General features: G+C 33.5%; 1 protein-coding gene and 1 long non-coding RNA gene across 2 annotated transcripts; both read left to right on the top strand.

The window, feature by feature from the left end:
• Positions 1 to 31,340: 31,340 nt before the first annotated feature.
• On the top strand, positions 31,341 to 66,301 carry LOC114332693 (uncharacterized). Its single transcript, XM_028282520.2, has 3 exons — positions 31,341 to 31,595; positions 49,691 to 49,998; positions 65,954 to 66,301. Exons 1-3 carry the CDS (start codon positions 31,506 to 31,508, stop codon positions 66,150 to 66,152), a joined length of 597 nt encoding a protein of 198 aa, XP_028138321.1. The 5' UTR covers positions 31,341 to 31,505; the 3' UTR covers positions 66,153 to 66,301.
• On the top strand, positions 33,405 to 36,199 carry LOC126883976 (uncharacterized). The gene is made up of 3 exons (XR_007697792.1): positions 33,405 to 33,569; positions 33,669 to 33,884; positions 34,949 to 36,199. It is a non-coding gene; the product is annotated as an uncharacterized LOC126883976 (long non-coding RNA).
• Positions 66,302 to 144,179: the final 77,878 nt, after the last annotated feature.

The following is a 144,179-nucleotide window of genomic DNA, read 5'->3' as shown; positions in this document are numbered from 1 at the left end:
ACGAAGCGAAGGGTCAAAAATCGAGGCCCAGTACACTTGATTACTTTCTAGTTTCTAGACTGACCGAAAAAATGTGGAAATGATAATGTTTCTACAGTTGTTATATCTGTGATAATGTTATATCGGAATACCGATACAAAATACCTACCTACTGAGAAATACGATTTTCGATATGATTACCGGTACTCAAATACAAAAGTAACAAAAGTGATCATAGTAATCAAAGTAACGAATACTGTAAATGATTATTTGTTACATCGGAATACCTATACAAAATACCTACCTACTGAGAAATACGATTTTCGATTTGATTACCGGTACTCAAATACAAAAGTAATCATAGCAATCAAAGTAACGAATACTGTGATTGATTACTTTATACAAAATAATGATTTGTAATGAATACTCGAAAGTAACTATAATCAACATCACTACTCCTCCGTCATTAGACCAGATATAATGACGCGACGGTGATAGATAGTTGAGAAATGAGGTGTTGTACGAAAGCTTATGTATTGGGAAAGGAGGGAATAGGAGAGGGAAACGACAATGGATATCTTGTAATCGAATTTTGCGAACAAAATGAACTTTTAATAGGTGGAAATATTTTTAAACACAAGCGGATACATAAGGATCGAAATGACCAGGAGAGAGACACATAAACCAAATAGGTCACGTAACAAATAAATATAAATGGAAAAAGCTGGTTGCAAGATGTCAGGAGCTTAAGAGGTGCTGATGTGGAGTCAGACCACATGGTAGTCAAAGCGAGACTAAAAATGAAATTAGCCTGAGATAAAACCAAAAAAGTAATAGAAGGAACAAATACAACGTCGATGCCCTAAAACAAGAATGTATAAGGAATAAATTCAGTGAGAAACTGGGAATTAACGGAACAGTATCACAACAAACTAGAGATTCAGTCGAAGAAACATGGAATCATTTTAAAGAAGTAATGATAAATACACCAAAAGGAACAATCGGACTATAAAGAAGACAAAATAAAAAATGGATAACTAAAGTTACACTACTAGTGAGAGAAGAAAGAAAAAAATCAAAGAAGAAATTCTACAAAAGGAACGACCGGAGGAAGAGAGGGCACTTGAAAGTAAATAGAAGACAAAAAACGCAAGTAAAAAACAAGCCAGAATAGATAAAAGAAGCTATATAAATGAGATGCTTATTATATCGGAGAAAGCAGCCAAAAAAAAACGACCTACGAACACAATATATATTCATATGGAACCTAACAAGAAAAGCACAAAGAAATATATGAGAAGTAAAGGATAAACAAGGAAACAGATTAAAAAATAAGAAATAAATAATGCAAAGATCGAAGGATACTTTGAAACAATTTATGCTAAACATGAAATAAACCAAATCACAGAATATGAAATAGAATCACCAGAGCTGGAAGTGAGTATTGAAAAATATTACAAGTGAAGAAATACAAAACACACCAAAACTTCTGAAAAGTAGCAAAGCCGCACAAATCGACCATATACCCATTGACCTAATAAAAGCAGATACCGAGCAATCAATAGAAATGATCCAAAAACTTTTAAACAAGGTATGGACTGACGAAGAATAACCAAAGGAGTGGAAGCAGGGATTGATAATAAAAACACCCAAAAAAGGAGACCAGAGTAGATGCAACAATTATGAGGAGCAAATGAGCAAAAAAGCAGTAAATCCAGTTTTAGACATTTTTGAAATAAATAGTACTTACAAAGTACTTTGTTTGGTTCAATCTACATTGTGAACTATTCATTTCAGGCAATATGCTTTAAATACAATATGTATACAGTGATGAGCGCGCTAATAACTGGCAAAATAACACAAAAGATGGAAAACATACTAAGTTGTGAGATAAAAAGGAATGAAACTAGTGGAGGTGGAACTTATCGTTATAAACGTATTAATTAACAAAAATGAATAACCATTTTCAATGGGTATTAATTAACATTACATTACATAGTTTCCCTCCTTTAGACGTTTGTGACAGGAGTATTTTATAAAATTCTACTATCACAGTTACACTTGTCATACTCCTCTGATACGTTTAAAAGTGGGAAACCACTTTTAGATGTAGGTATATCTAGTACGAAAGAAAAGAAAGTTGTGTACATATTCGTTTCATTAACTCTGATACGTCATGTTTTTAGCCGTTTTTGGATTTTATCAAGGTTTATCTGAAGGTCCTTTGAGGCCGAGGCCAGATTGGTGTGAAATGCTAAGACCATCGTGTCATCAGCGAATGTTGCTACAGTTCTTGTTCTTGGCAGGTCAGCTGTATAAAGGAGGAACAACATAGGTCTCAAGGCGCTACCTTAAGGAACGCCAGAATGTATTATATTTATGTAATGCAGAAAGTTCAGTCCTTTTTTAATGAAGAAATGTCTATCTGATATATAGGATTTTAGTAATAGATAGTGGAGATAGGGTAAGAGTTCTTTCAGTTTAAATTATAGGCCACTCTGCAGTCTATCAAATGCCTGTGATTTATCCAAGAAAGCTGCTAAGCAATATCTTTTACCGTTTAGATCCTTGTAGATTTGGTTAACTGTGTACCTGCCCAATTGTTCCGTGCTTTTTTAGAAATCCAAATTGATGATCTGGAGTCAGTTTTTTCAACTTTATTATTACTTCGAGTCTACAGGTCTATAGCTTTTCGAAAACTTTATGTAACATTGGGAGCAGGCTTATTGGCCTATATGAAGAGACGACCTCCGGATTTTTTCCGGGCTTGGAGATTATGATGATTTGTGCAACCTTCCAAGTGCAGAGAAAGTAACTCGTCCTAACATTGCGTCGAATATGAAGGTTATAAGTAGACTTAGGCAAATATGCAAATTGCATATTTTGCATATAATGCATAAAAAATGCAAAAATGTCAAATTTTGCATATGTTTATAAAAGTGAGCATAAAGTGCATATAATTTGAAAATTTGGTGTTAATTATATATTTTTATATTCAAACTTACAGATAGCATGAAAATGCCAATATTTAATTTTGTTTTATAATCACTTGGTATTCAAATTCTTGGTTATAGATAGTAACTAATAAAAAGACAGCGGCTTATAGTTTTGTCACGTTTTGTCCTGGAATTAAGGGTTTGTGTTTATGACTCTAGGTAAAAATTTTTATTTTGACGGTCAGTTACACTTGGTTTCACTATTGTTGTAAAATTGGAGGCATAAACAACGTGTATTTCTTATTGTGAATAATTAGTATTTCTTATTGTGAATAATTATTGTGCTTTGAAAATGCCGAATATAAGCAATGTTTCAACTTGGATAAAGCCTTACAAAGAGCTATTTATGGATATGGATAAAGTTTATTGCTCATGTTGTGGCAAAACCGTAAGTACATACGTATTATTTTTTTTATTTTATTTTAAAAATTTACACGGTGGTACAAACAAAGATTTTAAAATTGGAGATTATGTTTAAGAAAAGTACCGACACAAGGCTAGTTCACAATAAATCGATGTATTTTTTCTTTTTTCAAGCATTTTTTAAACTCCTTGCGATAAAAAATAGGATATCTATTTAAAATTCAAATCATTAAATAGTCTACTGAAAGGTCGCTTGAAAGGTCGCTAACATTTTTTTTCTAACAATAGCATAGTTTGCTTTAATTTTGCTAAAGACAAAAACATATCATATATTGGACTTAATTAGTTAAGTGCTTTTAATTTATTTTCACACTATTTTTTCTTTAAATGTAAACAGAAAAGACCAAGAGCCTCTTGTGAATATTTGGGGGTTCTTCCTTCTTGCACAGTCATTTCTTGACATTTTCAAGATTACTACACCGATTTTTATTTGATTTAATTTAGATATTTTAATTGTTATGCAAAAACGGTTCATTTTTAGTTTATTTCTACCATCTTAGATTTTAAAAATGGGTACAACTATAGAATATTTATATTTTTTTAGATTTCATGTGAAAAAAAATTTCAAATAGATCAGCATATCAGAACCGCGAAACATTTAGCTAAAAAAGTAAAAACCACATCCGGTGAAAAATATCAACCTTCAGTGTCCAAGTGCTTTCAGTCAAGTTCCAAAAAACAAACCGAACAAGAAACTTTTAACGAAGACTTGTGTCGTGCATTAGTATCTTCTAATATACCGCTTTCAAAATTATCTAATGAAGACTTTAGTTCTTTTTTAAAAAAATATTGCAAACAAAACATTCCCAGTGAACGAACTCTAAAGAGAAATAATGTAAATTTGTTATACTCCTCAGTTATCCACAACATAAAAGCAGAAATAGGTAATAATTACTTTTACATATGTGTTGACGAGACCACTGACTCGTCAGGAAGGTACATTGTGCACTTATTGATTGGTGTACTTAGCGAGGAAACTTTTCCAAAATCGTATTTAATTTCCTGTAAGCAAGTGGAAAAAACCAACGCTCTAACAATATCACGGTTTCTACAAGAAGCATTAGCAAACTTTTTTCTTCCTGCTGCTGTGCCTAATGATAAATTATTGCTTATTTTATCTGATGCCGCACCATATATGGTGAAAACAGGACAAAATTTAAAAATATTTTATCCAAACTTAATACACGTCACTTGTTTAGCGCATGGAATAAATAGAGTTGCGGAGGAAATAAGAAAAAAATTTCCACTAGTTAACAGTTTAATAGCGAGCGTCAAAAAGGTATTCCTGAAATCACCTGTAAGAATACAATGTTACAGATATATGCTTCCTGCTGTTCCACTGCCACCGCAACCCATCTTAACACGTTGGGGAACATGGTTGGAAGCAGCTAATTTCTATGCTGATCATTTTGTTGATTTAAAAAAAATAATTAACCTTTTAACGGATGATAGTTGCCAATCTTTATTGGAAGCTAAGCAAGCCTTCCAAAATAACATCCTCCAACAGCAACTGTCATTCATAAAATCAAATTATAGTTTTATCCAGAAAACTATAACTCAATTAGAATCCTCCAAATTATCATTGTTAGAGAGTACAGTTTTAATAAAAGAATTTGAGTCATTGTGTGAAAACGTTAAAGGTACTATTGGAAAGGAAATTTTTCAAAAATTTAAAGTAACCATGGAAAAAAATAGTGGTTACCAGGTTCTTTCTGAAGTGGTTCAAGTACTAGCTGGGACATTTTCCGAACCACTTAATTTAGAACCATCTATTATAGTAAATTTGAAACATGCCCCAGTTACTTCAGTTGATGTCGAAAGAAGTTTTTCTATTTACAAATATATGTATTCAGATAGAAGCCATAAGTTTTTATTAGAAAATTTTGAACATCATTTGATAATCTATTGTTACCACAATTCAAAATAATATTTATATGTTAAAATAATTGTATATATTATGTATTTATAATATTGTAAGTATTTTTGTAAATAAAAAAATATTGTAAATATTTTTTACTACAGTAGAACGTCGATAATCCGGACGTCAAAAATCCGGACCGTCAATAATCCGGATTTGTATCTAGCAAAAATATTTGATTATTTTAAAATAAATTAAGAACTTCGTTGCGAAAAACGAACCTCTACCGCAGTTCAAAAATATTTTACACATTTTTTTAAAAGCCTAAATAGTGTCTGATGTTTTTACTGTACACTTGGTCCTATTATAAATTAATTACAATACAGTGTTTAAACATAAAAAAAATGTTTTGATTAATTTCACCTCTAGACACTTTACTGTACAAGAGAAAACATAAAATTTTAAAACGTTTGTTGTACTTTAATGTGTAGACTGGCCTTTTTTGAGGTAATTTCGATAATCCGGATAATTTGATAATCCGGATGGGGTCCGGTCCCAATTAATCCGGATTATTGACGTTCTACTGTACATGCTTATTTCCTAGATAAATATGCATATTTTGCATAAAATACTGCATATTTTTGCATAAAATACTGCATATTTATGCGCATATTTCATACTTTTTTATTTGCATATTTGCCTAAGTCTAGTTATAAGCTTTTAACATTTTTCAGGTAACTCTTTTACTATTTTTTTAGAAATTGGATCGAGTCCAGTTGCCTTTTTTATGTCGACTGGCGAAATAATAACTACGTGAAGGTAGTACTATCTTATTATTTATTCGTTTGTAAATACAGTGAGGTTGGTATAAAGAGTATACATATGTACTAAATATACAAATAAATCTAATGTTTACACGTTTTAATGTTTCTTAATATTCGTTTACTGTATTATTACTGTAAAAAACAATACAATGTAATATTAATTTATCACGTCTGAAGGGATCAAGCAATCCAATGATTCCAATGCCATTAAAAGAAAATTATGACGCTAACACTATTACCGTCAACTAGGCAGTACACATGGTTTCAAAAGTTATGCATCACCCATCGTATTCACGATTTTTTATACTTTTATAAATCCGTATCCTTATCACATATTTAATTGGACTTTTTCATATAAACTACACATTTTTTAGTTTTTATTTTATTTAAATATCCACTTAATTGATCTGGTTTTGCCAAGATGTGAACATTTGAAAAATTTATTCTGTTAAAATTTGTGAAAACCTGATTTATAATGAATTGTAATTTTATTTCTGAATAAAATCGTGCCAGAATAATTATTGCTTTAGTTGAAGAAGGCAATTCACAGTGGTTCGTTGTAAAAAGGGTGTTTCTCAGAGTGCTGTCTCACGGATATGGGATAGGTTTCTGGAGACAAATTCGATATAGAGTGAAGCTCACTCTGGTAGACTCCAGTTATCAATGAGCAACAGAATTTTTTATTTATTTAGCGTATGGCTTAAGTATATCACATAATATATTTAGATTTATGAATTATACAATGCATCACAAACAGATGTCCAATTTTTTTATATATTCGATTGACCCTTCGGTTGCCATTACAAAGTCTATAGGGTCGCCTGTGTATGCTCTGCGTGGGCAGTCCTGAACAATGTGACTGATCGTCTGTCTTGCAGCGCCGCAGTCACAAGAAGGCGAGGGGAGTTTACCCCATCTGTGGAGGGAGTCGGCGCATCTTCCACAGTTTGTTCGAATTCGATTAAGGGCTGCCCAAATCTTACTGGGACGTTCAAATTCGCCAGGTTTCCCTATGATGTCCGGTAGACTATGGTAATGCGGATCTGTCCTACTTTCCCAATCTTCTCTCCATCGGGTATTTAAGTCAAAGTTGGATTGCTGCAGCGCTTGAGCAGATTGTAGAGGGGGTAACCTGGATCGGAGACGGTTTCCAAGAATATCGGGGATGTCGTTGTGGACTAGAAGCTGGCGACTGTCCATTATTTTGTTATATTCTTTAACCAATGCATGTTCGCGGCGTAGGTTGGGTGGTGCTATATTACTAAGGGTAGGTAGCCACATTGTAGGGGTGGGCTTAATTGTGCCTGTTATCATACGCATAGTACGGTTTAGTTGGGTGTCGACCAGGTGGGCATGCCTGCTATTTAGCCACACTGGAGCACAGTATTCTGCCACCGGATATATCAGACCAAGAGCAGAGGATCTTAATGTTGATGCTGTGGACCCCCATGTAGTGCCGCAGAGTTTCTGTATTATTTTGTTGCGTGTTTTCAATTTTGCTGCTGTTTTCGTCAGGTGTTCTCTGAATGTGAGCGTTCTGTCTAGAGTAACCCCAAGGTATTTCGGGTATTTATTGTGTTTTAACAGCTTGTTATTAAAATACACTCGCAATTCTCTGTTTGCCAACTTGTTGTTTAGATGAAAAGCTGATACTTCAGTTTTTGTAGTACTTGGCTGTAGTCTCCATTTCTTAAGGTATTCGCTGAGGATGGATAAGTCATTCGTGAGAGTGATTTCTGTAGTTTCTAAAGATTGGTGGCTTGTTGCAAGGGTCCAGTCGTCAGCATATCCAAACTTCCGAGATTCGGTTTCAGGCATGTCAGCAATATAGAGGCTGAAAAGTAAAGGGGCAAGGACAGAACCCTGTGGAAGACCATTGTTAAGTTTCATCTGTCTACTCGTCTCCTTTCCCATTATAACCTGGAAGGCTCTGTTGGTCAGCATGTTGTCAATGAGGTTAATTATCTTTCTGCAGGGGATAATGCGGGCCAGTTTATATATTAATCCCTGTCTCCAAACAGTATCATATGCTGCTGTTAGATCTATAAATACTGTTGCTGTCTTTTGTTTCTTTTGAAAACTAGCTTCTATAAAAGTTGTTAATGACAGCACTTGGTCCGTACAGCTTCGATGAGGGCTGAAGCCAGCTTGTTCAATGGGGACATTTTCTAGTATCCTGTGACTAATTCTGTTGAGGAGAAGCTTTTCTAATAGTTGATATATAATGCTGAGTAGAGCTATGGAGCGGTAGTTTTCTGGCTTATCGTTTGATTTGCCCGGTTTCGGAATTGCAATTATCTTTGTTCGCTTAAGTGAGAAAGGAATGTTACCTGACTGAAGTATATCATTAAAGAACATTGCAAGCCACTGTTTCGTGTATGCACCACTGTGTATCAAGAACTCTGGATGGATACCATCAAAGCCAGGTGCTTTACCTGATTTCATTTCTTTCAGCGCATGTGTGATTTCAGAAATAAGTATTCTTGCTGAATATTCGGAGTTCGTTCTGTTCATTTGTTTTAATGCCCTTAAGTCTCTTTTCACGTTGGTAGTATGTGTTCGATCTCGTGGAGCTCTGGATAGAGATACTATATGGGAGGCAACCTTGTTAGGAGACATTTTAGACTCTCTGGATTCCAGCTGGTTAGCTCCTCCAATTTTCCGCAACAAGGACCATGCCTGCCGGCTTGATTTTTTGAAGTCAATGTTTTCGACAGTCTTTATCCATTTTTGGCGTCTAGCTGTATCGATGTTGTGTAAAAGCTCATCGACTATTTCTCGGTCACCACTTTCGAGAAACTTCGTGTATAAGTCTTCACATGTTTCAGTCCATCCAGGCACATATTCTTTGCGATACCCCCTAGGGATGGTTTTCTTGGCAGTGCTTATTACTGCGCCCACAAACCTCTCATAATGTTTGCTGGTTGGAGGGACCCAGCTCAAGGTCCGGTCTAGTTGTTCAGAGAACTTCTTCCAGTTTGCTTTTCTAAGATTCCACCTGGGTCGAGGATATGATCTAATTATTGGAATTGATATTCCGATGGTGATAAGCACCGGACGATGTTGAGTATGTGGGAAGTCTGCAAGGACACTTCTCGCAGTTGTTAGTGGTCTGTCATTGGTATCTTTTGAGACAAAACATAGGTCTGGGTTATATTCTTTTCTCCATGCAGCTGATTTAAATGTTCCTCTGTCTTTGGCATCAAAAACTAGATATGTGTTTTGCTCTTCGGACCATTCTACTAGTGCCTCACCATTTTCATCATTCGTGGTGTACTTCCACATTTCGTGGTGGCTGTTGAAGTCGCCGATGTATATAGTAGGATGTGGATGAGTCTTTAGTACTTCTGGGTTCCATGTAGTGGCTGGAGGTTTGTATATGTTAACTACGGTAATATCTCCAATCTTGGTGACTACTTCATGTATATTATTTTCATTGGAAGCAGAAAGTAGGAAACCATTTTCTATATTGCAGCGAATGTAGGTTGCGACGCCGTAATGTTTATCATAGGTGGCTCCCAGTAAATCGTAGCCAGGTATCTTTCCCCTTAAATCAAGCTGGACTTTGTCTTCAGTATGGGTCTCTTGTATGGCAACCAGGTCAATGTCGTTATCGTGTAGGATTTTTTGCAACACTTGGTATTTTGCCTGGCTTATGCCCTCGATGTTAAGGTGACAGACTCGGATACACGGTCCGAGATCTCTAGTCAGTTGGTTCTGAGAAGAACCTTTATTTGTTCCCATCGTATGTTTACGTATAGATAAGATTTCTGTTTGTGATCTGTGATGTTGGCAGGATATTGTTTTTGTTTTTCATTCGTCTGCCGCCAAATTTTTGCTAGTTCATTTAGCGTTACCCAGGGTGCACCACATGGAGGCGAACTAGCATTACACCATGGAGCAACAGAATAAATACATACATAAGAATTTACATTTGGAGAAATTCTTCTATATCTGTACCAGCCCTCCAAGAGACTTCAGGCATACTACAGGATCGTTGGCTACAATAAGAAGAAGAATTCTTGAGTAAGGTTTGAAGAATCGTAGGCCAATAAGAGTTCTTCTTCTTCATGTACCATGTCCTTTAAGAACGGTGGTTACCATTATAGCTGTTTTAATTTTATTCACTGTCATTAAAAGCATGTTTTATTAACCCCATACCAATGTCGCAACCTCTTTAACCATGAGGTTCTTCTTTGGACTGCGTTTGCCTGCTATTTTCTAAGAGGCCAATAAGAGTCGGCCAATAAGAGTTTAGCAGCTACAACCTAGATATGTTTTGCAGTGGGCTCAAGAACACTGACAGCTCCCTCAACAATTTTAGAATTTTGTGCTTTTTGCAGACGAGACCAGGGCCCGGATTACGAACACTCGATACGAATCGTACCCGCCATGTTTTCCCATAAGGCGCTACGGTAAAACATGGCGGATACGATGCGTATCGAGTGTACGTAATCCGGGCCCTGACTTTGTTTAAATGGCGAATGGTCTGGCGAATTCGTATTTGGCGAGAGTCGGCAAGAGCTGCACAGTTAGTGCATACTCGTCCCGTACTTCCTTTCGCTGGTAGTAGTGTTATGCTTTGGGAAAGTATTATGGTAGGTGGACGTACGGAATTGGTGGTTATTGACAGTGTCTAACACGACAAAAGTAATCCTCATAGAACCCATTATGAACTTACAATTAATTACCTGTAGAGGAGAATTATTGATCGCCTTACTAGAATTAGAGCTCTAGGGTTTCATTGATGCCCGTGGTGAAAATACACGATATTAAAATTATTATTCTTCTTTAATTAACAATGTCCAACATGTTAGCATAAGAGCTATACCTGAATTAATTACTCCGCTGCTTAAAAATATAGACGTCCATATGACTAGTTCATTTCCACTACCTTCACTTCCCCCCTGGACTAAACATTTTCCTTCAATATACATCTCCCTCACATCTTTAACAAACATGAATCTCCCAAAAGTCTTATCAAGAAAGCATTTTTAGAAATTATACAAAAAAATCATATGATTTTTACCGATGCTTTTTTTAGAACTACCACTTTAGCTGTGCTGTCAGCACTAAACATGAATTTGTAAGATCTTTTCGGTTACCCTCAACATGTAGCGTTTACACAGGTGAACGATATAGTATTCTGATGGCATTCAAAAACATATCCCATCAAAACAGACATATTGCCATTTGTACAGATTCCCTTTGATCTATCCGCTATCCATTCAATCAATACAATTTTCACTGACCACCCCTTGGTTGAAAACATTCATAACATCTACCAAAATCTCTCTGCTCAAGTCTCTCGTATGGCTACCTTCTCATACTGGAATTGCTGGTAATGAAACAGCAGGTCATTTTGCCAAAGAAGTCACCAACGACAATATTGGAATAACCACAATTTAACCATCTAGCGATCTCAAACTCGTTTTTAAAAATCAGTAAATGATGCCTGGCAAAATTTATGGCAACAGATTAAAACAACTCTACATGAACTCCAACCATTTATTTGTCATTTCTTCCTGGACTTTCTAACTAGAAGAGAAGCATGGATTATTAGAAGACTCCAAACTAACCACACCAAACTTACTCTTAGTTTCTTGATGTCCTCAGAAACTCGTCCAACTTGCCTCCATTGCGATGTTTATCTAACTGTGAAACACATCCTCACCGACTGTAATTTATTCACCAACCTGTGTACATCACTGGATATCAAACCTACAGTTAAAGAAATGCTTAACAACCCTACTGAGATCATAAAGACTATATCGTTTTTAAAAACCGGGCAGCTCTATAACAAAATTTAATATAATAAGTATACAGTGTGGGTCAAAGGAAACAGTCCACCTCGATATTTGACAGTATTTATTGGATTTTAAGAATATTACGAAACAAGTCGATTCTTGATCTAAAGGAGGAATATTTTTACGGTACATACATCTGCGAGTTGTCAACCCCCTCCCTTCCACTTCCCCCACCCCTTATTTTTAAAAAGAGAATACAGGTCGTGTGCTAGCTCATTTGAAATGTTACTTAATTCTCTATTCAGTAATATAAACATTAACATAAATATTAGGGTGTCCAAGAACTTTTATACAGGGTGTCCAAGAAAAAATATTTTAATTAAATTAATTGACACAAAAAGAAAAACGTATGTAATTTATTTTTATTTAATTCAACATACATTCTACTGCTGTTACAAAACAGAAAAAAATGTTTTTTGATAAATAGACACTGCTTTTCGCTTAATTTCAATGTTTAAGCTTCCACCTATCCGCCTCTTGGTAGGTTGAATGTTGAATTTAGGCAACAATAGTGATGTAACATTTCCGGGAAGATTCGAACGCCAGAAAGTTTCCGGAAACTTTCCGGGAATATTGGAAACTTTCGGAAACTTCTTATAATAAATTATTATAATAAATTATACAAATCAGTAGTTAGTTACTTATTGTTGTGGTATTCCGACTACAGAAAAATCTGTTAAAAATTAAATGTCCAAAAATACTTTTAAAATTTATTTAACTTAATTAAAAAAATACTCTGATTTTGTTATTGGTCATTATAATTAAAACTAAAAAAGTTATTTTATTTAAAAAATATTAAAATAAAAAGATAACATACAATAAACAAATATACTACAAATGTAATAATAACAAAAGAAACTACAAAATTCTTAGGAATTATAAAATATATAAATAAGTAAGAGTCTAACTCTAAGAGTTTTTCATTATGAGCTATTATACATTAAATTCACTGCTCTATCTATAGTCAGTCTATTTCTCCTTTTATTATGCATGAAAGAGTATGTGCTATAACTACGATCTGTTTCAGCATAGGAAGCTGGTAAGCCCAGTATTGTAATTACCAAATCTTTTAAAGAAGTTTTGGTGCACATTCTTGTCACCAGCTTATACAATCTACTGATCGTACTGAAAGCCAAATAAAATCCATTGACCAAAGGTCTGCTTTTACACAGAACTTTGTTAGTTCTGTAAAAATGTTTTCTTTTTTGTCAATAAACTTGGGATGATTATTTAATATCTTATCTATACACTGCATAGCTAATATTATATGCTCTTCACCAGTGAGGCTTTGTCCTGTTAAAGAAGGATCAAGTACGTTTGTAGCATAGTGCAGAGGTTTCACTGCCATTTTCTCTATTTCCTAATTTAGATAAGCATTATTTTTCCTCAGACTTACTGATTGGAAGAAATGGAATATTTTCGGTAAAAATATTTTCTGTATCCTTAAATGCCTCGACAACCTGAGATATTTCAAACATATTGCCTTCCAATAAAGTACCTAATCCATTTCACAATTGGTGTTAGCACAACTGCTACTTTTTGCAACTTTATCCAAAATATTTTATCATCCAGATTGATATGTTTAACATTCCGTGAACATTTTAAATTTTCCCCCATTATGACCATAAGCATCGGTAAAGCACTATTAGACGCAATAAGGTTATTTATACAATTATTAAGGATTGAAACCCATCTAGTTTTTACAGGAAGTTTTAACGATATAACTTTGTTGTAATTTTAAATTTTTTCTTTTTATTTATTATTTCACTTTTGAAATATTGCCATGCATTATACCTGTACTACAATCACAATAAAGATGCACTAGAAATAAACAAGCCAAGACACATTGAATGTTCGAGGAGCACTCCCAAATCATGATTTGCAAAGTTTATACATTGTAAATCATGATTCAGAAGTGCCTTTCGTAACATTCAATGTGTCTTAGTTTGTTTATTTCTAGTGCACCTTTATTGTGATTTTAGCTTAGCTTTAGTCGTTTTTAGTATAAAAATAATGAAGATAATGTTCAAAACAATGTTCCTTTTGTACTTGGCAGTGGTATAGGTTCGCCGGCTGTGTGAATTAAATAGAGCTACTTACATGTAAATTCAAATTACGTCGCTGACTCTTATGCCCAAAAGGGTCTTGGAAATATTCTCAAAAGTTCTTGGAAATATTTTTCAAAAGTTTTCGGAAATATTATGGAAAGTTCTCGGAAACATTCTTGAAAGTTCTCGGAAATATTCTCAAGAATTATCCATTGAAAGTTTCCGGGAATATTCGCGGTCAGGAGAATATTTCCATTTTTTGCAGGCGAATATTCTCGGAAAGTTTCCAATGTTCGCGAATATTCGCTTGGAAATATTCTCGACTCACATCACTAGGCAACAACAATGTTTATTTATCAAATAACTATTTTTTTTGTTTTCTGTCAGCAGTAGAATGTATTCTAAGTTAAATAAATTACATATTTTCTTCTTTTTATGTCAATTAATTTAATTCAAAATAATTTTTCTTTGACACTTTTTAATTTTTTGTTTATTAAAAAACAATAGTATCTCTTTTATAACAAAAAATAAATGTCAATATTATGATATTTTTTTTATAAATGATCGATATCTATAACAGTAACTTCTGAAAATAGTTAATGTTGACGTTCCAAATTTTTAACCTGTTGTACAATTAAAACTTCCCTGTTCCAGTGTTTCCAAACACAAGTACATCAAAGTTTGTCCGATTAGACACTGTTAACTTATTAACAAATTTTCAGCTTGCTATTATACAACTTTTTTTGGTACGCAAGATCCAGGCCTACATGTAAAGTAAATTAATATTACTTGTGAATTTTTTTAAGTTTAATATTAATTTAAAACAATAAAGTAATTTACCATTTTTCAACTGCTTCTACAGAAGAATCTACTGGTTCAAAAACATTGATCAACAATCATGATCATTGGTGTTCAACAGAAGGTACTTTTAAAATTATTTCGAATTCTTAGAGCGCTCTAAAATAGCAGAGTAAACCTCGATAAAAAAGCCGCAATCACACTGTTTCAGGTGATCCGTAAATGAGCAGTGAATGGCCTAATGTCAGTCGCTCGCAAACGGAGCCCTCGGAGAACTGGCGAAAGTTCTTTGTAATTCAAGCCTTAGCGTGGGCAAGGGCTCACTGCCTCACCGGACAGTATAATTCTCTCCTAATCGCGGGAACTATATGGATAAGTATTTAATCACTTAGGAAAAAATAAAACAAAACGAAGTGAGAATGGAGCGTGTCACCGGTGGTGGTGCAGCTTTAACAAGGTATGAATGAGATGATAAGGTGTTCATTCTAGTAAAGGGAACAAAGGAAAAATTCTAAGCGAAGAGGGAAAGAGGAAGAAAGAGACTATGATCTTCGGAAGAATGGGATCTGTTCGAAGATCTCCGGTCAGTGGTAGGGACCTGACCAAGACGGATCTCCCAGGGGAGACAACCTTGCAAAGGAGCTCCTCACTAATGGTAAGAACAATGGATAAACTTACCAGAGTTTCAAATAATTTAGTGAAACTAATGCCCGACCATACAAACACGAAGGTCGAGATCAAGAATGAGGTAAAAAACTTAAAGATAGTCACCAAAGACATGAAGAGCAATCTCAGACAAGTCGCCCTCGGCAGCATTGAGAAACGAAATAGAATAGTAGAGCACACCGGTGAGGAAGGAACGACTAAGGAAACGGCAGGAGTGTCCACACAGGTCGGCTTCGAAGAGTTCTTTTCCGAAAAACTTAGTGAAGAAGAGATAGAAATGATCGCAACGGTTCTGAACTCAGGAGAAAGAGGCTTTAAAAAATAAAGGACATCATAAAGATGGGAAGAAGCTCACTATAGGGTCGCCAAACCGGGAAGATAGGATAAACCTACATGCGACTTAGTAGTGGTCATGGAATCAGTGAGGGGGAAAGGTTTCACGACCTGACAAGGAAAAACAGGAACTGGGAGTATGTGCAGGAGGTACATACAGACCAGGAAAGGTGGAGTACTTCCATCTTAGTACTATAAGCACGATGACAAGGACGGGTCAGAAGGAAGAGAACCGGGAAAACCGTCAGAATATTTTCATGGTCCCTGTAGAGAAAAGGGTGACGGAAATCGACGGGGACAAGAGACTACTGGCAATTATTTCTAAATTGAGGAAAGACATGGAGATACTGGGGACCAGAGAGGCGTCCCTAAGAGTAGTGGGGGCTACAAAGGTAGGAAATTCAGGAAGCTCCTGGAAGTTACATTTATGGGTATGGACTTTCACCTCGCGCAGGTGGAGTATGAATGCGGGGAAAGTAGGATGTAGACGCAGAAGGTGATCATGAAGGAAGGTAGAAAATCCCATGCCGAATTGCTCAAGCAAATCAAGGGTAGCCTAGACACAAAGAAGGAGGCGATTAGCATCACAAGCGCTAAGAATACTACGGACGGGACTTCACCCTCAAAGTGGCAGGGAAAGAACAGGCCAAGCGCCTGAAGAAGAATATCGTGGCCCGCACGGAGGAAGGAAAAATAGAGAAGGGAACACAAACGTCATGGTCGGACTGACACACATCACAGCCAAGAAGCCTCTGGAAAGAAAACATATACCAATTGACTGGAACTCGTGCAAGATTCTAGAGAGACTGCATGCCCAGCGCTGCTTTAGATGCCTGCAGTTCGGGCATAGTAAAACCGACTGCAAGGGAGAAAACATGACGGACTCCTACTACAGATGTGGCAAAGGGGGCACCAGGCACGATAGTGTAGTAGTAAGGCGACTTTTTGCCTCACTTGTAAAGAATCCGGTCACAGAGCCGACAGCTTACAGTGCCCGCAGTATAATAAACTCATCCTCGAAAAGCGGGGGCTTAAGAGACACCTGGCCACAAGGGATGAGGAAAGGGTGGATGAAAGCACCTAGGACCAGAACTCAGACAGCCTATAGGTATGTTAGAGAGATAAGAACCATCTAATTCGAAGTTCCTTTAAATAAATATGGGAAGGGCGAGGGCCGCTCACGACGTTGCAGAGGTACTCACACGAAGGGAATGTTATCACATTTAGTCTCTCAACAAAGAATCATTACAGATAAGAGATCTAACGTGACCATATACGTGATGAACCGAGGAGTTGGCATCACCAGACACTTTGTTAAGAATCGGTATGTTGAAGTACAAGTTTGATACCTGATGGTGTGCAATTGCTATGTTTCACCAAATGTCCCGCTTTGAGTATATGAAGAGTATATTGACTCGATTATCAAGAGGCTGGGACGGAGAGTGTACCGGTCTCCGGTTACCGATGGTAAAACCCATCGTCTATTTGTTGACTTCAAAGCCGCGTACGACAATGCTAAGAGAACAGTACTATACCAATTAATACATGAGTTTGTTACACCAGAATAACTCGAATGACCAACTCCGACCAACTAGAATGACAATGTCTGACTTAAAAGAGTGCATAAGTATAGAGAAATATAATTCTAGAACTTTTGAAATAAAGGATGGACAAGGGGATGCGCCGGTAACCTGAATGTGAACGATCGTCCATGGAACCAAAGAGTTCAAGATGGGAGAGGGAAATAACTATGATAATGGATCCATGCACCTACGTTCGTAGGTAATAGTAAATACTTTCCGGACATCTCGCTGGTTTCAACGTTACTTCTAATCAGGGTCGTAAGCTGAACTGTTTTAAAAGAAGAATCACTCAGCTTTCATAAATATGTGAGTTTTGAACTAGCGAGCAAAAGGAAGAAACGGAAAGATGAAGATATCGATCTAAAGAGATTTTTAAATGAGTAAGTCTTTGTGGGTGCTTTTAGCTTGATTGGTCTGAGATGCGAGGATGTGAGTGAGTTGATCGAGGATCTGAGTGGGGCACCGGAGTTGGCTTGTGTTAGGTCAAATGGGTGGTATGAAAGAAAATAACCGTACTGGTAGAATGAGGGGCTTGAATATCAGAGAACGAATTGTATGAGAGTAAGAATGGAGTGGAAGAGGTTACTAAAATTTCAAGCAGGAAAAAGATAATCAATGAATTAAAGCGAATGCAGAACCAGTACAGAAATGAGATTACATGATTGAAGAGAGAAAAGTGGAGTAACCTGCTTCAGGATCTCAAAAGAGGTATCTGGGGACAGTGTTTCAAGATGGTGTGTATCTAACAGAAGGGGAAAAGACACACTATCCCCTGCCCGAGGAGAAGAGACTGTTTAATACGGGTGCGCTTTCCTCAAGTGGAGAACAGACGTTTAAGTGTTACTTGTTTCATAGAGGCGGTACCCTTTACTGATTTGGAACTCGGCGAGGCCGTTGGATGGATAAAGATCCGAAAGGTACATGGCATAGACGGAGTCATACCGGAGAAGCTAAGGCTCGCCGCACAACTGAACCATAAGAGGTCAGAAAAACCTTTGTGCCATTTTCGAGCTATGTGTGTTGGCCTTTGATTACCTGATACGAGTTGAATTTTGTTGTACCTACTGGCTTCATTATGATGTATGATTCTAGGGTCCAAAAATCCTGTATGTATGATTTAGTTATGGCGCGCAGAAAACTGCACTCATTAGGCCAATTGTGGGATGTAACACTATTGTAATATAATATAAACAGATGACATTGATACCTACGAAAGGCTCCTGAATCGTAAAATAGCCGCGCGACTCATCTAAGCTATTTATTATAACAGAAACCGTGGATACGAAAGGCGCCCGAATCTTAAAAATGGTCTTCGAGGGCGCCGCGCGTCCTCAGAGCAGATATTGATACCAACAAAAGGTCTTCGAGGGCGCCGCGCGTTGCATCTCAGCTTTTTATTATAATAGAAACAGCGGAAATTGATACCCACGAAAGGCGCTCAAATCGTAGAAATAGTCTTCGAGGGCGCCGTGCGTTGCATACAAGCAATTTATTATAATAGACACAGTGGATGTTGATACCTACGAAAGGCGCCCGAATCGTAAAAATTGTCTTCGAGGGCGCGCGCGTCCTCGGAGCAGATATTGATACACACAAAGGCGTTTGAATCGTAAAAATGGTCTTCGAGGGCGCTGCGCGTTCTCGGAGCGGATATTGATATCCATGAAAGGCGCCCGAATAGCCTACGTTATTTGATTATCTGATATCTGGTATTTTGTTGTACCCACTGGCTTCATTATGTAGGTTTCTGGTGCCAAACGGCGAAATCACAAGCAAGTAGAAACATTTTTTAGGGGAATGGTAGCTGCATCATATTTGTGTAACAGTTCAAAAAAATTTTTTTCAGCGTTTAATTTTTTTAATGGATAGATAGTAACCAAGGCAAAAGGCGCACCGGCCCGATGGCCGGTGGGCCGGCGGGCCAGTCCGGGCCTGTGTTCCACAACTAAAACTTCCCCTGTTCCAGTGTTCCCGTACATAAAAAAGTTTGTCCGACTAGACACCGTTAAGGTATTAATAAATTTTCAGTTTGCTATTAATCAACTATTTTTGGTACGCGGGATCCAGGGCGATCCAGGCGTATAAACATAGTTTCAAAATTTATGCATCAGCTAAAATTATGCTCATTTTCATAGTTGATTTTTTTTGATGAACCGATTCTGCTAATCTTTTTTTATTATTTTAGATTTTTTTTTTGGTATTTACAGACTTTGGCAAATGTTTACTCAAACTTCATTTTTGTACTTATACCGGGTGGAAGAGAAGAAATGTTTTTCTGATGTTAAATTTGAGACACCCTGTAGGGAGAACAAGGCACAAGTATGAGTATATATCGAAATAGTATTCTAGTGTTATGTTTTGTGAATATTTTGTTTTTTGAATATCTATGATATCTTTAGAAAGAACAAAAATATACCGTTTTATTCTACCTATAACATGTGTTTTAACTGAAACAAAAGTTTGAGACACTTTATATAGATGAAATGGTACAAAGTTATATATCGAAATAATGTTGTACGTACATATTTTGTGAACATTTTGATTTTTTAGTTTCTTTGATATCTTTAATAACAGACACTGGACTAGATGGTTTTACTTTATAATATGTGTTTTAACTGACGACAGGCGATACGTGATGATTCCATGTCTTTGATACACTAAGATGAAATTATTTCATATAATCATAGTGCGAAAAGAACAAATTGTTCAAGGAAAGAAAATCTGCGCAATTTACCTCTCGCTATTTAAAGATCTTCCATGTAGAGACTAAATCCGTACTTACTCTCAAGTAAATTCCACCCCTAAACATCATAGATCCTTTATTAAGCAATCTCGTCTTTATTATGTTGCGCTGTTCATACCGCTCACTTGGTGGACAAAACTTAAGGTGTCGACCAGAATTGTTTACGTTATGTGCCTTTCCGTTTTAAACAATTGTTAGCTGTTCTTTAATGTCAATTTAGTTTTGTGAACTATTGTGTGATTAAGAGAAGAATGGAAGTGAACTCAGACATAATAGACTACATCGAACGGAAGAGATTAACCTGATATGGACATGTCAGAAGAGCAGACCAAAATCGGTGGATAAACCAAATAACAGAGTGGAGCCCGATAGGAAAAAGGAAAAGAGGCAGACCCCGAAGATCCGTCAGAGATGAAGTAGACGAAGCAATGGAGAGAAGAAATCTACAGGAAGGGGACTGGCAAGACAGAAAGAGCTGGAGAGAACGGTTGAGTGAAGGAATACAGTGAAAACTTTGGAAATCCTTAGTATATATATTTAGTTTTGTTTCAGTTAAAAGACGTCATGTTAAAGAATAAAAGCGTATACATAATTTCTTTATAAAGATATCAGGGACATTGCAGCAACAGGTGACACACGCAGCAGCTTAAACTTATTAAGTGCGTTCGCGGGTGCCTGTCGGCGACTAGTCGGCAACAAATTAGCAGCAAAACGCATGCGCACTTTAAAATGATATAAATAATATCGTTAATAGATAAATATTAAAGGTATATTTACCTATTACAATTTAATAATTAGTTATTAATATTAATTAAAAGTAAATATACATTGTATATTTATCTATTAACGGTATTATTAATATTAAGTGAGGTTAGAAATTGTCGGCGACAATTTGTCAACTGTACCCGCGAACGCACCTATTAAATGCGTTCCCGGGTGCCTGTCGGCGACAAATTAGCAGCAAAACGCATGCGCACTTTAAAATGATATAAATAATATCGTTTTTTTGGCCTTCGGGCTTATGTGCCAGCCAGTTGCAAATGTGTAACCTATTATAACTAAACTACCTACACTATTAAGGCGGGTTGACATTACTATAGTTTATTTTTTAACCAGGAGGAGTAAACTAAAAAGTCAAATTCACACCCAAGAAAGTCACTAGAATAATAACCAAATACATCTTCTTTTTTGGTTGATCTAGTCGGCCCTCAATCATAGAGGGTAATATTAACATAGAGGGAGCCTACCTTCCGCGCTTACTGACGACAAGATCTCATGGACTGGTTTGCTGCATCTCTTTCTAACATATTGTATCGAAAATCTATGATGACATTCAGTGTGAATATAGGCACGGAAGAGGAGGACAACTGTAGCAGCTTTACTATGCGTAAGAGTGAAACAGCACTAATCCAAATAAAAAAGATGGTGTCGTCACTTCGCTCTGAATGACACTCTCTCTATGCTAATATATAACTCTATGCCCTCAATGGTAATCCATAAATATTATATTAAATTAATGCGTCGAAAGAGTACCAAAAACAACTGATTTTTATATAAAAGTAGACTAACAATCTAAAAATTAAAGGAATAACAGAGAAAACACAAAAATCGCACGATATAACTTAATTAACCTATGAAATGTCACTAGTGTCAAAATTTGATAAATGTCATTAGTGTCAAAATTTTATAAGAGTGGAGTAAACTTGGCTGCGGTTGGACCAATTACAAACAAGCAATACAGCGCGGTAAATTTGAATCACTCCTCTTGGTTAAAAAACAAACCATAGTGAATAACGAACGTGGCTCACGCTTACGTATTTTGCCCGTGCTATTGTTAGATATTTTATTATCTATTTTCAAACTAGAGCAGTACATTTGTATGTATGCAATGCATAGATACAAATGTACTGCTCGAGTTTGAAAATAGATTATAAATATCTAACAATAGCACGGGCAAAATACGTAAGCGTGAGCCACGTTCGTTATTTACTAGTAATGTCAACCCGCCTTTATTCTGGAAATTAAAAGAAGAACTACGATGGGGAGAGGAACTAGGATTACTTTTCGCACCTAGGAGTCATTCAAGGTGACTCACAGACAAAAAGGGTAGACCGCGGAAAAAATAATATCGTTAATAGATAAATATGCAAGGTATATTTACATACCTAGTATAATTTAATAATTAGTTATTGATATTAATTAAAAGTATTATACCTTGTACATCTATCTATTAACGATATTATTTATATTAAGTGAGGTTAGAAATTGTCGGCGAAAATTTGTCTACTGTACCCGCGAACGCAACTATTAGTTCCTGTTCCGTCTCCTTATAGTTTAGTTAATTCTGTTTTTGGATTTTATTTTACCATGTAGATTCATATCGGTAATTCTTAAAGTTTGGGTAAATTAGTTTCCAGAAATCTCTTAAAAGATTAAAATATATTAACTAAAAAGGGGGTAGTTCCCTGGATTGGCTGTATACCTTATAGTTAAACAAACTGGAACATGAAGTAAAAACCACTTCTATGTAAAAGGTATATTTACTAAAAATTTTTAGAATCCCAATGGATTCAATAAAATGAGTTCATCAGAACGTTTTCAAACCTATCGGTCCATCATCAGTGATCTAAAATCAAATAAGTAATCCCACTATTAAAATTAAAAAGATGGTTGAAATTGTGAAAGTTAAAAAATGTGGTTATGATTACTTACTTGAATACTTGCAAAATAGCCCCAGAACCAAACAATGGTTGTGATTATAAATAAATCTACATTATGTTGAAATAAATTTAAAATGGCTAAACGCCGATGTTAAAGGATTAAACCTCTGGGAACATGGTGAAACTCTACCCGAGGACCCAATCAACCATCTTCGGTCAACGATGACTACTAAGTGTCAAAGCTATGTAAGGAAATGCTTGATGTGACATTGACAGTTAAGGAAGAAGGTAGTCGATTTTCTAGGAATTTTAAAAAACAAAGTCATGATCCAGAAGAAGATATGTTAAAGCTTTTAATATCTGAAATTGTATGTTAATTAAATCTATTGTTGTTTAAAATTAAAAGATAATGTGTTTTACAAAATAAAATTATTTTAACTGTAGGTAACTACAAATTGACTGTATCAAATAAAATTAACCTGATCAAAAAATTACAATATGATAAAGTGAGCTGATTAGTAGTAATAACAGAAATAAAATTAAATAAGTGGTGTTGTAGAAGAAGTTTTAAATTTTGAAAAGGGATATTATTATATCAAGAAATTTATATGTCCACAGCATGTGTATTGATGGTTGTATAGGTAGTAGGGAAAGTATTGTTTGGATGTAGGTGAAAATTAAAAAATTTTATATAGATTGGAGTTAGGATAAAGTCAATCTGATAGTAGAAAATGTGATTCAGGAATGCAATTATTATGGAAAAATTTTAATGAAATTGAGAAAATTCTTGTGACAAACTGGTGAATATGTAATTGATAATAAATAATTTTAGGAAAAACAGGTTGCCCAGTTGATACAAACTAAAATTTAATTAGTATAGAAAACAATAGGTGTAATGAATGAAATAGAATTAATAAAACAAAATTAAGAGAATGAATATTGTTATAATTTGATTAAAGAATGACTGAGTTTAACTGTGATTAAAGAAATAAAGTGATGAAATGTTAGATGTGAAGATAAAAAATATATTTGGAAAAGGTCAAAGACAAAAAGCTAAGGAGTGTGATGTAGGGTCAAGCATAGGTGAAATGAGTGAAAGAGAAAGATTGGAGAGTTGGGTATGAGGGTTGAACTGAATGAAGAAAAGAAATGAAAGAAGTGTGAAAAGAGGGTATGGTAAATTAATTAGGTTTTGATTAAGAGGAGTTTATGTGGTTAGTAATGATTAGTATGTGTAAGGAGTTTGGAGCCAGTAAGGGAACGAAGAAGATAGTTGACAGTGGGTAAATAGGATGAAGAAGATAGCAGATAGGATAGGACAAGGGAAGGTATAACAAAGTAATAGGAATTATGAAAATAATTGACGGTGAATGGGGACAAAATTGCGGTTAAGGGATGTTTGTCGGTTAACACAATTGGGACTTTTCTTTAGGTCTTTGACAATTTCCAAATCCTCGTATAAGTCTAAACGGAGTGTATTTTTTTGTTGAATGTTGTGTATCAACTGGACCCCATCAGGAATCTTAAGTTCGTGTTTATTGACTTTTAAATGGTGTGAAAAAGCTGAAGTGGTATCTCTCTTACTGTGTTCTGCCGATCGGGTGGAAAGAGATCTATAAGTTCTACCAATGTAGGTAGCATCGCAGTCTGAACAAGAGAGTCTGTATACCCCACTACGACTCATGTAATGGATAGGGTCTTTGGTGTTAGTTAAGCTTTTATTGAGGGTGTTATTGACTTTAAATGAGATTTTGATGTTATCACAAGAATTAGAAATGATTTGTTTGACTCTTTCAGATAATTTGGAGTTATTAAACGGTAAGGAGGCATAAATTGGAGTAGTTGTGGAAGATGATGAGAAAGCGGATTGTTGAAGTAACTTAAGTTCTCTTTTCTGTTGAAGTTTAAGGATGATGTCTGGGTCATAACCATTGTTAACTGCAATTTGTTTGATGATGTTCAGTTCTTTGTTAAATTCAGTTGTAGATAGAGGAATAGAGTTTAATCTATATATAAAGCTACGAAATGCAGAAAGTTTATGTGAAAGAGGATGGTTAGAAGTGGAATGGATAACGTGATCAGTCTGTGTAGGTTTACGGTAGATACCAAAGTTGAAGTGGTCATCTAGTCTGGTAATAGATATGTCCAAGAAGTTAATGGAGTTAAAAGATTCTAGTTCCATGGTAAAAGTGATTTTAGGATGGATTAGATTGATTTTATGAAGTAAGTTGTGAGCTGAGTCGGAGTTACCAGATATGAGGACTAAAATGTCATCTACATAACGAAACCAATGTAATATCTCTGGATTTTTTGTGATATGATTGGATTCTAAATGATCCATAAAGACATCAGCTAAGAAAGGGGATAAGCAACTTCCCATTGCTAAACCATCTGGTTGTTGATAAAAGTTGTTGTTGAAGACAAAGTAATCTTGAGATAGGCAGATTTTGAGAATGTTTATAATAGATGAAGTGGTAGTGGAGGTCACCGAATTATTTAAAAGAAGCGAGTTGACCAGACTAATCGATTCATTTTTTGGGACTGAAGTGAATAAATTGCTAACATCAAAAGACAACATGACGATATTCGGATTAAGATTGACAAGTTGAAGTTTTTCAACTAATTGGCGAGAATTCAAAACAGTAAACTGTGGGGTGAAGTTAATAAAATTTTTAATAATGTTAAGAATGAATTTGGATAAAATAGAGACTGGAGTATTGATGAAACTGACAACGGGACGAATGGGAATGTCAACCTTGTGTATCTTTGGTAAACCGTATAACCTGGGAGTGAGTGGATTAGACGGAATTTTGGTGTAAGGTGCTTCATATTCAGAGAAGAAATCAGTAAACTGTTTAAGATTGTTTTTCATTTTTGAAACAAAAGATTTTGAAGGATCAACAGGGAGAAGATTAAAATTATTGTTATTTAGGAAAGATGTGACTTTGTCGATGTATAGTTGTTGGTCTAAAATAACAAGGCAGTTACCCTTATCTGCTTTACTAAAAATGAGGTGTTGGTTTTTGATTTTATTTTTAATAGATTTGAGTGTGGATAGAAGGGATTTAGACTTGTTAAATGAAAAATTGGGAAAAGATGAAGATGACGTGGAAGTAGAAGAGGAATTGATGTTGGAAATAGAAGAATTGTTATTAGAGAGAAGTTTAGTTTTGAATTTGTTGATAGTTTTTACTATCAACAAATTCAAAACTAAACTTCTCTCTAATAACAATTCTTCTATTTCCAACATCAATTCCTCTTCTACTTCCACGTCATCTTCATCTTTTCCCAATTTTTCATTTAACAAGTCTAAATCCCTTCTATCCACACTCAAATCTATTAAAAATAAAATCAAAAACCAACACCTCATTTTTAGTAAAGCAGATAAGGGTAACTGCCTTGTTATTTTAGACCAACAACTATACATCGACAAAGTCACATCTTTCCTAAATAACAATAATTTTAATCTTCTCCCTGTTGATCCTTCAAAATCTTTTGTTTCAAAAATGAAAAACAATCTTAAACAGTTTACTGATTTCTTCTCTGAATATGAAGCACCTTACACCAAAATTCCGTCTAATCCACTCACTCCCAGGTTATACGGTTTACCAAAGATACACAAGGTTGACATTCCCATTCGTCCCGTTGTCAGTTTCATCAATACTCCAGTCTCTATTTTATCCAAATTCATTCTTAACATTATTAAAAATTTTATTAACTTCACCCCACAGTTTACTGTTTTGAATTCTCGCCAATTAGTTGAAAAACTTCAACTTGTCAATCTTAATCCGAATATCGTCATGTTGTCTTTTGATGTTAGCAATTTATTCACTTCAGTCCCAAAAAATGAATCGATTAGTCTGGTCAACTCGCTTCTTTTAAATAATTCGGTGACCTCCACTACCACTTCATCTATTATAAACATTCTCAAAATCTGCCTATCTCAAGATTACTTTGTCTTCAACAACAACTTTTATCAACAACCAGATGGTTTAGCAATGGGAAGTTGCTTATCCCCTTTCTTAGCTGATGTCTTTATGGATCATTTAGAATCCAATCATATCACAAAAAATCCAGAGATATTACATTGGTTTCGTTATGTAGATGACATTTTAGTCCTCATATCTGGTAACTCCGACTCAGCTCACAACTTACTTCATAAAATCAATCTAATCCATCCTAAAATCACTTTTACCATGGAACTAGAATCTTCTAACTCCATTAACTTCTTGGACATATCTATTACCAGACTAGATGACCACTTCAACTTTGGTATCTACCGTAAACCTACACAGACTGATCACGTTATCCATTCCACTTCTAACCATCCTCTTTCACATAAACTTTCTGCATTTCGTAGCTTTATATATAGATTAAACTCTATTCCTCTATCTACAACTGAATTTAACAAAGAACTGAACATCATCAAACAAATTGCAGTTAACAATGGTTATGACCCAGACATCATCCTTAAACTTCAACAGAAAAGAGAACTTAAGTTACTTCAACAATCCGCTTTCTCATCATCTTCCACAACTACTCCAATTTATGCCTCCTTACCGTTTAATAACTCCAAATTATCTGAAAGAGTCAAACAAATCATTTCTAATTCTTGTGATAACATCAAAATCTCATTTAAAGTCAATAACACCCTCAATAAAAGCTTAACTAACACCAAAGACCCTATCCATTACATGAGTCGTAGTGGGGTATACAGACTCTCTTGTTCAGACTGCGATGCTACCTACATTGGTAGAACTTATAGATCTCTTTCCACCCGATCGGCAGAACACAGTAAGAGAGATACCACTTCAGCTTTTTCACACCATTTAAAAGTCAATAAACACGAACTTAAGATTCCTGATGGGGTCCAGTTGATACACAACATTCAACAAAAAAATACACTCCGTTTAGACTTATACGAGGATTTGGAAATTGTCAAAGACCTAAAGAAAAGTCCCAATTGTGTTAACCGACAAACATCCCTTAACCGCAATTTTGTCCCCATTCACCGTCAATTATTTTCATAATTCCTATTACTTTGTTATACCTTCCCTTGTCCTATCCTATCTGCTATCTTCTTCATCCTATTTACCCACTGTCAACTATCTTCTTCGTTCCCTTACTGGCTCCAAACTCCTTACACATACTAATCATTACTAACCACATAAACTCCTCTTAATCAAAACCTAATTAATTTACCATACCCTCTTTTCACACTTCTTTCATTTCTTTTCTTCATTCAGTTCAACCCTCATACCCAACTCTCCAATCTTTCTCTTTCACTCATTTCACCTATGCTTGACCCTACATCACACTCCTTAGCTTTTTGTCTTTGACCTTTTCCAAATATATTTTTTATCTTCACATCTAACATTTCATCACTTTATTTCTTTAATCACAGTTAAACTCAGTCATTCTTTAATCAAATTATAACAATATTCATTCTCTTAATTTTGTTTTATTAATTCTATTTCATTCATTACACCTATTGTTTTCTATACTAATTAAATTTTAGTTTGTATCAACTGGGCAACCTGTTTTTCCTAAAATTATTTATTATCAATTACATATTCACCAGTTTGTCACAAGAATTTTCTCAATTTCATTAAAATTTTTCCATAATAATTGCATTCCTGAATCACATTTTCTACTATCAGATTGACTTTATCCTAACTCCAATCTATATAAAATTTTTTAATTTTCACCTACATCCAAACAATACTTTCCCTACTACCTATACAACCATCAATACACATGCTGTGGACATATAAATTTCTTGATATAATAATATCCCTTTTCAAAATTTAAAACTTCTTCTACAACACCACTTATTTAATTTTATTTCTGTTATTACTACTAATCAGCTCACTTTATCATATTGTAATTTTTTGATCAGGTTAATTTTATTTGATACAGTCAATTTGTAGTTACCTACAGTTAAAATAATTTTATTTTGTAAAACACATTATCTTTTAATTTTAAACAACAATAGATTTAATTAACATACAATTTCAGATATTAAAAGCTTTAACATATCTTCTTCTGGATCATGACTTTGTTTTTTAAAATTCCTAGAAAATCGACTACCTTCTTCCTTAACTGTCAATGTCACATCAAGCATTTCCTTACATAGCTTTGACACTTAGTAGTCATCGTTGACCGAAGATGGTTGATTGGGTCCTCGGGTAGAGTTTCACCATGTTCCCAGAGGTTTAATCCTTTAACATCGGCGTTTAGCCATTTTAAATTTATTTCAACATAATGTAGATTTATTTATAATCACAACCATTGTTTGGTTCTGGGGCTATTTTGCAAGTATTCAAGTAAGTAATCATAACCACATTTTTTAACTTTCACAATTTCAACCATCTTTTTAATTTTAATAGTGGGATTACTTATTTGATTTTAGATCACTGATGATGGACCGATAGGTTTGAAAACGTTCTGATGAACTCATTTTATTGAATCCATTGGGATTCTAAAAATTTTTAGTAAATATACCTTTTACATAGAAGTGGTTTTTACTTCATGTTCCAGTTTGTTTAAAATATATTAATTTTTACATATATTTCTGGGGAACATTTTTTGTCATTTGTATCATAATCCTTCTCTTTAGAAAGTAGGTATTTGGAAATTAACAGTTAATCGACTCAAGCGGTTATTGTCAGCTTCTGAGAAGGACAATATCCATAACATACGTATTAAAAAATAATCTTACGAATATCACACAACAGTAAGAATAAATAAGAAAATATTGCTTCATTTTTACTCACATTTGTTGTCATTGGACAATAGCCAATCGAGACCTGCGGGCTCTGGTGTCTATTGCCAGACAACAAATTTTCGAAAAACTGTCGCATTATTTTCAATTTATTCTCACTTTCTTGTGATATTATACCCGAAAATTTTCGTTGTATTTTATTTTAATTTGCTAAAGTAATATTTAATAGCAACTATATCTCACGGTAAACTAATCGTGGGTCAAGACAGTTCCTATGTTTGTATTTTATTATGCTGTATGTCCAATTTTCAATTTGTATTAATTTAGCATTATATTGGTTTTGTTTTTTACTTTACTTTATTAACTTGTATTTTTTTATATTGACGATTTATCTAATTTCAGAAAATTGTATAATTTTCAGTGACAATAAAGCATATTTCTATTCTATTCTATTTAAAAAACAAAAAAACAAGACTACACATACATAAAACACAAACATAAAACTACAATATCATTTCGATGTATACCCATACTTATACCTCGTCCCCCCTACTACTTCTTCTTCTTCATGTGCCACTCCTATCGGAGATTGGAAATAATCAAGGCTATCCTGACAGCTGACCTAAAGAGTTCTTTAGTGGTGCAGAAAAACAATTCTCTCAAATTCCGCAACCATATGACATTCTTCTACGGCCTGGATTCCGTTTCCCGTCTATTTTTCCTTGTATTATATTTTGAAGTAGGTAATGTGTATTGATGTCCTCTCATCAGGTGACCCAAATATTCGAGTTTTCGTCGATTTATCGTTAACAAAATTTCTGGCTCTTTCCTATCCTTCGCATTACTTCAAGGTTTGTGACTCTTTCAACCCAAGTTAGCTTCAGCATTCGACGGTAACACCACATCTCGAGAATTTCAATATTTTTTATGTTGTTCTGTTTAAAAGTCCAGGTCTCTACACCATATAATAGCGTGTTAAATACGTAACGTCTTAGCATTCTTAATCGTAGAAGGATGCTTATTATGTTGTTGCAGAAGAATTTTCTAATCTTTATGAAGGTGGCCCTTGCAATTTTGATACGTCTTTTTATTTCATTGTTTTGGTCTACAGTTTCGTTTATTAAAGTTGTAACTTATAGATACTTTTTCAATTTGAATGCCGTTTATACTAATATGTGCTGGTTGTGTCATGTTGTTACTGAAGAACATATACTTGGTTTTTGGATATTGATGTTTATGCCATATTTGTTGCAAGCAATATTTATGTTTGTAAGTAATCGTTGTAATTCTTCTGCTGTTCTTGTAACCAGTACAGTATCGTCCGCGTATCGAATATTATTTACAACCTCTCCAGTGATTATCTACTATTCCTTCGTTTGCTTGCAAGAGGGCCATTTGGCAGATGCTTTCATTATATACATTAAATAGCAGTGGTGACAAAATGCATCCCTGTCGTACTCCTCTACGTATTTCTATCGTTGTGATGTCTCATGTGATGATCCTCCCTACAGGTTGTCTTAAACTTAACATAAGAAAAACATTTTTTTCTTCCACCCGGCATAGTTCAAAAAAGAAGTTTGAGTAAATCTTTCAACAACTGTGTAAATACCAATGTAAAATCTAAAATGATAATAAAAATTAATGGAATGCGTTAATCTGTTCACGAAAAAATCAACTATAAAAATGTCCATACTTTTTAGGTGATTCATAACTTTTGAAACTATGTGTAATTATTCATGAACTAATAAACTTATTCAGCCATTGCAAAGCGTCTATTTATTCAATTTTCAATTTTATTCTAAGGAAGGTATCTATGAAGTCAAATGATCATTAGAAATATCTAATTACTAATTACGTAAACATCGTTAGGAAATTCCGAAATTTGTTCAGTATTTCCATAGTTGTCTGAAGCCAGTTGTATATTAGTAGCAAGGTTACCCGGCTGCTCACGATTCTTGTAGTAAATCGCGGACATAATCATAATCACGCATTTTAAAACAGTTTTCGGAATGGCAATAAGGGTCGTAATCATCAAAAAAATTAAATAAGAAGTTCTGAGTGTAATGACCGTTGAGGTAAAATTTAGTTCAAGATCTACGATTATGAAACGGTTTTTAGTGATTGCCGTGGTGTTTATTTTATTTTCCATAACGGTGAGTTTTGCATCTTTGTGTGTTTATTAACCTTGAAACCTGTATGTGAATTGTGAAAATACAAATACTAATATTTAAGTTTATAATACATTGTCTGGCTTTATAAATAATATAATACAGTGGCACACTATAATATTATATAGATATAAGTAGAGGTACCTAGTAGGTGTAGGTTTAGGCTTTAGTAGTTCTAGGATTGTTTTTAAAGGTTGACAGAGGACGGGTTGTACTTATTGTATGCCATGAGGAACTCCATTTTTGAAAACAACAATGTTTCACCTTTCTGGTTTAGATTATGTATTAGATTATTGCATTAGCTTACAATATTATTATTAAATCATTAATTTTTAAAGTTATTGTTTTACCTTTACCGGCATAAACGACCGATGAATTGAAAAGCGGTAGGATGATTATTGTTATTAATATTATTATCGACTTATACCACCGTAGTCTTGTGTACCGATATGAGTTACCTTTCTTATAGATAAAACTATCGAGGGATATGAAAATTATCATCAATCTAGTATGAGAATTTTTTTAGCGAAGGGCAAATGTTTAGAGTTTCCGTGTTCTGGATATCTTTACCTGATTTTTTCAAATCCGTTTTACTAATTTACTTATTTTGCATTTAGGCATATTGTCTTTTTATCTTATACGTTACGTTTTCTAGAATTATAGTTCATCATTATCATCAATGAGTGTCAATGGCGTTACAACTTTTCGTGAGTTTTTGCTGCGTTTATTACTGCCTTCTATGTTTGTCGGTCCTGTTTCCCATTGTCATCCCATTTTCTCCAGATCTTGTCTGACTGCATCTTTCCACCTGTTTCTAGGACGTTCCACAGACCTTCTCCCATCTGGCCTTTCCCAAAAAAACATTGTTTGTAAGGCGTTTTGTCGTTACTGCGTATCACTTGCCCTACCCATCTCAGTCGATTGGCTTTATATAATATTATCTGACTAGATTTTTCTTTCCGAAGGGAGGATACTGTGGACCATATACAGTGATGAGCGCGCTAATAACCGGCAAAATAATGCAAAAGATGGAAAACAATTGTGAAGTAAAATGAGATGAAACGAGTAGAGGTAAAAATTGTCGATATAAACGTATAAATTAACATTACATTACATAGTCTCCCACCTTTAGACGTATCGGAGGAGTATGACAACTGTCACGCTGACAGGAGAATTTTATAAAATAATCCTGTCATAGACGTTTAAAGGTGGGAAACTATGTAATGTAATGTTAATTTATACGTTTATATCGATAATTTCCACATCTACTAGTTTCATCTCTTTTTATTTCACAATGTACCTACCTATTATGTTTCCCATCTTTTGTGTTTATATCACTTGAAGGATTTTACGTTCCCACACCAGCAACTGATTTATTTTTTTTGTTAGCGTCTATGTTTTGCTTCCATATGCCACTGCTGATCGTATTATGGTCTTATATATTCGGATTTTTGCACCCCATGAGAGAAGTTTTTACTTCATTGGATGTTGAATTGCAAAGAAAGATCTCCCAGGCAACCAAGTGACGTCAATAACGTCGAGGGAACGTCAGTGTTTGGTTGAATATATACACGTGTTTGAACATTACGTCGTGTAAACATCTTTTGTAGATGATTTTAAATACGTAAGATTATATGACGTTAAAATACTTTTAAAAACACGTTTTCATTTCCGATTCAGACAGCCTAAGTCTGACGTCACGAAATTAGGAGGAGCTTACTGCTTACTTGTCAAAAGTCAAAAGTTACTAAACAAAGGTTATGTTTGAGTTTGTATTTTTGTAAATATCATCGTTTCATTTCATTGTCGTCTATTTTGGATTCATTTGGATTTTGTTTGCTGTTTTTTTGTGTATTTTTTAAAACTTTTGTTTGTCATTTGTGAACTTTATAAACTTACCACAATGCAAAGTGATTATTTAATGAAATTATTATTGGAACCTCCAGATGTTGGAGAAAGGTAAGCGAAAGAATTTTTATTTACTGTTCAGTTTTCCCTGATATTTATCAATAATGATGAATTTTGCAAGCAATAACATTATTTCTTTTATTGTTGTAGATATTGATTGAAGCTGAAAATAATTGGACATTTAAATATTCCACCAATTACTATTATAATGCTATTATAGATATCTGGTAGAGTCTCACAGTTACTACTTTAAACAGCAGATGAAAGCATACAAAAGCCTTCAGGCACATAAGAGCCTTTAAAAATGGGTTTGTTTTGAAAGTTGCAGTAAAAATTGTTAATGATTTCTATATTATTGCTGGAAAGGTATGCCTTTATTTTATTTATTCACCATTAAGAAATATATGGATAACAGTATTAGTGTCATTTGGATAAATTGGTTTTACTGAAGCTATTTCCTTGTGGCATTTTTATAATAAACTATTTTTAATGGGAAATAAGCCACAATTTTACCAAAAAAATGATTTTATTAACGTTTCGTATTATTATTTTATTAAATTGGTTTTAAATATTAGATTTATTTACGTTTATATATCTGGATGAAACCAGACATACAGTCGAAAAAATTAAAGAATACCCATGAAACGATCACATCAATCACATATTTTGGATTTGCTGTTTTTTCCATAAATAACAAACGAGAGAGATATATTATTAATAATCTGAATAATATGTGACTGATGTGATCGTTCATGGGTATTCTTTCATTTTCCCGACTGTATTGTCGTCCTAATTTGTCTCCTAACTCCATATTTCTCTGAAAATGAGTTATTACTGCCATTTATTTTAGAAAATCCCTACTCGTTTAAAAAAGGATGCACATGCATATTTTTACCAGAAGAGTAACTAGTGACATCTTCGTATACACCGTATCTCCCGTGCGGCAAATTTAGTACGAAAAATATGTAAACTTCCCAGTTTCCCATACCACACGACTGACCTCACTGTTTATAAAGTGATATTTTCAAGAAAAAGTTGGTGGTAAATTATATTAAATACTCATTAAACAATATACAAATGTTAGTGATATGTGTATCTATAAAATATTCCATTTTAGCATCCTATCTTTTAAAATGGGAGATACGTAGTATTCACATTAGTCGTATTTAGAGAAATAGTTTTTTATGATTTTTGTAGTTTTTTGAAAATTTGGATAAATGGAGTTACGCAGTTTACAGATTAGGTCGACGACATGTAATTGTTATGATAGAAAAGAGAATAATAAACAGTCATGATTCTTTATTCTAAAATTATATTATATGTATGTCTGATTTTAAAATATTCTCAATCATTGTAAAGAAAGCAAATACTCTAATAAAAATAAATTTTTATAGTTGAAGCATTCCCACAAAGATAAAATATTTTTTTAGGTGAAGCATTCCCAAAAAGCTAACGCTAAACCACTAGATGCTTGGGTAATAGCCAGTTCCAATGGCATAGCAAATTCACATATGTGTATGGCCAGTAATAGTGAAGTTTGCAGCCATATTGCAGCAATATTATTTGCAGCTGAGTATGCCCACAGCAAGACAGAAGAAGAAGAACCCAATGCATGTACAGATGTTACAGCTATGTACATGGTTTGGAGATAGCAACATATGCATTCTCTGATGAAAAACTAATGAATTTTGAAAATGTTCGGTCATAGTGCTTGTTGCAGTCTCTAAACGAACTGAAATATAAGACGGCTTTGGCTTCATGTTGCAACGATATGAAAATGGTTATTCATTTTTAATTATAATGTACTTCATCATCATGAGTATTTATGTATTAGTCTTTTAAGTGTGTATTATCAGATATCACATGTATACAGTGGCGTAGCGTGAGTGTCGGCCGCCCGGGGCGGAAGACAATTATGCCGCCCTCTTATTTAGGTATTTCAATTTATTGTATAACATTACATACATTAATCATAGAGAACTTTTCGGCGAGAACAGTCATCATTATTTTGCATTGTACAGGTTAGATTTTAAATAATAGTATATTACATACCTAGCGGGAAAGTACTCTATTTCAGCCGAGCGGCAAGGTAGTCTACCGAGGTGCGATGCACCGAGGTAAACTACAGACGCGAGGCTAGAATGAGTTCCCGCGAGGTTTGTATACTATTTTACTCACAATCGGTTAGTAGTTTATGGATTTCTAATACTCACAATCTACCAATAATAATTTCGTTTCAAATATCTGTATCCATTTTCATTATGTGATAAGATGAATTATTTTAAGTAACCTGTGAGATCGTTGCTAGGTAACAAAACAAGTTTGTTGAATCTGACATTTAGGCGATACACGACGCCATTAACTGTACATATAATCAAATTGTGTTAATTTTACAAAAATGTCTGATAGTGAATTTGAAATGTACAGAATGTATAGAAAAGTGACAGATGCTAGCCGGGAAAGTACTTTTCCGTCTAGCTGGGAAAGTAAAGTAAGTAATAAGTCGCTTCCTGATTATTTCAAAGGTTAGAAATCCATAAATTACTAACCGATTGTGAGTAAAAAAGTTTATCTAAGTTTTACAATGACGTTTATTAATACAAAAATTGTTTTATTTTAACCAATTAGATACATTGATATAACTTAGGTACCTATCACTTAAGATTAGGTACACCTTGACGATCGACAAAATTTAAAATCAATTTTTAATTAGAATTAAAAAAAAAAGAATATAGAATATATGTAGAACGATACTATAATGTTATATTTTTATTTTTATTGAAAAGTAATATGAGTATTTGTTAGAATTAAAAACAAAACTTCCGTCTTCAATTAAAAATTTATACGTCTACTTTTTTAAGAGCAAAGTTTTTTATTGCACCATAAATATCTATTGCATCACACACCTCTTGCTCAACAGACAAAATAGCCAAATTAGTTAGTCTTAGACCTTAGAGTACCTATTATTATTATTGTCGATCTTAAATATCTTTCATTTTCAATTTTGAAAAACTCTTCTCACAGCTGGCATTGCTTATAGCAAATGTGAAAAATATTCGGAACATTATTAAAATATTGGGCAGAGTATCTTTCAGCTTGGATTTAACAATAAATTTAAATAATTCAAGTGAGTCTGCATTAATCAATTTCGTTGCCTGTAGCAGCAACGAAAGTCCGCAGTCGAAGTTTTTCCAGCTTGAAACCCTACTCGTCAATTTCGTCAGATGCGTAGTTTAGATTACATTCAGTGTTGTCTGGATCTAATAATATAGCAGGCGTTAGATAAACAAACTTATCCGTTAAATTCTGTTGCTGTTGAAAATGCTCACGAATTTTTACAATAACTCTATCTAACGAAGAAAACAGCTTTCGTCTCAACTCATTTTTCCGTCATCGAAAATATGCTTTCTTGATATGCGCCTCCGAGGTTTTATGGAAATTCCAAGTTCTTCACACATATTTTTGCATAACCTACAGCGCCATTTGTCCATTCCTCTCTTTTCTCTGTCAATATCATCTGCAAAGCATTTACTTTCTGAGCGCACAATCTTATGTCAAGTCCCCTTGTTTGTATTTTTGTACATCATTCACTTCATGTAGCACCGGTTGCCACAGGCCCAAAAAACAAAGAAAGGAAAATGACTGCATCGAAACTAGTAAAGCACCTGCATCTGTCCTAGTGTTTAAGCTTCTGCCTCTGTCAGTTTTTCCAAAGTGACGAGAATGTCTTTGTAATGATGCCATGTCACATTTACGGCATCGCCTCTTGCACTCCACCGCGTGTCCTTCTTTTGCCTGTAGCTGCTATCAGAACTTCCCAACGATGTGTCGATGAGAAAAAAAAAAGACTAGGCAACGTTCTAAAGTGCCGAAAAAAGTTGTGCTGATGGTTAGTCATAAACGGGGAATTCCCACAAGTCAGTATAGACTATAGACGTTGTTGCCAGTTGCTACAAAATATCATTCAAAGAAAAGGAATTCCCCGAATTCGTCACAAAATAAGTATGTAATGAAAAATTCCGTGCTCATTTCAATCGGACAGAATTTGTAGTTGCGATAAAAATATAAAATGGTTCAAATATTTACAAAATATTTTTATTATTTATTGTTAAATTTTGCTGCCCCCTAAAAAGTGCCGCCCGGGGCGGGCCGCCCCCACTACGCTACGTCACTGCATGTATATTGTTTTTATCATTTTAATTTGATCATTGCAGTTCCTTAATGAAAAAATATATTTTTCAGGTGTCTGTAGATCTTTTTGTATGCAAAAATATGCAATAATTATTTGGAATCAATTTGAAGATTATAAGAGTATGGAAATATATGTGAGAACACAGACTATTATAGTTGTGTCCTATTTTTTATCATACAACCGTTTTCCTTAAAATTTATAAATATAAAGCAGATAGTTTTCATTGAAATTCAATACGAAATATTGGGTCTTATTTGTATGTATTCATTTCTGACTAAAGGTACGATTCCGACAACGACTGCAGACGGCAACTGCAGATATCAGTTGCAGTTGTCAGCATTACGGACGTTACTACTTTGCACTATTTATTTGTATGAGACTGATTCCGAGATCTGACTGTGAAGCGTTTTTACATGTCTGCTCTAATGGGATCAAGGATAAGATTAACTATATAGATACTTTGGGTCGAAATGGGGGTAGTAGAAGGAACAGACACATAAAACTTCATGCATACGACAGCTCATTTTTTGTGCGGTGGCGGGTCGTGGAATCGTTAGGGGGGGTAAGAGGGTTTAAAGAAGACTAACTACATAACCAAATAAGCAAAGGATACTTACACAGACTTGAGGACTTTCCTACTATTTAAAGAAATTTGGAAGCCGTTTGAAAAATCCTCAAATTCACATATCGAGTACTTACTGGACATATTTCGTACTTATGGGAACTAATTTGGGGGACATTCATCTTAAATTCCTCGTTGGGTCAAACTGCGCTATCACTTACTTTCCTATGGCTTCTATGCCATTTCTTTTCTTTATTCTAAAACTTATTTCCTTTGTATTAGAGATCTGGTTAATATTTTTTTTTAAAAGAGGTTACAGAAATAAAAATAGGTACATTTTACAATGTTTATTCAAACCTTTAGACCTTATTATTTTTACTTTGAGAATAAACATATTCTCGAGTAAGAAATGAATAATAAAAACAAATATATGATTTTAAAATTCTTAACCTTATTTTTAGCAGTGTATCTCTAAACAAAAATTTGACTTATGGCTGTCAAAAGTCACTGCCATTTTATTTACTTTACATAAAAAAATTCCATTTGTTACCGTGTTGAAAACAAATTAATTAAATATTTAAAACCTTTACCAAATTTATATCCCCTTGGAATTTAATTAAAATAAACATTATTTCATACCTTCATTTTTAAAACAAAATCCAACGTCACATGCCACACTTCAAACACTTGTCCAAATTTTCCATTCTAGACGGGGCTGGGAGGGAAGACATTCAATTTTAACCAAAGAGGAAACATAAGTTGATACCAAATCGGAAATATCATCGGGGTACTTCAATACAGGAATGTTACCATAACATCATAAAAAACTGGAAAAGACAGGAACCACGCACTTTTCTACCGGCAAACCAAAATGCGTCACAATAATACTGTTTCACATGAATATATCCAACTTATTGCTGTGAAACTTTGCAACAATATTCCTTAATTTTTACTGGACAAAATGCAACTTTTCTTCGTTTACATAACGAAAAAAGCCATTTTAAACCGGTAAAGTGCGTTTCTTTGTGAGTCTGTTGAGTTCTACCAAAAATAATATGTTCAACCCTCAAACATACTTTTAGAATTGACGCTTACATCGTCACGTCTCTTTCGCGTCAAACCGAAGCATTTCTTCTCGATCGTTCGACCAAAACTATTGACCAATCGTCAACTACAACTCAAGGATCTTTCAAAATTCAGACCAATAATATCAAACGATGCTTCGCGCTCTAAACAAAGGGAAATGTACTCCTGACTTTTTCTAGAATAAGGAATGTTTATACAAGTAAACAGGAAATTTCCTAAGTTTTACAATGTTGCGAAATAAACGGTATTACTCAGAAGCAGAGGCGGCTTAGAATTTTTATGGTATATAAACTCACAAAATAAAATAGAAAAATAAATATTTTTCTTGGGATAGGATATAAAATTAATGGATTCTATTTACAAAACATTGTAGCAGAAATTTGTAATGCTACAACTGCAACTGCTGTCCGGCAGAACGTCAGTTGCTAATAATTATGCGAATTAGTAGTGTAAAATAATAATGTCTGTCATGGTGACAACTGTAACTGCTGTCTGCAGTCGTTGTCGGAATCGTACCTTTAAAGTGTGTGGTATAATTATAATAATTATACTAATTATATATTATCTAACTTAGGCTATGGGTACATAATTCGCAAATATTTTACGGCTATCCCTACTTTTTCTGTCTTTACATGGCAAATTACGTGTAGTAAAATTCACACTGGTATGGATATGTATATATTACTAGAATGTCATTCTACTTGACAATGTCATAACTAGCTTAAAGAGATGGCTTTTGAATGTTCTTGGATAACTGTTATTTTTTGTATAATTGCAAATTATTAATTCAGTTAATAAATGTGACAATTTGTTCACTAATTATGTATTCAGTGATTGTAATAATATGTACCTACAACAAAAACTAATACTCAATCGAGAAAAGAGCAAAAGTGTTAAAGTGACTTTTTAATAATATATTGTTACTATGGGACGCTTACAATTTTGAACATCTTTAAAAACAAAATACTTCGATCACAGAATATATCTTAATGTATTCTCTGATTCTATCTTCCATAAATAATACACAATAAATAAATTTTTATAAAGTTCACCCCTTAAATCAATTATTTATCAAATACACTATATATCAATATTATTTAATCAACAACTAAAAATATTCCCGATTCATGTCAAATAATTATTTAAAATTGTCACTGATTGTCAGTGTCTGACTGACAATATTCTATTCGACCAAGTGCGTTGTATGACAAAGATAGATTTGGAAAATATTACCACGGACAATGTGTTCATTTTTTTCGAATCCTGAAAAAACCAATAAATATTTTTGAAAAATATAAACGCAGAATGAAAGAATAAATTATTGCCGAGGGCCGAAAGTCTTTTAAAATAAATAAAAAGTTTATTTTGAATGAGATATTTGAAATTAAAAATAACACTAAATTTTCTCTTAGTTTTTCATCCCTGTAGCTTATTAAAATAAACAATATAGAAGTTCTCAGGGACTTTCGGCCCTCGCTAATAACGTAATCTTTATTCTGCGTTTAAATTTTTTTAAAAATACTTATTAGCTTTCTCAGGATTCGAAAAAAATGAATCCACATTTGAATAGCATTGCAGCCGAAAAAACGTACCGATCCTCTTAAATGGTTTAAACTTAAGTATGTTATTAAATTCTGACTTAATTGTTTAATTTGTTAATAAATGATTTATTAGTTTTTACATATGTTGGTTTAGTTTTGACACAGTAAATGCCCATACAAATAATTGAATGGGTCTACCGAATAACGTTGTAAGCGCCACATGGTTTGTTTTTGAGAAGTCAAAGAAACAGTTTTAATATTGTGATAATGGTGAGTTTATACATTTTAAGGGTTAGTAATACAGTTTTTAAATACAAAATACATACTGTATTACTCACCTTTAAAATGTATACAATCACCATTATCACAATATTAAAAGTTTTCCTTTGACTTCTCAAAAACAAACCATGTGGCGCTTACAACGTTATTCGGCGAACCCATTCAATTATTGTGTATTTCTAAAACCATAAAATGAAAAATAAATCTAAAAAACGACGCAAAATCGACGTAAAGACTATGTTTTTGGTGGATATTTGAATGGATATTTAAAAAAATCTGACGATTTGGGCGGGGCGTAAGGAAATGGGTGAGTCACAAAGTTTCACAAGAAAAAAGCGAATATTTCGCGAAATGAACAATATATCTAAAAACTAAAAAATACATGCTTATTATTTGTCAAAAATTTATCGAGTGATATCAAACACGACTCCCCACGGAGAGGGGTGGGGAGTAAATTTAAAATTTTAACTACGAATCCCGCGATATTTCGCGAAATGAACATAAGATCGAAAAACTGAAATATACGCTTATTCAATATGTTTGAAAAATTTATCGAATGGCACCAAACACGAATTACCACGGTCGAGGGTGACTTTAAAATTTTAAATAGGAGCCCCCATTGTTTATTGAAGATTTGAATTCCTTACATAAAAATATGTAACTTTTATTTAAAACATTTTTTCGAATTATGGATAAATGGCGCTATAATCGGAAAAAACGATTGTTGGAAATGGAAAATTAAATAAAAAATGAAAAGTCCCCACTAAAATAGAAAATTTTACTTAAGTTTTTTTGGTTTTAGAACCTAATCTTCACAACCCAATAGGTCACCAAAGCGGTCGAGTAACTGCACATTTAGCATACTTTCCTCCCCTACTATAAACTTTTCAGAGTTTTGGAACATTTTCGATCGACACCCGAACCATCCGAACTTTATTAAAGTGCCTAAACCGTTGTTTTAGTTGTCCAAAACATCTTTCAATAATTATTGCGCACTATTAACTACGGTGCTATGCCATAACTAGACAACGGTATTTAGCACTAAAACACCGGAATAAATAGATTTTTAAATACAGCACCTCGAGACTTGTAACTTTTTGCATTGTCTTCAGGATGATGTCAGGAAAAAAGTCTAAAAAAAATCTAAAAAACATATCAAAATAGGTATATTAAGGGCCAGATTTTGTTACACGGGGATTTTGGGGTTGCTGAACACGACTACGCCATCAGGACCAATCCTCGGAGCACCTCGTGCCCAGGGTCACACTGCTAAGGAGCGTCATTTGGTGGTTCGAGGGTTATCGACACTAAATTAATACAAACAGATTACTTGGAGGTTTTTGGAGTCGCTGAGCACGAATACGCCATGTGAACCGACCCCTGGAGCACCTGCTGTTCAGTGTCACTGCTAAAGCACGTATATTCTTGAGTTCCGAGGGGTTTTGGATTAAATTGATGCAAACAGATTTCTCGGGGGCTTTTGGGGTTATTTTTAAAGTTATAAAGTTACTACACATTGCAGTAGTTAATAATACTACATATTACTTAGTTTTCATGAAATAAAGGCAAACATAATTTATTTATATTTTTTTGGCGTAACTATGATGCGTTCATCAAACTTGGAAAACGAACCTCATGTAAACATATACCCAGAGGATGTCAACAACATTACATATCTGGTCTGAATAACGAAGCAAAAGACATTATGACAAAGTACACCGAAGAATACAGTAAAGACCCATTCAGCGAAGTTACGGCAGAGATAGGGGAGAGACTGCAGCAAATACTAAGCGCCTCCAGACAAGAACGGTGGAGCGAATGGAGAAAGAAGAGCAAATGGAGAACCCAAAAAAATGGCCTACCTCAAGGAAGCGTTCTGGCGCCGTCCCTATTTATCATCTACACCAACGACCAACCAATGCACCCTCAGACTGAGAGTTTTGTTTACGCTGACGACCTTGGTATCGCCGTAAAGGGGAGAACACTCACACAAGTGGAGTCGACAATGGAAGAGGCTTTAAACATGATGTCAACTTACTACAAACAAAACTTATTAAAACCACACCCTACAAAAACCCAAGTATGTGCATTCCATCTCAACAACCATCTGGCGCGTGTAAAACTGAATGTTTCTTGGGAAGGACAACGCTTGGAACATACTGATAGGCCCAAATATCTTGTAGTGATACTAGACCGGTCACTAACGTATAAATTCCACTGTCGGAGCACAAGACAAAAGGTCTCTACAAAAAACAACCTTCTCCGGAAACTTGTAGGGAGCAAGTGGGGTGCAAACCCTCAGGTCTTAAGGTCAACAGCTGAGGCCTTATGTTTCTCAACAGGGGAATATGCTTGTCCCGTTTGGGGTAGATCTAGACACGCCCAACAAGTCACCACGGCGTTAAATGAAACATGTAGAATAATGACCGGTTGCATGAAGCCTACCCCTCTACCCCTACTGTACCGGGCAGCTGGATTCGCATCACCAGACGAGCGTAGATGCGCCTCACAATATGTGTAGAAGTGCAGGCAAACTTTCGATTAAAGGCACCAATTATACGGGTTTGACGAACTGCCAGGAACTAGCCGACTTAAATCAAGTAAAAGGTTTATGAGAAATGTCAGCGTCGAACCACCCGAACTGTTCCCCCTACATCCAGAACGACCTAATGGAGTGAACCTGGACTGGAGAAGCTGGCGGACACTCAACCGCATACGCACAGGTGTTGCCCCTGTAAAACAGAAATACAGAACGTGGAGCACCTGAGAGTATGCAGACTTTACCCATCATAGTGCACCCTCGATGATATATGGCTCGCAAATACAAAGGGTGTAGACGTGGCCCGATATTGGGCAGAAAAACTGTAGTCGGATCCAGACACGAAAAAGTAAAGTAAGGGTGTAACCGAAATTCAAAAATCAAATATAAGTACAGTAGAGCGTCGATAATCCGAACTAATTGGTGCAGGGGGAAGTTCGGATTATCAAATTGTTCGGATTATCGAACATATGTTCAAAATACATACAAAGCTCATAAACATAGTACATATTTATGTAGGTACATATGTACATACGTTTTAGTTACAAGGAATAAAACACCTGCATAATAAACAAATATATTGTATGTATTTCTGCATAAACAAAACAAAAATTCGCGGTCGTATTTTGCCCATATTGTCATATTAAATCCAAAAATTCGGTCCGCGATTATATTTTTTAATTTTATAATTGTTTTGCGTTCGGATTAGCGATCGTTTGGATTACCAGGGTTCGGATTATCGACGGTCTACTGTATTATTAATAGTTATATACCTACACTACTAATATTAACACATAATTTAAGTACATATTGTTGTAGAATTGTTTTTTGGAAAAATTCAGAAAATAAATTTATATCAGAGACCACGAGATCATAGATTTTCTTCACCCTGTATAGGACCAAAAATTGTATAGTATCTAATTTAGTTAATAAACAGTGCTTTTTCGGGGAAGGTGAAATCGTTAATGTGGTTTTCGTTAATGAGTATTTTTTGAAAGGATTTACAGACAATGGTTCGAAAATATTGGAAAGTGCATGTTATTTCGTTTTGTGAACATCAATAGGATTTTTGTAAATATTTCGTAGAAGGTTTAAACGGTAAACAAATTTTATTGAGTTTAGAATGTAAGGCCTTTTGTTTAGTTTTGTGAAAAAACGATAGTAATTTGATGTCTCTTAGAATTTTAACAAAATGGAAAGTTGGATACAAATTAAGTTGGTTTTATTAGGAAAGGAAAGTATGGATGTTTTGGGTAGAGAGGTTGTTTTTGATTGGTAGAGAAAGATCGATGGAAGGGATGAGAATGTGGAGTCGGAATTTGAGAGAGAAAAGATAGACACTGTGTGATGAATATCGGGAGAGAGCAGTCCAGTTTTTGAAAAGTGAGAAGTCAGTGTAAAGGGTGAAATCGGCCTTTGCAAGCAGAATCAAGTTGAAACGAAATTGTTGACCAGTTGAGAAGTAAAATTTTCCTGTGTCCGAGGAAGATTCCTTTGTTCTGTCTAGAACGAGTAGCTGATTGTTATCTATTTGCACAATATATCGAGCAAGGAGAAAACTGAGAAGAGAATTCGAGCGAGTCCTGGTTTTGTTTGTTTTGAAGCAGTTGTACGAGAGGGACCTCTTCGCAACATCCAAAGAGTACGTGTGGTAGAATCAAGGACGACGCAACCTGGGAAAAGAAGGAGTGAAGAAACAAAAAGGTTAGTCAAATCATTTGTCGAAACAGAGAGAGCTTGTTTATATCCACACCATATATGCTTATTTTTTTTGTATTGAACAGTTCTATAGCTCATTTAGTCATTCCAACTTTAAGTAATCAATTCAAAAGGAGAAAAGTAAATTTTATTAAATTTAGTATGAATAAATAATGATTTATTTAAATATTTTTTTTTGTTAAAACAAGGAGACATCGGAATTGAAGCTTCATTTATTAAGTAAGAAATTGTTGCAACAAATTTAGATTTTATTATTTTTTTGATCTTATTTATACGGCATATTGGATAAATAAATAATATATTACATTTATATGATATTGAAGGTGTTTAATTTCCCTGTTTTATCCTGGAAGGAGTAAGCAACTAGAGATACTAGAAGCCACAAATCAAAGGTATTGCATCGAATACAAAATTAGCCCTGAGAATAAAGTTTATTAGAAAATTTAATTTGAATCTGGTTTTGTTTTACATAGGCAGTAATTAAATTAATTGAGTAATTAGTAAAATTAAGAATTTGCTAATCAATCTAATAAAAGAGATACAGTAGAGCATAACAATATATAAATAACCCATCGGTCAATAAGTCTCGGGTCTAGTTTTTAACTAACAGTTAAAAAGTTTTTTTTTTAATGGGACTAAGAGTTCTTTTGCAAAAATTATTCTTAGCTCATCAATATAATCTCCTTTAGCGCGGCGATACAATCATTCCAACGCTTTTCTAATTTGTTGATGCCGTCCTTGGAAAACGATTTATCTTTGTCTCAAAATGGCTTCAGCTTCGGCGATGACTTCCTCTCATCGGAGCGATATCTCTTAGAGCATCTTTTAAGATCGAAAAAAAAGGGCGGTAATCGCTGGCAGCGAGATCTGGACTATATGGTGGGTGTAGATAGTGTAGAAGCAATTCAAAGCCCAGGTGGTGAATTTTTACCATCGTTGTCGTCGACTTGTGACACGGTGTACTGTCTTGGTGAAACAGCACTTTTTTCTTCAACAAATGAAGTCTTTTGTTTGCGATATTGCTCTTCAAATGTTTCAATAAACTAATATGGTAGTCGCTACTGATTGTTTCTCCACATTTTAAATACTCAATGAAACTAATAATTCCTTGTGAGTCCCAAAATACAGGGGTTATAACCTTGTTTGTTGCATCTTTGGTCGCTTGGGACGGCTTTCTCCGGGTGCTATTCACTCAGATGACTACCTATTTGATTCCGGAGTGAAGTGCTGGAACCATGTTTCATCCATTGTAATATACTGATGCAAAAACTCCGATTTATTCCGATTAAACATATCCAAACAGCGCCGAGATTCATCAATTCGTCGTGGTTTTTGCTCTGGTGTAAGAAAACGGAAAACGCGATGCCCATTTGCAAAACAGCTTTCTCATACCTAAATGTTTATGTAAAACAGTCAAAATGTTGCCGTTTATAACTTTAGTGTATCAGTTTGTTATCTCTTGCAACTTCAGTTTGTGATTTTTCACAATAAATTTTCAGTATTTTTTCGATGGTTACGAGAATAACTACATCATTTGACCTTCCGGAGCGCTCAGCATCATTGGTGTCGGTACGACCACCTTTGAATTAAGGGGAACGGCGCAAAATGTCACCTGTCAAAATTTTCAATGTGTTTTAAATGTATTCATTTTTTTCGAATGCTGAGAAAACTAATAAGTATTTTTGAAAAATTACGATGAAAAATTACGTTATTACCGAAGGCGTAAAGTCCCTTAGAATAAATAAAAAGTGTCTTTTGAATGGAATATTTGCAATTAAAAATCACACTAAATTTTCTCTTTTATTTTCACCCCTGTAACATATTAAAATAAACATTATATAACCTTTCAGGGACTTTCTGCCCTCAGTAATAATGTAATCTTTCATTCTGCGTTTAAATTTTTTAAAATATTAGTTTTCTCAGAATTCGAAAAAAAATGAGTACATTTAAAACACATTGAACATTTTGACAGGCGAAATTTTGCGCCTTTGCCCTTGATAAATAAAAATGACATATTTCTCCCTCGCCTGATTTGCGGCAACATACTTCTGCGCTCGTGAGAAATATGTCTTTTTTCTCATTACTATTTCATATGTATGAAGCCCAGTAAATGAACGGGAAATACGGCGATACCGTGAAATTTTCAGAGGCAACTCCAAATTGCATGAAAATTTGGATTTAGTTTCTACTTACCCCCCACTTCAAAGTTGAAATTGTGCCAATGGTTGCTTTTACTTGGGGGGTGACAGTCACCCCTTCTCGGGGGTGAAAAAATATACGTTCAAGATACGACCGGAAATGGATAAATTGACCGATTTTAAGCAACTTTTGTTCTATAGAGTTTTTTACGTAAGTCAATACTTTTCGAGTTATTTGCGATTGAAAATGTTAATTTTTCGACAAAAAACTACGTTTTCAGACGGTTTTTCGCAAATAACTCAAAAAGTAAATATTTGATCGAAAAAATATCCTCAGCAAAAGTGTAGCTTATAAAAAACCAAAAAAAAAATGGTGTATCAGTAAAGTCTATTAATTCAGTAAGAACAAAGTTGTAGCTCATGTAAATTACGTTCTTATTAGTCTAATTCCAAATAGAATATTTCAAGGTGAAATCACCGACAAATTAAGCACTTTTCGGGAAAAACCAATTCAAACTTGTTAAAAGTTTTTATAAAAGGTTTTACTTTAATTGGTTATAAAAGTTTCTAGCATTAAAAATAAGCGAGTTACGCTCAAAATAAAGTTGGTCCTCTTTAAAAAAAAAAAAATCATGAAAATCTCCCCATGTTTAGCTCCCCAAATGAAATTAATCGCTACCGCATTACAAACAATTTACTTACTTATCTATTTTTTATATGATCTGTCAGTCTTATCGGTTTAAAGTGCGTATTTTTGAAAGGGTTATAGTTGAAAAAGTTTGAACGGGTCAATAATCAAAAGTGTATGCAAATTTTGAACAGCCATATCTTAACCAATTTTTGTCTTACGGAAAAACAAAATGAAACTAGCATATTTATACATAATAGCAAAACCTTCATTTTTTTACTCTTTAAGATTTTTCTTATCACTAATACTTTTTAAGTTATTTTGAAAAATTGAAATTTTAAAAAAAAATTTTATAAATTTTTTTTTACTATAAAACCAATTTTTTTTAAATAAGCACTTCAAGCCAATCATACTTACAGATATATAAACAATACACATACAGTTAAAATAAATGGTAAGGGGGTAACGATTAATTTTATTTAGGGTGCTAAATAGAGAGAGGTTTTCACGATTTTTTTTACCAAAAAAAGGGTCAAACTTTTTTTTTCAGTTTAACTCGTTTATTTTTGATGCTAGAAACTTTTGTAAAAAACAAATTCAAAGATTTTTTTAGATACTTTAAAAATGTTAATAAGCTTTTCCCTAAAAGTGCTTAATTTTTCGGTGATTTCGCGTTGAATTATTTGATTTGGAATTAGACGAATAAGAACGTATTTTTCATGAGCTACACCTTTGCTTATTCTTAATTTATAGACTTTACTGATACACCATTTTCTTCGGTTTTTTATAAGCTACATTTTTTCTAATAACATTTTTTTCGATAAAAATTGAGTTATTTTGAGTTATTTTCGAAAAATTGTCTTAAAACGTAGTTTTTTTGTCGAATAATCAACAATTTCAATCGCAAATAACTCAAAAAGTATTGACTTACTTAAAAAACTTTATAGAACAAAAGTTGCTTATAATCTGTCAATTAATCCATTTCCGTGATTATTTTAAATACGCGTTTTTCACCCCCCGAGAAGGGGTGACCGTCACCCCCCAAGTAAAAGCAACCAACGGCACAAATTCAACTTTGAAGTGGAGGGTAAGTAGAATCTAAATCCAAATTTTCATGCAATTCGGAGTTGCCTCTGAAAATTACACTCCAAAACGGTCATTTATTGGGCTATATTGAATAAACTTAAAAACAAAAACAAAACATTAAAATGCTCAACATATCTGTCGGACAAACATTAGACTTAACAATAAACTTAAAAACAATCTGCAACTTTTCACAATCATAACTTGTCATGATGAAACGTTCCACAATTAAAATAACGTTACACGATTAAAATCACTTTCCACAATTAAAACTTTCCCTGTTCCAGTGTTTCTATACATCAAAGTTTGTCCGACTAGACACCGTTAAGCTTTTAACAAATTTTTTTGGTACGCGGGATCCAGGCCTGAAATAAAATAGTTTTTAGTAATTAACTGTTATTTTAGGAAAGTAGTGTTAAACACGAAAATGGCTGCTTAGATAATATTTGTTACAAAGATAATACCTATCCTCATAAGGAAATAGAAATCATGTGGAAAAGCAGCTCTAATAAATTAACCAAAACCTTCGGGGACATTCAACATGTCTCAGATAATGAAAACGACGAGCTGGTATCAAAAGCCACTTGCGAACTTTGTCCGACAAGTATACGGTCCAAGGTGCAGATTTTAAGTATCATTGGCGATAATAATATGAGACTCTATATTGCTCGTACTTCAAAGTACCATCCAGAAATTAGAGTAGAAGTTTGTGGGTAAGTTTAAAGTTCTTGATCTATTTTGACAAATAGTGGGTGTCCTTTACATTGAAAGGACCCCGCAACACTCCTTACGGAAAAGTGATCCCGGTCAAGTTTAACGATATTTTGGTCAGTGATAGTCCTCAGTAAGTAAATTAAAAAAGTCCAGGTCACCTAGGTCTGTTATTCTCGAGCTACAGCCTTCTGAAGTTCTTAAATTCAGGTACTCGGTTTACGTAAAGTGCACTAATTCACGGTCAAGTGAATGAAAATATCTATTACTGAAAGAAGACAGACTCATTTTCTTCATTTATATTTGCATGTTGCATTATGAATTCGTGGTCAAAAATAGATGCATCTTTATTTATACTTCAGAAAACCTCCGAAAATCCTCGGAAAACTGAAGAACTGAGATAGAAAATGTGCTGCCGTGAATGTGCTTTCATGAATGCCTCACACTTATCCAATACCAGCATAGCTACAGTTTTACCTTATCTTTAGAAAACTACTGAACAGTGGCGGATTTAGGGGGAAATAGGGAAATTTCCCCCGTAACACGGTTCAATAAAGAAAAAATTGTTGAAACATGATTATTACACGTTGAAATATGTTAGATTTCATGCAACTTACTACAGACCGACAAATTCAACCCAATTAAACTCGATGGTTAGGAGAATAAAGGAAAATTATTGCACATGTTATTACCTATGTCTTTTATGTAGGTTGGGTTTATCTACTTTATACATTTTGGGGTGGTGTTTTATTGGATGTCGCCCCCCTCCCCAAGTCAAATGTTTTGCCATTGCCACTGAAGTATCCTGATAGGTCGTTAGTTTACACGACACATGATCCATCTACCCAAAATCAGCAAAATCTTAACGTATAGATAGTCGAAGATGACATAAACCCGACTTTTTCATAGACGATTTTCCATGGAAGATTGTAATTAATATTTCGCGTTTACCTACTACCGTGTATGGACTTTGTTTTTCTTTTCGTATTGAGATCATTTTGAAGTCCATTTTGTCTACTCATATCTGATATGTTGGAGGTTATTCTTTGCAAATCATCTAAGCTATTTGCAAAAATTACTGTTCGTAGGTATATCTAATAATTTTTAGAGGCACTCTATTCTGCATGCGTGAAACCGTGAGATGCCTTGTTCTGCTCTAGCAGCACTTATTGTGGTTGTTTCTCAATTTTCTGAAGGCGTTTCGGTAGCAGTGACGGAACATTTGCCTTGGGAGAGAGGCCGACTCCCAATAAAACACCAACCCCTAAATACATAAAATAGATAAACCCAAACTACAAGACATAGATAATAACATGTGCAATAAGTTCCCTTAATTGTCCTAACTGTCGAGTTAATGGGTTGAATTTGTCTGTCTGTAGTAAGCTTCATGTCAGCTAATACATTTTTTAGTTTCAGCAATTTGTTGTTTAATTCAGTGTTACGGGGGGAATTACCCTATTTTCCCCTAGATCCGCCGCTGTTCAGTAGTTTTCTAAAGATAAGAAGGAACTACAGCTATGCTGTTATATGATACATTTTCTATCGCACTTCTTTAGTTTTCTGAGTACTTTTCGGAGGTTTTCTGAAGACATACGATGCATCTATTTTTAACCACGAATTCATATGCAACACGCAAATATGCATGAAGAAAATGAGTCTCTCTTCTTTAAATAATAGATATTTTCATTCACTTGATCTTGAATTAGTGCACTTAACGTAAATCGAGTACCTAAATTTAAGAACTTCAGAAGGCTGTAGCTTGAGAATAATAGTTTTTCAGACCTAGGTGTCATGGACTTTTTTAATCTACTCACCGAGAACTATCATTGACCAAAGTTTCGTTAAATTTACCGGGACCACTTTTCCATAAGGAGTGTTGCGGGGTCCTTTCTTCATTGAATCTGGAAGTAGGTACATTACATAGGGTTATGTATAGAATTGCATAGACAAATGGCATCCATAGTTTTGATGGCACATACCTACGCACTCTTGTGTCAAAACTTTCCATGGCTATTTTGCATAAACCTGGCTGAATTCCATTGATGCAGCGTTGAATATTTTCTCTTTCAGTACACGAGTGGATAAAGACTTATTGGCATAGACCTTTGACTTTCAATAACTCCATCAAAATAAATCTAATAGTGTTAAATTGCACGATTAAGGAGGCCCATTCTGATCACCGAAACAAGAGATTACACTTCCTAGAAACATCTCATGCAGTAATTAAATTGTCTCACAGGCTATATCGCATGTAGCGCCGTACTGTTAACACCACATATCGTTCACATCAATATCATCCAATTTAGGTAGGAAGATCTGTCTTATCATGTTGCGATATCGACTACCAGCAACAGTCACTGCTTGAGACGCCTCATTTTCAGAGACGTATGATCCAATAATGCCTCTAGCCCAAAATACGCACCGAACACGTTGTGGATGCATTTCTTTTTTTTTTGACAGTCTCAGAACCCCAAATATGGCAATTTGACGTTTAACTAAGCCATCAGTGTGAAAATGTGCTTCCTCAATTAGAATAATTTTGCTCGATATATCAGTACCCACTTGTTGGGTCTAGGACGTTTCATCGCCGCCAGTTCATTGCCGCCCTTTCGATGCCGCCAGTTCATCGGCGGCCGATTCATCGTCAGTCAGTTAATCGCTAACTGATATATTTCCGAATTTTCGGCCAATTTTCGACAGTTACATTTATTATTTATTTTTAGTATTAATGAGGAATTCTAGGAAATGCGAGATATGACCATTCCCGTTGCCATACTTAATCTATTAATATACTTTTAAACTTTTATAATATAAAATATAATTTAACATTACAAATTTAATACTATTTAGTATCAAATTTAGGGGAAGTAGAAATAGAACAGTAAATTAATATAATATTTTTTATCTTTTTATTTGTCATAAGTTTTGAACTGAATCTAACGTCGTGTCGTGTCATCTCCCATAATACAAAATCAACTGACTAACTGGCGATGAAACGGCCGGCGATGAAACGGTCGGCGATGAAATGGATTGGCGATGAACGGGCGGCGATGAAACGTCCCATTCCGCCACTGGGTGATGTTCAATAATCCATTTCACGAACATCCGTCGTTGTGCATGGTCATTAGATTTCATTACTTCTGCCAATTGAACTTTGTCAGCATGAAGCTGTAGATGATCAGTGAGTATACGTACGTTGAAATTTGTAATTCTTGTCCACTACGCCGAATAGATGTTCATGAACTTTCACCAACACTCTCATGAGCTGCTTCGATATTGACATCTGAGCGGTTTGTTTTTGAACGACCAGTATGTTTAGAGTCCGCAATTGGTCCCGAGTTAAATCAATATTCCGATCATTCTTTGCACGAAATATTCGAACTAGGACCGCCATACGTGCATTATTTTATAAATATTGTTTACCAATAAAAACTCGTTGTTCTATCGTGTATCGCTCCATTCTTTACTACCACTTATTGGTCAGCGTTGGCTATTGTCGTATTAAGAAGCGGATGAAACATTTCTCAATCGGCAGCTATATGAAACAATTTCTCGACCGTTCGACTTGTACGTTGTCTAATTTCACGCAGCCAGAACATTTGTTGTCTTCCGACCCAGCGTTTACATTATTACATAGACCAGGGTAATAAGCTGGAAATAGACCATGTTCGGGACACTCAAAAATCCAGGTAGCTGACTACTTTTTTAGTTATTGTAGACCTATAGAAACAAAACCTACCTGTTTCCTGCCTAAAGTTCGCGTCCGTTTTTTAATGATTAAAAATTTAGTGCAAAAATCGAGATTTTTTCGATTTTTTGCACCCCAGTCAAAAGCTAATCAGTTGACATAAAACTACAACATTTAATTTTTGAGAACATTGAAAAACCTTCAAACTGCCGATTTTTGAAAGTTAAAAAGTTAATTTGTTGCTACGCAAATTGCAACATAAGTGAAAATCGTTATTTGTTAATAACTTTTACTAAAACTACTTTAGAACTTTAGGGTTTCACCCAAAGTTGTGTATTGGGGTACTTAACAAACCCTTAAAATTTGAGACCGATCCATTGATTAGTTTAAAAGTTATTCTACTTGTTTATCCCAGAGACCTTTATTTTGCAATAACATAAGACAGAAAATACTGAAGATAAGGCAATTCTGCGTATGCCAAATGAAAGTAGAAAAGTGATACTATCAAAATGTACTAAAAAAGACAAAAAAAATATCTAATATAGTCAAAAATAGTAAACGCGATAGAAACAAGATGTGACACAGCAGAAACCAAGAGGATACTGAGAACATCAGAAATGAGAACGCTGAGGTCAATAACTGGGAAAACACTGAGAGACAGAATACCGAACGACAGAATAAGAGATCTCTGTAACATACAAGATATAGTACGGTGGGGAAGACAGAGACGACGAGAGCGGAATCAGCATGTAACGAGAATGGACAGCGAGAGAATAGCCCGTATAGCCAGGGATTCGAAGCCAACAGGCAAGCGATCAATAGGAAGGCCCTTTAAAAGGTGGCGAGATAGCTGGCAGTCAACATCACAGCTACGAATACAAGCGCAAAATCGGTAAGGAACAGGCCAAGAGGCCGATTATAAGAAGAAGAAGAAGAAGAAGACATATTCGAAAAGTTGGTATTCTACACAAATTTTTAAAAATGTTGTTCAGTTATTGACTAGTCGTGGTAAGTGAAGGTGGAGCTGGGAGCCGACAAAATGCACGAGTTCAAAAATTAAAAAAGGCAACTTAAAACTTCTATATTTTCTATATCTCGGGATCTACTGAATATATTTTGATCTTTCTTTTTTTAATTTGTATGTAATTTTTCTGTACATTATAAATATGTAATTTGTCTGTTTGCAATTTGACATTTATTAATTAATAAACAATCTAATTTGTTTAAACAACTTTTGAATAAATAATCTTTTCCCAAAAATCCATGTTTTTAATCAGACTACCATTATTAATCATAGAAAAAGTTAAGTTATACTTTAATAAATAAATTATCTTCAATAAATAATTATCTAATAAAAATAATTTAACAAATTGAAGAGTCTCAGATGCAGAATCCACCAATTTAATAAAAATTAAAATGGTAAATAGTAATTTAAACCTGAGACTTTTCGCGTTGAAAGTTCTTACTGGTACGTCCTTAATCTGCGACTTTTTCAATTAATAAGAGAGCAGACGACGAATACAGAAAACGAAAGGGAAACGATCACATTCCACCTTCATTCGTCTAGGAAAAGGACAGCAGAGGAACTTTCAGTACTCAAACCGAGTAAAGGAAATAAAATAATAAATGATGGTTTTGCTTGTTTTTGATTCAGAGGGTTGCACACCCGCTAGACAGGCTGTTTCTACCATTTCAGGCGTCATCAGTAGCTTTTGTTAGCGTGCACACCTCTGAATCGAAAAATAGCTCCACCATCATTTTAAAAAGAATCTGAAAAATAATTAAAATTTCCCATTAGACGCGATACAGCGACATCTCATAACAAATTCAAGAGTCTCAGATTCTCAGTAAGAACTTTCAACGCGAAAAGTCTCAGGTTTAAATTACTATTTACCATTTTAATTTTTATGAAATTGGTGGATTCTGCATCTGAGACTCTTCAATTTGTTATGAGATGTCTCTGTATCGCGTCTAATGGGAAATTTGAATTATTTTTCAGATTCCCTTTAAAATGATGGTGGAGCTATTTTTCGATTCAGAGGTGTGCACGCTAACAAAAGCTACTGATGACGCCTGAAATGGTAGAAACAGCCTGTCTAGCGGGTGTGCAACCCTCTGAATCAAAAACAAGCAAAACCATCATTTATTATTTTATTTCCTTTACTCGGTTTGAGTACTGAAAGTTCCTCTGCTGTCCTTTTCCTAGACGAATGAAGGTGGAATGTGATCGTTTCCCTTTCGTTTTCTGTATTCGTCGTCTGCTCTCTTATTAATTGAAAAAGTCGCAGATTAAGGACGTACCAGTAAGAACTTTCAACGCGAAAAGTCTCAGGTTTAAATTACTATTTACCATTTTAATTTTTATTAAATTGGTGGATTCTGCATCTGAGACTCTTCAATTTGTTATGAGATGTCGCTTTATCGCGTCTAATGGGAAATTTGAATTATTTTTCAGATTCCCTTTAAAATGATGGTGGAGCTATTTTTCGATTCAGAGGTGTGCACGCTAACAAAAGCTACTGATGACGCCTGAAATGGTAGAAACAGCCTGTCTAGCGGGTGTGCAACCGTCTGAATCGAAAACAAGCAAAACCATCATTTATTAAAAATAATTTATTTATTAAATTGAACTTTAACGTTTTGTATGATAATTAATGATACTATGATTAAAAAAATAGATTTTTGTAAAAAAATATTTTTTCAAAAATTGTTTAAACAGATTAGACTGATTATTATTAATTAATAAATTTATAAACAAAGTGCATATTGTAAGGTACATACGTAGAAATTACATACAAATAAAAAATAGAAAGATGAAAATCCATTGTATTTATCCGGAGATACAGAAAATTGTATTACTTTGAAATTTCTTTTTCGGTATTTTAACTCGGTGGATTCTTAGGTTCCCCCTAGTAACCGTTTGAACTTCAATTTTGAAAAATCGTAGAGGGTGCTGTGAAGATACAATGTTTATGCAAATTCTTTAACAAAAAATACAAATCCCATTATTTAAAATGGCATCAATGAAATTCCTTAATTAATATAAACAAATTAGCTGTGAATTAAAAAAAACAAATGGCTAACTTTGTCCCTAATGAACCCAGGCTAAATTTTTTTATATGAAAATCGTGTTAAAATACTAACTTTCCGAATATATAAAAATATTTTTCCTACGGACAATATTTGCCAAGTTATTCTAAATGTTTATAAACTACAAAATTTCAAAAATTTGGCATTAGGATTTTTGATTATATTGATTAATTTTTTCATCTTTTTAAATTTAGTAAAAGTTATTAACAAATATCGATTTTCATTTATTTTGCAATTTGTGAAGCAACAAATTAACTTTTTAACTTTCAAAAATCGGTATTTTGAAGGTTTTTCAATGTCCTAAAAAATTGAGTTGTGTAGTTTTGTCAATTGTTTTGCTTTTGAATAGCAAAGAATCGAAAAAATCGCGGTTTTTTGCAATAAATTGTTAATAATTAAAAAACGAACGCGAACTCTAGCCAGGAAACAGGTAGGTTTCTTCTATAGGTCTACAATAACTAAAAAAGTAGTCAGCTACCTGGATCTTTGAGTGTTCTGAGAAAATCCTTATTACCCTGGACTATATATTTTGCCCTAAATTATTAATTTGAGTAAGCGATATTTAGGTCCTTTCATTCATCATCATCATCATTCTCTTTGCCTTATCCCTATGCGGGGTCGGCTTCCCTAATTGCATTTCTCCAGACAACTCTATCTTGGGTCATAGCAATGTTAATCCCCTTTACCAACATGTCCTGCCTTATCGTCTCCCCCAGGTCTTCTTTGGTCTTCCTCTCCTACTCCTTCCAGGAATCTGCACTTCAGCTATTCTTCGTATTGGGTGATTAACGTCTCGACGTTGAACATGACCAAACCATCTTAACCTATGCTCTCTCATTTTGGCATCAATTGGTGACACACCTAGACTTCCCCTAATATACTCATTTCTAATTTTATCCTTCTTTGTCACTCCACTCATCCATCTAAGCATTCTCATTTCCGCCACATGCATTCGTTGTTCCTCTTTCTTTTTCACTGCCCAACATTCAGTTCCGTGCATCATAGCCGGTCTTATGGCTGTTTTATAGAATTTTCCCTTCAGCTTCATTGGAATTTTTCTGTCACACAACACTCCACTCGCTTCTTTCCACTTCAGTCATCCAGCCCTAATTCTACTGCATGCATCTCCATCTATTTCTCCATTACTCTGTAATACCGATACTAGGTACTTAAAACTATTGCTTTTCACAATCATTTCACCATCCAAAGGTACCATTTTATTTGTAGTAACTCCATCTTTAAATGAACATTCCAAATACTGTTTTTGTCCTATTAAGTTTTAAACCTTTTTCCTCCAGAGCTTGTCTCCACTGTTCCAGTTTTTGTTCTAAGTCTCTTTCACTATTTCCTATTAACACTACATCATCAGCATACATTAGGCACCATGGAATACTACCCTGTAGTTTCGCTGTTATCTGGTCCAAAACTAATGAGAATAAATGAGGACTAAGCACCGAGCATTGGTGCAATCCTACTTTCACCTGAAATTTATCAGTCTCTCTCACACCTGTCCTAACACTAGTCGTTACTCCCTCATACATATCTCTCACAATCTTTACATATTCGCCAGGGACTCCTTTCTTATTGAGTGCCCACCACAGAATCTCTCGAGGAACTCTATCATATGCTTTCTCAAGATCGATGAATACCATATGAGCGTTGGTCTCTTTATTCCTGTATTTTTACATCAATTGCCTTACAATGAAAATTGCATCTGTTGTTGATCTGCCCTGCATAAAGCCAAATTGATTATCGGATATTTCGGTTTCTTCACGTATCCGTCTATCAATTACTCTCTCCCATATTTTCATGGTGTGGCTAAGTAGTTTTATAGCCCTGTAGTTTGTGCATTGTTGTATGTCTCCCTTGTTTTTGTAGACAGGTACTAATATACTGCTTCTCGATTCGTCTGGCATTTGTCCAACTTCCATAATTCTATTAAATAGACCTGCTATCCACCTTATTCCTGTCTCTCCCAATGCTCTCCATACTTCCCCAGAAATATTATCTGGTCCGACTGCTTTTCCTTTCTTTATTTTTTGAAGCGCTTGAGCCACTTCCTCGTTTGTTATTCTGGTAACCATTGCTGTTACTGTCTCCTTTAACTCCACAGGCTGTCTGTCAAATTCTTCATTTAGTGAACTGTCAAAATACTTTCTCCATCTCTTTTTGACATCCTTTTCGTGAATTAGTATTTTATTACTTTCATCTCGGATACATCTAATCTGATTAAAATCTCTTGCTTTCTTTGCTCTCTGTTTGGCTATTTTATATATTTTTGCTTCGCCTTCCCTGGTATCAAGTTGATCGTATAGGTTTGAATACGCTTCTGCTTTAGCTTTTGCTACTGCTACTTTCGCTTCCTTTTTGGCGACCATATAGTTTTGAAGGTCTATGTCCGATCTGGTTTCTTGCCACTTTTTATATAATTTTCCCTTCTCTTTTATTTTTCCTTGTACTTTATTTTACCACCACCAAGTCTCTTTATCCTCAAACTTCTTTCCTGACGTTTTCCCAAGTATTTCAATAGCCGTCTCTCTAATAATATTGGCCATTTTTCTCCAAATTGTGTTAGGGCTTCCTTTCATGTTCCAACATATTTTTTCTATTATTCTTTCCCTGAATAGACCTTCCTTCTCATCTTTTAGCATCCACCACTTGATTTTTTTGTGGTTCTCTCCGATATTTTTGTTTAGTTTCGCTTTTTACTTCGATGTCCAGAACAAGCAGCTTATGTTGTTGGCTTACTGTCTCACTAATTACTACCTTGCAGTCCTTGCATTCACGTATGTCTTCTTTCCTTATCATGAAGTAATCTATTTGGGATTGATGTTGTCCACTTTTGTAGGTAATAAGTTGAGTTTCTCTTTTTGGCAGGAGATGCCATCATTTCAGTATAAGTTTGTATTGCGTTTGGAGAAGGTCTTTTCATTATTATGGCCTGAAAAGATTTTTGGATATTTGATGCCCGAATGCCTTTTCTATCAGCACCATACCCTGCCCTGCACGTTTAGCCAATACACCACCAATGCAACCAAAGTGCAGTATTACCCCACACCCGCCTGCATTTTTCTGTATAGGCCAGGATCCCTACTGTAAGGACTGCCCTATAAGCCAATGTATTGTTGCCCGTATCCCGCCACTAGGAGGCACACGTACTTTATTCGGGATACCTTATTCGGGATTTAGGTCCTTTCATTATATGACCGAAATATTGAATCTTTCTTATTTTTATGATGTAGATCAACTCTCGCTCTTTGTGCATGGTTTCTAGCACACGTTCGTATGTGTGCTGCCCACGGGATTTTGAGCATGCGACGGTAACACCACAACTCGAAGGCTCCTACTCTGTTACGATTTTTTATTTTTGTTGTCCAGGTTTCATATCCATAGAACAAAACGGACCAGAAGTAGCACTTCAATACTCTTAGACGTGTGGTCGATGGCAGACTTCTACTGCACAATACAGAACGCTAGCTAATAAAGCTTTTTCGCAAAGTTCTATTCTGGTCGAAATTTCCTTATCACTTGTCAGTCCAGCCATCCAGATATCTAAAGTGTTCCACTCTTTCCAGGATTTTGTTATCTCATTTTAAGACTGAGTCTTCGATATTAATTTTTCTGACCACCGTTGATTGTTAAGCCATTTGTAGAACTTCCGTTGTTTGCAAATTTCAACAAGATTTGCAGGTCTCCTAGACTTTTGGCCATTCCTAGGTATTTACATATAACTATTACTTTTCACAATTTCTAGGATTACACCGATCCTAGGTATTCAAAACAATTAGTTTTCATAATCATGTTTCCATCCAGTTATCATTTTATTTGTAACCTTGATCTACTACGTATAACCAGTATAGTCGCTAACCTCCACTAATGAACACTGCACTACAAGAAGACCTACTACGTATTACATCTTTTTCGTCAAGAGGTTGTTTTCACTGTTCCCGTTTTTGTTAGAAATCGCTTTCACTCTTTCCTATTAATAATGTATCATCGGAATACATCAAGCACAAGGAAATGTTACTCTGTAGTCTCGGTGTTAACTGATTCAAAACTAATCAGGATTAAGCACCGAGCCTTGGTGCAATCATACCTTCACATAAAATTTATCAGTCTCTTTCACACCTATCCAACACGAGTTTTTACTCCTTCATAATATATATGTATGTCTCTCAAAATCTACATATTAAATCTACAACATGAATACTATATGAGCGTTTGTTTCTTTATTCCTTTTTATCTGTATCTTTTTATCAACTGCCTTGTGATGAAAATTACACCTGTTCTTGATCTGTCTTGCAAACTGCCAAATGCCAAACTGATTATCGGATATTACGGTTTTTTCACGTATCTATCTATCAATTAATTCTCTCTCCTATTTACATATAATAGTGTAACCAAGTACAGTTGAGTCCGGGAATCTTTACCCGTGCGTCATCATTTAAAATTTAAAGCATACGAAATAAGTCGATGATAAGTCGGAAATTGAAATTTACTAAATGCAACAGCAAGTGACAGTAAGTGACTTGCTGTTGCGTTTAGTAAATTTCAATTTCCGACTTATCATCGACTTAATTCGTATGCTTTAAATGATGACGCACTTGTAAAGATTCCCGGATTCAACTGTAGCTATATTGCGCTGTAGTTTGTGCATTATTTTGTTTTATAACCCTTGTTCTTGCAAATAGGTATTATTGTACTGCTTTTCCATTCGTCTGGCATTTGTCCTATTTCCATATTTCTATTAAATAAACTTGTTAGCCGACTTGTTTCTGTCTCCCTTAATGCTGTCCACACTTAAAATTACTGACTTGTTAGCTTATAGACATGTATAACAACTTGATATTTATTACGTCACACGCTTGTAACTAGGCTAATGCAAATCTGGTGGAACACATTTTCCAAAAAAAAAACGGAACTATGGCCAATAACAAGAAATAAGCCGAGATATTGCAGCGAACAATTCTGCTCTCAACTTTTCCGTGGCGACATTTTATGAGTACCAGCACTATAACGGGTTATAATTTTTTTACTCCTACATTTACATTTTTATTTATAATCTCTTAAATTTTCATCTCTTAAGGTCGCGGCACCTTATCATGCACGTAACGTTTCCAGCACGTATAGTAGTCTCCGAAAAACCTGATTTTATTGAAGGGTGTCTGATACATTCCAGACAGTGTGAATTCTTCTTCTTCTTTACGTGCCATGTTCCCCACGAAGGTTGGCAATCATCATTGCTATTCTAACTTTTGACACTACAGCCCGAAAGAGTTCAGTTGAGCTGCATCCAAACCATTCTCTGAGATTTCTCAACCAGGACATTTTCTTCTACCTATGCTGCGCCTTCCTTGAATCTTTCCCTGCATTATTAATTTTAGAAGTTCATATCTGTCACCACGGTTATATGACCCAAGTATTGCAGTTTTCTTATTTTGATCGAATCAAGTATCTCCCTGCTCTTTTCTATTCTTCTTGATTGGTTATTCTGTCTGTCCAGGAGATTCTCAGCATTCGTCGATGTGTCCACATTTCAAATGCTTCCAATCCATTGAGACATTGTTTATTAAGAGTCCATGTCTCCAAAACATACAAAAGAACAGAAAATACATAACACTTTAGTACTATTTTTCTAATATTTAGGCTGAGGTGTCTACTACATAATATTTGTTTCATATTAGTGAATAAACCTTTTCTATTCTAATTCTGATTTCTGTGGTATAATCGTTTGTTTCACTAATGTTTGTCCCTAAGTAGTTATAATTCTGAACTCGTGTGAATTGTGTGAATTGTTCATATTATGTAAAACCATTTAATAATATTTTTCGGAAACTAAACGCTACGTGCTGGAATCGCTACCTGCATGATTATATGCTGCTACCTTTAATGTAAATAAACAATGGAAATATGACTTTAAGAAAAAAATGCTATCTTGTTTTTTTTCGTAGAGTGTATTTTTTCACCAGCTTTTCAGTGACCTTACTTACAAGCATGTAACATCAAACATATGGAAGTTACTATGGGGCCCTGTTTCAAACTATTTTTTAATAATAAATTTAACAAAATGTTAAACTTTTTTACGATTTCTTCAAAATAAAGCCTTAAAGAATCCATTTCAATTTACAAAACACCACTAAAGTGATTATTGGGGCAAGTACAGTTGTGTAAATAATTATTACTCTCCGTAAAAAACACATATGTATATTAACTTCTTATTTTCTTATTCTTCTTCTTAGGGTGCCTGTCCATTGTGAATGTTGGCGATCATTCTGGTTATGATAATTTTGTTGGTTGCTATACGGAATATTATTGTTTAGGCTTAATCCAAGCCAATGAAATAAGAAAGAAAAACTTCTGTTGGAGTGAAAGTAAAGAGAAAGATATACTCCAACAGAAGTAAGGAGAAAGAAACAAGGGGATGCTAACAGAACAAAAATTAAGGGGCTTCTACGTTGAAGCTGAAGTAATAAAAATACTACTTTTGCAGTAGTATTATGTAGGGGGAAAATGATAAGATGTAGAAATATATGGACTGATTATAGAAGTATGAATAGACAGAGGCAAACTGAATGGAGTGACTAGCAAGAGATGCAAGAGAACTACAACTTGACACTCAAGGATGATGGTAGCTCATGATGGTAGCTCAAAGTATATAATGATGATGACTAGAAAAGGTAAATATTAAGATAAGAATAATGTACTGAAAATGTACAAAGATGAATAAGTGCTAAAGAAGAACCAATTAAATAAAACTAACAAATCATGGGCGCCAAGAAAATGATCTTCGATCACTCTCCCAGGTATCTTACACTGCTGTCAAATATTAAGTATATTAAATCAGTAAATGTGAACATAAAGGAATAATAAAAATAAATGATATACAAAATAAGTAAATATTTATTTAAAATAACTACCTAGATTTGTGCAATCTCTGAGTTAAACCAAATTTAATAGTATGTGACTCTAAAATGTCTAAAATGACAAAAGTTATGGTTTTACAGGATATTATACAATAAAACAACAGTCCTGTTAGATGTATCTTACAAAATTATATACCTCTTACTTATACATAGGGTACAACTCACATGAGACTACCAAATGGTTATAGTACGCTTGCTACGTACAACTAAAATTAAAACCCGAAAAATATGACCAATAATATAAATAAATAGGCACAAGCCTGACAAAGAGAAAATACTATAATGGATTAAGCCTAAAAGTATTGAGCTCTTTCTATAGCATGCTCTTAGGTTTGCAAGCCAGGATATTTTTCTTCGTCCTGGGACCCCTTTTCCTTCAATTTTACCTTGTAAAATGCATTGGAGTAGCTCGTATCTGCCTTGATTTCTCATTATACGTACTATGCCAAGTACTGCAGCTTACGGCCCTTCACGACGTTGACGAAATCTGCGGTTTTTTCGTCCTCCGTAGTACTTCTTCATTGGTGACTTTGTCAGTCCATGGTATCTTCAGGATCCTTGTGTACAACCATAGCTCAAAATCCTGAAGGTTTGATAGAGTTTCTGCCTTCAATGTCCACGTTTCTACTCCGTATAGAAGCACTGAGTACACGTAACATTTAAGGAGACTTATTTTTGTTTTTAGCGCGAGGTCATGGCATAGTTAAGAATGAACTTTTTGCCTTTTCGATGCGACATTTAATCTTTTGGGTATTGTCTCCCATGACTCATTGATTATAGGTCCTAAGTAGTTGTATTGTAAGACACGTTCAATACTCATTTGGTTCACACAGAGATTTGCTCCAGTTATGTTTTGCTTGCTGATGATCATTACCTTGGTTTTGCTGGTGTTTATATCTAGTCCATATGTTCTACTTGTTTCCGTTATTTTGCTCATTAAGTTTTGCAGCCCTTCTATAGTATCGGAAAATACTATTGTATCATGTGCATACCGCAGGTTACTGAGCTTGACTCCATTTATTGAGATGCCTTTTAGAACCTCTTCAAAAATGTGCTCTGAGTACAGATTGAGTATCAACGGTGAGATTATACATCCCTTTCTCACTAGCTTTAAGATTTTCACCTGATCTATATATTCTCCATCTATTCGGAGCACTGATGATTGATTACAATACAGGTTAGCTATTATTTTCAGGTCTCTTCCGTCAATCACTGTCCTCTTCAGCACTTCGATCATTTGTTCATGCCTGACTCTATAAAAAGCCTTTTTGTAGTCAATCAATCATGCAAAAGCATCACAGCTGACATCTTTACATTCCTTAAACAACACCTGCACGCTAAATAAAGCCTGGGTTCTTGTTATGTTCTAAGGTCGTGGAAAAGTTTTCATAAGTATTCTTCCCAAACATCTTCTTTCATTATAGCAAGATTGCCTTCATCATCTATAATCTTTCCTCTGTTGCGTTTTCGGAACTTTCCAGCTAGTTAGTTAACCTTTCGATGGACATTAAAGTTATCATATCGACTCTGATACTCCTCTATTGGACATTGTTCTGTTTTTTGTTTCTCTTTGGCTTCTCTGATCTTTCTTCTGACGATGAACATCATCATCACTCTCTTTGCCTTATCCCTATGCGGGGTCGGTTTCCCTAATTGCATTTCTCCACACAATTCTATCTTGGGCCATATCAATGTTAATCCCCTTTACCAACATGTCCTGCCTTATCGTCTCCCCCCAGGTCTTCTTTGGTCTTCCTCTCCTACTCCTTCCAGGAATCTGCACTTCAGCTATTCTTCGTATTGGGTGGTTAACGTCTCGACGTTGAACATGACCAAAATTTGAATTGAACCAAACTCTGACGATGAACATTTTCTTAAAAAGATTTATTCTTGAAATTTGTCATTTTGTTTATGTGAACTATCAAAGGGTATGAATTTGACTTGACGTTACTAATTGCGTATGTGCCATCTTCGATATAGAACGTGATATCGCAATTATATTGGTTAAAATTCTGTATCATAATAAAATGTTTATCATAATAGAGCCCATTATGATACCTGTATTGAAATTTTAATTGATATATTAAAGTATAAGAGTAGAAAAAGACCATATGTCTTCAGTATTTATATTTTCTACTATCAATGAAGTCATCATTATACTCGTTGTAGGTAATAGTGTGATTGACCAAAAATTGTCTATTTTAATTATTTTTAAAACTTATTGATAACATCTAATTTAAATCAATAATTTTTTAGGGATGAAGCAAAATGTAATCCAAAGGACAAGCGCGACAATTATGAAACTTTTTGTCAACAACAGACGTCCACGATAAGTCTTTTAGCTTATAACAAAACATCTAAACAGTTTCAGACTCATCAAGTTGATTATCCAAGTGGTTGTGAGTGTGTTTTAAGTGTATCTGATCCACCAACACGGAACATTCCAAAGAACTAATAATTTTCTCGTGACTTTCGTTGATAAAGTTATCTAACAACTGCTTTGGGTAAATTTAGTGATATCATAACAATATCCAATATAAAGATTATGCAAAAGAACAAACGTACTTTTTAACTTATAAACAACATATAAACAATTAAAGATCATTATTTGATTTTAAATATTCAAGGTGGAGACCGGTAAACTATATGGAAAAGAGATACAATTTTACTGAAGAAGTAGGGAAAATTCTTTAAAATGGGTGTTTGTAAAGTTATTTTTGTTAATTTGTTGCTTAGTTATTGGAAAAATAACTTCAAAAGTCGATTTTTTGAAAGTCATTAATACATTTCCTACAAATACACAAAAAACCTGAAAATAGAAAATTTTTTGAAAATTTTTTATAAATCACCCCGAAGCCAGCCAATTATAGACAATTTGGAATCTATATTTAGTTTTACCATATAAACGTGTGTCGCAATTTATTGTTAGGAAAAAATGATTGTTAGGAAAAAATAAACATCCGTCTAGGACTGAAACCACCCCAGTCCCAGTCAATTATATAAAATTTATGATCTATACTTGAAATCACCTAGAAACCAGCCAAGCATTAGAAAATTCGGGATCAGCTTTACTAAGAAAGTTAAAATAAATGTATAGATATATATCTTACGGTATACCGCAAGGTTACCACTAACGTCAAGATTTTTGAATGACACCAAATACGATTTTAGTCCCGTCAAAATTTCATACCGAGCGATAAGACGTATTGACTTCAAAATGAGCATAAATTTTAGTTGATTAGAACCGGAGATATTGCGACTTTTATAAATGTGTAGTTGTGAATTAATATAAGTTTTTGACAATAAAATAGAGAGGTTAACAATCGCTTTGGTTTTAACCCTTTATTTTTGGCGCATCGTAAACGGCTCATTTTTAAAAGAATAGTTTTGATTTTTTTTTTGTTTAAACTTGAGTTTTTAGCCTTTTAACTGTTGTTTTTTTAATTCCCTATTACGGAGGGGAGTGCATATAGATTTTCACTTCGGAAAAAATCAAACAAGGTATATTTTAGTCCCGTCAAAATTTCACACCGAGCGATAAGAACTATTGACATTAAAAAGAACATCAATTTTAGTTGATTAGAACCGGAGATATTGCGACTTTTATAAATGTCTAGTTGTGAATTAATATAAGTTTTTTACAATAAAATAGAGAGGTTAACAATCGCTTTGGTTTTAACCCTTTATTTTTGGCGCATCGTAGACGGCTCATTTTTAAAAGAATAGTTTTGATTTTTTTTTGTTTAAACTTGAGTTTTTAGCCTTTTAACTGTTGTTTTTTAAATTCCCTATTACGTAGGGGAGTGCATATAGATTTTCACTTCGTAAAAAATCAAACAAGATAGATTTTAGTCCCGTCAAAATTTCACACCGAGCGATAAGAACTATTGACATTAAAAAGAACATACATTTTAGTTGATTAGAACCGGAGATATTGCGACTTTTATAAATGTCTAGTTATGAATTAATATAAGTTTTTGGCAATAAAATAGAGAGGTTAACAATCGCTTTGGTTTTAACCCTTTGTTTTTGGCGCATCGTAGACGGCTCATTTTTAAAAGAATAGTTTTGATTTTTTTGTTTAAACTTGAGCTTTTAGCCTTTTAACTGTTGTTTTTTAAATTCCCTATTACGCAGGGGAGTTCATATAGATTTTCACTTCGGAAAAAATCAAACAAGATAGAACTTTTTGTAATTTCATTAAGAAATGTTTATTAAACAACATATCAAAAAGTTTTACGCGAGAAGTGGGTGCTTCATTTTTTATTAAACAGATGAGCTGCGAAAGTAGATGTTTTTTTAAATAACCCCGAAAATATAAATCTTAGAAAAAACTGACTTGACCATTAAAAATTTAGGAAATCTTACAAAAAAAAAACCTTATACAAAGATTTTTCTAAAAGTAAATCTATAGCTTCTTTATTACAACACTAAAGTCACCGTTCTCACAAACATTCGCGTACTGTAAACTAGCGTTCGGCGAAGTGCATGGTTGAGTTATTTTAATGTAATTATTTAACTAATGCATCAAATAAAATTTTACAAATTGGATATGAAAGAAGAGCGAGCAATTAAGCTATCTAATGGTTATAATAAAAAAAAAACAAGATGTATGGGCATAAGTACGATGTGGGCGGAAAGTGAGACATGAATTTTGTTTAAAAATGATTTAAAAACGTGTGACTAATACAATAATACTTATAATAAAACTCTCAAATTTGGACAACTTACCTTTCAAAAATCTTATTAAACGAGTTTTCATTCAAAAAATATCTCAAACATTTAATTAAAATGATACGCAAAAAAATGTAATTTAATTTAAAATTCAAATTTAAAAACTAAAAATGTAATATTTTATAAATATATTTTATAAAAATAAAAAATTTAACTCAAAAAATGTAATTTTTGAAAACTTCGTAGTTTTACAGAATCACTACCACTTTAATCAGATGAGTAATCTTTTCAACAAACTACCCGCTACACAAACTGAAAAAGAGGTATAAAAAAAAAGATAGTGTAAGTCAAACATTTCAGAAGATAAGTGTCACTTTGTTATTATTAGTAACTTAACCCTAGTATACACCCCTATACAAATAGTTCTCTACATTAAAGAGAGGCTATGTGTTAAGGATTATATTTTAGATGTTACGCCCTCCTTAAATACGTCAATACAGCAACTGGTTCCTCATTCAAAATAGGCATAAAATCAAAACCATCTATCTACTTATTATTTAATAAGGAAATTTGGTCACCTGGTGTCAACATTAAATGGTCTACAGAATCATCATACTCTGAACCAAAGGCTTCATCTGAAGAAAATATGAATCCGAAGTACATCAGAAGCCCGGTTAACTTGGAAAATCCAATTACCATTCCAAGCAACAACAAAAATGAAGTTGAAGACACCAATATATTTACAGACAAGCAGGCCATCACAATTTGCAAATCTCAAGAGCCTTTCTCCCATATCAATTTTGTTAAGAAAGATACTTTTAAACCATCCATAAATTTGGATCTTTTAACACCACCAAGAGTTAGACTAACTAATAACGCGAACAGTCGATATCTTCTTACAAGATTAAGGAAACCGGATATCTTAAAGGCAATTAAACTACATCTTGCTTTTCTACACGATCAGCCTGCTTCTGTATTTTATGGCTGATATACCAACACCAGCGTGAAACTCTTTTGGCTTCCGAAGGACTACCTACTAAGACTGAAGAACTACGAAAAGTTCTTCTAGAATTTAACCATGCCGATGGAATTGGTCCAGCTGAAGTGGAAGCTGATTTTGCCGCGTATAGGTCCTATCTCACTTCGGAAAGAATTATACATCTACAAAAGTCGAGGGAATGTCACCGAAGTTATTATTCCACTGGTTCTCCAAAGCGAAATTTTTAAACAACAGGACATATTCTGAGGGCCTAGAAACCTCAAATTATTTTAGTGATGACAACTTTGGCATGGTTCTGATTAATATTCGTTCTATAAGAAATAAAACTGATGAATTATTTTTGTTTCTGGAGGAATTAGGATTTCCCCCGATAGTTGCGGTTACAGAGCACTGGCTTGAAGTCAACGAGCCTCTTTTTGTAGAAAAATATACCACAATTGCCAGGTATGATCGTCCAAGTTCGGCTCATGGAGGCACCCTAATTCTTTCTAGAAATAATGATTTTTCTGTGGTAACAAAATATGACTTTTTGTTAAGTGAATCCTTCTTTGAGTTTTCCTTAGTATATAATAAAAATCTTAATCTTTACATTATTTGCATTTATAGATCTCTGACTCTACCGTGGTATTTTAATTTTAATTTTTTCAGAACCTGCTAAATTTGTTAGATGACCTGCCTCATAAAAGCAGAAAAATTCTATGCGGTGATTTTAACATTAATTATGCTGCTGCTTGTGCTACCTAAGTGTCCCTGTCCAACATATTTGAATCGTATGGTCTCTCAATGCACGCTAACCCTCCTACAAGGATTACAAAAACTACATCTACCATAATCGATTATATTCAGTGGCAGCTGGTCAGGGTCGGCAGTGCCGACCCACATATTTATGGACACATTATATATTTTTTTAAATATATAAGTTAATCAGAGTTGATGATATTCGTTTCTGTGAAATAAAAAAAATATCTGTGAGATAATACAGACTAAATTTTATTCATTTTTTTTTAAAGAATTCGAACGATCTGATACTTTAAGTGATCCCTGTGCGCTGTGCGTAAGAGACTTTTCAAATTAAGGATCCTAGCCAGCCATACACCCGACTGCGATTGTGTGAATTCATGGACCGCTTCGGCTAGCCGTATCCAGTTGACCATTTGCTTGTAATAAGACGCTATGGAATATTAGCCAATAGGCAACTAATTATACATTCCCCGTATTTATTTGAATGGCAATTACGGCAGAAAAACAATCTGCCGAGCACAGCGGTGATCTGCAAACGGCAACAAAACGCGTACTTGGACGTTGAGATTTAATTTGGACGTTGAGAGGTGACTCATATTTGTTTGCAGAAATTGCTTGAAAATAACTCATATAATAATATTTGAGTTATCCTCCCACTCAAAAAGGTCCGGAACATTGTTTAAATAATCAAAATGTCAAAAAATAAAGGAAAAATTCGATTTTTTTCTTCATTTTTTGATTATAACTTTAAAAGTTTCATTTTCGAGAAAAGTTGCACTGACATAAAAGTTGCGTAATTAAATTTTCTACAATAAAGGATTAGCTAAAAATTTTAAATATTGTCACGTTGTTGCAAAATAGCAATAAATGCAAAAAAATTTGTAGGGTAAATTTTGCAATCCAGCTTTCTCAAAAAAATTATTTTTTTCAAAATGTTGCAGAATTGAAAATAAAGCAGACATCAAGTTGAATTTATTTTTACGTATAGAAGAATACTGTATCTTTCTTCTATATGTAAAAAAATCAACTTGCTATCTGCTTTATTGTCAGTACTGCAACATTTTGAAAAAATTATTTTTTTTGCAAAAGCTAGATTGCAAAATTTATTTTGAAAATGTTTTGAATCGATCTTAATGAAATTTACAGTATTGTTTTATTATATCATAAAGGTTTTCTGGTTAAAATATGAAGGTCGTAAGTGTTAGCATAAATGGTTGAAAAACGTAAAATGCGAATACTTATTTTTTATGTTTTTTTTTCGCAATTATTGCTGTATTGCAACAAGGATGACACTTTTTAAAATTTTCAACCAATCCTATATTGTAGGAAATTTAGTTACCCAACTTTTATGTCAGTGTAACTTTTCGCAGAAGTGAATACTTTGAAAGTTAAAATCAAAAAACGAAGAAAACAATCGAAGTTTTTCTTAATTTTTTGACATTTTGATTATTTAAACAATGTTCCGGACCTTTTTGAGCGGAAGGATAACTCAATTATTATTTACAAGGAATTTTCAAAATATCTATTGGACAAGTTCATTAAAAATTATCCATCATTCTTTATTCAAATAAAATAAGAAAATGGATTAACAGTTTTATATGCTGATCTAAATATTTTAGGAAGGTGGGATAAGTTACAAAATATGTTTAATTTTTTAAACTGCAATTCATTAGGTACAACAAACTGTTCCCGAATTTAATAAATTATTGTGCTCAAATGTGGGCAAATTCTGCCTCAAATGAACGGGATTTCTCTTGTCTCAAAAAAGTCAAAACCTATTGTCTAAACACCATGAAACAAGAGAGAATGTCAAACTTGTCTCAAATGGCAATAGAAAAAAACTTTTAAATCCTCTCCAAAAGAATAATAAATTTTACAATGACGTTATAACCCATTTTGCTACTTCGAACCAACATAGACTAGAGTTAATTTATAAACAGGTTTACAAAAAAAAAAACAAAAAAAATAAAAAAAGGAATAAAAAAAAACCAAAAATCTTCTATGAAATTGAAGCCTATTAATTAGATGGCATACCTATCTGAGGAGACAAAACCTTGCCGACCCTGTCCCTAAAGCCACGAGCCGCCACTGATTATATTGTCTCCGATTTCTCACCTCTTGATGTCTGCTCTACAGTTATTAATGCGAGACTATCTGATCATGAAGCAGTGTATACGAAGTTTATTATCTTCAGCAAACCCTCCTCAAAAACCCGATGTTTAGGTAGGATTTTTTCCACCCAGAATTTTCGTAAATTCCAAAATTTATGCTTAACTTCTGAGTGGCACTTTCCTTCTATAGACGTGGACTATAATTTCAGTGTTTTTCTAGATAAACTTCTCCGCATCTTCAATAAGGCATTTCCTTTAATCCCTATTAAGCCAAAACATCGCAAACCCTGGAGTACCAAAGGTATTCGCATATCAGCCAAGAATATGCGATCACTACTATACATCAAGAAATTTACTACCAATGTTTCTGTCACTGAATATATCACGAAGTACAGGACAACATATCTATAACTTGTCAAATCAGCTAAAAAAGCCTATTATCAAAATCGTCTGGGAGCTCTAAAAGTGTTGCAAAAGAAACTTGGTTTATACTAAACGATCTTCGAAAAAAACTCACACAGCTCAATCATTTTCTCTTCCAAATCCTGAAAGTCTAAACGACTACTTCGTTAATGTGAGTAAAAATATAACATCAACTATTTTGTCGTAACAAGATCCCATTTCCTATCTTCCTAACTTAAGAAAGGTCTCGAATTCATTCTTTTTAAGACCAGTACATAACTCTGAACTGATCCAAACAATTAATAGTATCAAAAGCAAATCATCTTGTAGTACTGATGGACTATCTATAAAAAACTTCTCTAATCTCACAGAAAATGTATTGGAAATCCTCGTCTCTCTAATTAATGATTCCTTCGAAAAAGGTAAATTTCCAGAGTGCCTAAAGACAGCTATTATTATTCCTCTTCATAAGAGTGGTGAAAAATCTGATGCCTGCAACTACACTGGCGAAGCGTTCATGTAACCACTGTTACCATTGGTAACAGTTAAAAATCTTGCAAATAAATATTTTATGACTACTATGAAATAATTCCATTTATATTTTTTACCAACAGAAATATTTGTTAATACGTAGTACCTACCTAATTGAGTAAATAGCCAACTAGACGCACGAAAATATTGGCGAGATTACATGTGAATACATTTGAATCCGTTGCACGTTATTATACTCCGTTTTACCACTTCTAGTTCTGGTAACGAAAGATGATTCTCGCTATCGGTCGAGACTGAAAATTTTGAAGGAATGACGGCTCCAGAGACGGCGCGGGCACGCTGTGTATATCAGTATTGTCACCATTTTACAATATGGTAACGTTAGTTTAGTAGCTATTCGTGCATTTGAACATGGAAGAATGTTGCTGCGTAATCGATCAACTACTTGAAAAGTCATTATCCTTGTTTTTTTTATATATAATTTTGAAAAAAAAAATGAAATTATTGAAAATAGAAGATTTAAAATATAAACACTAGTTTTCAAAATATGTTCTGTTCCCTACTTGTTTATTTTTGATGTCAATTTTATTGTAGAATAATCTGTTTAGTTTGTTTATTATTTATTGTTATACCTATTACATGCATATAATACATGTATACATAATTACATGCATATAATTTTTGAATAGTGATTTGTTTAATTTTATCTCACATGATTGAAAACAAAAACTTATATTTGGGAGGTTCAAAATAATTGTTATCTACTTTATGTCATATTATGTATAAGTTTTTAGTTTGTGAAAACTGTCATTATAGATAGCAGTGCGTGAAGGGTTTAAAGTGTGCGTGAAGTAACAATGTATTTTAAATGGGATTTACTTTTTCGCACAATTTCAATGGGTTTTTTGGCACACTTTCATATTATCAAGTATCCTTAACTTTCACGTTGTCATATTTATGACAGTATGAGCAATGACTTATACCTAATAGGGTGGCCGAACGTCCCGAAAAAACGGGATTTTCCCGTTTTTTAACGATTTGTCCCGGTGTCCCGAAAAAGTCTCTCGGGACGCCTAAATGTCTCGTATTTTTTCTTCAATTTCAATTGTTTCTTCAATTTCTGCATTTGTTTTCATTATTATTTCTCCCTCCCCAGCAAACAGACCGACGTGTTAATTACGTGAATTTTGGGTACGTTTGTCATCAATATACGTAAATTGCTTACGTGAATTTCACGTGAAAATTTGGTTGGAATGTCACATTGAAAATACGTCTTTAAATTACGTGAATAACTCGTCTTCAATAGACGAGTTATTTACCTTAAATAACAATAAAATGTTTCGGGAAATTCACGTTGCAAATACGTGTTGATTAACGTATCTTTTAGGGAATGCATATATTAGTATTCACGTGAAAGATACGTCCTAGGTTCACGTAAATAATTCGACCTTAATAATTAACTTATGAATCACGTAATTATTATTATATGATATAAATAAAACAAGCATAATATAAAGTATTAACAATGTATTTATTTAGTAGAATTTAGAGACTTTAAAACATTTGTCTTGTATAATCATTATTATACAATATAATGAACCAAAAATGGTACCGACCTAGAGACACATTAAAAAATTTGCCAACACAAAACACAACACAGGCACAGTACACAGGACAGGTCACTTTTCACTTGTTATTTCTAGGAGGGCACTTTCTTGTTTTTTTTTCTAATTGCATCATCGGCACTTCAACCCTCGAGCAGTGAGGTAAACGTTAATACGGAAGACATTATTATAAATAAACCCGCCCAAAATAAAACGAAGGAAATAAAGCTCTTCACGTTTCACTTTCACTTTTTGTTGTGAGAAGCTGATATTAGTGGTTATAATCATCGATTTTAAAAATCGATTATTTTTAAATTACAGTTAAACTATATTCTACTTACTTTAAATTAGTAATACGTATTTTCTTTTTGTTATTAAATTTCTTCTACTATTAACTAATTGGTCTTACTAAAAAATCTATTTCAATACCAGAATAATATAAAAAAATAATCCTATCGAAACGTATCTATTATTCGATAAATCGATTAATTTAGTTTTCGAACCAACTATGTTAATCCTTTTGGATTGAAATAGTTATGCTAAATGATTTTAAAAGCGAAATCATAAACTTCTTGTTTAAATATTGGTATTATTTACATTACTTTTACGTGAAATACATCTAATTTTTCGACGTCCATAAAATACAGTGAGTAAAATTCAAGCGATACGTATTAACCAACGCCGTTGTAAAACTTTGTTTTCCAAAATATTTTTCAAAATTTAACCAAAAGAAGTTATTTCTGCTTCGTGATTATTACGTGAAATAAACGTACCTTTGCGATGTAACCGACATTCACACCTATTATAAAAAACATGTACTATATTCGTCACTATGATTTTATATTATTTCTAATGTCAAACATGTATAAAGGAAGCCCTAATATCCCAGGCAACCAACTGACGTCATATAACGTCGAGGAAACGTCAGTTTTGGTTGAATATATACACGTATTTGAAAATTACGTCATATAGACGTCTTTTGTAGGTGACTTTAAATACGTAAGATTAATGACGTTAAAGTAACGTTTAAAAAACGTTTTCTTTTCAGACAGTTTAAGTTTGACGTCACAAAATTGGGAGGAGCTTGTTTGTATTACTCCAAACAATTTCGTTAAATAATTTTCATAAGAAATTTCTCATTTATTGTTTACGTGGTTTGCAGCGGCGGCCGGCCAGGTGAAGTAGGTGAAGGTGATCTTCACCAAAAAATATAATCAAATTAAGACAAAAAAAAAATAAAAAAATATAAGTAGCATTATTATATCTAAATACTGAAATTAATTATAAAACTATTTTTTTTAATTAATCCAAAAATTAAAAAAGAATTTTAATATGTAATCCAAAAATTAAAAAAGAATTTCAATATGTAATCCAAAAAATAAAACTGTAGGTCCTTGACGGTCAGATACTGACCTGTGTCATTTGACTTCTATGACTCGAGCAGATGAAATTTCGGTTTAGATGAAGACGCAGATGAAATTTTAGTTCCCGGCTGCACAAGCGTCAACGGTTGTCATGGCAACGTGACGTCATCATATCGGCACTGGTAGTACCAAAATTAGCAAGTGCAGATGAATTTAAAAATAAGTCCACCGTATTCACCTAGTAAAATTTTAGTTGGATGGGTGCTATGATGGGCAGTATTCGTTTTTTTTTTCGGAAGATGGAAGACCGCAAATCAGTTCAGCTGGCTAAAGGCTTTTTATGAGATTTAAATGATTTTGAGTTTACATTTTTAGCAGTTTTTATCGACATTTTTCATATTATAACAGATATTTTATATGACGTTCTTAAAAAAAAAGTCCCTAGATATTCATTTTTGTTTAAACTAGATAAAAAGGACTCGTCAATTAATACGTGATAAAAGAAGCGAATAATTTTTTAATTCTGTTTTTGACAAAGCAAGCACAATGACCGTTATTAATACTTTGAAAAGATCTATAGGTGTGATGATGGTATGAGCACGAATGCAAATTCTACCCAATTTTTCTATTTAATATATTATATATTTTAATGGAAATGGATGTACATTTCCAGGATTGTGATGAATTAAAATTCTTTGTGAATTGTGATTGTGATGAATAAGCTTAGCAGATACAACAAAGTTTGGGTTATACAGTTTGATCTCTGAAAGAGAGCTCTGCCTTTTTTATGCTGACGGAAATTTAAAAAATGGTAATTTGCAAGAAATGGTTATAAAATTACAACCAATTAAAGACATTGTTACAGAAGCCTATAATTTGTTTTGTTTAAAAATTCTGACAATTCCATCGAATACCGTATCTGTAGAAAGAGAAGTTTTTCGTGCTTAAAAAGGCTAAAAACTTTTAGTTTGACTGTTATCGCACTCATAGAGAACTATTATATAAACTTTGCACAAGCATCCTTTCTACGAAGATATCATTGATAGATTTGCTTCCATAAATGATCAAAGACTCGACTTGATTTATAAAAATTAATTAAGTCAGTTTTATTAATCTATCTAATACATACTGCTTTTTTGTTTAAGTATTTCTCCATCCTCGTCTCTAATATAAGTGCCATAAAAAATTTTCAAGTTGTTAGGGCCCTAAACTCTAAACATTTTTTAAAGCATTTTTAATGAGATTTGCGCGCATCATAGGTATAAGTATACCGAAATTTCTTTTGAGTCCGGCAGACTTTCCTCATCTTCACCACTTTTTTAGGCCACGAGCCGCCGCTGGTGGTTTGTGTCTTGTGTGATAAAATAAGACTTTTCGTTTAGATATTTAGTTGAAGAAACGTGTTAATTAAGAGATTTGTATTCGTTTTTGCTCAGTGAGTTAGTTTAATGCAGTATTCTTCTTGACAACTGTTTGAGGTTATGTTTATTTTCTGTTAATGAACTAATTATGTGTTATCGACTTTTATCGAGTAATTTGTTAATAAATTATTTATTAGTTTGTATGTTTTTTCAGTTTTGACACAGTAAGTAGGTATACTTATATAAATTGTGAAAATTCTATAATGCAAGGGCTGGTACAATCATGCAGAATCAATATTAGATTACTTCTAATGCACAAGCGATCTTAAACAAATAGTAGTATATCTTCATCGACACATGAGACGTAGACCTATAGGTTTCATGTTACCTATTTTTTATACTACCTATTTTGAAACATCTGAAAGAGGTCACTTTTTGAAAGTATTAAAGACGTGAATATTACCGACGTATAAAAGACGTCACCTTTTAGACGTTTTAAAATCGTCACAATTATGACGTCAAATCGATGAGACAAATACACGTGATTTTCAACGTCGATACTACGTCATAGAAACACGTCAATTGGTCATTTTTATGACGTGTTATCTACGTTATAAAAACGTCGTTTAGTTGCCTGGGTATATAGGTGAATGATTTGGCACTGAAATACGTTTTTTTCCCGTCATAAATCACCGAGTTACGTATTCGTTGAAATTTGCCGTAAAATTAACGTAATCATCACGTAACTGGGCTCAAACCTGTTTGCTGGGTCTCTTATTACATTGTGGTCCAGTATTGTTCTCATTATTGTTCGTTCAAATTTCGGAATGCTATGTTCCTCTTTCTTATTAATCGTCGTTGTTTCCATCCCATATGTATCAACAGGTCTTATTAAGGTATTATATTGGTTCATATTATACTTGTCTTGTTTCTCAACAGATTTTTAATCATTCCATATGTTTTTCTGCCTTTCAGAATTCTTTCTTCTGTTCTCTCTTTTCCGGTTTTCCATATTGTTACTCCCAAGTAGCTAAAGGCGGATACAAGTTTGTCCTCCTTATGATTACTTTCAATATCAGATTAAATAATAGTGCCGGGGAGACAGAGTCACCTTATTTCACTCATTTATTTACATTTATCTCCTTAGAAGTTGTTCGTTGAAACTGATCCTTGCTTTGGTGTTCTTTAGGCTTACTGTTAGCATAATTTGTCTTAATATTTCTGGGATTCCAACATTCTCTATTTCCTCCATCATTTTCGTCCGATTGATTATATCAAAAGCGCTTTTGAAGGTTAAACCCCCCTGAGAGGGGACTTGGAGGTTAAACCCCCTTTCCCCCAGGGCATATGAAAAATATATAAAAAAAGTAGGAAAATGTAACTTGTCTTTCACAAACAATACAAAAAAATAAGCCAACCCCCCTCCCCAAAGAAAAATTTTACGCTACTGCTCCTTGGATGTGTCCCGTTTTTTTAAGTTTATGATCTGGTCACCCTAACTTACAACACAATTTTTGACAGTTTTGTGGTTTGAAAGTAGATAGGATTTTTAAAAGTCAAAGTTATAAAAATTGTAGAATAGAAATGAATTCCAGTGACGAAGAGTTACAGTTTTTTTATTTGTTTATCGTAGATAAAATATTGTATGAAACTGTGCGTGAAGTACTTTTTGCGAACTCACGCGATGTATAGCACTCACTCCGTTGTCGCTCGTGCTCTAAATATCGCGTGCGTTTGCAAAAAGCATACTTCACTAACTGTTTCATAAATAACTATTTTTCAATAAGATTTTTTTACATCTAGTATTGGTAACACTTTAGAAAAAGTCACGCTTCGCCACTGTGCAACTATAGACCTATTACCTTACTACCGGTACTCTCCAAAATTATTGAGAGACTCATTAAAACTCGACTTATGTCCTTTATCGTTGATAACAACATTTTATCACAAAATCAGTTCGGCTTTTTAAACCACTGATGCCATGTTTTCTGTTCTACATGAGGTTTACCCAGCACTAAACAGTAACCTTTATACTGCCACTGTTTTCTGCGACTATGCCAAAGCTTTTGATTGTGTAAATCACATCTTGATTACAAAACTAAATTTCTATGGAATTCGAGTTATTTCTTTAAATTGGTCCCAATCCTACTTGAATAATAGGAAACTACTATGTATGTGGAGTAACACAAGGTTCAGTATTGGGTCCTCTTCTGTTCCTTATCTTTATAAATGACATCACTAATTTAAAAATCGATGGGAAAATTTTTCTTTTTGCTGATGATACCAGTATCACTTGGAGCAACTCAACTACTGCATCTCTTCATGACACTATAACTTCGGATCTACTGACGGTAAAGACCTGGTCTGACTATAATTTACTCTCTTTTAACGTAGATAAAACAATAGCATTGTCTTATAAAGGAGCTCTTCAACCATTACCTCTTAATAACAGCCAGATCAGTACCGTTGATTCTGTAAAATTTCTTGGTATTTTTTTAGACAGCAACCTCAAATGGTCCCTTCATGTCGATTCGTTAAGTAAGAAACTCGCCTCAGTTTGCTGTGCAATAAGATCTGTCTCAAGGGAACTCAATTTAGTATCTTCTAAAATAACATATATTTCGTTGTTCGAGTCTCATCTTCATTATGGTCTTTCTTTTTGGGGTTCTAGTACAGCTGCTCAATTTGATGTTATTTTTAAATTGCAAAAAAGAACAATAAGATATCTGTTTGGCCTCAGAAGATCTACACATTGCAGAAGTTACTTCAGAGATCACGGAATTTTAACACTTCCACCTTTATATATTCTAGAAACGGTTTGTTTAATTCGTAAACACCTTCATGTCTTTCCAGCAAGGCCCAATCATCTTTACTCCACCAGAAATTCAATCTTCTACAACCATCTCCCGTTACAACTTAAATCTGCAACATCCTTCCCAAAGTTCCGTAAAATGACAAAAGCCTATCTATCTAAAAGACCATACTATTCAATAGAAGAATTTCTTAATGAATAACTAAGAAAATTGGGTTTCATACGCAGTAGCATAAACTTGTCAGTACCTTATGTATTTTATTTTATTTGTTGTATGTTCAATTTGCAATTTATATAAATTTTGCAATAATTTGTTTTTGTCTTCGCTTTTATATCTTATATTATACTGTACATCTATTGACGATTTATCTACTTTTAGTAAATTGTTGTTGTTATTTGTTATTGATATTATGTTTTCTTTTGACTGTATGTAAGCTTTCTCCATAAAATTGTAAAATTTTCAGTGACAATAAAGCATATTTCATTCTATTCTATTCTATTCTATTCTATTCTATTCTATTCTATTCTATTCTATTCTATTCTATTCTATTCTATTCTATTCTATTCTATTCTATTCTATTCTATTCTATTCTATTCTATTCTATTCTATTCTATTCTATTCTATTCTATTCTATTCTATTCTATTCTATTCTATTCTATTCTATTCTATTCTATTCTATTCTATTCTATTCTATTCTATTCTATTCTATTCTATTCTATTCTATTCTATTCTATTCTATTCTATTCTATTCTATTCTATTCTATTCTATTCTATTCTATTCTATTCTATTCTATTCTATTCTATTCTATTCTATTCTATTCTATTCTATTCTATTCTATTCTATTCTATTCTATTCTATTCTATTCTATTCTATTCTATTCTATTCTATTCTATTCTATTCTATTCTATTCTATTCTATTCTATTCTATTCTATTCTATTCTATTCTATTCTATTCTATTCTATTCTATTCTATTCTATTCTATTCTAAGACGATATTACTCAAGTTTGAATAGATTTATTACAATTTTATAGATGTTTTTTTAAGCCTAGGATGTAATCTTTAAAATTAACTAATTTATTTTACTTTAGAAATGAAATAAACAATTTCTTTGTGAGAAAATTAAGAAAGATAAAATTACCTGCTAAAAAATGTTTATACAAAGTGATCAAAACTTTTGTCTGTAAAACTTACCTTAAATATATTTAATAATAATAAGCGTCAACAATAATTAATGTTCTAAAAAAAAAATTTTTTTGTGCTCTTATTGATATTTTTTTTTATTATCAGTTTTACGAAAAAAAGGTATTCTTTATAAAATACTCTGTATCATATAGAATCTTAGATACAACCAAGAGATATCAAATTTTATTAAGTTTATACGAAGTATGTCAAAAAATATGGATTTCACTCAGGAGTAAAGTACCTTTAAATTTTACAATATCGAAAATTGTTATTAAGAAAAGTTGTTTGGAATTAAAAACTAAGTTTCAATGTTCAATTACATCCTTCTAATTGAAATATTGTGCACTATAAGGGCACTTAACTGTTAAGAGAAATGCATATTTTTTTACATACCTCGTATAAAATTGAAAAATTTGATATATGATGATTGTATCTTAGATTTTAGACAAGGTAGGGCATTTATGAAGAATGACTTTTTTTCGCAAAATTTATAATAAAATAGTTATCATAATTGTAATAAAAGGATGATGGTATCGAGTAATTGAGAAAAAATTTAAAACTTTTTTTTTCAATTAGAAGAATGTAATTGTATATTAAAACATAGCTTTAATTCCAAACAACTATTCATAATAACAATTTTTAATATTCTGGAATATAAAGGTATTATTAGGTTAAAGAATTAACGAAATTCATATTTTTGACATCCTCGTATAAAATTGATAAAATTTGATATCTGAATATAGATTTAAAAAATAGGTTTATAGATTTTAGTTGTTTCTTGCATAATGGTATGGAGCTGATTTCAGTGGTCCTCGATGTTCTGTGTTTCTTCCGATTTTTCGAATTTATTTTCCATCTCCTCTATAATTTCTTGGCTATTACATATTTCGAATACGGTCACTGTTTCAGCGGCGGATCCAGCATTATTAAGAGGGGGGGGGCCGATCGGCTAAATTTCTTTATAATTTTCTACCTAAAATATACCGGCTTGTTTTAGCCTACCGGCCCACCGGAAAGTCCCGTACTATTTCTGTATCTGTAGAGTAGGGAGGGCAAGTCAAGTCCCACAGCACTTAGGCCACAAATGAGCCATTGTACATCCTCTCAGGGCGTTGTCGTCCTTAGCTCATTGTCCATCCTTCCATTTCCAGGAAGGTGGACAAATCACCAGGGGCCATCTCCCCTATCTCGGCAGGTGTAGGCCAAGGCTCGCCGAACGCATACTCTCGTATTGACGATAACTCCAGACATTCATAGAGGACATGCTCGACAGTTTCGTCATCTCGTTCACACTTCCTGCACAGAGGTGTTGTGTCTACTAGTCCCAGTGTGTGGAGGTGCTTGCTTAGTTGACCAGCCAAAAAGATCACCAGGTCGTTTGAACTATGCTGGAATATTTGCCCATACCCCATTTTATACTAAGGTTCAGTGATCTGGAGTATATCCCGCATCCTGAGCCTTCTTCCATTTTTTAGACATTGGTGTAGATGCAATATGCATTTGCCACGTTTGAATCCCTATGTTATGTTGTTTCCATTTTGTAGGGTTTGTCGAAAACAAACATATATTTAATTAAGTCGCCTCCATGGCCTGCATGTAGCAGGGGTAGTGCCTCCAGCTCACCCCTTCAGAAACGACATTTAAATTGTCCCTTTCCTACATCTAGGTTTACACCCACTGAACGCAATCACATTATTAGTCATCAGTGCCACCTCTTTGATATATATGTTTAAAGGGGTGATACCAATCAGCAACTCCATTGCAGCAGTTCGTCTTGTTTTCATGGCATCTGTTATATTTGCGCAAGCCGTCCGCTGAATATGGTTTAGTTTGTTGATCGCTGTTGCCTGTAGAACTTTTGGTACCCAAGCAATAGCTCCGTAAGTTAGTATTCGCCTAATGACAGTAGTGTAGATTCAGACGATCCCCTGGGCGAAAGGCCCCAAGTGCGTCCGATGGTTCGCCGACATTTTTCTTAGACAATATATATACTCTTTTAGCTCTAAGAGAGTTCCATGTTAAGAGAACTTCCTGTCAAAAGTAATACCAAGGTATTTCACCTCTTCAAAAAAGTTTAGACTGCATTTTAGAATCCTTGGGGGTATTAATCTCGTGATCCTTCTTTTTCTGGTAAAGAGGACTATCTCGACTGTTCTTGCTGAGTTGGTTAACCAGGGTATCCAAAATTATCTTCCAGAGGAGTGGTGATAACACCTCCCCCCCTGTGGACATCCCCTCGTAAGCATGCCTCTATCTAACCGAAACGTTTTCTACATTTATGCTTATTGCTCTAATGGAGAGCATACTAAATATCCATTCGCTCACGGCCAGGGGGACATTCCAGATATTGAGCTATTAGGTGATGGTTGGGAATATTGTTAAACGCTCCCTCAATGTCTATTCTAAGGTGGATTCTTTATTATCCAGCGATCTTTCAATTCTTCCCACTACTTGATGCAGTACAGAATCGGTAGATCTTCCCGAAGTATATGCATGTTGATTTGGGTGAAGTAGGTTATGAACCAGAACTTCATCCCTTATGTACCTCTCGCATATCCTTTCCATCGTGTTCAAGAGAAAAATGTTAGGCTAATTGGTCGGAAAGCCTTTGGTAGGGTGTAATCCATCCTACCTGGTTTTGGTATGAAGACCATACGTACCTCTCCCCACTTTCTAGGAATATATCTTAGAGCAAAGGAGGTTCTGATCATTCCCACAAGGTGTGGCAAAAGAATATCCAGTCCCAACCGTAGTAGGGCTGGATATATGCCGTCATTCCCTGGTAACTTAAAAGGGACGAAGCACGACATGGCCCAGCTTACCTTTTCCTTACTAATTATTGTTCTGACAAGGTGCCAGTCATTCGGTGTGGGTATGATTATTTCTTCCATTTAGCTCGGTGCTTTTGAGGCACTAGAACCGGGGATGTGTGTTTTCATCACAATCTCAGCACTTTCGCAAAGGTTGATTACTTCCATTTTCCTTCGTTAATATGCCGATGTGGATCTTTTGAAAGCGCTGTTTGTAGCCTGGAAGCCTGCGGAAAATCTTCGATTTCCGATTCCGAAGACGAGCAGGTGTCTCGTGGTGGAAGATGCACCACCTCGCAACTGACATGTCTGGATTTTGCGCCGTTAGCCTCCGTGGCACTCTTTCTGGGTCATCGGTTGTGGTAGTAACATCCTCCGAGATCCATAAAGAATCTTTGGTAAGCTTCGGGTGCTTATTCTGACTAACAACATCTAGTGATGCTTCCTCCCACGGTTTGAGGTCATCTATAATGTTTTCCCACGCAAGCGCCCCGTCGTTATCACAGACTACTCTAATGATCTCACCAGAATAGGTCTACGATTTAAATGTGGGTGCTTTTGCTTGACTGTTGGAGGTAGACAAGGTTGGTCTGTGCAATTCCTCCATCAGGCTGCGTTTGATAAGGTTTTCCCGGTCGGCAGTTACCTTGCCGTACTTCTTCTTATTGCGCCGTTTCCTTTCGAAGGTTGGCGATTCAAATGGCGACTGTAGCTTTGGAAAATGCTGGACGAAAAATGTTTGCGGATGAGCAGTCAAACCGTCTTCTCAGGTCCTTTAGCTACTAGTTCTGGTGTCTTTCTACTGATCTTTTGCCCTGTACTTTATCTTCCAATATGGATTGAAGTAGTTCATACCTTTCCCCTCTCAACACATGGCTCCAGTATTGTATTTTCTTTCTTGGGTTATTATTAGTATTCTCCAGTATTGTATTTTTCTTTCTTGTTTGTTCATGCCGTACGGGTTTACCTTGTCTATGATAGCGACCCTAAGGTGTGTCACGGAGGCTTCCACGAAGCTTTGGGAAGTGACAGTGGCGTTTCCACCGCTGCGTACCTTATTGTGCTTCTGCGGCATGCCTTCCGTGGAAGTGCTTGTGTGAAGTCGCTTACACCGGGGGCTGTCGGTTCCTGACTTCTTTTGTAGGTGGAGCTATTGATAGCATCTGATGCGGGCACCTTTACCTTTGTTTTGGGAGGGGTTGGAGAGGGATGGCTGACTCCCGTAGGTACCTTTTTTCCGTCTCCCCTCTGGCCTTCCTCCTCCTTTTTACCTCGGCGCCACAGTGTCTGTGGCCCTTTGGTCAAGGGAGCGTTCAAGTATTACGTAACGCTATTTTTGAAGATTTTTGACCCCCTCCCCCCTACGTAACGCACTCTAATGGGGGTTTAACTATTGCGTAATGCAATTTTTGAAGATTTTTGACCCCCGCCCCCCCCCCCCACCCTGCGTTACGTAATACTTGAACGGTCCCCAATTTCCCTAAGGTGATACTTGTACAGCCTCTGCTTGGGTCGAAGATTGAGGTAAACATTGCAGCCCATCCTCCACTCCGGCTTCAGACTGAGGTGAACGTTTTAGTCCTGTACTAATAAAATTTCTTTATAATTCATATAATAATATATTATATCTTAATCAATATTATTGTAATTATAAAAAATGTCTAATATTATCCGTTTGAAACAAAAAATCACTTGGTTTGAGAAGGGGGGCCGATCGCCCCCATCGCCCCCCCTTGGATCCGCCACTGCACTGTTTATTTTGTTAGACGGTTATTGGCGTTTTATTTCTTACAAAATCTATCTGATTTCTCATGATCTTACTTTTAGTATATTTTGGTACCTTCCAAGTGTATAAACGATGCTGGGGTCGACTCAAGAATGTATTTGTCACACATAAATTATTGTTCTCTACGCAGAATTCTACAAAACGATCTCTTCTTTCATTGCGTTGTTACGAAATTGCCTACAATGTTTTCTAGTCTTTTTTTATCAGATGACCCATTACCTTCTCTATAGCATCATACCATGTCTCTATGTCATCTACACTATGATGACTCGGTCCGAATAATAACTAGAGACTAAATTACAGATTTATCACAACTAGAGACTTATTTATGTACATACAATGAATGTCACGCTATTCTGGTGGTTAGAACGTCGAAAAACTATGTCTAAAGTTTATTTGCGTTATTATCCGGTAGAGAATATATTATGTCGTCGTCGTTTATGCTACATTTACCAGCTCCCGACCAACGCATCTGGCTTATTTCGATAACTGAGGATTGTCTCTGAACTAAAAATTTCTTTTCTTTTGTCACAGTCTTCTCCTCTAGGATCTTGGTGTCCAAGGACCATGATCAGTATACTTCTTCTTATGAATGAACTAGAATGAGTGAACTGAATAGTAAGGACGTAGTTTTCTGTTGCTTCCCCATCATATAGTACCACAACCATTTAATCCGCTCCAGTTATGCATGTGGTAGTCCAGTTTAAAGCCGATCCAGGATCATTTACTCTGCGCCTTGAGCAGGTACTAGTAATCGCTGCTGACCTTCATCAGGAATGGATAAAGAAAATTAGATTCTGGTAGGTTAAAGGAATGGAACTCAATATTAAAAAAAGGCTGTCCACAATATGTCTGCAAAGAATTCTGCAATTCTTTGGTAACGTGGTTTGCAGAGGTGATGACAGTTTAGAGAGATTAATTGTTTCTGGAAACGTTCCGGGGAGAAGATCAAGAGGACGATTACCAACTAGATGGTCTGACCAAATAAAGCATTCAGCCGGAAACTCATTCTGCGAAGCTCTTAGAGCAGCTGAAGATAGAGGCTAATGGAGAAACATTGTTAGGAATATTGGAAGAAATCACGATCCTCAGTAATGGGGAAACGACAAGAGAGAGAGAGAGAGAGAGAGAGAGAGAGAGAGAGAGAGAGAGGTTAAAGGAATGGGACATGTTTCCTCTCAGTACGATATTCAGCGTAAAGCATGGCTCGCGTAGGCTGGATCGCTTCTAAAAAGTAGTCCTATTCTCAAGTAGGATCGTAGAAAAATGTCTACTGGCTATCCCTAAATTACCTTGTACCTACCTACCTTACTAATACTCAATAATAATGAGTCTCTTAGATCGTCATCACTTTTAAATATTAAATTGAGATTCTTAAAAGTAAAGGACTTACTGTTTTTTGGTTACATTGTGAGTTTAGTGTGTAGATTTTTATTGTTTATTTTTTTGGTAGAGAACTTTAAGTTTTTATAATCTTTGAAACCCTAATTTACTTGTAGTCCTGTCGCCAGGGGGGGTACAACGGCCTCCTTAATTCAGATGGACTTACCTAAGTTTTTTTTATATATTTTGACCCGTAGAATACGAATTTTTTGGGTAACAGTTGATTCGGATGTCAATAAGATTGTTATAGACAAAGAACTTGAGGAATTACATAACAGCGATTTCTCGCAAAACAAAACATCTTTTTGTATTTTTTGGGTCATTTTAAGTAAAAAATTATCCTACAAGTTTTTTCGTAGAATGCATAGTTTTCCAGATAACCGCGGTTGAACTTTCAAAAAATCGAAAAATTGCAATTTTTGAACCCGAATAACTTTTGATTAAAAAATAAAGTAGCAATTCTGCTTACCGCATTTGAAAGTTTAAGTCAAATTATATCGGTTCTGATTATTTTCATTGCTAAAAATAAATTTTTTTATTGTTTAACAAAGCTATAAACACATAGTGTTTCCCGTGCCTAATACATGCGTTTTAACGCATGCTACGTAGAAATTGCCTCGCTTGCACTTGTAGCTACTCTACCTACTCGTTCGATTTTAAATGAGAAATCATTGAAAACATCACTCACGCACTAGGTGTTTATAGCTTTGTTTAACAATAATATAATAAATTTTTAGCAATGCAAATAATCAAAACCGATATAATTTGACTTAAACTTTCAAATGCGGTAAGCAGAATTGCTACTTTATTTTTTAATCAAAAGTTATTCGGGTTCAAAAATTGCAATTTTTCGGTTTTTTGAAAGTTCAACCGCGGTTATCTCGAAAACTATGCATCCTACGAAAAAACTTTTCAGAACATTTTTTGCCTAGAATGACCCAAAAAATACAAAAAGATGTTTTGTTTTGCGGGAAATCACTGTTATGTAATTCCTCAAGTTCTTTGTCTATAACAATCTTATCGACATCCGGATCAACTGTTACCCAAAAAATTCGTATTATGCGGGTCAAAATATATAAAAAAAACTTGAGTTAGTCCATCTGAATTAAGTAGGCCGTTGTACCCCCCCTGGCGACAGGACTATTGTATTTAGCTTTGTAATAAAAAATACTTTTATTACTATTATTGCTCTTTATGAGCCTTTTCTGTTTTATTGAAAAAGTTTTTTCCATCTTTCTTCCTAACAACTTTTCTTCCCTATATTTCACTTAATATCCTTTTCACCTCTGATTTCGTTGAACCTCTATTGATTTTCATTAAAATTGGTGTGTAGTTAGAAGATATATCAAGAAACAAAAGTGACATGGTGCCTATTTGCGCTTTTACTCTGGGTGTTGATGCCACCATTTCGGTGGTGAAAATTATTTTGTTAAAAATAATATACCTAATAATCGATAGAGGGACAAATTATGAGCAGTAAAATGTGTTACATAAAGTTACATATTAAAATAAATAAATACTTTTTGAGTTAGTAAAGATCAACGATATTAATTTTTCGTGAAAAATGCATATTTTAAGGCGGTTTTTCATAAATAACTCAAAAACTGAATAACTAAAAAGATTTTACAAAAAGATATTACCAAAATTGAAGATAATTAAAAATTGAATAAATTCCCTACTTGAAAATTCAAAATTAGTTATAACTAAATTAAACTTAAAAAAATCCACAAGTAATACTGATTTACTTTATAAGCATTAAGATTTCAAACAGTTTGATTTAAATAGCTTAGGAGACTCGGTATATGGCGCCTTCCGCTGAGACCATCGTCTGGTTGCGAACACAGAATCAGCTGACTAGTAAGGCGTTCTCCGCATACGCGAAGTTAATTTATCAGTGACATACTCATGGATATACTAAGGATAACCAAGGCATATTGAGCAAAATAGCGTAACGCGCTGGCAGTCGATCGGTGGTACATCTATCTCTTTTAGCCAAGCAATCCCGCACATGTGACAGACAAAGACGGCTACACCAGTCAAAGTGAATATTGACCAATAACGTCCTTCATATCGCCGTTACACCCCGATGCACAGAGCAGCCCATATATTCTATCTCATCAGCCCTAAACATCCATCCTTGGGTATAGGTTTCCTCTTCCTTCTTCCATGCCTCTCTATCTTGGGCAATTTGCATCCATTTTGACCCAGTGTGTTTCTTCAGGTCATCTGACCATCGCATCTGTGGCCTTCCCCTTTTTCGTTTGTGGTTCCATGGTCTCCAATGTATAATCATCTTAGTCCATCTTTCATCCTTGTCTATTTATTACCTAGTCTATTTTTATTATGTCTATGGACATACTTCCCGAAACACCGATAGACATATTTTTTTCTCATGATCATCTTTAACTGTGTCACAGTTTTTCGATTTCTTTCTAACGCATTAAATTGTATGTGACAGAAAAAAAGGCACGTCCGTGATTACAGACATTTACAACATTTATTCTAGTTGTCGATAGATGGCGCCATAATAAAAAAAATATTTTTTTTTTAATTAGATAATAATATTACAAATATAATCTGTATAATTTATAAGACTATACAAATCAAAGAAAATACCATTTTATAAATTCAAGAAACACATTTGATTTGTTTTTATTCCAAATTGAAAATAAAATGTGACAACTGTCAGATTTAACTAAAATGCCATGTTAAAATAAATGTCATAAATGTGTATTATCACGGACTTACCCTTTTTCCTATCATTTGTTACGCACTGAAAAATGCTCATGAAAAGGACAATAATATGTCAGTCTGACAGTCAAACGAATAGATATAATAACAGATAGATTAGGCCAGGTCAGAAAAATAGGGCAACGCGGAGCAGTTCGGGTCGGTGGTCTATCTGTCTCTCTCTACCGGCGCTTAGCTTTCTCTCTCTAGCATATGATGGCCGCCGCCTCTGTGTCTGTGTCCTTCCATTAAGGAGGCCGCGCACTGAATCGGCTCAGACCCGTCGGCTCGGCTAAGAGAAATCGGCAGATTTTGCTATACATGGAAATAGAGCCACCGCGCACCGCTTAAGAACGTTCGACTCGGAACGGCCAGATCGTCTCGGCTTCGGCGGAGAATGATAGCAGAGGCAAAAATCGCCAAACGTTTCGATGCCGTTGTGTATGTTAGCAGGGGCTGGGAGTGCGTTGTGATTTTTAGTAGTACTTTATGCATTGAAAGGTAATATTCTTTTTCTCATGACCATCTTTCAGTACGTCACAGTTTTTCGATTTCTTTCTAACGTATTAAATTGTATGTGACAGAAAAAAGGCACGTCCGTGATTACAGACATTTACAACATTTATTCTAGTTATTCTAGTTGTCGATAGATGGCGCCATAATACAAAAAATATTTTTTTTTAATTAGATAATATTATTACAAATATAATCTGTATAATTTATAAGACCATACAAATCAAAGAAAATACCATTTTATAAATGCAATAAACACATTTGATTTGTTTTTATTCCAAATTGAAAATAAAATGTGACAACTGTCAGATTTAACTAAAATGTCATGTTAGAATAAATGTCATAAATGTGTATCATCACGGACTTACCCTTTTTCCTATCATTTGTTACGCACTGAAAAATGCTCATAAAAAGGACAATACACGTCTGATTTTTAATAAACGCACTATCTCTGGCGAACTTCTTATAGAAAGTGTGCGGGAATATGTAATTTTATTGTTAATGAGAAATTAATTGTTAACGAGGAAGTTTTCTTATGGCGAGACGGGCATTAACAACTAAAAAACAACGTCTCAAAATGAAATAAGTCCAAAATACTTGTCAAGAACTGATAGAATAAAGTTTGAACTTGCATTTATGTACCTACCTACTTCGTAATTCCAAAAATGATATTTTTTACTTATGGTTTTGAGCATTAAAAATCGTCATCTTTCTTTTTTTTTAGATATTAAATTGTTCATAACTCGAAAACGATCAACTTTGAATAAAAATTATAAAAAAATTTTTTTCTTTAGAATAATCCAAACAATCTGAAACAATATCTGCCCGAGTCGAATTTTTTTTCAAATTTATAGAAAAAGGCATTTCTTAATTTATTAATTAACTATATCTATAGGTCTGGATCCCGCGTATGAAAAAAAAGTTGATTAATAGCAAGCTGAAAATTTGTTAATAGCTTAAGGGTGTCTAGTCGGATAAACTTTGATATATGGGAACACTGGAACAGGGGCAATTTTAATTGTGGAACAGGTTAAAAATTTGGAACGGTCAGACCACGAAAACGGCCCATTTATTTTGTCCGACAGAATAGACTTAAACTCTCCGAACAGAGATTAAACTTTCATGCAAAAATCAGACTGCTATTTATAACCTGTCATAATTCCTGTCATTTGACATATTCTACATGTTCCACTCATTAAAACGCCCATTTGGTGATAAATAGCAGTCTAATTTTTGTATGAGAGATTAATCTCTGTTCGGAGAGTTTAAGTCTGTTCTGTTGGACAAAATACATGTGCAGTTTTCGTGGTCTGACCGTTCCAAATTTTTAACCTGTTCCACAATTAAAACTTCCCCTGTTCCAGTGTTCCCATATATCAAAATTTGTCCGATTAGACACCCTTAAGCTATTAACAAATTTTCAGGTTGCTATTAATCAACTTTTTTTTCATACGCGGGATCCAGACCTAATAGTTAGATCAACATTAGATCGGGCACCCCGGGATTTTTATTCGATAAATAGCTAGGTCAAGTTATACCTTACATCGTTTAAACTAATTTATTTTAGATGAAAATTGGGATAATTTAGGGTGACCGCTATCATTTCTTCAGGAGATATTGATTTTCGAAAGTTTGTGTCCTGCTTTCTAAGGCAAAGCTAGCTCAAAGTGTTCATAAAATTTAACACTAGACATAGACATTCGAAAATATTTGAAAAACTTTTCGTCATCTTCGAGTTGGTCGGGAAACAAATGATAAAACTCTCCATAAGTTTCTCGCTTCAAATTATTGTTAGGTACATATGAATCGAATATCTTGGTTTTTGTATTTCATTGCACGCTAAGGCAATCATAACATCTTCTTCAGAATCTGATGAACCAGAACTCATTTTTAAAATGACTGAACTCTACATCACACTGTTGCTGACACGAAACTGCCGATGTGCCGATGCCGTGGACGCCGTGGTGACCGAGTCAGTGCGCGGGTACACTTTGCCGAACGTACGGTTCCGAGCCGACCGGTCCGAGCCGATTAAGTGCGCGGCGTCCTTTACTCCCACCTCTTGGTAGTGTTACAAAACTGACTTTTCTATGATCTTTTAGGCACTAACGTTTAGTTTTAGTTGACTTTATTTATTTTTAATAACTTACTTCTAAACAAATGAAAAACACTGACTTTCTCGAATAGTATTACGAATAGTATTTATCCTAAATCATAAAAAGGTTACTTGGTCTGTTAGGCCGGGAGCTGAAAACAATCTGTGACATAATTATGTCGCAGTAGATACGCTCATACTCGCACGACAGACCAAGATAGCTAGACCACTGTACTTGATATTGGCGTTACACCCCGATGCATTGAGTGGCATATGCCTAACCTGGTCTATTGTGAACATGTCTCTGGTCAAATGGCAGTTACATTGTGCTAGTTGCATAAATATCTAACGCTTCATTGATACCCATGTTGGTTTTCGAGTGTCATGCAACTACCAAGAAAAATATTAGTCGCTATGTTTGTACTGTGTCTTAAATGCTACTAAAACTGAGTCACCTATAGTCATATATGACAGACAGGCGTAAATTGCATAATATCTTAGGTTTGGCCTCAAATATTGCATAGTTTACAAATTAAGAGCAAGCTTTTCTGACGGCTTCTTTCAAAAGTAAAAATATGATGTTAACTAGACAAAATAGGTTATATGGCACAAAAACTACGACTTTGTTGGTAGACCTAATCTCTTTTTAAGACTTTATTATTACATCTTTAACTAAAACGTTAATAGTAAGTATAAGCAAAAACTTTATGAACACAATGAAAATAAGAAAAACATCGTATCTGGGTCACATACTTCGAAACGATAAATACTCTCTGCTACACGTCATCAAGCAAGGAAGACTAGAGGGGAAGAAAGAAAAAATCTTGGCTGAGGAATATCAGAGAGTGAACTACCCTCAGTGTTAAACAGAAATTTCACGTTGCAAAAGATATAGAAGCGTTTAAAGAAGTGATCGCCAACCTTCGTTAGAAGACGACACAAGAAGAAGGAGATTAATACATAGTGTAACCAACTAGTCCGAAAAATCCGGGACATGCCTACGAAGTCGTGTCCGGCGTCCCGGACAAGGCTTCCGGGCCATCCGGATTTTCAACATTTTGTTAAAATTTTGAATACGTTATTTCACATCAAATTGAATTGGTGGGACGAAAAAAAGTCGAAAACATGCATTTTCTATTCTGGTATTAGGTATAGTTCGACGAAAATTCCTCATTTTTAAGCAAATTCAATCGTTCGACAAATATGATAGTAAGAAATAATTGACATAAAAATGTTCTGAAGCTGTTTTCTTGTGGCATATTGGACAATTATAGTTTTGATGGGATTGCCACAACAGGGAACTTGCACATTGTTTTTATTACATAATAATGTACAGTTTTGTTTAAAAATGAGATTTCTAAAATTTCACACTTCAAAAATTTATAATAACTTAGAAATACAAATTTAAAATCTTCTGTGTTTTAAAATAGGTCAGACGATCCGTGACGTCACATAGTTTTACTATATGGCTATGTTTATGATTATATTTAGGTATTTTTTCTTCTCCTTCTTTAGTTTATTGGCCTCCACCTACTTGGGTATTTGGCCAGCTTATCGTCGTGAAATAAATGAAAAATATTTATATTCTAATGACATTTAGGAAATCCTCTAATGACAATAAGGAAAGCCTCTAATAATGTCATTAAAAGATAAAGATGGAAAAGAAACAAGAGAAAAGAACAAAATCCTAAAAGTTACACAAACATTTTACCGTGATTTATATTCCTCAAACAAAGACCCAGATAACACAGCAAAGGCAAATCTTAAGAAAAAATAATAAATGTGAACTCAGAAGTACTCTCTAATATAGAATCCTTCGAAATAAAACAAGCTATAGCACAACTAAAGAACAATAAGGCTCCGGGCCCAGATGAAATACTTGCCGAAATGTTAAAGGAGGGGAGTGAAATTATTCTCGAAGTATTGAAAAATCTTTTCAACGAATGCCTTCACAAAGGGAAAGTCCCAGATGATTGGAAAGAAAGCTTGACAATAATTCTCTTCAAAAAAGGAGACAAGGGAGATCTGAAGAACTATAGGCCAATTTCCCTGTTGTCCCAAATGTACAAACTGTTTATGAGAGTCATAACTAATAAACTATCGTCGAAGCTTGATAGCTATCAACCGGTAGAGCAGGCAGGATTCCGAACGGGTTACAGTACAGCGAATCATCTTCTTACAGTCAGAACGCTAATAGAGAAAGCCAATGAATATCACTTGAACTTATACATTGGCTTCGTTGATTATGAAAAGGCATTCGACTCCATAGAACTTTGGGCAATAGAGAGAGCTATGAACAACTGCAGGATAGATTCTCGATAGAGAATGCTCATACATAATATTAATAAGAAAGCTACAATGAAAATACAAATAGATGAGAAAACCAAAGCTATACCAATCAATAGAGGAGTTCGCCAGGGAAACGTTATTTCACCAAAGCTGTTCACACTGGGACTTGAAGACGTGTTCAAAGACACTAACTGGGTAGATAAAGGAACAAATATTAATGGAAGAAAACTGAGTCATTTAAGATATGCTGACGACATTGTAATATTCGCTACAAATTTCGAAGAATTACAGACCATGATGACGCAACTATTTCAAACTTCGGAAAAAGTAGGTCTTAAGATTAACTTGGAAAAACAAAAGTAATGACGAATACATCGAACATAACAAAAATAGCGTTGAATGACATAGATTTAGAAACAGTAAGCGAATACGTCTACCTGCAGGGCCGCCCAGAGCCAGGCCGGGCCCCGGGGATGAGACCCGGCCGGGCACTCCCCCAAACCCAGTTGAACGAAAATTCCCAAAAATCTGATAACTCATAAACTGGGATATGTAATAGTGAACACTCATGCTATTGACACAGGAAGGTAGAAAATTAAAACAGTTTTAACAATTAAACTTTGTTTTTAATTATTTACAATAGAACTGTTAGTTACAACATAACTTTTCTTGCTTTCATATCCGCAAAGTTTTGGATCACGTGGTCGAAATCAAGAGTTTTTGCAAGTTTCGACTCTATGCTTAACAGTCCCAAATCAGATAATCGTTGTTGACCCATAGTAGATCTTAAACAATTCTTAATTCGGCTCAAAACACTAAATGATCTCTCGGCCTGAGCAACGGATACTTGTAGGCAACAGAATATGCGAAGAGCAATGCACACATTGGGGAAAAGATTTGTCACATTAAGGGACACGAGCTTGTTCAAAAGTTTTGCTGGTTTCAGCGACGTATCTGATATGTTTGATTTGTAAAATATTTTAATAAAAGGAATTTTTTTAAATTTGCTAACGGCCGGCCCGGGCCCCCTTGGGCCCCGGGCCCCGGGGATTTTGCCCCCCCTGCCCCCCCTCTGGTCGGGCCTGTCTACCTGGGACAGATAATGAAAATTAACAAAGAAAATCAAACTGCCGAAATTACTAGAAGAATAAGGTTAGCGTGGGCAGGATTTGAAAAACTGAGTTAGATCTTGAAAAACACTAAAATAGAACAATATTTGAGAACCAGAGTTTATGACCAGTGTATCCTCCCTATACTTAGGTATGGTTCACAGACGTGGACACTCACCAAGGCCAATATGGATAAAGTAGTAAAGGCACAGAGAGGGATGGAAAGATCAATGCTCGGGGTGAGGCTCATAGACAAAAAACAAATACATGGATTAGAAGCAAAACCAAAGTAAAAGACGCAGGAGAAAATGCTGCCAAATTAAAATGGAGCTTCGCAGGACACAATGCCCGACTGAAGGATAGAAGATGGAATCACGAAATACAACAATGGAGACCGTGGTTAGGAAGAAGAATTAGAGAAAGGCCACAAATGAGATGGGCCGATGACATAAAGAAGTTTGGAGGACACAACTGGAAACAGGTGGTGCAAAATAGACAACACTGGATTGAATTAGGCGAGGCCTATGTCCAAAGTTGGATTACTGAAGACTGAAGAAGAAGAAAAAGAATGACATTTATCGTATGTCATTGTAATAATATAAATAATATATACCACTTTGTTGAGATTGGAGTTTGATACAGTTTTTGAAGGAAAGGAAAGAAGGTTTACTATGGAAAACAAAACCATTTTGTAAAAGTACAAGTTTTCTATGAATAGTTCAAACGATCCAAACACTTATAACGTCACATAACTGTATTTTCTACTGACGTTTATAATGTCTATTTAAAATTATATACAATTTTGTTTACTTTGTTGGTGCAGAATGTAAACATGATCATATGACGTCACGACGCGTTTTGGGCTAGCTGCTTTAATTTGAATTTAGAATCGTCTTTAGGGGCCAAACGGAACACAAAAACAACTTTTTTATCTTTGACACATGTTTTAAATTATGTTCTGTTGTGATTTATAACATTTTTTCGAATTTAAAATTTTATGCAAGTTCCCTATTGTTTGTTTAACCTAAGGTTATATTTTTACATGGAAATCCAAGATCAGTTGATTTCATAATTTCTCCTTATTTGAGAACGATTTCTGGATTAGAAGTCGAAACGTCAAAAACTAACAAAAATGTAATTATAATTACAGCCAGTTGTGGCTTACTCCCATCAAAAATATCATTGTTAACATAAAAATGTTAAATAATAATCAACACGATGACGATAGTAAAGTTCTATAGGTATTAAAAAAAAATGGCCCGATTTTCATTGAAAATCCCGGATTTCAGGTATTTTTTTAGCCTTGTTCCGAATTCGACTGAATTGGAGTTGCTCACTTCTCACACTATTAATACATAATAATAATATAAATAGATCAAAATAAAATAAAATGTGAGCCGAAGCGCAAACCCCTCTGACGTTACAGAGTAAAAAATAATCTTTTGTTAACTGGACCAACATGGGCTGGAAGGTTAGATGGCGCAAAAATGACAACTTTTTGGTTAAACCCAATCTCTTTTTACGAATTTATTAATATAGATATCCAAATAAAAGAAAATACGCCTTCGGCCATTATCTGTAGTTGTACTCCTCTATATACCACGTAGGTATTATTAGTTAAGTTATGAGTAGGAAATATTATAGCGTAAGGATATTAAGATTTACATTATTATCTCTTTATAAATGTATATCAGTGTCATTGTTTTATTAACAATGCATCTAGTAGGTTTGAGGTTACTCATTAATAAAAATTAAGTGCTTGTTTTCATGTCGTGGGAGATGATGAATAAATTAATAACACTTTAAATCTTATTGTTCGCTGATGGATGGAGTGAGCCACTATTAAGGAGGTCTTTATTTATATGAGAATAAAATTTATTTAAAATGAATTCATTAAAATTGTTAAAGGTAAAAACAATCGAACAGCTTGACTACGAAGTACAGCTATTTACGAAACAGATCCAGCCACTAAGCAGCAACTAACAATGCGCCTGTAGCACAAGGACCCTTAAATTATTTGATAATTTATAACAGAGTTTAAATTTACATGTAAATATTTTCAGTTGAAATTGAAAGTACCTAGGTGAATAACAAAGAAGCATCTTATATTTTAATGTTTTCTAAAACATGCTAAAGTTGAAGTGTTGACGCATTCTATTGTTAAATAAACTGACTTTGTAAACTAATATAAAAAAGCATACTACGATTCAACCGAAGAAGTAGACTTCAGAACAAAACTGCTGACAGGTACTGCTTGCGACCTACCATATTATATTATAGTTGTATTAAGTTCGAAAACTAGTATCTGCGTTTTCTTGGTGAAAATGTTGAATTTACTCCTTGTCGAGCTATAGTTAAAAAGGCTACTATTACATGCAAACTCGAATAGAAGGAAAAATTTGCTTAAAAATAAATTTTTTTAATTTTCTGAGAACGATTTCCGGAGTGGACATCGAAACGTCAAACAATAGTTTATTTACGGAATGTAATTTTCGTTAGACCAACAATTGTTGCTCAATCCCATAAACATAATAATATATCGAACGACAGTTAAGATTATTTTCTGTTCCAACTTCTGTTCCAATTCAGCGCCAACTGCTATCCAACGACATCTATTTAAAATAACGAGAAGTCTAACGAAAATCTAACGTTGGAATCAAAATTCTGGTGGCAACGTGAGTCCGAGCCTTCTACAGTTTACGAGGCATCAGGACAATAAATTAATACACATGGGAGAATCTAAAATATAAAAATTCATATGCATATTTATTACATTACCTCAGTGTCTAGATGAAAGGGGACAACAAAAAACTGATCAATTGGAAAAACAGATTGCTAGTTTAAAGCGTCGTTTAAACACAACGACAAGTCACAGCAACTAGTTGTGATGACAAGTTGAAACGCTGTTTAGACGCTGCGATTCAATGCGATACCACCTTCAACCCAACTCCAACTTTGATAAGTTGTGCGATGCACCGTTTACACACAATGATAAGTTGCAACAACTCGATTGACCTTGATAAGTTGTTTGATTTATCGCTGTGTTTAAACGATCCTTTTATTTCCACAATTTGCAATTTGCGCAGTATATGACACAACACCGCTCACACTGGAGAAATAACAAATAGACCAGTGCAGATAGCTCTAAAATGGACCAAAAAAATCAAAACTTAATAGCAGGATGAGACCAATTCCAAATGAAAGTACACATATTAGATAACATGTGGAATATTTTTCACCAAATCTGGATGAGGGGAACATGGGTTGGGGAGCGTTTTTAGGGGTGAAAACAGTTAATTACGATTTGCGACAAAACGCACATCCTATCGAAAAAAGTTGAATAGCAAAGTTGTAGGCAATAAAAAGATCTACAACTTTTGTAAATAAATATTTTTCATATAACCTCAAAATATCCGAGAAAATTGGAAAATTCGATGTTTTTGATTTTATTTTTTTTTCTCACTGAAAAAAAAATTTTTTTTTACCAAATATGGTGGAAACTTACCTCTTTCTGTCCCAAACACGCTGTAATTTTTCTGTATAAAAATATTTTTTTAAACTCTTGTTTTTTATGTTTAAGGGAAAATGTAAGCATTTTTTCAATTGAAAAATCTCCCGAAATTTTTTTAGCTTTTTTAAAGAAGTTGACATTTTTTTTGTTTATTGAAACCTCTATTTTCTTGTGGTGTAAAAAAATATATACGTTACTGTGGAAAATTTTGTCACAAAAGGCAAAAATTAGAAATTTATTTTCAACCTCTCACCATTTTCAGATTCTCAGACGTAATATAAGTTGCATAGCGAGCAGGAACCAACGAACCTCTGTTAAAAATTTACTACACTAATGCCGTTGTCTGTGACTTTTAATTTTGTGAATAAATTATAGTTAAAAAAAAATAAAAAACACGCTTTTAAAGCACTAAAACTTTAAAAATAAAATATTACTAGCTTTAATTTTAAAAGTTATTTTTAAATTTTTAGTGCTTTAAAAGCGTGTTTTTTATTTTTTTTTAAACTATATTTTTTTTAAAGTCGGCCTACTTACCTATAAGCTACATTTTTTTTAAACTTTTTTCTCATGAACCAAATTAAAAGTCGCAACAACTTTTTTAACGAAAAAGTTTATTTAATACAAAAGAAAGTAATTATTATAATTTCAATGGCCAATTTTTCATCAATTAATTAAGTTTTTGCTTCTTTGATGGCATTTCTTCATCACATTCGGTAATGCTTACAGATTCTGCAGTTTCCTCTATGCAGCTTTCCGCAGCTATGCAACTTACATTACGTCTGAGAATCTGAAAATGGTGAGGGGTTGAAAATAAATTTCCGATTTTTGCCTTTTGTGACAAAATTTTCCACAGTAACGTATATATTTTTTTACACCATCAGAAAATAGAGGTTTCAATAAACAAAAAAAAATGCCAATTTCTTTAAAAAAGCTAAAAAGATTTCGGGAGATTTTTCAATTGAAAAAATGCTTACATTTTCCCTTAAACATAAAAAACAAGAGTTTTAAAAAATATTTTTATACAAAAAAATTACAACGTGTTTGGGACATAAAGAGGTAAGTTTCCACCATATTTGGCAAAAAAAAATGTTTTTCAGTAAGAAAAAAAATAAATAAAATCAAAAACATCGAATTTTCCAATTTTCTCGGATATTTTGAGGTTATGTGAAAAATGCTTATTTACAAAAGTTGTAGATCTTCTTATAGCCTATAACTTTATGATTTAACTTTTTTCGATAGGATGTGCCCTTTTGCCGCAAATCGTAATTAACCGTTTTCACCCCTAAAAACGTTCCCCCAACCCATGTTCCCCTCATCCAGATTTGGTGAAAAATGTTCCACATGTTATCTAATATGTGTACTTTCATTTGGAATTGGTCTAATCCTGCTATTAATTTTGTATTGTTTTTTTGCTATTTGCACTGGTCTAAAATGCACAGATAAACCATATTTCTAAACAAGAAAAAATGTCCATCTGGGCTGTTAAACAGAGGGTTTCTATTCAGAATCAGGTTATTCCAACCAAAAATTACCTAAAATATATTATCAAATACCTTCAGGTACAAAACTGTGATAGATGTAAAAGGATCGTTTAAACACAGCGATAAATCAAACAACTTATCAAGGTCAATCGAGTTGTTGCAACTTATCATTGTGTGTAAACGGTGCATCGCACAACTTATCAAAGTTGGAGTTGGGTTGAAGGTGGTATCGCATTGAATCGCAGCGTCTAAACAGCGTTTCAACTTGTCATCACAACTAGTTGCTGTGACTTGTCGTTGTGTTTAAACGACGCTTAAAGCCGACGAAACTATCCAACGTCTCAAGGGCAGCTGCCAGGTCTTTGATAGAACTGATTACAAAGAACTCCATAATTTAGCAGAAAATGTTATTTACCACAAGCTAGAAAACAAACTGGGACTTTTCTAAAACAGCTCTCTTCCTTTTTATTGATATGTCTCTGTTAGAATGCTTGACAACGAAAACTGAAAGCAACAATACTGGACCGCACACCGGACTGCACTCCCGAATTAACCAGTGGTGCATAAGCCAAGCCGCACATCAAAGAAACATGAAACGAAAAACATGAAACGAAAAACATGTTTCATGAAAAGAAAACACTGCTAAACAAATCTCAAAGTCCGCCTACCAATGAAACGAGTGTGATTCATGCTCATGACACATTTTTATTTTCGGAGAGTTTCATAAATGGCCGGACATATATTTGTTTAGCAGTGGTTTATTTCCATGAAACGTAATTTACGTTTCATGTTTCTTTGATGTGCGGCCTGCCTAATAGACCAGATTTCATACTAGCGAATAAAGTAACTAGGCAAACAAAACTGATTGATGTGGCTATACCTAATAATATTAATCAAGGTACCTATGTGTTAAATATAACAAGAACACATATTCTAGAAATTCAAAGGCGGAGAGAGTGGAAAATGAAAAGTTTCCAAACGATATTTATTATTATTCCTACTACTGGATTCATTCCGAAGAACCTCCTATAAAACTTAGAAAAGCCGAGTCTAAACGGTTTGTTAAAACAGTGAGCGACGCACAACTCACAGTCAGTCGAACGCCGCACACGTCAGTCCAAATCAAAGGAATGGTTTCTGTATGTTAACGGATTGTTAGGTTCTGCTTAGTTGCGCGCTCTGAAGACCGACAGCAGTGTACGTCGACGGTGTGCGCTGGAATCAACTGCGATTTGATTTGGATGCAAACGTTCAGCTGAACTCACAGTGTACAACGTGGTGGTAAACTAATTTTATTCAAACAAACATAAGTTTGCATGATTTGACATATTTTTAATTGCACAAAGTAAATGGAAAAGTCACTTGTATTAAATTGATATTATTAGTATTTAATTGCTATTTAGATTAATTGGTATTATTTATTAAACTGAAGCATTCATTATAATAAAACTACGTTTGTACAAAATAAAGTGTATCGTTATTATTCAACAAATGGCACAATTTTGTCTTGCCATTATCCCTGATCCCTATTTTAAAGTATGCTTTGAATATCTCATTTTTTATTATTCTATTTGCGTATTTTTAAATATGTACGTAGTTCTCTGTAAATTGACCTGTTTTTAGGTCAATTATTTGGGGAAATATTCAAAGAGAAAAACAGCTTGCATTTAACAAAAGGTAAATACCTACTACAAACCTTTCCCTTTCAGTAGTGCGTTTCAAAGACACCATGTGCCTCACCCGAACCCAACATCTAATTTCTATTACTATTGTATTAGACGATTTATTACTCTTTTTACACTTTTATAATACTATATTGTGAGCACCGAAAAAAAAAAGTTGAATTTCAAAAAACAGAAATTTCTCATTAATGAGCGAATTAAAAATGGGACGAGAGGAACGAACCGCTTTGATTGAAAAACTTGTTAAAAGGTCGGAAACATCATCGACATGGGCTCAAAAATCAGGTGATCCACATGTTTTTTGAAAGTGTTGCTTCCACAGTATCGAGATTTCCTACGATTGAAAAGGCAAGAATAAAAGCTGAAGTAATGCATATTGTTTCGCGATATGAAATTGAGCTGGCTGCAAATGAATTAGGTACATGAATGGGTTCTTATTACAACAAATAATTCTTGTGACGAAAATTCTTTGAAAATAAATGTAGGATCTCAGAGCGTGCATTTGTTTGTATTTTCGCCAGAATCAATTAATAGCAATGTAGAAATGTAAGATACAATTATAATATACTTTACATTTTTAAGAAGTTTTCTGTTTTGTACTTAAACACATATTTTTATTTTTTCTCTAAATAAAAAAAAACATAATTTAAAGTTATGCTTAATTTTTCTTCTCCAGAAATCGGATGTTGTCTTCTGTTGTAGGGTTTTTTAGTAATATTATCCCTTATAAATGGTAATACATTTTCAAATAAATATCTGGAAATTCTAAAATATTCTCAAAATTTTTTCTCGTTCTGAAACAATTTTCTTTCGACTGTTAATATAAATGCACCTTCTGTATTACGACATGAAAAGATTTAGTTTACATTTTTATTTCTTTTATTTAAATTTAATATTATTATCTCTTCTTCCTCCTCCTTTTCTAGGAGTAATAAAATTATTGCCTTGATTTTGTCAGAATATGTTTTTCTACGTACACCCCCCGTGAGAATAAACGTCAAACTCAAACTATTTTGAGATCGACAGAAGACAGAATAATATGCTAACAAACCGACTTACTCAAATCCGCCGTGCGTCGAGTACAACAGATTCTGCTGTACCCGTATGCCGTGCGTCGCTCACTGTTCTAACAAACCATGTTCTAACAAGCCATAAAGCCACCGTTTGTTAGGACAGTGAGCGACGCACAACTCACAGTCAGTCGAACGCCGCGCACGTCAGTCCAAATCAAAGGAATGGTTTCTGTATGTTAACGGATTGTTAGGTTCTGCTTAGTTGCGCGCTCTGTGAAGACCGACAGCAGTGATTCAACATCTCTATAAAACCACGCAGGCACGCAGAAAGCTGTTCTTATCGCGATGCACAGTGGCTCCAAATGCTTAAAACGTGATCATGAGGCAAAAAAAGAACCTACCTATAGATATTTTCATGTTTACAGTTGCTTTTCATACTATCGTAATAGAGTCGTAATACGCAGGTATAATGATCAGACTGGATGTATTCTTGTTCATAGCTCAGGAACAACTGAGCGGTGTCCGAGTTTATTTTGACCGGCAGAGAATGTGAAAAAGTACGAGTATATTGTAAATGTTTTATAGTTTATCAATTTTATCGCTGTAAAGCAGATTCTTCTTTTTTAAGTATGTAGTAATGTAAGATGTAAGTTAACTTAAGATTTAGTAAGAATAAATGCCTTAACTTTGTTAATGCATAGATTAATAGTGAAAATATACTTGAAATAATCAAAATTTTGTACCTCTACATTCAAAAAGTACAAAATTCTGCATAATTCTGCGACCAGTATTTATTAATTTTAAAATATATAGTAAGTAGATACACAATAATTTTGGTTTATCTGCATTGCTACGGCATCTGTACTGCCTATGCATTGTACGATGTTTTCACTGAACTAAAAAAGTACGTAAATATAATGAAAAACACATTGATTCAAAAAAGGGGAGCATTAATTTTCGTCCAAAGATCAGTATCATTGGTCCAATGTAAGTAGATACATTAACTAAAGCTTAAAAACATTAATTGTTATGAATTAGTACGTTCATTCAATGAGCTTTCTAGTTAATAATCAATGTATCAGTACATTGAATCAATGTATCGGTACATTGAATCAATGTATCGGTACATTAATTATTAACTACAAAGTACATTAAATGAACGTACTAATTCATAAAAATTAATGTTTTTGAGCATTAGTTAATGTATCTACTTACATTGGACCAACGATACTGATCATTGGACGAAAATGAATGCTCCCCGTTTTTGAATCAATGTTTTTTCATTATATTTACGTACTTTTTTGGTTCAGTGAATGTCATCTTCATGTATATTTGTATATAACATACAAATAGTTAATAAGTAAAGAAAATGACGACTTAATATCTACAAAAATATTACAAATATAGGTTGAAACAACGATTTTTTTGCCGATTCTCAAACTAGTGTTAAGTGTCTATAAGTTTAAAGAAACAAAAATATATATTTTTAATTAACACAAAAAACTTTTTATAATGTAATTTGGAAAAAACTGAATAACTAAATATAACAGAAATTAATTCTTCTTATAAAATATATAAAAATATATCCACAAATACATCTCTCTGGGATTAATTATCACCACCCTTACAAAAACAAATGGTTGAATGGCATTTTTCTTTGATTTCAAAAATCTAATATGATCTTGGACTTCTTGCTGGGTCTTCCCGATGTAAGAATGATTACTGGAAATCTCTGATGGTATATTTTATTAATTCGTACAAAATATCGATGTAGAACCCAAAGAATAACTGCATATTAGCCATCTACAATTTTTAATAATAATTATTATAAAAAAATAAATCTAAATAGTGAACACAGTTGTATTTTTGGGTATCACTTTTTTTATAGAAATATTTTAATTTATCCTGAAAAAAATTGCTAGATGTTGGAATGTTTATTTTTTACTTTGATAGATACTACCGACTGCAAGAGTTAATAATATTTTTCAATTATTTACGGTTTAATTACCTAAAGATTCAATTTACTAATCTTTTATAAGATTATACTATTTAGAAATATTTTCAAATGGTTCCTATTTTCTTTTACCTATGTGTCGAATTTGCTTTTGAAAAAATTTACAGAGGATAAAAATTAATTAATACTAGATATGCAGGATTGAATAATGAAATAGGTACTTACATTCCGTAATGTCTTCATGGGTAATCTTTTCAAATAAAAATGTATTTGTTATATCCTTAATATGACTTTCACACCGAAGAAAGGAGATAATTCTTTCGAAATTGCTGTCCCATCCATCAATAAGTCCATTTCCATTTCCAAATGCCACTCCAAAGTCCATATCAATCTGCAAAAGTGGAAATAGAAGTACAACTTTTTTTTATAGAAATCCAACAAAATAATTTATAAATAGTTAAAAATATATGTAAATACATACCTTAGAAAAATCAACCAAATCACTAGTGCCAAACACCGCTCCTCAGAGTCTGCAGGGTGACTGTCTGCTAGGAGGCTGCAACTGTTGTCACGTGATTTTTTTACACCAATAAAAACACTTATAGAGTTTTAAGAAATGTATCGGTTTATGTACAAGATCATTGCTACAATGAATTGATCATTGATTCATGTATATTACATTAATACAATGATTGTGTTACACGAAAACAATGTATCGAGTTATTAATCAAAGTCGAAAACATTGATTCAATAAACGAGTTCGTAATTTAAAGAATACTGTACATTAGTGCAACGTTTTGTATTCATTAATTTAACCGCATAATCCTGATGTATAATTTCATATATACAATGAACAAATTATTAGTATTATGAAAAAAGTCATTGGATATATAAAAATATTCATTGGATTAATGATTCTATTCATTATTTTTTAATGCATAGAATTACATTGTAATAATGAATATGGCCATTACTTAATGACTACGTGTTTATAGTATTAACGAAATTTTCATTGAATCAATGTAAAAAAAGTCAATGATTGGCGTTCATTGGTACTATGTATAATATTTTTTCAGTGTTCCCTAGAGGGAGTGATAGCCGTACACCCTAAATCTGAATGAAAATAAGTGATGTATTACAAGCAGATTTTTCTTATTTCTAGTTGATAGCCACTAGTAAATCCTTCCATTCGCCACAGTTTCAGTTTAAATTAAAAGGAAACCGAAATTAGCCAAAGCATAAAATATACACATATAGTCCAGAAAGCTACTGCGCATCCGCTAGGAAAAATATTCTGATTCGGATTTTTTGCACAATCTTACTTAAAAAGGACTCCTTTTAACAAATTTGCATGTTGCCAGGACCAAAAGGTGGTCAAAAATTTTTTAAACGTTTTTTTTTGTTTTTTTCCTAAAATTATTTTTTTTGCATGGAAAAATTTTTTTTTTAGGTTTTTTGGATCATTCCAAACAGAAAAGGTCTTTAGTGACTTTTCTCTAAAAATGATAGTTTTTGACATATAAGCGATTAAAAATTGAAAAATTGCGAAACCGGCCATTTTTCACACTCAAAAACTATGTGAAAAACTGAAAATTTGAATGTTGCTAAGGTAGGTAGATATTCTTTAAACATCGATTGATGAAATCCCGAAGAGTTTTTTGCAATACAATATTCAAAACTCCTTTGTTTTTTAATTGCTAATCAAGCGTGCGCGACACTATTTTCCACCGACACTATGGTGCAAATGAAAGGAATAAATTCGTTATTTCGTAAACCGGCTACTTTAAGGAAAAATCCCGAAACAGGTCGATTTTTATTTTTAAGTTGTGATATTGTGGCATATATGGTATACTAGTGACGTCATCCATCTGGATGTGATGACGTAATCGATGATTTTTTTAAATGAGAATAGGGGTTGTGTTCTAGCTCATTTGAACGGTTCTTCAATTCTCTATTCAGTAATATAAACATTTACATAATTATTTATACAGGGTGTCCAAAATTTTTTTATTAAATTAAATTATTTGACAAAAAAGAAGTAGGACACCGTGTATAAATAATTATGTAATTGTTTACATTTCTGAATAGAGAATTGCAGAACCTTTCAAATTAGCTACCACACGACCCCTATTCTCATTTAAAAAAATCATCGATGACGTCATCACGCCCAGACGGATGACGTCACTAGTATACCATATATGCCACAATATCACAACTTAAAAATAAAAATCGACCTGTTTAGGGATTTTTCCTTAAAGTCGTCGGTTTACGAAATAACGAATTTATTCCTTGCATTTGCACCATACTGTCGGTGGAAAATAGTGTCGCGCACCGCTTGATTAACAATTAAAAAACAAAGGAGTTTTGAATATTGTATTGCAAAATACTCTTTTAGGATTTCATCAATCGATTTTTAAAGAATATCTACCTACCTTGGCAACATTCAAATTTTCAGTTTTTTACATAGTTTTTGAGGGTTAAAAATGGCCGATTTCGCAATTTTTCTATTCTTAATCGCTTATATGTCAAAAACTAAATCAATCATTTTTAGAGAAAAGTCAGTAAAGACCTTTTCTGTTTGGAATGATCCAAAAAACCTAAAAAAACTTTTTTCCATGCAAAAAAATAATTTTAGGAAAAAAACAAAAAAAAAAACGTTTAAAAAATGTTTGACCACCTTTTGGTCCTGGCAACATGCAAATTTGTTAAAAGGAGTCCTTTTTGGAGTAAGATTGTGCAAAAAATCCGAATCAGAATATTTTTCCTAGCGGATGCGCAGTGGCTTTCTGGACTAATAATAGCCTCACTTAAGTACACACAAGGAGGTATTTACATTTTAAACATTTACTTTCTACTTTATAATTATGTATTATTGTATCAACCGGATAAATAATATTAGGTATAGTACTATTTTTGGTGAATATGCTAACGTAAAATGTCGGTACATATGTGTACCACGATGTATAGCTGCTGGTACATACATGTACCATCCCCTTTATCGTATTATGTGCGACAAAAAATATATCAATAAAATCCCATTACTTTATATCCAAAAATTAATACCATCATAGTATAATGCCAAATATGTATAGTATTTATTATATGTATAATTGAAACAAGCAAAAAGAACCGCTAAACGCCGTAAAAATGAGTGGCTCATACAATATTCCAGCTACGAAATTGATCATATGATCATGAATATTACGTGGCGCGAAAATGTATTTTTATTTGGATGGAAAATAAAATTCTAGTTTTATTTTGAAAGATTTTTTCCATATTATTTGCTAAATTTAAAGTAAAACGCGCCACAAAAGAGTAACTTTGATACAGTTTGCATTTGAGGCTCTTTTGTGGCGCGTTTTACTTCAAATTTAGCAAATATTATTGAAAAAATCTTTCAAAATAGAACTAGAATTTTATTTTCCATCAAAATTTTGTACTACAAACATTGTAGCGCCACGTAATATTCATGATTAGATCAGCTTTTGTAGCTAAAATATTGTATGCGCCACTCATTTTTATGGCGTTTAGCGGTTCTTTATTCTTGTATCAGGAGATTTTCAAAGGTTTTTTTATAAATTAAATGTACGAAGTTGAATGCAATGTTTCTCGATTATACGTTAGCGTATTAAATGTTCGCCTTTGTCGCATTCTCTCCCAAATGATCTAGTGTTTACGACGCCAGACTTGTGATAAGACAATCCGAGTTCATATCTCAGCCATCCTAATCATAATTATGGCCGGCAAATGAATTCGGACTAACCAATCAAATAAAGCGTCGTAACCACTACAACATATAAACCATTTCGGCGATAAATGAATTTAACTTTGGAGCTCTATAACTTCTGAACGGCTTAACCGATTTTGATCATTTAACATGAGTTTGAAACATATTGACAAGTAGTATTTGATGCATCCAAGATCAAGTATGATAACTGAAGGTATTACAGGAATTATTGAGCTTGAAAAAGCTCCCGTTTAAAGCGTTTAAAAAAAGCGTTTTTCCCATAAGAAATTGATTTGATCATACTTATGGAGCCTATAACTTAAAAATTAGAATTTTACCAGATATGAGATATACACCGTTAGACGCGTCTAGAGTCCTCCTACAAACGCTCAGTTACTGGCGCAACTCGTAGATTAAAATTTTGAGTAATTGTCGAGAAACCAAAATTTTCAAAGTTGAATTTTTCAATTTTTGACTAAACTGAGATGTGTGTATGTCTGAGCTTGATCGCTTAAGCACCATTTGAAAGCTTAACTCAACCTCATTGATTTGGTGTGTTTGCGGTTTTCATGTCTCTCCTAGAACCTTAGATATATAGGTCCAAAAAATATGCCATTTTATATCTACCTAGCCCTATAGCTGGCTTATGGGTAGTCAGAAGTCACAAGTTACACCGGTTCCGAATCGGCCCTGACTCTCCTTTGAAACACAGAAAAAAATTCTGATCGGTGTAACTTTTCCACATACATACATACATATCCACAAACATTTTCCCCTTTTTTAATAAAAATTGAGTCATATTTCTGAGCTCGCTAACTTTTGAATGGTATAACCGATTTTCAAAATAAGGTAATGATCAGTTCTATGAGAAGCCGCAAAGGTCGGGTTTAAATTTTTGAAATTTTTGGGAGTTTTGGGGACGAGAACGAAAAACAGACCCTAAATGTAAAAGTCACACCCTTGGACCAAAATGGAGAGGAGACATATGGAAGGGCGAGTCTTTTCCTAAATTTTAAGATGGGATTTGGCCCAATTTTCAATTCAGTCAGATTTAGAAAATCGAAAATTTCGTGTAGGTATATATAGTATCGCATGTAGGAGTACTGTGCGCCACTGGCGAGAACTGCCGTTCTTTAGTAATGAAAAAATTTGAATTCGCACATTATCTTTCGCACATATATAACTTTCGTTAATATTAATACGCACATTATCTTTCTTTGGAGTGTTATATAATTCTAAGATGAAAATGTATTCTTCATTTTCTCTGTAGTAGGGCGGTCCGATATTAGCCGTCAAAAGAAAAACGAAAATTTAGGGAAAAGTGGTAATGTATTTCTGAACATAGTCTCCTTTTCGCTAGATACACTAACCCAGCAATGTTTCACCTTCTTTAACCCAACTGAAAAATACGTTTTCACAAGTTCTATAAAATAGGCTTCCATGACGGTGCTGAACTCCTCATTCGATTTAAATTTCTATCCGGTGACTTTTTCAAGTTTGGAAATAAAAGAAGTCGTAAAGGGCAAAATCAAAGGGAAAATACGGTGGATGGCACAGCAGTTCCTAGCGCCTAATTCGACCAATTTGGCCATGACGATTCCAATGGTTTCGGTGATGTGAGAAGTAGCGTTGTCATGGTTAAAGATTCCTTTTCTCCCCATTTGGGGCTGTTTTTTTTCTAAAATTCGGCATCGGTTCAGCCCAATAATGCGACTAGTGAAGCCCTGTAACAGTTTTGCCGTTTTCCAGGAAGTGGATGTAGGTCACACTTTGTGAATCGCAGGAAATGGTGACGATCACCTTTCCGGCTGATTGGACAGTCCTTACCCTCTTCAGAACACGTTGGTGGAGTGACAGCCACTGCATCAACGGTTCCTTGGACTTTGGTGTGAATCAGTGGAGTCATGTTTCGTCGATGGTTATTAAACAACGTAGAAATTCATATGGCTTACGCTTAAACATTCCCAAACACTGCTCTGAAGTGGTCTCATAGTTGCGCTTATTGTCCGTAGTGAGAAAACGCGGCAGTTATCTCGCCGACGGCTTTCTAATGCCCAAAATTTGATACAGAATATGATCAACAATATCTTTTGAGATACCTACTATCTCAACTATCTCGCCTACCTTCAGTCGGCGGTCTGTCAATACGAGATCGTGGAATTCTTTCAGGTTATCCTTCTGGTAGTAGTTTTCGGGACACCTGGAAGTGACTTATCAAAATTAAAACATTGAAAGTCGTTAAACCAATTTTTGACGGTTGCCATTGAAGATGAAAAGTCATCGTATACTGCTCTACAATCCAGCGCTTTTGGATTTCGCTGCGGGATTTCCCTTCCAAAAACAAGAGTCGAATCACCGACTCATATTGCTTTTTTTTAATTTTCTATAATCCCCAGACACGCCAGCTTAGAAACGACACGGTAAAAACAAAACAACGACTCCGATTTTACTGAGATTATAATATAGGCAGGGCCTCGCCGTCCACGTGTGCAATGTGTGCGGCACACATAGGAGCCAGCAATTAAAGGGCGCCTCCAGAGCTTTCACAAAAATTTTAGGTGGGTCAAAATAACAGTTGCCCATTTTTTTTGCTTCTACCAAACGTTGAGATATCATAAAACAACACTTTGCAAGTCTGGCTTTAAACACGCTGGTCCAGCAGAATTGATGCTTTGAAGCCATTATACAAAAATTGGTCAGAAATTTATTATCCTTTATAGATAAAATATCAACATTTACATTAATATGCTCAGTTGTTCAGTCTACATACCTGTGGTATAAAGTTCTGATGAAAGTTAACTTCGTTAGCAAAATTTTTTAATAAAAAACAATGAATATGCAGTTGGAATGAAATGATTTACAAGAGATAAAACAATAATTATTGCTCGAGTTTAGGATAGATATTTAGCAAATTTATTGATGCTACAGCAAATGAAACTACAGAGAAACTGGATGTGAAGCCCAGTTATCAACCAGCCACATAGTTACGGCTTTGGAAAAAAGCTGACAGTTCGATTACAAACATAAAGACAAACCGATTTTGGATCCTAAAATTTCATACAAAGTTAACTCGGGAGCAGTCGCGCTCACTTTTTTCAGGTAAGAAGTCGCGCGCAGAGAAAAAATCTCACAATACGAATTTATATACGGATCTAAAACAAACTTCTATTTTATAATATTTTTATTTAAAAGACTAAGTTAGTGTAGAATTGAATTGCATAGTGTAGAATTCCTTCCCTTTAGTCTTCACTGCAGCATCCATGTGCTTGCATATTGTAGAAGCCTTGGAGGTTGTCACCAGGAAATGGGCCAAAAAAGTTTTTCAATTAAAAATCTTTTAAAAATATTTAATTTACAAATATTTTTATTAGGTTGAAAAACTTAGTCTTTTATTTAGCAGATGCCGCTAGGCACCTACTACCATCTCGTCAGTTGCGGTGGGAGATGGATATGTCGAAGATTTTTGCCTGGGCCAGAGAAAAGCAGCCTATGCAGTCTCTGATGAACCTCTAACAAGAGGTGAAATCGTCGATAAAAGTGCTGGCTGCACTCTCTGATCTGAGTAAAAATTAAGACAGTTTTGGTTTCGCACCGCAACTGAATGAATAAAAATGGTATACATTTTTATTTTTAATATTTTTATTTACTTGTTATGTTTTTTTATGGCATAGGCTTTGGTGTCAATTAGCCAGTCACAACTTTTTTGTTTTCTGTTCATACATAAAGAAGGCAATGAGGTCCTTAGCGTTCCATAGCAAACTCTTCTACAGCTCTCTACTCAGTACAAAAGCTGGCCGCTATGGACTGTCCAAGTTGCTCACCACATTTTCCATTATACATCTTCTTCTTCTTCTTTTTTCATATGTACATAATATACCAAATTATCAGGATTAATAAGTTTAGAGGTTAATTTTAGTTTCACAGATAAATTTCATTAAACAATCATATATATTCTTGCTGTTCAGAGACAATAGATAGGATATATTGAAAGGTGGAAAAACATTACATTTTATTAAACCTTGGGTTAAATTATATGTGCATGGAATGTATTTTGCGCACTCAAAGAAAGTGTGATTCAAGTCACCAACCTTCTGACATTCTGTACAAAGATTTGAATCAAAAACTTTAATTCTTGCTAGATGTAGAGGGAAACATGCATGTCCAAGCTTCATTCTAATTAATGTTGTTATATATCTTCGAGGTACTACATAATTTTAAAACCAATATATATTTGGAACAGAAGGTTGAATCAGTGAATACTGAGATTTGGATTGTTTACAAAGATCTCGCCATGATTGACTCAACTGATTTTTAACTCGATGCTTAATAGTGTTAACTAAGTCAGATATGCAAAAGTTACGATTATGTGAAGTACCATATTCAATAGCTTTTTTAGCAAAACTATCAACATATTCATTATGCGTTAGTCCTATATGAGCCTTAACCCATAAAAAGTTCACTCTTCTTTTATTTTTATGAATTTCAAAAAGGATTTTCTTAATTAGTAGGATATAAATATTTGAATTGTTATTGGGAAAATCTATAGTTTGAATAGCAAGAAGAACAGAGAGTGAATCGGAAATAATTGTTACAGATATACCTTCTGATTCTTTAAAATATTGCAGGGCCTCATAAATTGCTATGGCTTCAGCACTGAAGATACACTGAAAAAAATATTGTACATAGTACCAATGAACGCCAATCACTGACTTTTTTTACATTGATTCAATGAAAATTTCGTTAATACTATAAACACGTAGTCATTAAGTAATGACCATATTCACTATTACAATGTAATTCTATTCATTAAAAAATAATGAATAGAATCATTAATCCAATGAATCGTTTTATCTATCCAATTACTTTTTTCATAATACTAATAATTTGTTCATTGTATATATGAAACTATACATCAGGATTATGCGGTTAAATTAATGAATATAAAACGCTGCACTAATGTACAGTGTTATTTAAACTACGAACTCGTTTATTGAATCAATGTTTGCGTAACATTAAATCAATGTTTTCGACTTTGATTAATCACTCGATACATTGTTTTGAGGTAACGCAATAATTGTATTAATGTAATAAACCTGAATCAATGATCAATACATTGTAGCAATAATACTGTACATAAACCGATACATTTCTTAAAACTTTATAAGTGTTTTTATTGGTGTAAAAAATCACGTGACAACAGTTGCAGCCTCCTAGCAGACAGTCACCCTACAGGCTCTGAGGAGCGGTGTTTGGCACTAGTGATTTGATTGATTTTTCTAAGGTATGTATTTACATATATTTTTAATTATTTATAAATTATTTTGTTGGATTTCTATAAAAGAAAAGTTGTACTTCTATTTCCACTTTTGCAGATTGATATGGACATTGGAGTGGCATTTGGAAATGGGATGGGACAGCAATTTCGAAGAAGTATCTCCTTTCTTCGGTGTGAAAGTCATATCAAGGATAAAACAAATAAATTTTTATTTGAAAAAATTACCCATGTAGACATTACGGAATGTAAGTACGTATTTCATTATTCAATCCTGCATATTTATCTAGTATTAATTAATTTTTGTTCTCTGTAAATTTTTTCAAAAGCTAATTCGACGCATAGGTAAAAGAAAATAGAAACCATTTGAAAATATTTCTAAATGGTATAATCTTATAAAAGATTAGTAAATTAAATCTTTAGGTGATTAAACCGTAAATAATTGAAAAATATTATTAACTCTTGCAGTCGGTAGTATCTATCAAAGTAAAAATAAACATCTCAACATCTAGCAAGTTTCTTCAGGATAAATTAAAATATTTCTATAAAAAAAGTGATACCCAAAAATACAACTATGTTCACTATTTAGATTTATTTTTTATAATAATTATTAATATTAATTGTAGATGGCTAACATGCAGTTCTTCTTTGGGTTCTACATCGATATTTTGTACGGACTAATAAAATGTTTAAAAAAAGATCTTAATGGACAACCAAATATGTAATAAAATATACCATCAGAGATTTCCAGTAATCATTCTTACATCGGGAAGACCCAGCAAGAAGTCGAAGATCATATTTATTAGATTTTTGAAATCAAAGAAAAATGCCAATCAACCATTTGTTTTTTGTATGGGTGGTGATAATAATTAATCCCAGAGAGATGTATTTATGGAGATGTTATTGTAGATGTATTTATTTTCACGATATCAGGTATACATTTTTATATAATATAAATATATATATATATATATATATATATATATATATATATATATATATATATATATATATATATATATATATAAATAAAATAGATGAAATAGAGAATGTGGAAAAATCCCCTTACGAACAATTCACACATCCACCATTTCGGGCTGGGAAAAATTTTTCGAATAGAATCAAAGATCCAAACACCAGTTCTTAGAAATGTGTTTCGCCCTCTTCAACCTCTCTGGGCTCGTCGGTAAAGACAAGAGGTTGAATATCTTTAGACACATTCTAATAAAAAAAAACCAGCCCGAAATGGTGGATGTGTGAATTGTTCGTAAGGGGATTTTTCCACATTCTCTATTTCATCTATTTGATTTCGTACGAGTGGTCGTTAAACCAATAACCTTGGATCTTTGGTTCACTGAGTGTGTTTCAAAGATCTACATCTTATGTTTTTATATATATATATATATATATATATATATATATATATATATATATATATATATATATATATATATATATATATATATATATATATATATATATATATATATATTTATATATTTTATAAGAAGAATCAATTTCTGTTATATTTAGTTATTCAGATTTTTCCAAATCACATTATAAAAAGTTGTTTGTGTTAATTAAAAATATATGTTTTTCTGTGGATGCTATACAATGTGCAACTTCTCTCACTACTTACATATATTCAGAACGAACAATTCCTCAGGCAGTGAGAAAAGTCGGCCATTGCAGTGAGAAATATTTGTTCTCACGGGTTCACCGCCGGTTTACATACATATGATCGCCATTTCCATGGTAACATGCACGATACAAACACAATTATTTTTGTCAAACAAAATGTGTTGACACTTATCAAAACTTATCAAAAATCACCTTTTATAAGACTGTTCAACTGTGAATTATAATTTTAAATACATTAAGTATATAAATATTAAGAATATTAAATACCTACCTGTATATATGTATTTTATTTCAATTTAGGCGTATAATATACCTAAAAGCACCTAACTTATTTAATTTTGAAGTTTTAAATCTTGACAAAACTCATCCATAGAAAAAGCACAGTGTACAACACGAGAGAAAATGACATATTTCTCTCTCGCTTGATTTGCGGCACTCGCCTCGTGCCAACAAACTTCTGAGCTCGTGAGAAATATGTCTTTTTCTCTCTTGTACAATACACTATTTTTTTTTCTTTAAACTTATAGATACTTTACTTTAGTGTGAGAATCGGCAAAAAATCGTTGCTTCAACCTATATTTGTAATATTTATGTAGATATTAAGTCGTCATTTTGTTTACTTATTAACTATTTGTATGTTATATACAAATATACATAAATATGACATTCAGGGAACCAAAAAAGTACGTAAATATAATGAAAAAAACATTGATTCAAAAACGGGGAGCATTAATTTTCGTCCAAAGATCAGTATCGTTGGTCCAATGTAAGTAGATACATTAACTAATGCTCAAAAATATTAACTTCTATGAATTAGTACGTTCATTCAATGTACTTTCTAGTTAAGAATTAATGTAGCGATACATTGATTCAATGTACCGATCCATTGATTCAATGTACCGATACATTGCTTCAATGTCCCGATACATTGATTCTTAACTAGAAAGTACATTGAATGAACGTACTAATTCATAAAAATTAAGGTTTTTGAGCATTAGTTAATGTATCTACTTACATTGGACCAATGATACTGATCTTTGGACGAAAATTAATGCTCCCCGTTTTTGAATCAATGTTTTTTTCATTATATTTACGTACTTTTTTGGTTCAGTGTAGAAATATCATGGCCTAACTTAAATATTTTTTCTGTTTTAGTAGCAGGAATGAAAAAGGCACATCCAGTGCCAACTAACGTCTTAGATGCATCTGTATATTTATATTTACAGAATCTGGCCAATTCTCTAAGAATGTCCTTAAGATGTTAGAGCTAATATTACTGTTTTTATGGTAACTTGGTTTTACTAATTTAACTGTATGTAAAAAAGAATGAAAATCTTCAAGTCCAAAATTATCAATCATGTTATAATCACAGCCAAATTTGACAGATCTCGAAAAGCCTCGCAAAGTGGAGGAGAGTTCTTTAGCTTCCAGTATTTATTAGTTAAATCTGGTACATTCAGCTTGTTAATATTTTGGTAAAGACCGATATTTAGGTAACGAATTTTCATTAAAAATTTCTGGCTGAGATATTTCCTTCTATAATTGAGTGGGATTTCTAAAGCTTCTACATGTAAAGCTTTATTTGGAGTTGATTTCATAGCTCCCAAACAGATACGGAGTCCTAAGTTCTGTACAACGTCTACTTTGTTTAAAATATGTTTAGAAGCTGAGCCATATAGAATACTACCATAATCAATTATAGATCTAATATTATATGATCGATAGAAACGCAAGGAAGTTTCAACATCAGGTCCCCACCAAATCCTTGAAATTGATTTAAGAAAATTTAGACCCTTATTACATCGATTTATCATAAAGTCAATATGTAATTTCCACGTCAATTTACGATCCAAAATCATTCCCAAATACTTAATGCAAAAAGCAAATGCGTAGTCGTAGCCATTAAGTTTTAAATTCTCTATTTTTGGGATATTATGTCTAGTGAAAATACAGACAGTAGATTTTTTTTGAGCTATTTCGAATCCGTTTTGATTGAACCATAAATTAACAAAACATTGAATTCGTCCTAAGGTTTGAACCGAGTTATCATAAGTTTTGGCCTGTGAATACAGGAGAAAATCATCAGCATATTGTATATTTGAAATTTAAAAATGTCAGTAGGGACTTTATGCAAATCCGCAGTGTACATATTAAACAAAAGGGGACTCAATACTGATCCCTGTGTTAGACCTAAATTATTATATCTAGGACCTATCAGTTTATTATTATTAGTTCTTAGATATATCTTTCTGCAGGAATAAAAATTATAAAGAGCTTCAGCCAACTGAGGCGGTATATGAAAATGTTTTATCAATTTTTCCCTTAAAATGTCAAGACTGACATTGTCATATGCACTTTCAATGTCTAAGCATATAGGAGGTAAATAGGTGTTGTTGGAAAATGTGTTTTGAATATCTGTTACTAGTGTAGAAAGTGCGTCTAAAGTACCATATCCTTTTTTATAACCAAACTGAAAATCTGGAAGAAGTTTATTTTTTTTTCTACTTACCATTCCAACCTGTGTTTTATCATTCGTTCTAGAGTTTTCAACATGCAGGACATAAGAGAAATCGGTCTATATGACTGAACCAAATTTGAGTTTTTACTTGGTTTTAATATTTGTAAAACAATTACATCGTGAAATTGATCAATAACTGATTTATTGCTGATTACACAATTAAAAATATCCAACATTAGAAGTTTGGCAATTTTAGGGAGATGTTGAATCATTGGATATTTAATATTATCAAATCCTGGACTCGTGTTATTACGATTTTTTAGAACATATTCTAGTTCTGTAAGATTAAAAGGTTCAAGTAAAAAATGGCTTTGCTTATCTGGAATATAATTATGAGTAGTAGGTGGTTTAACAGATGGCGGAGCAATTTTATCAAAGATTTCATCGTCTAAAGTGTTATCCAAATTGTATGCATTTGGAATTGATTTTCTATTTAGTTTTTTGGCTTGCTTCCACAACGTTGTAGTTGGAGTATTTTTGTTTAGAGGAGACACAAAATCTTTCCAACTCTTTTTAGCTATCAATTTTAGATTCTTCTTAGTTTTAGCCATGCTAGCTTGACACTTTATATAATTTTTAAAATTAGCATTTTTTTTATATTCTGTCAGTGCTTCTTGCCTTTCTTTAATAATTGAATCACATTCTGCATTCCACCAAGGTGGGGAACAGCGAATTTTATTTTTAAAAGTTTTATATTGCGGGATTGAAGTGTGCGCAGCATGATTCATACTATCTATTAGAAAGCTATATTTATCAGATGTACTGTCCATTTCGTAAACACTATTAAAAAAATTTTCAACTGAGGTTGTGTATAGAGTCCAATTGGCTTTTCTAATGTTCCACTTACTTCTGGGTATAAACTCTTCAGTTTTAGTACTGTCTAACATTTCCATATTGATAATAAAATTATTAGAGCCTAGTGTGTCAAAATGTATGTACCAGTGGATTTTATTAGCTATGTCAGGAGTAACAAAAGTTACATCAATTGCTGAACTATTTTGATCTGGTCGAGTTAGAACAGTATGCTCACCATTATTTATTACGATAAGGTTGAGATCATCTGCAGTATTAATAAGTTGTGTTCCAACTGTGTCATTGTAACTAGATCCCCAAATAGTATGGTGAGCATTAAAATCTCCTCCTATAATTGCTGAATTATTAACGTGCGAGAAGATGTTTGTCCAATCATTTACTGAACTTTTACTTTTAGGTGGTCTATATATAGATAAAATATTCAGATCCTTTGTTTTATATTTAATTTTTACACCACAAACTTCTATTTCCGTATTAAAATTAGAATTTAAATTTAATTCACTAAAAGTAATTGACTGGTGGATGAGAATAGCTACACCACCGAAGCCATCATTTCTGTCTTTTCTAACCAAATTATAATTTTTAAAATGGTAGCTAATATCTTTTTTGAACCATGTTTCACTAATTAGGAGGATGTCTATACTTTTATTATTTAAATAATGCATTAAACTACCTTTGTTTGATATAGCAGATCTGGAATTCCACTGACTTATTTTTAAATTATGTTGTATTGACATTATGAATTAGTTATGAACTGTTCTACTTCTTTAATAATTATTTTGTTTTCTAAGGTTTTTATATCTTTTACTGTATGAATATTTTTTAAAAAGTTTATTATAAATGTTGCTACAGATTTAGCTAGTTCAGTTTTATTTTCGATATTATTATTCGGTGTATAAGAATTAGTTGGCAAAGGTTGAGACGGTCCAAAAGTAAAAGGGAACATCGGTTTATGAGATGTTGATTCTAAAATAGGTGAATTTGCTTTTCTTTTCTTTCCTGAGTGTTCATTTGAATTATTTATATTAGAGTTTGATTGAGTTACAAATTGAGATCTATTAATTTCTACAGTTGGCCGAGTCGGACCAAGATTTTTATTATTATTATTAATTGGTAGGGATGGAAATTCTTTTTCATTATTATTTAAACTAGAGAAAGAGTTGGGACTTCTACAAAAGTAGTTTTTTGTTCTATCATAATACTCTTAATTTTCTTTTGTTTTTCGTAAAATGGACATTTTTTTGATATTGTCACATGTTCGTTATTTGTGCAATGTATACAAAACATACTTTTTTCGCAATGATGGTCTTTAGTTTTAATTTCACCGCACTGTATACATAGTTCCTGTGTACTTCGGCGTTGCCCTGAAACATGCCCAAATTTTAAACACTTATAACATTGAACAACTCGGCCAAAAAACTGTTCAACAGGAAAATATACTCTATTAAAAGCAACATAATTCGGTAAAATATTGCCTTCAAAAGTTATAATTATATTTTTTTTGTCCACATATTCAATTTTATCTTCTTTTTGTACCCTACGCTTAGTCCTATATATACTTAAAGCATTAGAAGGAGTTTCGACGTTATCCATGAGATATTTCACATCATATCTAGTGTCAACTTCTTTCACCACACCTTTTATTTCTAGTAAATGAGTAGGAATATATCCTTTCAAATTTTGTTCTTTAAGTGAGCTGTTATTGACGAGGTTATTTGCCTCTAACCGAGAAGTAAGCAAAACTTTTACACGGTTCCTACCTATACTTTTAATTTCTCGAACATTCGTTAATTTTAATTTTTTTAAAATAAGGTGCCCAATTGTCATTGCATGTAATTTTCCCAAATTAAGATCATCACCAATCCTTTCAATATAAACCCAAATATTATCAAGATTATACTTATCTGAAAGCAAATTGAATTGTATAATGTTCGGTCTCACATTTTGTCCATCATCTTGCATATTCGATTCCATTTCACTAATAATATCACCATTATCCGCAGTCCCTCGCGTCAAAAGAGACGTCCCTGACTCACTTTTATCCCCCATTTAAGGGGAAATAAGTTTTAAACTACTATATACTGAAATGTTTTTGTTTATAAACACTAAATTAATTTATTTACCACTACTTTATCTTTCAAAAAACACCAAAACTTTTATCTTTTACAGGAGCAAATCAAAATATCAACATCAACTTTGACAGTTATTTTGACAATGTACTTGTTATGTTAAAAATATATATGTCTAACAATTTTGAAGCTAACTGGTTATCACCAAAGCTATAAATTTCACAAAAAAATAAAAAAAATAAAAAAAAAATAAATAAAAATCCCACGCATTACTACAATTTTCCTCGAGGCACTTACGAGTGGAAAGTTATGATGCAAAATTGTTCATCAATTTATCACGGAAAAGGATAAAATGTTAGATTTTTTCTAACGCGGCGCGAATGCTCATGGATTCCTTCATTGTGTTCTCGAGCAAGCTTTAATATCAATAAATGAAATATTTTCATGTTAATTCTTTCAAATTTTTATATAACTTAAACCACAGTACAGAAAACTGACAATTACAACTTTTGTGTAGAAATTTGTAAAAAAATCTGAGTTTTAATGATCATCTAGAACTAGAATCTAGATATAGAGGGATACGATTTGTTCGAAGAATCATATAAATTATACAGCTTCAGCCTTTGCTAAATGAATTATGATGATTGTAAAATTTTAAAATATATATTTTTAAAGGAATTAACTGTTTCTTCTTCTTGATATGCCTATCCGTGACGAATGTTGGTGATCATCATAGCAATCTTTATCTTAGCTGCAGCGCGGAAAAACTACACAGATGTTGGGTTGAACCATGTTCCGTGGTTTTTTAACCAGGATGTTTTCCTTCTGTCTGGACCTTGCTTTTTATTATGTTTCCTTGCACGGTGGCTTGTTGTAGCCCATATCTGGATTCATTTGGCATAATGTGTACAAAGTATTCCAATTTCGAGATTTGATGGTGGTCAGTGGTACTTCTCGGTTCTTCTTCATTTTTCTGAGGACCTCCTCATTTGTGACCTAGTCAATCCACGGGATTTTAAGAATTATACGTTATAACCACATATCAAAGCATCCAATTTTCTGCACATATCTTCGTTCAAGGTCCACGATTGAACATCATAAAAAAGGACAGAGAAGACGTAGCATCGCAGCATTCTTACTTTTATACCAAGAGAGAGGTTGTGACTCTTGAAGATGGCCACAGTTGAAGCTTTTCCAATGCGCGCTCTTATTTCTTGGTTGCTAGTCCATTTTTCATTTATTATGGTGCCGAGGTAGTTATGTGCGTCACTTTTTCTACAGGGGTTTGGTTGATTTAGAGTTGCCCTCCTGTTGTCTTTTTCTTGCTAATGATCATAAACTTTGTCTTCATTACGTTTATATTGAGTCCATATTGTTGATTGTTATATGTGATTTTGTTCATAAGTACTTGTAGGTCTTTTAGGTTGTCCGGAAATAATATGGTGTCATCTGATACCTGATGATATTTAGCATACCCGTTTAGTAGAATTCCTTTTTCAGGTTCGTTCAAATCTTCGATAAATATTCTTTCAGAGTAAAGATTGAAAATTAGAGGGTACAAAATACAGCCTTGCCTCACTCCACGCATGATTTTTACGTATTCGGTTTGTTTACCTTCAACTCTGAGGTTTGCAGTCCCATTTCAGTAAATGTTTCTAATAATTTTCAGATTTTGGATGTTAATTCTTGTTTGTTTTAGTATTTACATTATTTTGGCGTACTGAACTCGATCAAACGCTAGCTTGTAATCAATCAACAAGACATGCGTATGTGTCGCAATTGGCGTCTCTGCATCTCTGGAATAACACTTCTATTGAGAACTAGTCCAGGGTAATAAGGTTTTTTCCAAGACACTCGAGCAGCCAGGGTACTGAAGCATTTTTTCGACAGGTAATACTTATAAGAGCAAATTGTAACTATTTCCTGCGTAGGATCTGGCGGCCAATTTTATTTATAAACAATTAACTGTCAAAAAATAGCATTTTTCACTTTTTTTTTTCAAATCAATGGAAAACAGTGAAACTTATGGTTTTTTAGTACAAATATCTTTGAGATTATGGAACAAGCTTTAAAATGACGTATTACAAAGTTTGATATACTCATTTATTGTTAATATAATTGCGAAAAAAGGTCGGAATTGCAAAAAGAATTAATTTCGCAATATCTATTGTAAAAATTAGTGTACAGCTTTGAAATTTTTGTCATATAAGGGTTCTTTGGTGCTTAATATGTGATAAGAATTTCAAAGCGATTCATTGAATTGTTTAAATTTTATTCAAATTGTTTATCCCAGAGAGCATTTTTTTTTACAATAACATAAGTCAGAAAAAAATTACGTTAGAACCATTCCACATATGTCAAATGAAAGAGCATGAGCTATATTTTCAACTTGGTTTAAAAATAGCGAATAAAAAGTGCATTTATTAGTAATAAATAATTATGCAAAAGTATCGTAAATCTTTCCTTATAAACTTTTTATTTTGTTATATAAGAAATAATATATATTTATTATAATTTTTTATCAATTATGATATAAATAACATTACTTGGTAGTTGTGCACTTAAAAAAGGGTAAAAAAGTTAATTTTTTTGGAAAAAGTTTTTCAAAAATTTATAAGGAAAGATTTACGATACTTTTGCACAATTATGTATTACTAATAAATGCATTTCTTATTCGCTTTTTTAAACCAAGTTGAAAATATAGTTGATGCTCTTCAATTTGACCCCTGTGGAATGGTTCTAACGTCATTTTTTTCTGACTTATGTTAGTGCAAAAAAAATGCTCACTGAGAAAAACAATTCGAATAAAATTTGAACAATTGAATGAATCGCTTTGAAATTTTTATCATATATTAAGCACCAAAGAACCCTCATTTGACAAAAATTTCAAACCTGTACACTAATTTTTACAGCAGTTATTGCGAAAATAATTTTTTTTGTAATTCCGACCTTTTTTCGCAATTATATTAACAATAAATGAATATATCAAACTTTGTAATATGTCATTTTAAAGCTTTTTCCATAATCTCAAAGATATTTGTTCTAAAAAAATCATAAGTTTCTTTGTTTTCCATTGATTTGAAAAAAAAAGGAAAAATGCCATTTTTTGACAGTTAATTGTTTATAAATAAAAATGGCCGCCAGATCCTACGCAGGAAATAGTTACAATTTGTTCCTATAGGTATTACTTGTCGAAAAAATGCTTCAGTACCCTGGCCTAAACTGGAATAATACTTGAATTAACTTAAGTTTACCCAAATTTAACAATAGCTCTTCGCATTCTGCCCATATCTGTTGCCGTTGCTGAACGATCTCTTTCTAAACTGAAACTTGACCTTAATAAAACATTTATTAAGATCGACCATCAGTCAAGGGCGGTTGACAAATGTATCTATCATCTCTTTAGAGTCGTCAATATTATATGAAGACATAATGTTATAAAAAGATTTTCGGAACTGAAGGCGCAAAAAGTGAATTTTTTCTAAAATATATATTTATTTTCATGTTTACCTGTATCTTTAGTTTTTTATGTTGTTCGCCAAAGATTTATTTTTACTTAATTATTTTAACTTAGTTTATTTTCCTGTTGCATGTATGAGAATTCTTTGTTATTTTTATTTAGTTACAATAAATAATTGTTCAATTTTATTCACATTATTTAATTTAACGAGATGATTTAAAAAATTTGTATTTTGGGCACCGTTAAATGTTTTGCACACAGGCGCTAATACGTGCTGACACGGCACTGAATATAGGGTGAGGCAGATAACTGGCCTATTAGAAATATCTCGAGAACTAAAGGCAACAGAATCATGAAAATTGGAATAAAGGGGTTTTGAAGGATGATCTATTAAATGAAAATATTTTCATCTCTTTGCAACTTCCGGTTATACCGGAAGTATATAACTTCGTTTTTTTTTAAACGGGACACCCTGTATATTTTTACATTTTTGGATTCTCCTCAATATCTTCTTTCTTAGAATATGAGATTTTGTTATATTATACAGGGTATTTTAAGAGATATTTACGTTTTTTTATTAATTTCGTAGCAAAATTCACACCCTGTAGAATAGTAATAGTTTGACATTAAAAACTCTGCTTACGTTCAAGTGATTTTTAATATAGTCTACTATTATTAAGAATCATTAGTATAGCTAATTTTGAAATTTTAGTATACAGGGTTGGTCGAAACTCGGAATGAATATTTTCTGAGTTTTCTTAAATGGAGCACCCTGTATTTTAGTATTTTAACGAAATGATATTTCATGGTACTTTTTTATTTTATAAGTATTCCCTATACCTAACTGCTTTAATTTGTGAGTTATTGGTGATTCAAGCTAAACATTAATTTCAACAAAAAATACGTAAAATTTTATTAGGTTTGCCGTGAAAATACTCAATCACAAATAATTTTTCAGAAATAAATACATATTAATCCAGACTGATCCTTAAAATTACCAATAATGGTTTAGCTATCAAAATACCTACGTAGTTAAGATTATTAGTGCGATTAACAATTAAGCACAAATTAAAGCAGTTAGGTATAGGGAATGCTTAAGAAATAAAAAAGTACCATAAAATATCATTTCATCACGATACTAAAATAGAGGGTGTTCCATTTAAGAAAACTCAGAAAATACTCATTCCGAGTTTCGACCAACCCTGTATACTAAAATTAAAAATTTGGCTATACTAATGATTCTTAACAATAGTAGACTATATTGAAAATCATTTGAACGTAAGTAGAGTTTTAGATCTCAAATTACTACAATTCTACAAGGTATGAATATTTCTACGAAATTAATAAAAAAACGTAATTATCTTTTAAAATACCCTGTACAACATTACAAAACCTCATATTTTTAGAAAGAAGACATCGAAGAGAATCCAGAAATGTAAAATTATACAGGGTGTCCCATTAAAAAAAACGAAGTTATAAGCAACTTCCGGTATAACCGGAAGTTAAAAAGAGATGAAAATATTTTCATTTAATAGATCATCCTTCAAAACCCCTTTATACCAACTTTCATGATTCTGTTGCCTTTAGTTCTCGAGATATTTCTAATAGGCCAGTTATCTGCCTCACCCTGCATAGGCCGTCTAGAAGAATGTATTACAGGATAATAGATTTATCTTGGGATAGTGGTGCCATCGAGCGGAGAGGCTAAGTATATCGGACTACCCGTTAATTACAATCTTCTTCTTCTTCTTCTTTTTATATAAACATTACTCTCTCTGTTTTTCAATGTGCCTCCAGTAAGTTGTCATTTCATCTTTTTCGTGGTCTTCCCACTGATCGTCTTCCTATTGGGGAACCGTCTCTCGCCGTCCTTACTACTCTATTTGCTGTCATTCGGCTTATGTGGTCGTTCCATTCTACTCTTCTGCTTTTCACCCAGTTATTAATGTTGTCCACTTTGCATCTCCTTCGTATATTTGCACTTCTAGCTATATCCCACAGCGTCTTACCATCGATTTTTCGCATTGTTTTCATCTCTGCTGTTTCTAGCATTCTTTTTGTCCTTTCTGTATCAGGTCATGTTTCTGCTGCGTATGTCATTATTGGTCTGATGACTGTTTTGTAAATTCTGCCTTTAACTGTTTTTCCGATGTTTTTATTTCTCCATATTGTTTCATTCAGGCAACCTGCGGCTCTGTTTGCTTTATTAATCTGATCTTCCACTTCTGTTTCGGGCTTTCCGTAGCTGCATAGTGTGATGCCTAGATATTTAAACTCCATGATTTGTTCTATTATTTGACCCTCCAGCTCTAATTTATAGTCTATTACCATGCATTTAGTCTTTTTTGGGGAAATTAACATGTTAAATTTTATAGCGGTTATATTAAATTCGTGCAGCATACGTTGTAAATCCCATTTGGTATCCTTTTTTTGTTCTTACTTTTTTTATTATTTCGTCTATGATAAGGTTAAACAACAGAGGACTCAAAGAATCTCCCTGTCTTATCCCATTGCCAGCTTCAATTGGGTCAGTTAGTTCTTCATCTACTTTTACTTTTATTGTGTTGTTCTGGTAGACATTTTCGATCGTTTTAATTATTCCTAGAGGTACCTCTCTTGCGTACAATAAATGGATAACGTCCTTTAATTTGACCCTGTCAAATGCCTTCTTAAGGTCCACGAAACAGAAGTATGCCGGTTTGTTGTATTCTAACGATTTTTCTTGAATCTGCCTCATTATAAATATAGCGTCGGTGCATGATCTTCCCGACCTAAAACCTTGTTGTTCTTCTGCTGTCTAATGTTATAATTTTATTCAGTTTGTTTGTTATCACTTTGGTCGTTAATTACAATTTGACTAACTATAATTTATTTTCATATAAAACAATTTAAAATAGTTTCTAAAAAAGGGAATGAAAAAATAAGTGTTTATTTTAATCCAAATTTTAATAAAACACAAAAATTTCTGATTTAGCGGAATACAATCCTGTGTATACCTACTGTCAGATTTCTCTGGAATTGCATATTAATACAGTAAGGTCCCGTTTTATGCGGTAGATACGTTCTAGAGAAAAGCGCATAAAAAAATCGCATAAAAAAAGACTTTACTTGTATTGAAAAAGTAGGGATACGTTCCGTAGTTTTCTAAAATTACAAAAAATGGTGGATTTCCGTCCACCAAAACCGCATAAAAAACATTTTTTTTTACTTTTGAAGGTGGCGAACCTTACGGAAGGATCTGGAAAAAATTAGAAATGTAGTGTTTGATAAAATACATAAGATTAAAAAAAATTAGAGCTGCAACCATCCCCAAAAAACAGTTATAGGCTTTTTTCCGACAAAAAATTTTTTTTGAGGTTATGTACACTTAATCTACGGGTCCATAAAAATAGGCATGTTTTGTCAAGGCCTCAACTATGCGTGTGCATTTTTTGAAATTTTAAAATTGATTGCATCCCTCCTTCACAAAAAATGAAGTTTTTGATGGTGGGGGAAGGGAGAAGGGTGTGGTGGGTTAAAATTACGCTGAGTCTTATTTGTTAATCATATAGAACCAAAAAAAATGAAGAAAATTGAATTCTGGTAGTGAGGGAGGGTACCTACCTTTTAATTTATTTATCCCGTTCATAAGTGGAAAGTTTGGTGCGCCGTTGTCGAGGCATTTGCCACTAAAAAGTGACAGCACAGTGCATACAGGTTTTATTTGAGGTTCTGCTATTTTAGTTAGACTTATCGTGCCTAAAATGATTAGCAAATTTCACATATAGCGGCTCTTAGTGATCTAATGAAAAATAAAATTTTACACGACACTCATTTGAAACGTTTCAATGCAAAAACCAAAATGTGTTGCTTTTTATACTGCAACTTGGAATCTTATTATTACCGCAAAATTGTAAACTCACAACTTATAAAACGAAGCACCACTAATTTTAAAACAATTATCATTATATACTTCTCATTTTTCTTAAAATACATTAGTCTTTAAAAAGTAAACAATCCAAAACTCGCAATGATGAATGATGTACAAATGTAAATAATAGAGGATCAATGTAAATAAAGTGGAATCCCCAAATTTGCAAACGCTCACTTTACTGACATCTGGATGTGAATGGTTAATATTTAATCATAAAGTAAGAATCATATCCGTTCGGACACGTAGCGTTTCGTTTCCGAAAAATATAAAAACCTGATTTTACAAAGAGTTGTCGATACCATACGCTCCGTATAGTATGAATTGTTCATATTTAAAACCATAAAAACAATATTTTTCGGAAACGAAACGCTACGTGCCCGAACGGATAAATATGAATCGTCCTTAATAGTTAATAATAGAAATTTTTTGGCATGAATTTTCGGATGAAATACAAACCGCTCAATTTCAAAACCGCATAAAAAAATCCGCATAAAAAGAGACCTTACTGTACTTACTCTACCCATGCCCAAAACTCGTTAGAACTAAAAGAAGGTTCTGAAAAGAACTACGTTTATAACGTTTATATGTTCATTATCTCTCATAACACCGCCAACATTTTAGACGATGTTTTCAATGAATAGATTAATAAAGGCATACGTTTTATATTACTTTAGCACTTTTACAACCATTTTGATGCTTTTCTATCCTTCTGTGAGCTTATAATAATTGCGGTCATATAAACCAACTGGCTTGACAATAGGCTTACAACAATGTACTTTTTTTTATTTTATGTGTGGTCTTTGAGTAAACATAATTAAAGAATAAAAATGCAGGATGCGGTAAAGAGAAATAACTCTCAAGATTAGCGCCCGACGCTGTTTTATACGTCAACAACTACAATATTGAATTTAAGTATGATTTTTCCGTGAAATTGGTAGATAAACAAGAACAAATTGGCATCGATCTATTTAGAAAAACAGTAATGCTTCACTTATGGCTGATAAAACCAAGATGTTTGTAATGAAACAAGAAGTAATAAATTCTTCAAGAGTCCCATAGGTACATGACTGAAAATGATCTAATTAAGCGCAATATTTACCGTTTCTCACATAAATCACTTGGCTTTGGCTTCGCATTGGCAATGATCTGGTAAGTACCTAACTAATTAACATTTCCTTGAATATTTTTTACTTTATATACACTGAGAGCAAGAACAGGATATTACCTCCGAATTGTATCCTACTGCATGGAATTTAATGAAAGTTTGGGAATATCCTCTCTACCTCTATTTATCTCCTAATTTAAAGTCTACGTTGTATACTACGGTGCTTTTACCTTGAAGGCGGTTCCCACTCCTTCAAGGGGGTGAAAAATTTTTTGGTTAAAAATAATCATGGAAGTTGCTAGATTACCTAATTTTTAGTAAAAACTGTTCTATAATTTTTTTTAAACTCAATGCTTTCTGAGTTATTCGTGGTTGAAAATTAGTCATTTTCATTGAAACATGACACCTTTTCGGAAGGTTTTTTGCGAATACCTTAAAAACTATGCAAGAACGAAAATATATATATATAAAACATTTTGGTATCATATATAAAAAAGAGATTCGTTACTTCATAACTCTTTTAGTTATAATACAAAAAGAGATATGGTAGGTGAAAAGTTTGTGCTTTTGGTGTATGCTCAAATCTGTGTATTCAACTTGAAATAACAGAGAAACGGTCAACTTTAGGCTACCAACACCTTCTGTAGTGCTTGAGAAGAACTTTTAAATGAGTAAGTAATATTAAATGTCGATTACATTCAAAATAAGCGAGATATGCTGCAAAAAAACTGATGACTAATGTATTTTAAGAAAAATAAGAAGTATATTTAACCCCTCATCCATCACAATTTAAATACATCGTTTTCCTTGTACAATACCTTTTACTATGGTGTTATTTTTATGCACAAATAGTTGGACTGGTTTAAAATAAATGATTTTTGAAGAAAAAAAGATCAAATTTTAGAGGACATTCTGAAATTTTCTTAAAAATCTTCTTTTCCTTCATGCAACTTGAAAATGAAAAGAGATACAGTAATGAAAAATAAAAATTAAGTTTTTACCTAAAAAACCCTACATTTTTTATGGTATCTTTTTTTCGCATCTCTTATCATTGTCGAGTTACATGGAGAAAAAGAAACATTTTTAGGAAAATTTATAATTTGCTTTATAATTTGATCCCATCTTTTTTTTAATTATTCATTTTAAACCAGTCCAACTTTTTGAATATAGAAATGATACTATAATAAAAGGTATTGTAGAAGGAAAACGATGCATTTAAATTCTGGTGGATGAGGGGTAAAACATACTTTTTTCTCTCATTTTTTTCTTAAAATGCATTAGTCATCAATTTTTTTGCAGCTTATCTCGCTTAGTTTGAATGTCACGACATTCAGTGTTGCTCATGTTAAAGGGCTTTTCAAGCACTACAAAAGGTATTGGTAGCAGTATACACCTAAAATCGACTGTTTTTCTGTTATATCAAGTTGAATACACCGATTTGAGCATGCACAAAAAACATTTTTTTCACCTACCATATCTCTTTTTGTGTTATAAATAGAAGATTTATGAAGAAATATAGCCAATTTTCAACCACGAATAACTCAAAAAGTATCGGGTAAAAAATATATAGAACAGTTTTTGCTTAGAATTATGTAGGTACTCTAGCCACAAAAAATTTTTCACCCCCTTGAACGAGTGGGAACCACCTCCAAGATAAAAAGGCACATTGGTTAGTAGTTTCTTAGTTTCTTCTTTATGATTCCCTTATTTTAGAATTATTATCTGAGATACTTTCCATTGATCGGGAAAGTAACCTAAGTATAGTATGGCATTAAATATATATGTACGTTATCAGTTTTATGCATTTGGGAGGCAATTCTTTTCACACTTTTCCACTAATCAAGTCGTACCCTGGAGATTTTCTATCGTTTAAATTATTAATATCTAACAAGACTTCCAAAGATTTAAATTTCGGAATAGGCAAACTCATTTGATAGGAGTTTCTCTAAGAAGCTCCAATCAAAGAATCTCTAAAAAATGAGGATACCTCTACTTCCACAGGTGAATTCCTCAGATTGAGAGTAAAAACTTCGGGAAAATACTCTACAAAACAACTTGCTTTATCTTGTGTACTACGAACCCATTCTCTTTCCAATTTTCTGATTGAAGGTGACGGTTTCTGGGTTTTTTTTGTGATTGGTGATTGGTTTTTGAGGTCTCGAGTAGCTTTTTTAAATGCCTTGTTGCACTATCGAATCTACGCTTATCAGCAGGATCTCCAGTCTCTTGCTCTCTTTTCCTCAATTTTCTCTTTAGCATAATTTTTTCTTCGGCTACTTGTGGGCAGTCATTTATTATACATTTATCTTGTATTGTTAATGTTGCTTGCTAGGCAGCTGATTGGATATTTGTAGTTAGTTCTTCCACAGCAAGAAAAAGGTCCTCTTTGGTTTTTAGAGGAATGTCTAGGGACACCTTATTCTCCAGCATAGATCTGAATTTTGGCCAGTTTGTGCGTCTGTTATGAAGTGAGGGGATATTTCTTTAATGAGTACCTGAGTTCCAACTGTGAATAGTATAAGTGAGTGTACAGATGATAATTCGTAACATGATGTAGCTTTTATATTAGACCTAAAGATGTTCTTAACTACAGCAAAATCGACAAAATCGGGGATCATTCTGTCCAAGGGCCAGTATGTTGGTTCGCTGGTTGATGCTTAATCCATATTATTTGACTCTATGATATCGAGGAGAACTCTACCTCTCGGGGTGATTAGTTTTGATCCCCACCGGATATGTTTGGTATTATAGTCCAATGCTGCAATGAAGCGGCTCCCAAATGAATTGTAATAATCTTTAAATTGTTCGTTTGTGATAGAGTGTCGTGGGGGGATAAAACGCAGATACTGTACCATAAAACAGTATAATTGCTCTAATAAAGTCTTCAAGAGTCCCATAGGTACATGACTGAAAATGATCTAATTAAGTGCAATATTTACCGTTTCTCATATAAATCGCTTGGCTTTGGCTTCGCATTTACAATGATCTGGTGATTAACTAATTAACATTTTCTTGAATATTCTTTACTTTATAACATTATAAACGTCACGTCTTTATTATTTTATTTCCAAATAATTATATTATTCTAATTATTTTAATATTTAATTAATTTCTGAACTTCTTTAGCCCGATCAAAGAACACACAACTTAACAAAAACCTCCAAAAAAAAATAAAGGAAGTGTAGTTTGGGAGTAGGTAGTTGAAATTGTCTATTATTATTATAAGAAAAAGTATACAGTTCCACATCCCTTCCATTTTACAAAAATTGGGAAACACGGGGTAAAAAATATTTTTTTCTCGGGGCCCCGCGGGGGTGAAAAAATATACATTCAAAATTAGTCCGGAATTGGATAAAATGACTAATTATTCTAAGCAAGTTTTGTCCTGAAGGGTTTTTTCACTAAGTTAATACTTTTCGAGTTATTTGCGAGTGAATATGTTCATTTTTAACAAAAAAAAAAATGTTTTTGGACGATTATTCGCAAATAGGTAATTGTAGCTATTTAAATGTAGGTTCTTCTTTGTCAAATTCTTAATCGAATATTTCAGTCTGAAATTCTTAATCGAATATTTATCATGAAATGTATATACCAGGGCACTTTTTTCAGGGAGTTGGAATATTCATCTATAAGCTGAGATCTGTACCAATTGTTAATAAAGTTCTTTCTTGATAACGCGGATTCGCACACATAAGTAGAGCCAAACAGTACAAAATTTCATGGCCAAACATTTTCAAGATTGCTAAACACTAGGTATATTCTTAATTTATTGGCGGTCCGCACCAAACTAGCCGACGGTCCGGATGCGGACCGCGGTCCGCCAATTGGTGACCTCTGGTATACCAAAATGTATATACACATCGAAAGTTATAGCGGATGAACAATATCACCCCGTAATTAGCTTCCTAAATAAAACTAACCGTTACCGCTTTACAAGTTATTTTACTTATGTATCGTTTATATGATCTAAAAGTTTCATTATTCCAAAGTGTTCATTTTTGAAAAAATTTGGTTTTAAATTAATTTTTTTAAGTTTGAAAAAGATTCCATTTTTTTTTAATAACACAAAATATTTTCTAGTAATACAAAAAATTTCAAAGAGTAATTAAATGTACGTTATGCTTTTCTGAATATTTAGAATTTTTTTCTTGTTGAACAAAAATTGGTTATGCTATGGTTGTTCAAAATTTGCCTAAATTCGTGATTAGTTACTCGTTCAAGCCATTTTATAATCCTTTTAAAATATAAGCACTTCGAACCGATGAAACTGACAGATGGTATAAAAATACATAAGAAAAGTAAATTGTGAAGCGGTAACGATTACATATTTATTTGGGATGCTAATTAAAGGGGGATTTTCGCGATTTTTTTTACCAAAAAATAAAAGGGACTAACAATATTTTGAGCGTAACTCACTTATTTTTAACGTCACAAGTTCTTTTAAACAACAAAACTAAACCTTTTTTTAAACACTTTAAAACAGTTGTGTTGAGTTTTCCCTGAAAAGTGCTGTGTTCTTTGGTTATTCCACGTCGAAATATTCGATTTAGAATTTGAGAAAGAAGAACCTATATTTAATTAGTTAGGTACAATTATTTGCGAAAAATCGTCCAAGAACATTTTATTTTGTTAAAAATAAACATATTCACTCGCAAAAACTCAAAAGTATTGACTTAGTGAAAAATCTCTATAGAACAAAAGTTCTTGACAAAAATTCCGGAAATATTTTGAATGTATATTTTTTCACCGCCGAGAAAAAAAATATTTTTCAAACCGTATATCCCAATTTTTGTAAAATGAAGGCGATGTAGAATTGTAAACCTTTTCTTCTATAATAATAGACAATTTCAACTACATATTACCAAAATTTCATCCTTCCTTTATTTTTTTTTTGGGGTCAGATTGTTCTTTGATTTGGCTATATTGTTTTTACTGGTTTTTGTTAAAAATTATTTGGAGCCCTCTCTTGTTATTTTCCATAGGCAAATCTCTGTACATTTGTCATAAAACATCTAATTATTCTATCATAAGACATGTATATTTACCCCCCCCCCCCCCCACCCATTACCCCATTACCCCATTACCCCACTTAATTTTAAATATGGTTTGGATATTAAATATGTACGCTACACGTACATAGTTCGAAAGTTACTTAAAAGTAAAGTCAGACACTTTGATATTTGATACGAGTTGTAGTTTGCATTAACCATAAACACCATAATCAATATTGATCTTTGAACCAATGAATCGATCAAATCGCGAAATTGGGAGCATGTTAATTTTTTTTTGAAGGGAATGGTAGTTCCATTATCTTTAAAGGCGGGTTGACATTACTAGTGAATAACGAACGTGGCTCACGCTTACATATTTTGAAAATAGATAATAGAATATCTAACAATAGCACGGGCAAAATACGTAAGGGTGAGCCACGTTCGTTATTCACTAGTAATTTCAACCCGCCTTTATGCAGCTACCTTTCAAAAATGGTTCAAAAACGTTTTCAGCATAATTCTTTTTTAGATACATGTAGATGCTAAAACAAAGGTGCACCGCCTCTCGGGCCAGTCCGGGCTTGTATATGTCTATACATGACGAAACTGTTACAAATTACTAGTCTAATTTGTTATCTTCAATTTCCAATTTTTATCATAATTATCCGATTTTGTTTCGTGGGCCGCGCTAGATATATGGGAATAACTATTTTTGTGCTTTAATGATCAAAGTGAACAAGAATAAACATATAACACTGATAATAAAGTGACACCATACATTCACAAACTGCATTTTCATATCTTTAGATCTCAGACATACCCAATACATCCAACAAATTTTCTTATCGACTCGTAGATTTCTGTTATTAAATTTAAATTAGAAAGTGTGTTTGAAGCTAGTTGTCCACCTACGACGTATTTATATTATAATTAGTATATTTAGTGTATAATGTTTGATGAAGGAAATTCGTTTTACTCCCACTGTCTCATTCCTTTGATTTTATTACCGAGTACAGTAATCCCTAATATATTCCACCAACTTAATAATAATAAACATTTATGGTACTATTAGTACACTTTAGAAGACCAAAAATAATTATTTTTATCAAGAATTTTTTTCTCAGAACCCTTAATAAAAAAGAACATAAAACATTCTCATTTACGCACGTACACTAATATTGTAGAGGGAGCAAAAGTCGAGGCCTCGAAAAATAATGGCGGACAGTTAATCTCAACATTGGGATATCTGCAACAAAAACAATTGTACTTTATTTGAAAAAGAAAGGTCTTTTACGTGACAATTTACCACAGTTTGTCCAAAAAATAAAAAATAAATATTTTTTAACCATGAAAAACCGAAAAAAGACGGGCGATTTTTTCACAAACATTTTTCAAATTCCCGTAAAATCTTTTTTTAAGAATTTTTTACTAGCGGTGGTAAATTGTCACGTAAAAAACCTTCCTTTTTCAAAAGCCGTACGATTTTTTTGTTTCAGAGATCCCAATCCTTAGATTAACTGTTCGCCATCGGAACTACTTTTTTTCGAGGCCTCGAATTTGGTGCCCTTTACAATATTAGTGTACGTGCATAAATAAAAAAGAATATACAGTTGAGTCCGCGAGTCTTTACCCGTGCGTCATCATTTAAAGCATACGAAATAAGTCGGAAATCTATTTCACGCAACAATAACTGACAGAAGGTGGCTACTGTTCCGATTACGGGTTTTATTATAAAATTTGACGTTATCAAATATATAGAATGTCAAATGTAAATTTTACTTCAAAATTTTTGTGCAGAATTACAGCTACATTTGGAGTAGCTTAATAAATTCTTTTATTATTATTGATTAATAAATAAATAAACAATTTATAAAAAAATTCAATAACATATTTTATTTTTGTTATTTTATTCACTTTGACGGAAATCTAAACACAATCATTTCTTTACTGTGTGAATGACGTTAGCTTTGTATGTTTTAAATATTGATTGCCAAAATATAATTATTTACCTTAAAATTTCAAAGCCCAATTTTTCAGTTTGTAAAAACAACTGTTTGTGTAAAATAAAGAAACTTCAAAACGCAAAAATTCGACAAAAACCGCAAAAAATTCCTGACTGACAGCCACAAAAGTAAACAAAGCAGAAACGTCAAACAAATTGTGCTTAAAATATGAAAACATAACGAATCGTCTTTTTTGTGCATATCTCTTTTCAATGTACTGAGTCTAGATGGTTCATAAAAATAACATGTGTTTCTACTTAATAACAAACGGCAGCTGGTTTGTCATGAGTTTCATGCGTGGAAGAGAATGATGCTAGATAAAAAGTATGTGTTTTATCTCGCCAGGTATTAATGACGCACGGGTAAAGACTCGTGGACTCAACTGTATCTTTTGTATTCTCTAAGGCCGTCCGCACATGGGGCGACGCTCGAACTACTCGACTCGATTCCAGTCACGTAGGTCTCTCCCCGCCAGTAAAGTTCATTCGTTGTGGCATCGAGTTCCGTACACGAAGCGTTTAGGATTGCAAATTTCCTCGTCTTGTATGACTCTCGTCGTCGCTTGCGATCCGTAGTGCACGAGAAAGTTCGAGTGAGACGCACGTTTTCAGTCATAATAGGTAGTTTATTTTATTTGTTTCCTTCGTCTTTTGCGCTGAATGAAATTTTACTTTTATTTAAAGATCGGTGCATGTTATGTTTGTTGATTGTAGTACTACCTACTAACTTTGTGGAAATATATTGTTTGTAATTTAAAATTCTGAAAACCTTGAACTTCTGTTTCTAGGTGTTTAATATAAAATTCGTTTGGGAAGTAGAAACATATTCTCAGTATAATGCTCATTGTATTCAAATTATACTAAAAATGTAACAATACCGTACTCTTCACAGATCGAAATAGTTGTTTTGGTTGATATATAAAAAATGCGTTCTTTCTGGTTGGAAGATGTGAGCAAACTGAATCGACTAGTGTGCGGAGAACAATCGCTTTTGCCGCAGTGTTCGTACAAGACGAGCAAGACGCGCGAACTTCGAGACGTGTCTTCGATCGACCCATGTGCGGACGGCCTAAGAGTTAGATATTAATATGTAAAAAGTTTTATGTTCATTTTTAATAAAGGTTCTGAGAAAAAAAATCTTAAAAAAATGCTTATTTTTGGTCTTCTAAAGTGTACTACTTACTACCTTATATCAATGCTACTATGAGTAAAAGACTGAAATTTGGTATTTGGAAATATGGTTATTACTTATTACATAATTATACATACATTCACCAGCATAAAATTCCGCCATTAAAATTTTTTGATTACGTTTGACAATTTATAACTTATTTGGATTCCGATTTTCAAGATTATTATCAGTTTGTAGGTACATGTATGTACCTATTGATATCATTTGTTATTATTCCGGTATCAAATATTTTTTGCTTAGATGTCATTATACGGGGGTGAATGGAAGCGTTGTATTTTCTCCTAGCTTTAAAAAATTCTGTGAAAAAATTGAAGGGTTGATTTTGTTTCATATTCCTTTCGTATTATCTCGGAGGCTTCCCTAAGATTTTTTTTTATTATCCGAATATCTCTTTTCTTGTAAAAGCTGTAGGTAAAAACACTGCTTTGAAAGTTTATTTAATTTAAAATATCAATGGCACTAAGATTAACAACACAAAACAAAATTAATAACTAAATAAAACAATTCAATAGCGGGTATATCCACCTCTCGCAGCAACGACTGCTCGCAATCTGTTTGGCATCGAATAAATAAGATGTGTTATCCTTGTCTGGGAAATAGCTGTTTCTAATTCATCTCATAAAGTTTATGGCATTTAATGCTCGATAGGATTGAGATCTGGGCTGCATGCGGATCATTCTAATCTTATCAACCCAATCAAATTTAAGATATTTATTATGAGTCAGTCAGTTCTTTTATTTACAAAAAATTATGCAGCTCTTACAAGAAAAGAGATATTCGAATAATTAAAAAAAAATCTTAGTGATGCCTCCGGGATAGTACGAAAGGACTATGAAACAAAATCAGCTCTTTAATTTTTCAACAGAGTTTTTTAAATTTAGGAGAAAATACAACGCCTCCGTTCAGCCCCGTATAATGCTATCTAACTAAAAATTTTTTGTTGCCGGAATAATAAGAAACAAGGCTTGTCAGGATCAAATTTAATTTAAAACAATACTGAATAAAAATGCAACGTCAGGTGATACGATTCATGCACGGTCTCCCATTAATTACCCACCAAAAAAAGTACCACTAAATGAATCATCCTTCCTATTACAAAGTACACTTTTGATATGTCAGGTTCTGTTGGTCTGGAATTAAAACAAATTATATTATAGTCACATTTCGCCAATTTATCGTTGGCTTCAGAAAGTTACATAAATATTTGAAGCGATGGACTTCACAAAAGATATACAGTGCGCTCTGGAATAAGTGTTACCCCTCTTATTATCTTATTTATTTTTAGCACATAAGCAAAAGGCTCGTACAGGTCGATTCTTAAAATAATCATAGTATATTATAGCATCAATGTTTCAAACTTTACGGGATCCCTTTTCAGGCTACAGGCACAACTTTGACTTTTTTAAATGGAAAAGTACATCACATGACACCTCACTTAAAAGAATTTGAAATCCTAACTACAAAAATGTATAATACTTTACTCCTATTTGAGAGCGTAGGCGCAAAATTTCGGTCGAATTCGTTTTAAACGCATTTATTTTTTTAAATTCTGGGAAAATTAATAAGTATTTTTGACAAATTTAAACGCAGAATGAAAGATTACATTATTATGGAGGGCTGAAAGCCCTTAGACTAAACAAAAAGGTTAAATGATATATTTGAAATTAAAAATCAGACTAAATTTTCTCTTTTTTTTTATCCTTGTGACTTATTAAAATAAACATAGAAGTTCTTAGGTACTCTTTACCCTCGATAATACTGTAATATTTCATTCTGCGTTCAAATTTTTCAAAATTACTTATTAGTTTTCTCAGGATTCGAAAAAAATGAATGCATTTAAAAATAATTCGACCGAAATTTTGCGCCTACGCTTTCAAATAGGATTAAAATATTATACATTTTTGATATCAAAAGCTTTTATATGAGGTGTCACATGATGTACTTTCCCATTTAAAAAAATCAAAGTTATGCCTGTCACCTGAAAAGGGATCGCGTAAATTTCGAAACATTGGTGCTATAATGTACTATGATTATTTTAAAAATCGACCTGTCCCGAGAGTTTTGCTTATGTGCTAAAAATCAATAAGTTAATAAGGGGGTAAAACTTATTCCAGCGCACTGTACGTATGACAAACGTTAACATTACATCGTTTTTAGCTCATTCATGGGTTTATCGGCGTAATGGCATCAGTGTGAACGATTATTTCATTCATACTAGATTCTGACCAATAGAAAGCTACAGAAATCTGAATTAACTCGATAATTTTTGATAATCTCCCGTCGTTAAGTATATTACGTCAGATGCCCTTCGTTGCTACGAAAAAATACATTCAGTGACATTAATGACAATTAATGTTTTAAAAATTATAAAAGTGATGACTTTCAATCGTCAAATATTTATAAAAACTGTGTGTTTAATGGTACTTACATAAATAAATTACAATAAAATTTTGGTTTTGAACAGTTTTATTCATAAAATAATCGCAACAAATTGCACTCGACCTCTGAAATTAATATATAATTTTTGAGCTCTTGTGCAATTACTACTGATAATATTTACTGGCTTTCCAAATAGTAGTTGATTCCGGATTGGTAGCTATTTTCGTAAAAATTAAAGCAAACAACCTAATAACCGCCAAAGCAGCAATATGTGCTGGGAGAGTTGACATAGAGAAGATAATGACATGTCGACAGTGCTTCTCATGGCATAATTTGTAAAGCATCGCGCAACGGGCGATAAATTCACTTCTTTTTTCACTATATTTTCCTAATTTGGTAATGAAATCCACCTCTTCTTTTCAACCAGATTCATTGGAAACACAAAGAATCTACATAACCTTCTTTCACTTTAGTGTTTACAATTTAGGACAAAGCACATTATTATTTATATTATACTAAATAAAATGGTTCACAAAAGTTCCTAACCTTTGCTTGGCGAATACAACTAAAAAACTATATTTGGTAGAAATATAAAACCGAATTATGATGGTATTATTTTAAAAACAATATACTTAAGCAGAAAAAGCAGTAGAGGAAGCAAAATTTCTACTTTAATACGAACTGGCTTTTCAACATCAACATTCTCTTTGCCTTATACCTATGCGGAGCGGCTTCTCTAATTGCATTTCTCCACACAATTCTATCCTGGGTCATATCTAGTGATGAGCAAAACAAGAACAAGACCAAGACCAGGCTAGTCTTGGTCTTGGTCTTGTTCTTGCAAGCTTGGTCTTGGTCTTGGTCTTGCAGCTAAAAGGCAGTCTTGGTCTTGGTGTTGGTCTTGCACTAGCCGGTCTTGTTCTTGGTCTTGGTCTTACTGCAAGAGTCTTGCTGGTCTTGCTTTTTTGGTAGTAATAATTTGAACCAAACAATTTCGAATAAAATGTACATTGAAATAAATAAAATAAAATGTACATTGAAATAAATATCCCAAGCCATTTTTTCACACACACACACATTGAAATAAATAAAGATGTGAAGAATGAAACTATATTTTTTGCTTTAAAATTTTAACGGAATGTAGAATGTAGTTTCAAACGGATACCAATTTTAACATTATACATTCATCTAATGACCTAATTATTTCTCTCTATATAAAGAGATTAGAGTATATTTTTATAATGGTTATGTTTATCAGTAGGAAAAACCTGCATTTACAACCCTTGTTCCAATTGCCGGCCTTCGGTGTGTCACGTTGTGTTTTGCATGCTGTCGATACCTGCCGCCTGCTTTCAGACCACGTCTTGAGTCTGGATTACTGTTTATTGCCCCTGTATTTTAATAAAATGTTAAAGAAAAAGAGCTTCTTAAAGGTGCCACAAATGGTCGGGGACATTCAATTCACGGATTTTACGGAAAGGGATAAACGGTTTATAGTTGTTAACAGATAATGATCTGCTCCTTTCACTCGAACACTGTAGTATTTATCCTACGGGGGTCAAATTTAAGAACATAAATTAAATTTTTTTAAGAGAACACAAAAATCAAATATTTTTTACTCTATTTAATCATTATTTGATATAATTAACTTTTTTTATAAACTAACTAAAACATACTTTTCAGTAAATACTTACATATTTACCATACCTATTTATAGACCTAATACTATAACATAATAACTAAACCTAATCGGGAGTTATAAACGCTTAATTCTGTAATTTGTTATCTTGCAGTTCTTTAATTTTATTTAAACTACATTGCTCTCCTAACACGAGTTATTCGCACTTTTTATTTTTACATATTTTTGGATTGAATACCAGTGCCGGTTTATGCACTGGGCGCTTGGGGCGGGCGCCCAGGGGCCCGGGCCCCGGAGGGGCCCGTAGAGACCCGTTCCTTTTCTTAATAAAAAAGTTTAGTCCGCTAAATAATCTACATATTTTCCAAAATGGAAAAAAAGACGACGAAATACCTGCGATTTCGAAATGGTCTGATTTTAAGACTGATGACTTTCTAAAAACTGTGAACTTTTAAACCAAAGAGTGATTTTAAACCAAGGGGTGAGAAAATTGTAAAACAATGTACCAAGATGGAGACAAACCTTATTATAGAAGATTAAATAAAAGCAACTTTTATAGAGGAAAACCCAATGAAAGGAAAGAAAATAGAGAGCTTGGCTAATATACGACGCAAGTGTTTATTGTTTCCCGTGCAAATTTTTTTCAATTGAAAAAATAGTTAACTGATTTTGGACGGATTCACTGGAAACATTTGAATAGTTTGCTCAAATCTCACGAAGAAAGTAAATTTCATCTGAACTCTATGGTTACATTAAGAAAGTAAATTTTATCCAAACTCTATGGTTACATTAAGAACAAGATCATCATTAATTGGAGTTATAGTTAAAGACGCTGGCTTGAAAGAGTAAGTAGAACGCGAAGCTGACTATTGGATAAGCTTCATAAGAAGAGTTGTTTTCACTACCAAATTACTTGCTTCTCAAGGATACAATGAGGATTTAACAAGTCGTCATAAAGGAAATTACTTAAGTTGTCTTGTATACTAGGCTAAATTTCACTACTTTTTAGCTGAGCATTTACAACGGAATGCGAATAAATGAAAAAGTTAAATTAGTATCACTAAATTTGCAATGAATTCTTGGAAGTAATGAAATCAAAACTTGTACTCTTTTGACACTTTTGACTCTGTAAATGCTTTAGTTAAAAACTAGGGATCTATCATTCATCAAATCTATTTTTTCCAGTTAAGCAATAACAGAGACGAAAAATTAGCAATTAAAAATGAAGCCAAGACACTGCAGAATAAAATGGATACCTTTGAGACAGTTCTATTCACACTGATTTGGACAAAAAATTTGCAACGAGGTAATGCAACAAGCAAAACGTGAACGTGAAGAAACTGTGGACTTAAGCGTGTCAATTGAAGTAGAATTAATGACATCTATTTTGAGATTTGTTGAAGACGTAAGAAATAATATTTTAAGGGAAGTTGAACTAGAAGCCAAAAATATTTTTTACGAAGACGAGGATATCTCAAACATATTCTATACAACTGACCTTCAAAGAACAAAGAAGAACAAAACATTTTTCGATGAAGCAGGTGAAAGTGAAACAATTCAAGAGGAAAGAAAGATTCGGAATTGAAGTATTTAATGTTATATGCTACAATAATTACTCAAGTTCTTTTAAAGAGAATTAAATGCTACAAAGATGTTACA

Source organism: Diabrotica virgifera, chromosome 4, assembly GCF_917563875.1.
Source record: "Diabrotica virgifera virgifera chromosome 4, PGI_DIABVI_V3a".
NCBI lineage: Eukaryota > Metazoa > Arthropoda > Insecta > Coleoptera > Chrysomelidae > Diabrotica > Diabrotica virgifera.
This window is presented reverse-complemented; position numbering and strand designations above follow the sequence as displayed.

What these genes read in the sequence shown, in the direction of transcription:
- LOC114332693 (XM_028282520.2), top strand. Translation starts at nt 31,506, where the DNA reads ATGACCGTTGAGGTAAAATTTAGTTCAAGATCTACGATTATGAAACGG. An exon ending in TTATTTTATTTTCCATAACG is followed by an intron (nt 31,596 to 49,690) that starts GTGAGTTTTGCA and finishes CTGTTATTTTAG; the next exon opens with GAAAGTAGTGTTAAACACGA. An exon ending in ATTAGAGTAGAAGTTTGTGG is followed by an intron (nt 49,999 to 65,953) that starts GTAAGTTTAAAG and finishes ATAATTTTTTAG; the next exon opens with GGATGAAGCAAAATGTAATC.